Genomic DNA, 144,179 nt, shown 5'->3' on the forward strand with positions numbered 1-144,179 from the left:
TTCTAACATTACATTTTATCTTTCTTTTTTCAAACATTCTGCTGACATGAAAGAATGCATTTTCTATTGTGAAAATCTTCATGTTATCTCAGGTAGCTTACGTTTCCTCCCGTTTTCTGTGTGTGGGAAATCAGAAATACTTTGGAAAGAAGACTTGGAGGGGTTAGTGTGGGGCTGTTTGGTTTGGAGGAGCCTATGCTTATTAGGTTTAGTGCTCTGGACGTACGGGTATAAAAACAGTCATTGCTAAGTTCTTCATCCACTTGCAGCCCAGGGGACTTTATTTGCAGGTAGAGGCCATATAAAAATATGTATTAGAACAAAAAGAGTCTGATAGGTGTGAGAAATAGGATCTTAAAGGGTCTCCATCAGCCTCGAATAGTTGAAGTTTCAGTCTCAACATTTACCTTGTGCTAGGCTCCATACTGTAGGTAGTGATCTACCTGTCTGCCTCCCCAAGAGTGTATCTTGAACGTCTTCGTGCCCAAGCCACATCCCACTTGATGCCCAGCATGTCAAGGGCTGAGAAGCACCAATGAGCTCCACCATTGCTTTTTCTCTCACCAGAGAGCTCACGTAGCTCTCTCACATAGCTCTCTCACGTAGAGCTACTCAGGGGAAAGGCCCTCCCCCATCCCAGAAGGAGCTGAGCAGAAAGCAGAAGCCAGAGGTGTAGCCCGATCCTGTTGGGGGCTGTAGGAGGAGCTGGGGAATGTGGGAAGCCTCTTTGGTTTTCCGGAATCTCCACTATCTCTGAGCAGAATGTTAATTAGTAACAGTCCTACAGAGGGATCATACTTTGGAATTACAAATATTTGCAGAAGGCTTTGGGCTGCAGAGCAAAGCTTTCATCTTTTGAATGACCTTCTCAGGCACCTGAGGCCCCTTGAAGGTAAGAGGTGGAGGATGACAAGGAGATCTTGGAGTGGCTCAAGGGGAAGACTGGGGAGGGGAGGTGTTCCTGCCTTCCTGCCCTCCAGAGTGGGTTGTGGGGCATGAGATGAAAGGTGGGTGGCTAAGCAGCACAGAGTCCTCAGTCCTAGATGGGGTAGCAACTGTGATGCATGAGAGGCATGTCCTAGATACAAGGGCTCCTCAGCATAAAGCAGGCCAGGCAAAAGGGCACACAAGCCGTGGTGTCTCATCCATCGCAACTCAGTGCCCGGCAAGCAGCCCGCCCCTGCCCCGGATGGGAGAGAAAGGGCTAGGCTCAGGGGCGCTACTGTGGGTCCTTATGGCTCGGGTCTATATGGGAAGGCGTGATCTCTCAGCTTGCTAGTGTCTTAGGCCAAGGAACAGCCCTGCGTGAGGATCCTGCACTGCTCCATGCATGAACAAAGCCAAAGGGACAAGCCACACCGCTCAGGCTGGACAGGGACTGAACCTGGAGCCTCAGGAACAGTGAAGTGAGTCTTAGCATCTGGAAGGGGTGACATCTAGCTGTTGTGCCAGTACAATTTCCTAAGGAGAGAGAAATGTCATTCTTTATTCAGGAGTATTGTGCCAAGGGCTTGACTTACAAAGTAGAGGTAAATATTATAACTTAATTGTCTTAGCTCAGATTGCCTTAACAAAATCCCATAGACTGGGGAACTGGAACAACTGATGCACTTCTCAAGGTTCAGGAGGCCAGAAGTCTAGGGCCAGGAGGGTTGGGCTATGGTGAGGGCCAGCGTCCAGTTTGCAGATGGCTGCCATCTTCCTGCGTCCTTTGTGGAAAGAGAGAGAAGGCTCATTTCAACCTCATCTATACCTAATTACTTCCTGAAGGCCTCACATGCTACCACCACCACTTTGGGGAATAGGGCTTTGTTGTGGTTCTGATCTGGGCTGTCCTGCAAGAGCCTAATGCACTCACAGGTGGGGGTTATAGAAGGGGGGGGGTCTAGTGGGAAGATGTAGTCACTGGAGGTGTGACCCGGAAAGGTATTTCTATTTCTCCCTTCCTGGCTCCTCTTCTCTCTCTCTCTCTCTCTCTCCCTCCCTCCCTCCCTCTCTCTCTCTCCTCTCTCCTCTCTCTCCTTCTCTGCTTCCTGGCTGCAATATTGTGAGCAGCTTTCCTCTGCGCAAACCCTCCCACCATGCCTTCCAGGCTTGACCAACTATGGACTAAAACTATGAGCAGAAATTAACTTCTACTCCTTTAAGTTGCAGGTGTCAGGTATTGTGTCACAGTGATGTAAAAAGTGATTAGTGATCTTTAATATAAGAATTTCAGAGGAACAGAGACATTTATTCTATAGCAACAGTAAAAGGTGGGGAGTTAATTAGTAACCCAACACTGGCAGTGGCCTAGTAGGTGTAGGATTGCCACACAAGGCTGAAAGATATTTCTTAACCAGAGCTTTTGGGAGAATGCAGCAGAAGTGCTCTACTGAGTAAGGGAGTGCCATTCAGGCTTTGAGGACAGAGCTTTGAGTTTTGTGGCACCACTGGCAAAACAAGGAGCAATGCCCTGAGCTGGAGCTGGGTGTGGCTTTGTACCAGCAAATGGCATGGCCCAGGAGCCAGGCTAGGGCCTGAGGATGTGCAAACAGCTGGGAAAGATGGCAGTGTCAGCGACAGCTAGAAGTGAGGACGTGGCTGGAGAGTCACTGCCAGGTGGGAAGCTTGGGCAGCAAAGCCAGCAGCTCCCAGGTGATGGCAAAGAAAGGAAGGAAGGCCTGGAGTACACAGGAGAGGTGCAGGGGAGGAGGATTCTCATTAGAAAATTGAGGATGGGGAAAACTTTCCTCTTTCATTGCCTGATTGTCTCCGGGGGGATCCAAATCCCCGACCCGATGTGTCACACACCAAGATACTGTAGCCCAGCATGGAGGGGCTGCTTCATGCCTGAAAGATTAAAGGAAATGTCTGAAGAGACCAGGAAGCCCACCACTCCCTACCCTTTTCCCTGCCTGCTGTCCACAGAGAGGGGGCTCTGCTCTGTACTTTTGGGAGGAAGCAGATGAATAGGGAAAGGAGCCAGAGACCATGAACTGCCTGGGGGCCCAGCAGGGATGGGACCCAGAAGAAGTTTGGTGTGTGAAGGGTTGTCCCCTCCTGGGGTGAGCCAATATGCCCTTCCTGGCCCCAGATCCCCCTGGGCCAAGGCTGAAATCACAAGTCAAGATGGCTGTTCCCACAGGAGAGAGGTGAGACGTGGGGGTGATATTTGCCTCGCAGGGAGGAGACGATTTACAAGGCATTAAGACAGTCTCTGTCCTCTCTCCTGCACAGGAAGTCTTGCTGCTGAAGGGAGGGGTCCTTGGCCTCCACAGCTGGCCACATGAGGGTGCCACTGGGCCTCCTGCTCCCTGTCCTCCTGGTGGAGCTGCTGGTACCCAGCTGGGCCCTCCAACCCCATTCGCCAGAATCCCAGGCAGGGCTGGAGACTCTGGAGCCCAAGGATTCTCAGAACCAGACCTGGGGGGACATGCAGGGTCCCCCTGATGAAGAGGAGGAGGAAAAGGAGAAGGGGGAGGCCTGGCTGAGGGCCTGCGTGCAGCAGCTCTCTAATGCGACTTCAAACCTTGGCTTCAGCCTGCTGCGAAAGATCTCCATGCAGCACGACGGCAATGTGGTCTTTTCACCACTTGGTGTGGCCTTGGCCATGGCAGGCTTGATGCTGGGGGCCAACGGGCAGACCAGAGCCCAGGTGGAGCATGGACTGCAGCTACAGGCGTTAAGTGAGCCGCAGCCTCTGCTCCTGCCCGCCCTCTTCAAGCAGCTCCGAGAGACTTTCTCCGGGAGCCTCGAATTGGGCCTTGACCAAGGGAGCTTTGCCTTCATCCACAAGGATTTCGATGTCAAGGAGACCTTCCTCAATTTATCCAAGAGGTATTTCGATACAGAGTTCGTGCCTACAAATTTTCGAAATGCCTCAGAGGCCAGAGGGCTCATGAATTATTACATTAACAAAGAGACTCAGGGGAAAATTCCCAAGCTCTTTGATGAGATTATTCCTGAAACCAAATTAATTCTTGTGGATTACATCTTGTTCAAAGGTACTTTGATCGTGTTCTGCTCTCCCAAAACTGAAGGGCCCTGTTGCTGTCTCTTCCTTCCCCTCCTCTGGTCAGCGAGTGATTTTGCCAAAGGATTTTCTGAGAATGTGTCCTCAGGTTTCACAACTGCTCTGAATGGTGCCAGATGGTCATGTGAGGCCCCTGCCCTCCTAACCCCACAGCCTTTGGTCGTTAAAGGTGTCACAGCACCTCTGAGAAGCTCCTTCTGCCCTTGGGAAGAAGCAGCATAGGATAATTCCCAAAAGGAGCATTTTGTCTGAGAGAGTTTGGATTGCATCTTTGCTCCTTCATGCTCTGCTTTTATGACCTGGGGCAGATGACAGAATCTGTCCTTGGATTCTTAATCTAGGAGATAGGGACACTCCCACCTGCTATAGTTCTGAAGCTAGGTAAGATAAAGCACGTAAAGTGCCCAGTTGTGCGTGGCACATCCGAGACCCTGCACACACAGGGCACTTGGTCTTCTCAGCTACCAATGCAGTGGGTAGAGCAGGGGCCAATGTCTCCTTCCTAAAGGAGATGAATGTGGAGATGGGAGAGGTTAGCTTGATAGGGTCAAACAATCGATGGCCCGGCCAGACACACAAAGGTCTCCTGGCACCCTGAGCCCAGGTACAGGAAGTGGTGTAGATGTCAGTGGGACAGAGAGCTGGCACCAGGAGACCCAGGCAGCCCAAGGACAGGAAACGACCTTGCAGTCACTAGGCCACACCCCAGGATAGGCCCCGAAGGGAGGACACGCTGCATCCCCCCTGCACTGTGGGGTCCCTGCTGTCAGAGCCCCACACGGCAGTGGGTGGGCCAGAGACACTGTCACTCAGTGTCACATATGCGTGTGCTCTTGTGCAGGTGTGTGTTGCACGAGGTGGCAACCAGAGGCCCCTCATGCAGACGAGACCAGGCAGAGGCCTAAAGTCTTCTCTAGACTGGAGCCTCCACCAGGAAGAATGAGAGGGAGTTTTGTTCAGGTCTGGAACAAGGAGGGGAGCAGAGGCTGGGAAGAGCCTCTCTGCTTCCTTGTGATTCCACAGGGCTGGTGGGTGGACCTGGATTTCACCCTGGGAAAAGTTGATCTTTGGGAAATGTGTTCCACCTGCCTGAGCTATAATCCAAGCTAAATCAGTGAGGGAACACCTTTCTGGCTGGGGCGAAGGGAGTTCAAACCCTCTCTGCCTTGTGACTAGAGCTGGAACAATGCTCTCCAAGGGGCTGCCTTTGGCATGAGATCTTCTTTCTTATTCAGGGAAGTGGCTGACCCCCTTCGACCCTATCCTCACGGAAGCTGACACTTTCCACCTGGACAAATACAGGGCAGTGAAGGTGCCCATGATGTACAGGCAGGGAAAGTTTGCCTCCACCTTTGATAGAAATTTTCACTGTCATGTTCTTCAACTGCCCTTCTGAGGAAATGCCACCATGCTGGTGGTGCTCATGGAGAAAATGGGAGATCACCTTGACCTGGAAGACTATCTGACCACAGACCTGGTAGAGACGTGGCTCAGGAACATGAAAACCAGGTATGACTGCCCCTCGCTGTGCCCATGCTTGCAAAGGCTCCCCTCACCTCAAACAGAGCACTGTGGCCCAATGCCCATCTCCCCAGGAAGAGCTCCGCTCCCCAAGGGCCAGAACAGCGTGTGGCATTTTCTACTCAGATCTTCCACACACCTGGCTCGTTCATTCACTCAGCTAGTACTTATGACGTTCCCCTGCCGTGACACCTACACGATGCTAGGGTGCATCCGTGAGCTAAACAGCCAAGTCCCTGCCCTCCTGGAATCTACAGTGTAATTAAAGGAGATCAACAGTAACCCAGAAAGAGACAGGAGTGTCAGCAGGGTACAGGCGAGTCAGGAAGGCCTCACTAATGAGGTAACAGTAAGCAAACATCTGAACTGTGTGGATGTCTCCGGGGATTGGAGACAATAAGTTCTGGGATGGAGTGTGTCTGGGGGTCTGAGGACAGAAAGGTGGCCAGCATGGCCACAGTGCATGGAGATGAGTCAGAGAGGAGCAGGGGCCCAGCCTCCCAGAACCTCCCCTCACAAGCCCCAGAATAGGCCTGAGCTTTGCCCAGAGGAGAGAAGAAGCCACGGGAGGGTTCCAAGCAGAAGCAAAACATGATCGGACTAAAGGATAGCACAAGTTTCTCGGTCGGGAAGAAGACACTAGGGGACAAGGAGGCCATGACTGTACCACAGTCACGTGGGAGGCTACTGTGAGGATCCAGACGGCCATGCTGTGGCTGGGACTATGATGGTGGCAGTGGAGGTGGGATTCTGAATGACTAGGAAGTGAGAGTTGGCAGAATTTTGATGGGTGGGGGAGACAGAGAGGCAGAGAAAGAAATAAGGACAGGGAGAGGGAGAGATACAGGGGAAGACATGCACATACACACACAGAGATAAAGACAGAAACAAAGCTGTTTGTCAGCGGTAACTGCACAGCTTTGGCCTCAGCATTTGGAAGAGTGGATGTATCATTTACTAGAATGGGGAAGAATGTGGGAGGCACAGATCTGGGGGAAAATTCCAGAGTTCAGTCTGAGCATGTGGATCAGAAGAGCTATCAGACATCCAAGTGGAGATGGCAAGAAGGCAGTTGGATTAGAGGCCAAGGCGAGCCCAGGCTGGGGATGTAGATCTGGGGTGTGACCGCCCGGGGAGGGGCTCTGCACAGAGCAGTGGGGGCTCACATGGTTCTCTAAGAAATCAGCCCAATTGTTGGAGTACGAGGGACAGCTGCGACCAGAATCCATAGCTGTGCCTCCTGAATCCCATCAGCCCAGAATTCAGCAGAGTTGAGTTCAGCTGAGGGTCCCTGTTGTTAGTTTTATTTCCTTATTCTTCTCTCATTTTTCTTGAAATCTTTAGCACCTAGTAAAGGAGCCCCAACATAAAAGGCTCTCAACGAATGTCAGCTGTATGAATTTATAAATTAATCTTCAGGGCATGTGATGTCCTCAGTTATATTCCAAGCTGACTGCCTGGCCCAACTACGCGACAGGGAGAAAAAGGAGAGACACCATGAGGGAGCAGGAATTCATCTTCATCAAGGCCTTGGACACACCAGACACAGTTCTGGGTACTCAGCATACATCATTCTTCTGAACCACCCTACAAATCCGTATTGGCATTTTTGGCTACACTTCATAGAATAAGAAATTAGGACTTAAGACTTAGTATCATGGCCTGGGATTTAGCTCAGCGGTTTTGCCGCCTGCTACATAAGTGCTAAGGACCTGAGTTTGATCCCCGGTACCAAAAAAAAAAAAAGATTCAGTATCAATTATTTTCAGAGTTTTTATTTTTGAGCCACCAGACTCATCTTTCCAATCATCATATTTTCAAAAGAGGACTCCAATATAGAAGATAACTACTCTGGGTGGAAGAGCCTGTTGAATGTTCCCTTGCTCCCGTCGCCTGTCCATACCCAGACTCCTAGGCTTATTCTGGGAGACTGGGGCTCTGTGGGATCTGAGCTGAGAACAGCCACTCCTCAACCCCCGGTGTCTGCAGGATGCAGGAAGCAGCTACTGGGTTGGTATGTGCGGTTTTTAAAACAGAGAAATGGACAAGAAGTATGGCATGCTTGACTAAAAAGAAGGTGAGTCATCAGCTGAGAAATAAGCTGGCAATAATATTTGATAAGCCAGAAGTATTTTTTCTGAGATAGATCATTACAAAAGAAAAGCGTGAGTGAGGCACAGTGCACTGAGGGAGTCTTGTTAAAATAGCCTTGGAAATAACCTTGGAGGAAGAAAAACGGAAAAGAAACTGTGTCCTTTTCGGTGTTCATAAACAGTGGCTTTGTCCACACTGCATCATTATCTGTGTTTGTACCACAGGAAAATGGAGGTTTTCTTTCCCAAGTTCAAGCTGGACCAGAAGTATGAGATGCACGAACTGCTCAAGCAGCTGGGTATCAGAAGAATCTTCTCGCCTTTGGCTGACCTCAGTGGACTATCAGCTACTCCAAGAAATCTGCAGGTGTCCAAGGCAAGTCGGGTCTTCACCAGTGCCCAATCCTAAGCAGGAAGTGCCACCATCTAATTTTAATAAAATGCCTAGGGAAATAGATTTAAATTTCAGAGACTTGCAACAGCACCCAAGTTGGGTGTTTTAAATATTTCAAGTCACATTATTACAACACCTTTTCAACTGATTACTCTTCAGCAGAGCCTTTTCCTAAGGCTCAAGGAGAAATCTATCCTGGAGTAGGGAGTGGTTTACAGCCTCGTCATCATCTATGTTATACTGCAAAAGCTCACGAAAGAAATCCTCAGAAACCACAAGGCCTCACCAACTACCTCTTGGGGACATCCCCTCTCCAGTTACCCCTGTAGATTCACTCTGGTTTCAGTCTCTCTTTTCCATGCTTTAAGTGGCAGAAACTCCTCCCTTCTTTGAGAAGCAGCCTCATCCACAAATGTCTAATTTAAAACCAAAAATCCCGACCTATTACTTCTCCCTAACTCATTCTTTTTGGTCCTTTTTTGGTCTATCTGAAAAACGACTAAGAACAAGTTCAGTCAGCTTCCCCAGCGAGTTCTCCCAGCTCATCAGTGTTTCTCAAAGGACATGCTCTTGGTTCAGCGCCTGTTGTCACAGCAGCTCAGCACTGAAGGAACTAGCTGGCTCTTCCGGCCTGTGTTCACCACGGTCAGCAGCAGTAGCTCCCCTCTGCCCTCCCTCCAGTCCAAGCAAACACTCCCCACGCCTCCACATGGCAGTCACACCTCACTGCATCCTTCCATGGCCATGAAATGTGGCGTCTGCTTTCCCATGGCAGCTGGAATTTTCAATTCCAAGAGAGATTCAAAGTGATGTTCACTTGAGCAGGAGCCAGGAAGTTAACCAGGGCCTGCCTCCAGGCCGTCCTATCCAAGGGAAGGCCAGATAAACATAACAGTCTTGCAGACCCACTCCTGAGTCTCTACTGTGAATATAAGGAAAACTAAGAAATGTGCTGCAGTTTTACAAAGCATCATCATGAGCTTGCGATTATAAACCACTAAATATTCTCCCTCTACTTGCTCTGAGGAATAAATTTTTAATCCAAGGAAATGAGAATTTCCAGGTATTATGGTGATGTTTTCATGATCTCCCCTTACAATAATTATAAAGGTACATCATTCACATGACACCAGGTTCCTGGACATAAGAGCTCCCGAACAGGCAAGTGGTCTGAGTACTGGCAACCAGGGTTCCAGAAAACTTCAGGGGCTCTCTGGATTGCTCTAGTCAGTACCTCGGGGCAGCACCAGGTTCTGGGGAGCTGCCCCCCAAGACTAACCATGCCCTGCCCTCACCCTACCTGGCAAAACAAAGGTCAAAGGACTCAGGCAACCTGGGAAGCTCAAAACAGCAGCTCAGCTTAACAATCAGTAGCACAATGTACATGTCCAATAAATGCTAGATGCATTAGACCCTCGACTTATGGACTCAATTCGTTCATGAGGGCTAGCTGTAACTCAAGTTGGTCAACTGAAGACCCCAGCTCCTCTACACAGCCTTCAAGTCTCTCTCCTGTACACAGCAGATCTCAGGGTCCTCAGAGAGACATTGGCCCAGGATTTCTGAGTTAACCACACACAGGAGAGGATGTTGTCATGTTCCTTCCAGAATTCTTTTAAGGGTTAAATCTGTATGTGAGACCATCTGGAAGCACAAGCAGCTGGTACTAGGGTCGTAACTCAACTTTGGTCGCAAAACTAAAATTCCAGTCATAACTCAAGTTGTTTGTATGTCAGGCCAGTCATAACTTGAGGGTCCACTGTACTTTTATGCATAAATGTCCTGCCAGAGTTCCTGTCACCCAAGTCCAGAATGTATTTCACATATTCCACATTTCACACTGGGTTCCTAAGGTCTCTTAGGTGGATGGTTTCAGATTCTAACACACTCCTTGGAGCAGCCATAACTCTTCACACAGATGGGCCCTGCATCACTAAACTCCAGGAGCACTGCCAGATGGGTGGCATTTCAAGGGCTCATTAATTTTTCAATCCCTACTGCCACACAAATGGTCTTCCAATTATTCCCTCTCCTAGGTTTTACAACAATCAGTGATTGAAGTTGATGAAAAAGGAACAGAGGCAGTGGCAGGAACCCTGTCAGAAATCATTGCTTACTCCATGCCTCCCATCATCAGAGTGGACCGCCCATTTCACTTCATGATCTATGAGGAAACCTCTGGGATGCTCCTGTTCCTGGGCAGGGTGGTGGACCCGACTGTCCTGTGACTCGTGACATGCATGAGCATTCAGCGCGACAGCAGGTGCTGAAGTGGAGGCATCTGCACCCACACAGGACATCCCGCTGAGTGGCCGAGGAAAGGCACATCCCTGATGTCCTCAGCTGCTATGGGCTGTTCTCAAATTAACACACATATTAAAGTGACACACGTTTAAAGGAGATGTCTGTGCAATCCGTCTGGCATTTAAACCTGGTCCTAAGGCCCTTAGTTAAGTGCTGGAAGCCAGCTCACATATCTGGACTTGACACCCAGTAGACTGGAACCCAAATCCACAATGAGGCCTTTGAGGGGAGGACGTGCAATCTCCTTGAGTCATGTTTCTCTGTCCACTTCTGATATAAAGTAAGCATTTCATTTTAATCTGTTACAGAATATTTCTGCTGACTAAAGTTAGGAGAAAACTGCTGTAATCAGTCCTGATCAGTGTCTAACTCAATGATGTCTACTGGACTCCCTGGTGCACCAAAGATCATCCAGTTCAATACTTTCATTTTACAAAGGGAAGAATAAGGGACCCAGAAATTGGATCACACTGTGACTTTTGAAGGCACTAGGCATACACACACACACACACACACAAATATATGTTTTAGCATATATATGATTTTTAGTATTTATGTATAGTTCATTTATACTATTTATATAGATCTTCATTGGTGTCAGGGCGAATATATTCTGGATAACTGATCCTTTTAACAATGCAATCTATGTGTCTTGCTTTCTGGTAGAAATAAAACATCTTCAAGGGCCCTTAAAAGCATGGTGACTGTAGGCCAGTGATGATGAACCTATGGCATGTGTGCCGCAGTGGGTACGCAGAGCCCTCTGTCAACATGCGAGCCAATTCACCCCAGAAGTCAAGCACCAGGTAACAGTTTTGTTTTTTTAAACTAAAACCTCAGTAGTCAGGTTTAACTGCAGAGTTGGCACTTTGTGATAAATAAGTGGGTTTTGAGTTGCAGTCTGGGCACTTGGTCTCTAAAAGGTTTGCCATCACTGCCTTAGGCACTGTGGCTACTTTACCTGATGGATAAGTCAAACCTGTATCTCAGTCACCAGTGTGACCATGGTGCAGCAAAGGTCTGTGTCTAACACCCAAGCCCTGTTCCTCTTCCTTCCCTCCCTGGAACATGCGCTGAGATCCTGCTACACAGAATGTGTTTACTTCAGAGTTACCCACCACGGTTAAACAATATAAGCATGGACTCTACCCCAAGGGGAAAAGGAGAATAGCAAATACCTGTGGGGCTTTCTCAGTCATTTTCTGACATGGAAACAAGGCACAACTTTAGGATGGTCAAGTCAGAGAATCCTAAATAGAGTTAACAAATCTTGGAAAGTCAGGTGTGTTAACTAAATGCATAATTGGATTTCTATCTGTGCTGATGCTTAAACATACCTGAAACTAACTTATTATCTTGATGACTAAAATCAAAGCAATGAGAATAGGTGATAATATTAAGAGCCAGTCTAAAGACTAACTTCACCATGCCCACATCTGGGCATGAACTCATTCCTGCAGTCCATCCAAGAGTACTAATTGACATTATTTGACAGGCAGGAAATTCTAGAGCCTAGAAAGAGAAACAATGGAAGAGGGCTAAGTTAAACTGGCATTCCTATATGATCTATGTCCAGTTATCAGGTTTGTTTGTGGAAAAATGCAGAGAGAAGAATAGGGTTCCGGCAATGTTCTCATTTTTAAGAGATGCAATCTAGAAAAGAAACTCTACGACGGTGTTGGCAAACCTATGGCACGCATGCTGCAGTAGGCTGTTTGTATCATTGAAAGCTCTAAAAGGTTCATCATCACTGGTCTATGAGAACACAATGCTCTAAAATGAACACAGTCACACTTGGTCATGGAAAGGTCAGTTCTTCTCAGCCTCAGGTGGCCTTGTCTAGATCTAGTTAAAGAATCTACACGAGAGGTTGTTAAACAGAACTCTCATAAGAGTATTAGTCTTGTTTCTGGTGTAAATGAGGATAGTCATAACTGTCACCATTTTTGATTGTTTATATCTGTCCTTGGAAGTAACATTTTAACAAACATTTCAAAAATTTTAGAGGTTATCATGTTTATGAAAAAAAAAATCCTTGTCCAAAAGTAATCTGATTAACTTGAACTGAGAATTTAATGCCTAGCTGTAAGAATGCAATTGACTTCTCTACATTTCTTAACTTTACTAGCAGTGTTTTTCCTCTCACTCAGCTTTCCTTTTCTCATATTCATAATGGGAAAACAAAAGTTCATAACTTTGGTAAATGTTTTAACAATTAAATTGAAATTCTCCATCTTATTTAAAATAAGAGTCAATGCTGACTATGGACAAATGGGTGGGCTTTGTTGTCCCACTGCGCACTACAAATTCTCCAGATCACAATACAGTCAAGTCCATACTATTGAGTCTGGTAGAAGATGACAGCAATAAAAATTGCTAAATGAAATCCACAGAAACTATGCTGAATTTCTTTAACCAGAACTGTCAAGTTTCTCATACCTATTGGATTTTTAACTATTGATAAAATGAGTCGAACAATTCCATTTACCTAATTGTCCTCTCATTAAGGATATTACGAATCACTACACATACTGCCAAAAAGAGGCCAGGTGGAAAGAAAAGGGGAGACAGATCCATGAATAAGTCTTATACTGAGTAATTGTCCCCTGAGTGATTTACAGTTGAGATCACTGTGCTTCTCTTATTCATTACTTAAGAATGAGCTGTCTTGCTCTTTAACTAAAGAATTACAATTTCAGAAACATATTTAAAACTTTTTTTCACAAACACAGGCATCTCATTAACCTGTTTTATTTTGAATAAATTCATTATCCATTTCACATTATAAAAAGTAACCAGACACACATATGCATTCACAAATTAGATCATCTTTATCATACATCAATATATTTAAAAAACAAATATTTTCTAATATCAATATAGTTATATGTTGATTGCATTTTGAAACAGAGAAGCTGACAATAGCTTCATACAGTACAGAACTGACATTTTAAAATTAAGAACTGTATATGTTGCACAGGCAAATTTTGATGGAAATATTAGCATTAGTACAAATAAATGCTGTTGACACAGCTGAAGCATGATAGCTTGGAGTAACAGCTGATTCAAACTAGATTCGTCATTTTAAATTAAGTAAAGCCAAATACATTCTAAAATGTAAACAAAGTATTTATAAAAGAAATTCTAGGAAATAAAGGAAATCATCAATCTATTATTTTTAAGGTATTTGCAGCTCAAAGTTATCAGAAATCTTTTTGCAGGATTAATTTGGGAATGTCCACAGAGGACATGTTGTTCCCTCACAGGACTCATGAAACTGTGACAGGTGTTCAGTTTGACTCTTCAGCTGGGTGTGGACGGCTATGTGGTCTCTTCCTCACCTCCCAAGTCCCTCCCTGCTCCTGCAGTGCCCAGCAAGGTCAATTTTGGCCATTGTGGACTGTCATGCAATTGCTAAACACAGAGACTCTAAGACAGTGAAACCACTGGCTTCCTGCACAAATAAAGGCAGGCTTGTCAGTTTTGCAGCCGTACTCGAAGCACACACTGAACTTGCTTTTCATTACAATGCACTATGTTAACACTGGAATTCTGTAACCACATTATTATGTAAGAAATATATACTATACCTCTTAGGGAATTTAATTTCAAATATGGTCAAGTTTAACATAAGCTGCCATTATGTCTCTTTTTCCATTCATTAAAACAAACAAAAACTTTAAAAAAAAAAGGAAAAGAAAAAAGCCCCAGCCACTGCTTTAGCTTTTGTCCATCAGTCATATTCATCCCGGTGTCTTTGCTTTGTCCCCTTCAACAACAGTTGATTTAAGGGTTGGATTTTCTGGATTTTCTGAAGGAAGGGGGCGGGGTAGAGAGAGAAAAACAGATATGAGCAATTTTATCCCTATAATGCTCACAAAGTAAATAAAGACGTAGATACACTACTTTGAAGAAACCTAATAGGAGAATTCTAAGAGAAAAAAGTACACATTAAAAATTACTCAGAATTGCCTTTAACTATCAAAAAAACCACGCGTGCACCTAACATAGCACACTATTTAATTCATATTTTACTGCACTGCAAACACTGTATAACCATAATGGAAATTATGCAGGCCTAACTATATTAATTGCAGGGCCTTGTAGTAAGATATACTGTGCACCTGCCCTTCTTTAAGACACAGCTTTTTCTAATTACCAGATGTGTCATTCTGTAAAGCTGGGAAGTGACTTACATGTCATTTTTATCAGAAGCAAAAACTGAAATAATACTTTTTGACATCACTTCATAGGCTTATTTTAAGTAAAAATGACATTTTCATTTGGGTAAGGCATGGCTCTGAATTGCGGACAATACTTCACGTAAAAACAAAACACAACAAAACAAAGACACAAAAAACCAATTTAGGTATCAGCCAGCACCCAACTCAGCTGCGGTTGGAGCTCCTGGAGCCCGGGGACTCGGGAGGCAGCAGGCCCTGCCCAGCCTACACAGGAGGAAAGTACCATGTTTTGTAACCGGCATTTATGTAAGAGAAAATTCAATCTATACAAGGGAAGAACATGCATAACGAGGAAAGAACAAATGAAGGAATCTGCATAAAGGAGAGCTGGCCTGAGTATATTAGGCTTCGGGGGTTTTTAAAAGCGGCCCATAACACGTAGAGGAATAAGTGAAGAGAACACCGTTGCTGTGGCTGCACGGCTACTCCACAGGAGTGGTCAGGGGAGCCCTCTGAGAGCTGGTGGCTCTCAGGTAGCTAGAGGAGGGATCTCAGGCTACAGGACCGACAGGTCCCTTAGAAGAACATGAGTCAACCCTGCATTTCACAGAGCAGGCAGGGAGGCCAAGCAGGATAGGGCTGTGCCCCACGCTCAGCTGCTGTAGGGCAGGCATGCGGCTCCTGCTGACCTGTGCAGAAAATCACCCTGCCCCACCTCTCTGCTCACAGCTTCTGAATGGAACCTCCACAGTGTAATCACAAGGGCATTAACTATCTGGGGAAACAGCATTATCTGTAGTAAAGGGGTCCTATAGTGACTCTAGTCACCCTTAATATCAATATCGCTTTTTCCTATTATTAGTACTTTGTAGTATATATACCTGCTCTTACCTGGAGCCCCATGCAATAAATTTATTTCTAAATTCTGAAGAAAGTAAAGTATATGCATCTATACTTGTATATACCTAATGGTCAGTTACAATTTGGAATGAATTATAATATACAGTTGTGCTCCTAATAGGGCCTCCAGCATGAAGTTTCTGCAAAAAAGATGCAGTTGAGAAACTTTACTGGAAAATGTTTCTGAATTTAGTGAAATGTGTTTAGAAGGAAATGTGAATCTTGCTTAAGTTCTGTTCTAATCAGAAGGTTCAGATTTTCAAGTGAAAGTACAAACCTACAGCTGCAGTTTGAGTATCCTGGCAGAATCATTTAGACACTGGTATGGTCTCTTTGCTGGTTTTCATGATACTACCCTCTTAAATGTTTAAGCTAAAAAAACCCAAAGACTTTGGTGATTCCAACAAAATCCAAATTGCATATAAAAAGGAACTGTGGGGGAAAGGAAGACAGAACTTCAACTTCAAGGCACAAGTACAGTCTATGTGCCTAGTTTACTGAGCCCACAATTCTGGGTTCTGTGCTGCAGTGATCTTTTATAAGTGACATCCGCCATACCCCTCTTTCTGAGCATTGCGGCAATGAGATACGATAGCCAGGTGTTCAAAGGGATGTAACTCTCCCAGTGTCGTAGAGATAAAGGAGTGCAAATGTTCCATAGGGGGGAAAAATCTCAAGATATTATCTGAAGCCATTTAAATGGTCTTTTGTTGATTCCCTAAGGTTAGAGTAATTTGCCATACCTATATAAATTATCTTATATGTACTATCTAGCCTAACAAAATCTCAAGTGATAAAACCCCCTTGGGCTCACTGGAGACATGTTCTATTCCTTGAAAAGTATGTACATGGGAAGACAAGTACACTCAGGAAAGAATAGGACAAACACTGTATGGTTACCACTCAGTGACTCACAAGGTGGCCTTCCGGGGTTGTGTGTCTTTACTTCCACTGTTCTTTGGATCTGTTGGGTTAACTGTCCCACGGGAGGTACTGGGTATGAGAGGACTGAAAGAAAAGGAGGCTGGAGCACTACTGGCACTTCGAGTCCGGAATGAATCATCTGAAAGGAACAGATATACAGAACATACTGGGAAAGATGTTAAGAGAAGAAAAGGCTGATTTTTTCACTTTTTAAATTAATTTTATGAAGGCATAATTACATATAATAATGGCACAAAGTTAAGGTTTGGGAATCTTTATACCTCCATGAAACCATTGCCAAAATTAAGATGTGAACACACCCATCACGACCCAGTGTTAACTCATGCCCACTGTACTCCTTACCCTCCTCTCACTTTATCCCTCTCAAAACAACCGATCGGCCCTCTGTCACTGTAGATTAGCTTGCATTTTCTACAATTTTACATAAATGGAAGCCATGAATACTTACTTTTTTATCTCGCCGCTTTCATTTGATTAGGATGATTCCTTTAAGATTCATCCATATTGAACATATCTGTACTTTATCCCTTTTTATTCCTGATTGATATTGTTTATCCATAATGTTCACTGATAGACATTTGTATTTTTCCAGTTTTTATTATAAACAAGCTGCTATGAGCATCCAAGTGCAAGTCTGTGTGGGGGTATGTTTTAATTCTCTTCAGTAAAAGCCTAAGCGTAGAACTGCTGGATCACAGAGTAAGCGTATACTTATCTTCAGAAGATACTACCAAAGTGCTCTTTCCTTCCTCCTTCTGTCTTCCTTCCTTTTTTTGCGTGTGCAGTAGCATTCTGGAGAGCACTTCTCATCACCTGCTTGATACTGGGAGCCTTTTCAATTTTAGGCATTCTCGTAGGTGTTAAGTGGTATCTTTACATGCAATTTCTTCTCATTGTTCTTAATTTGTATTTCTCTGATTACTGATCTTAAGAATTTTTCAGTTACAAACTGCACTTAACATGTTTATCTTCTTTTGTGCTCACATTCAGACCTTCTGCCCGTTTTAAAATTAGTTGCCTAATTAAACAACTTCTTTGTATATTTTGAATACCAGGTATTCTCTTGTCAGGTATATGTATTGTGAATATTTTCTCCCAATCCATGTCCTGACTTTTAGTTTTTATTGCTCTATTTCAAAGCTTCAGATTTTAAATTTTGATAAAGTTTGCTGTGTTAGTATTTTCCTATTGTAGTTAGGAGAAATCTTTGTCTATTCCAAAGTTACAAAGACTTTCTTCTATATGCTCTTTAGAAATTTAATAGTGTCAGTTTTTATGCTTAGGTTTACACTTTGAGTTAATTTTGTGTATAATGTGAGATAGGAATAGAGGTACAGTTTGGGGGGCTTTGTGGTACCATATTAAGCCAATTAGTGTTCTAATACTGCTTCCAACTTTATCTTTCAAAGCAGTTGTAGGTTCACAGCAGAATTGAGAGGAAAGTACAGAGAGTGCCTATCGATCCCCTGTTGCCACTCATACAGAGCCTCTCCATGAGCAACATCTCCCCAGAGTGGTACATTTACTGTGATTGATGAGCCTGCATTAACACACTATGATCACTCGAAGTCCACAGCTGACATTAGGTTCATTCTTGGTGTTTTACATTCTGAGTCTGAATAATCATATAATGACATATGTCCCTTATTATATAGTAACATAAAAGGGTATTTTCACTCTCTCCACCTACTCATCCCACCTTTCTCCCAATCCCTGCCAAACATTGATTTTGTTATTATCTCCATGATTTTACCTTTTCAAGAATGTTTTATAATTGGGTAACAACTATGTAACTTTTTCAAACTGGCATCTTTTACTTAGCTTTTTTTTTTTTTTTTTTTTTGGTGCCGGGGATGGAACTCGGGTCCTTGCGCTTGGGAGGCAGGCAGAGGAACCACTGAGCTAAATCCGCAGCCTGGTATCTTTTACTTTATAACATGGATTTAAGGTTCTTCCATGTTTTTTCATGACCTGCTAGCTCATTTCTTTTTAGCATGGAATTCATTGTCTGGATGTACTTCAGTTTATCCATTCACTAATTAAAGGACATCTTGTCTGCTTCCAAGTTTTGGCAATTATAAATAAAGCTGCTATAAAATTCCATGTGTACATTTTTGTGTGGATGTAAGTTTTCAACTAAATACCAAATACTAAATATCAAAGAACATAATAACTGGATCATATTGTAAGAATATGTTTAGTTTTATAACAATCTACTGCTTATCTTCCAAAGTAGCTTGCCATCAGCAATGAGTGAGAGTTCTGGTTGCTCCATATCCTCATCGATGTTTGTTGTTGTCAGTGTTTTGGGTTTTGGTCATTTTAATAGGTGAGTAGTGATAGTTCAATTGTTTTAACTTGTAGTTACCCTGTGACATATATGACGTTGAACAGCTCTTCATATGTCTACTTGCCATCATTTATGTCTTTGGTGAAGGATCTGTTCAGGTTTTTGCTCATTTTTAAATCAGACTGTTAGTTTTTCATAAGTTTTAAAAGTTTTTGTATATTTTGGACAACAGTCCTTTACCATATATGCCTTTTGTAAATATTTTCTCCCAGTCTGTGGCTTCTCTTCTCATTATCTTGATAGTGCCTTTGATAGAGCAGTTTTCATTAAGGAAATCCAGCTTATCAATTTTTTCATGGATTGTGCCTTTGATGTGATATCTAAAAGAATCATGGCTATATTGAAGGCCACCTAGATTTTTTTTCCTGTTACACTGTAGGAATTTTATAATTTTGCATTTTACCTTTAGGTTTGTGATATATATGTATGTGTATGCGTATATATCTCCAGTTGTTCCAGCATCATTTGTTGAAAAGACTATCTTTCCTCACCTGCATCAGCTTTGTTCATTTATCAAACTGCTGTACTGATATAGGTCTACTTCTAGGTTTCCTATTCTGTTCCATTTTGTACTTCTCTATTTCATCCTTCTTGATTGCTTAATTTTTTAAGGAAATCTTGAAGTCAGGTAGTGTGAAACTTTTGTCTTTGTTCTTATTCAGTATTGTGTGAGCAATTCTGAGTCTTCTTTCTTTCCATACAAAGTTGAGAATCAGTTTATTGATATTCACAAACAACTTGTTGTAATTTTGTTTGGGATTGCACTGAATCTATAGATCAATTCAAGAAGAATCAACATCTGGACAATACTAAGTTTTCCTAACCATGAACATAGAATATCTATTTGTTTAGTCCTTCTTTGATTTCTTTCATCAGTTTTGTAGTTTTCTTCATGAAGATCTTTATATATTTTGTTTTTCGTTTTTTTTTTGTTTTGATACCAGGGATCAAACTTGGGATCTTGTGCTTGCTAGGCAGGTGGTGGAACCACTAAGCTAAATCCCTGGCCCCTAGATCTTTACATATTTTGTTAGATCTATGCCTGAATATTTCATTTTTATTGCTAATATATAACTGTATTAATTTCATATTTCATCTTTCATTGCTGTAATATAGGAAAGCAACTGATTTTTTTCTATATTACACTTGTGCAGTGCGACCTTGCTGTAATCACTTATTAATTCAAGGAGTATTTTGGCCCATTCTTTTGAAGTTCTACAGAGACATTCCTGTCTTTTGTGAACAAGATAGTTTTACTGCTTCCTTCCCAATTATTATACCTTGTATTTCCACTTCCAGTTTCCTCTATTATTAACAACTTACATTAATTAGTGTGTTATACTTGTTACATATGAGCCAATACATTGTTAAATAAAATCCATATAGCTTTTATTTTATCTAACTACTTTCCTATCTGAAGACTTCAGTTCTTGCCTCAGATCCTTCTGGGCCCTGGGGAACCATTTCCCTCCTCCTTTTCCTCATGCTGCTATATTCCAGTCAAAAGTGCTTTAAAGGGCAGAGGAGGCTTCCAGGCCACTGTAGCACTGCTCCCAGCACAGAGGAGGCATCCAGGCTGCCATAGCACTGCTCCCAGCACAGAGGAGGCGTCCAGGCTGCCGTAGCACTGCTCCCAGCACAGAGGAGGCTTCTGAGCCATCATACCTCCACTTCCAGCGCAGAGGAGGTAGGTTATTCAGGAAACAGCAGTGCGCACACACACACATTGCACCCCACCCCCATCGAAATTAGAAGACACATAAAGAAGTCTCAAAACCAGACCTCCAGATCACATAAAGCAACCCCAAAGGGAAACCAGATGGAACACTCTGACACTCAACCACCTGGACTCCCTGAACTGGCAACAAAAGAGGATCTGAAGAAAATGAAATCAGAAATAATTTCTCACATAACAGCAGAGATTGTGCTTATCGTGCAAGACATGATTAATAAATCTAGAGAGAAGCTAAGGAACATGATGGAATCCCAACATACGAAACAAATGGAATCCATAAAACAGATGCAAACAGATGTCCAGGAGATTAAAAACTCCACTGAAACTCAACACAGCAGAATGAGCCAATGTGAAGACAGAATTTCAGATATAGAAGATAAGATTGACATTAGTGACCAGGAAAAGAAAAACTGCTTTAAAATTGTAAGGGACCACAAGAAATCAATCCAGAAGCTGCTAGATGATGCAAAGAAGAGTAACATAAGACTGATCGGAGTCAACGAAGAAACAGGACAGAGTGCAGATGACATAAAAAAAAACTGTTCACAGAAGTAATGGCAGAAAACTTCCCAAGCAGGGGAAAAGAACTTGACATACAGATGAGTGAGGCATATAGGACTCCAACTAGCCTTGATTAAAAAAAAAATCTACACATAGGCATATAGTTGTTAAGATTCCACAAACGCAACAGAAGAACAAAGTTCTACAAGCAGTTAGAGAAAAAAAACAAATCACATACAAAGGAAACCTGATCAGAATCACAGCAGACTGCTCAACGCAAACCCTTAAGGCAAAAAGAGCTTGGAGTGACATATTTCAAGCCCTAAAGGAAAACACCTTCCCACCCAGATTGATGTACCCTGCAGAGCTATCTTTCAAAATTGATGAAGAAATAAGATACTTTCATGACAAAGAGCACCTTAGGAACTTCATGAATACCAAACAACCACTCCCAAAAATTTTACAAAATATCCTAGGAAAAGACAACGAGGATTGCAACCCAGGAAGCCCAGCAGAATGAATCCATCAGGCATGACAAGAAATTAAATGCAAAGGGAGAGCATCCAACAAAAAGAAAAAGTCATGACAATGATAAGTCTATACATATCAGTTAAAATCATCAATGTTAATGGTCTCAGCTCACAATCAAAAGAAATAGACTGGCAGAATGGGTCAAGAAGCAATATCCAACAATATGCTGCATACAACAAACACACTTGATTCAAAAATAAACTCATAGACTGAAAGTTCAAGAGTGGAAAACAATACTCCATGTGAAAGGAAACGAAAAACAGTAGGAGTAGCTATCCTCTTTGCAGATCAAGTGGATTTCAAACCAACACTGATTGAGAGAGACAAAGAAGGACACTACAACTTTGTAAAGGGAGCAACCAAGAGGAAGAGATGACAATCATAAATATCTATGTACCAAACACTACTGCGCCCCACTCCATAAAACAAATACTAACGGACATGAAAAGTCATATATGCACTAATACAATAGTAGTGGGGGACCTCAATACCCCACTATCACAAATAGATAGATCAACTAGACAAAAAATAAGAAATGAAATACTAGAACTCAATCAAACTCTTGAACAAATGAACTTAACAGATGTTTACTGAGTGTTCTACCCCACAGAATCAGAATACACATTCTTTTCAGCTGCACATGGATCATTCTCCAAAACAGACCACATATTCGCTCATAGAACATGTTTAAGTAAGTGCAAAGGAATTGACGTTATCCCCTATGTATTATCAGACCCTAGTGCGATGAAATAAGAGATCAATAGCAAAAGAAACTGCAAGAATTTCATAAACACATGGAAATTGAACACACTTTTGAATAACCAATGGATCACAGAGGAAATTAAAGAAGAAATCAGACAGTTCCTACAATTAAATGACAATGACAATACAACATTTTGGAACACAATGAAAGCAGTCTTACGAGGGAAATTTATAGCAGTAAATACTCATATTAGGAAAACAGAGCAAGCCTAATTAAACAACTAGATCCTGAACCTCAAGCTTTTAAAAAAAAAGAAGAGCAGGACAAACCCAAAGCTCATTCAAGGGAGGAAATTACAAAGATCAGAGCAGAAATCAATGCAAAGGAGACTAAGAGAGTGATACAAAAAAAAAAAAAAACAATGAAGCCAAGAGTTGATTCTTCAAAAGAATAAACAAAATTGACAAACCCTTAGCCAACCTTATCAGAAAAGGGAATGAAAAGGCCCAAATCCATGCAATTAGGAATGAAAAGGGTGAAATTACAACAGACCCAGCAGAAATCCAGAGGATCATCAATACCTACTTTGAGAACCTAAATGTCACTAAGATGGAACACACAGAAGAAATGGACAGATTCCTAGATAAGAATGAATTACCAAAGTTGAACCAAGAAGACCTAAAACTTTTAAATGACCCAATATCAATCAATGAAATTGAAAATGTAATTAAAAACTTACCAACTAAGAAAAGCTTGGGTCCTGATGACTTCACTGCTGAATTCTACAAGATATTTAGAGAGTAACTACTGCCACCACTCTTTAAACTCTTCAATGAAATTGAAAGGGAAGCAATACTCCTGAATTCATTCCTGAAAGCAAGCATCACCTTGATCCCCAAAGCAGAGAAAGGCCCAACCGAAAAAGAGAACTATAGGCCAATCTCACTAATGAACATAGATGCAAAAATCCTTAATAAGATACTGGCATATAGAATCCAGAAGATCATCAAGAAGATCATACACCCTGACCAAGTGGGATTTATCCCAGGGATGCAGGGATGGTTCAACATACACAAATCAATCAATGTAATACACTGTATCAATAGAGCCAAGGACAAAAACCATATGATCATCTCAACTGATGCAGAAAAAGCATTTGACAAAATCCAACATGCATTTATGAAAAAAACCCTACAAAAATTGGAATGGATGGTCTCTACCTCAATCTGATAAAGCCATCTATGAAAAACCAATAGCCAATATCACCCTAAATGGTTAAAAACAGAAATCCTTCATACTAACATCAGGAACAAGACAACGATGTCCACTATCACCACTCCTGTTCAATAATAGTTTTGGAAACATTAGCCACAACAGTTAGACAAGAGAAATAAAAGGAATAAAGATAGGAAACAAAGGAGTCAAATTGTCATTATTTGCAGATGTCATGATATTCTACATAGAAGACCCCAAGAACTCCACCAAAAGTCTTCTAGACTTAATAACCAAATTCAGTCAAGTAGCTGGATACAAGGTCAACACACAAAAATCAATAGCTTTCCTCTACATGAACAACAGACTCACTGAGAGAGAAATAGGGCAAACAATTCCTTTCACAATAGCACCCAAAAATCTGAAATATCTAGGAATCAACCTAACAAAAGAAATCAAAGACCTCTTCTCTGAAAACGATAGCACTCTGAAAAGAGAAATTGAAGATGATATCAGAAAATGGAAAGACATCCCCTGTTCCTGGGTAGGAAGGATCAACATAGTGAAAATGGCCATACTTCCAAAACTGCTATATAGTTTAATGCAATCCCAATTGAAATCCCAGCAGCATACTTCACGGACCTGCAGAAAACAATCCAAAAATTCATTTGGAACAAGAAGAGACCCACAATAGCAAAAGCAATTCTAGGCAACAGAGACATAGCAGGGAGTATCACAACCCCCAACTTGAAACTATGCTAGAAAGCTACTATGGTACTGGCAAAGAAACAGACCTGAGGACCAGTGGAACAGATTAGATGATGCAGAAACAACTACAAACACACTCAGCCACCTCATCTTCGACAAAGGAGCCAAACACCCTCACTGGAGGAAAGATAGCCTCTTTAATAAATGGTGCTGGAAAAACTGGGTTTCAACTTGTCAAAGTCTAAAACTAGACCTATATCTCTCACCATGCACTCAACTAAAATCAAAATGGATTAAAGATCTAAATATTAAAACAGAAACGCTGAACTGGCTGGAACAGAGGTTAGGTAGAATTCTTGAAGACATTGGCATAGGAAAAGATTTTATGAACAAAACCTCAGTTGCCCGTGAAATAGCACAAACAATCAACAAGTGGGATCTCTTCTTATTAAAAAGGTTCTGCACAGCAAGAGAAACCACCAGCAGTGTGAAGAGACAACCCACAATGTGGGAAAAAATTTTCACCTGATGTTCCTCAGACAAAGGTCTACTATCTAGAATCTATAAAGAACTTAAAAAAATCAGACCTACCAAATTTAAAGACCCAATCCAAAAATGGGCATCTGAAATGAACAGACATTTCTCAGACAAAGAAGTAGAAATAGCAAATAAACATATGAAAAAATGTTCAACATCAGTGGTCATTCGAGAGATGCAAACAAAAACGAAGCTGAGATTCCACGTCACTCCAGAAAGAATGGCTGCTATCATGAAATCAACCAATAACAAATGCTGGCGGGGCTGTGGGAAAAGAGGAACCCTGCTCCACTTCTGGTGGGCACGTAGACTGGTGCAACCACTGTGGAAATCAGTATGGAGATGTCTCAAAGAACTAGGACTGGAAGTCCCATTTGACCCCACTATTCCCCTGCTGGGGATCTTCCCCAAAGAAATAAAAGAATCATACCACAATGATATATGTGCATCCGTGTTCATAGCAGCACAGTTTGTGATAGCTAAAACTTGGAAGCAGCCCAACTGCCCATCAACTGGAGACTGGATAAAGGAAATGTGGTTTTTTTATAAAATGGAGTACTACTTAGCCATTAAAAATGAGAAATTAGAGATATTTATAGCTAAATGAAGGCACATTGAAGCAATACTCTAAGTGAAATAAATAGGACACATGTAGAAATACTGAATAGTTTCTCTAGTGTGAGAAACTGAAAGTCTAAATAAAGACTAAACGGTATAACAGATAATGTGAAATAGGAAGAAAAGGGGCAAAGGGGAAGGGGAAGTGGGAGGACTAGGGGAAAGGAAAGAAGGGAATGGAATTAATATGAGAAAAGGAAAAAAATGGAAACAAAGTCTTTGTAAACAGGGAGGGATGGAGGGGTTGAAAGGAGGGCAGGGGAAGGGGGAAAAATAAGAACTGAGAGAGACTATGTAAAGGTGCAAATTTCCAAGATGAATGTCATTACATTGTATACCTAAAATGTTCCAATAAAATAAAATTCAAAAAAAATAAATAAATTTGAGGATACCTGAGCATTTTAGCAAGAAAAAAAAAAAAAAGACTGCACCCAAGATAACACATCACATTTACTTGTCTAGTCTCCTCAAGTTCTCCCTGGATGTGACAGACTTTCCTAGTTTGTGATGGCCTTCATGGTTTTAAGCAGTATGGGCCAAATATTTTGTTAAATGCTCCTGTATTGGGTTTTGCCTAAATTTTTTCATAAGATTATAATAGGCTCTGGATTGGGGCAAAGACGGCAGGTAAAGTGCCCTTTTTAATCACATCATATCAAGGGTATGAGGACATGTTTGATCACATTTTATGGACCTTATTTTATTGCTTCATGACAGATCATTAGAAATGTGATTTTTCTTTTTCTGAACTCAAAGTGTACTTTTAAAACTATGATTCTTGATAATCTTTATCAAACTGCTGTCCAAAAGGGTTCCACTGATTTTGATACCCACTAACAATGGATGTTACTACTTGTTTCCCTAAATCCTGACTATTTTCCCCAGTGCCTTGCCCACATAACTTTGGATGGAAAGCTGCAGTTCAGAATAGGCAAAAGTCTTCACACAATTAACAGTGGGTTCATGGGAATTGCAAAGTATCCAATCCAACTTTCTGAGCTACAACTTTGGCGTTCTTTTCAGTTTTATCTAACACTACTCCCTTTTATATGGTCCTCACTCTAGCCACACTGGTCAGTTGTTGACCCCTGAAGACACCAATGCTCAGTTGGTTCTCTGAATGAATGTTGTTCCAAAGCCATCTCTGTCTGTCAAGATCCTAGGATACCTTTCAAGTTTCCTCAAATGACATCGTCATCTTGAAACCCATAATTAAATAAAATCTCTTTTCTATGTGAATACCTAATCTGTTTGTGACTTTTTCTTTAGTCTGTACTTCATTACATTGAGACATTGTGACTAAGGCCAAGTTGGTCAACAGAGCCTGAAATATTTACAATCTGTCCCTTCAAAGAAGCTTGCTGATCCCTGGAACAAACTTTCAAATACTTAATATGGTAAATATTTCGATGTTGATTATTCAGCATGAATTCCTACTATTTTTAATGTCCCTTATAATTATAGGAAAACTTTTTGTCCAGCTTGAACAGGTCCTTGGACTATGGTAAAACCATTCTGTCATGTTGTCCTTTTTCCTCTTTTGAAAGTGCATTTCATATTAAAACTGAATTTTGATATGGTGAAAACAAAGTGGGTAAAGTCTAGTATTTTCTTCATTGCTAGGGAAAAGTTTAATTTCTTTGGGATTTGATACAGATGTAAACTTAGAAAAAAAACAGTGTCTAGAAATAAAGAAATGCCACTTAACGCAAATAATATCTTATTAATTTTAGCAAGTTTTTGAAGAGCTAGAATGCTACTTACCAGTTAGTGAAAGCACAGAATTCTTTGTTAACCCTGAGACAGAAGGTGTATATCCTGCTGTAGTTTTACTAGAAAAGAACATGATTTTATTTAAAATGAAAATCTGAAATAAGTTAGCTATAATAAAAGTAAAACATGTTTTCTGTAACATATTACTTGAGCGATGAATGCTTATAAAAGACATTTTCTTAAAATGACTTTGCTTGTCAGCTGATATGCAGCTGGTAAGTACCACATGTGTACAGCACACATATGAAAATCATGGTCATTTAGTTTATGCAGTTTCCCTTCTAACCCTAACCATTTCTAATTTTGTCTCTTGAACTAAAAAAGGAGACCAAACCTTCAACTATTGTCAGTACTCTGTTGTGACACATTTAAGTTATCTCTTTTTTAATCTTATGAAAAATAAAACAAAATTTCATAACAAATAAGAGAATAACAACAGTTAATACACTGTCATAATCTTCAAAGTTGTTACTTAGAATACAAAATATAGAGAAAAAGATTCTCTTATAAAGAAGAAACCGACAGATAAAAGCACAAAACTTTCTTTTCAATAAACCAAGAGAAACTAGTAGTATAAATGAAACAAATTAACATATATATTAAAATGCTTTTGAAACCACAGAATAAGTAATTTGTCAATTATTTGAACTTCTCCCTACTTCCTATTTATCTTCTCTTTTGCTCTTTATTTGTGTGTGTGTGTATATATATATATATATATATATTTTTTTTTTTTTTTTTTTAGTTTCTCCTATGGTCTCTTCATAGGCAGAAACAATATTAAGAGCTAATGAATGTCTGTGACAGCTAGCAAATGGGACCTCCCCATATATGCTTACAAGTTCAATGGTGTAGAGTAGAGCACCACCTTCCTCCTAAACAATACCTAAACGGTACATGGATTCCACAGTGTTCTTGCACAGAGTCATGGTCATATTCTTCCTCCAATGCCCTGATACCTATTTTTATGCAAACTGACAGATTTTACTATTTTTTAAGAATATAATAATCTTTCCATATAAAACCAGGCAGATTATTGGCCTATTAAAAATTGAAGATTAATTCTGATTTTTACAAAAATGTAACTATTTCACCTAAATAAATATGTGTGACTATAAAATTTACCAAGTTGAAAGTAGCCAGCAGGTCATACCTAGCACATTTCTCTAAGTTGTCATATTTTGCATGAAAAGCTTGATTATTAAAAGATTGGCTTCGAATCAATTTGGACTTCTTGATTTCCTTGCCTAGAGTAATAAACAGAAAGAAGGAAAATGCAATTTCATCCTCATTTCATCCTCAGCTACCTCAACCCCCACTATTTTCAGAAAAACAACTGAGATTCTTCCACTAGTTTGAGCTCACTGAAACACATGCTACCCATACTACCCACTAAGAACTACTCAGAGAATGAATGGTAAAAGGCTTGAGATGCATTAGAATAACATATCTCGTCTAACAGAATGCATTTTCCTGCAATTAATTTTTTAAAAGAAAAACATGATTATGAAAGAGACATAAAAAGAAGTTATTTCTTACTTGTTGATGAGCTGCTAGAAGAGGGTCCAGGAACAGAAATGGGGATGCTTTTGGGCAGACTTTGTGTCAGTGTCTTTGTATCTCTGCCTAAAATAAACCCTGTTTAAGTTGTATAATTTCCTCTGAGTCTTTATTAATCTCCATAAATATAAAACACAGAAAATACAAATCATTATCCCTGGTTAAGCCACACTCCTTTTCAAATATTCTCCTTTTTATATAGTTCCATATGCCAGTCATTGCCATTCAGTGATCGATTTCACAATCCGACAGCTGTTATCAAACTTTAAGCTTTCCTTTCAAAGCATCTGAACTTCCACACTGATTCCTGACATTTACTCATGTATTCTGAACATGTGTACCACATTAAACAGCCAACTTTCAAAAACAACTTCTGAAAAATAGAAAAAGTGAAGCAACTTTCCCTACCAAATTAAAATTCAGCATGGTCTATCAGAACGTCAGCTTGCAACAGTACTTCGGTAAGTGAGTGAAGACACAGGAAAGCCACTTACGTTTCTTCTCAAAGATTTTATCACTTGAGGGCCTGCCATCATTCTGTTGCTTCTCCTTCTCTAATTGCTCCTGTCATGAAAGCCATAACTATGTGTTAATGGCACAGCTTATTTTGATGAAAACTTACTCTAAGCTATAGCAATTCATATATAGTTCATAAAAGTTCTTAAACATGTTTTTCTCCCATATTTGTATCTAATAAATTCAAGGTTCTGTCAGATTTGTGCTATTTTAACAGCTATACAATTTTGTCCTTGGAGGTTTTTCCAACTAAAGCAATAAGTCTGGCATTGCTGTGTAAAGCTCTATTTTCTAGAAGATATTTACTGGTTCTTATGAGCAAAATATTTGTTGTTGCTGGTTATTTCAATTTCTAATTTATGAATGGCAAAAGTAATGTTTTTCTTTTTAAAATCTGAGAGAAAAGGAAATACTCTACTGGGTATGTTTAAATGCTTTATTGAAGTATAATATATATAAAGTGCACACGTTATAAGAGAATTCCATCAAACAAATTAAAGAAGAAATAAAACCAATTTTATACAAACTTTGTCAGAAAATAGAGGCGATGGGAGGATACACGTAATAAAAATATCTGACCTCCTCAAAAATGATAAAAGAAAATTATAAACCAATTTTACTATGAATCTACGAATACAGATTAAAAATCCCTTAACAAAAACATTAGCCAATAATTCAATAGGAAAAAGGGATAATATGTCATCACCAAGTTGGTTTTTATCCCAAATATACTTGAAAAGTATATTACTACTTGAAAAGATTAGTGTAATTCACTATATTAACAGAATGAAAGAGAAAACCAAATTTCATTTCTAGATACGGAGAAAAAAAGTATTTGACAAAAATCAACAACCATTTATAAAAATTCTCAGTAAACTAAGACAAGGAAGGAACTTCCTCAATCTGGTGAGAGACATCTACTTTCATATCTAATGATGAAAGTTTCCCACTAATATTAGTAAAAACAGAGGGATACCCACTTATATTACTTTTACTCAATGAGAAGTCTTTAATTGTACTGAAGGTGCTAGGCCTCATAATAAGAACAAAAAGTGGGAGGGAAGGAAGAATAAGGGGAAAGGGGGAGGAAAGGAAGGATATAAATATTCAACAGGAAGAAGTGATCTTGCTATATTTAAAGAAGATATATTGAAAATCCTAATTAATCTAAAAAAGGTTTAGAAATAATGAAATTTAGCAAATTTATAAGACAGGATTAATACACAAAATCTGTATTAGTATTCTTATAATCTAATACCAAAAAACTGAAAGCTCTCCACCAGAGCCATGGAAATGTAAAATGGTACAGCCATGTTAGAAAAAAGGTTTTATTTTCAAGATAGGCATATTCTATCATGTGATCAAGTTATTCTATCCCTAGTATTTACCCAAGAAAAAGGAAAACATATTTAGACCCAAAGATTTCAAAGTGGTTTTATTTGTAATATTCCAAAACTAGAAATAACCCAAATGTTCATTAAGAGGTGAAAAGATAAGCAACTTGTGCTACACACATAATATGAAATATTACTCCAAAATAAAGAGGAATGGCCTATTGATACAATCAACATTATGGCTGAATCTCAAAATTAATATACTGATGGAAAGAAGCATGATCAAAACAGCACAATTCATAATAGCTAAATCTTGAAAGCAGCCTATATGTCCATCAATAGATGAAAATGTGGTATTCACATACAATGGAGTACTACTCTGGCATAAAGAAAGATAAACGACTAATTTGTAGGAAAATAGATGTACCTTGAGACTATAATGTTAAGTGAAATAAATCAAACAAACAAATTTAAATATCACATGGTTCCTCTTATATGAGAAACCCAAATTATAAATAAAGAGCAAAACAGGTAATAGGAAGTAAGCAGAAAAATATTTCTCGAATGGGAAGGGGATCCAGAGATGGAAGGGTGAGGGAAGGGAGAGGGGATGGAAAAGGAATTGAGATGTTCTGTGTACATGTATCCACTCCACACAAGGAATGCAAACATTATGCACTGCCAACGTGGACTAATAAAAAAATAAGTAAAAATTTAAAACGACTACCTACAATTCAATTTATATAAATTCTAGAAAACGTAACTAATCTATAGTGATATAAATTTGCTGAGCAGATGATGGGGACTGAACTGGAAGGAGACATAGATTACTAAGTGGAACAGGAAACTTTTGGGATAATGGATGTATTTCATATGTTGATTTATCATCTATACACTTTAAATATATGCAGTTAGCTGTATTGCAATTTACTTCAATGGTTTTTAAAGAGATTCTCAAATATAGTTTGTCTTCTAGGTCATAAAAGAACAGATTTCAGAAATCCATAACTCTTCTTTGGTTACTTAAAAAATGTAATGTGAAATTGAAAGAAAGTTGAATAACAAAGCACAGTTAAAACTACCAGAAAAGAGTGTGTGTGTGTGTGTGTGTGTGTGTGCATTACGAAAACAGCATACCATTTCAAAAAGAAGCAGTTCTTCTCTTTCTTTCTCTTGATCCAACAAATCTTTTTCATAAAACTTTTTCTGAAACTAAAGTTTAAAATGACAGTGTCAAACATGAGTGATAACTATCCATCGATTTTTAAATATTCCTTTTAGTATAAGGTACAGCGTGTACTTACAGCATCCATAGACATTTCCATTCTGTCCAATTCCAACACAGTCTAGAAAAAAAGTTTGTAGAATTATTCAACAGCAATTCAATTCAGTCAATCAATCATTTCTTAGAGACTCCCTTTCCCAGAGAGATTCAAAGAGAAGACTTCTGCATTATGTGAACCGTTAAGTCAAGAAATTTTGAAATTCTACCCAACTGTACATTGTAGTTATAATTAACTTCTAAATATTACTGTCAGGATCCATTTTACTTTTAGAAATTTTTAACCTTAAGAAGAGAAAGTCTATTGGAATATTTTAAATAGCAAGTTTATGCATTAACTAATTTGTCATAAATCCCAGAGCCAATCTTTTCTGAATTTTCAGAAATATCATTTTTGAATTTTTAAAAAGTCTTTAACTATACATAAAGTGAGCTATCAGTTGCCTTAAAATTGTTACTTTCTTCTACAGAAACTGTTTATTATGATGACACTATAACCAAAGAAAAGGCTTTGCTCTGAAAGTATTCTGTCAATTTAGTTGTATTACCTAAAGTGTATCAATAAACTTAATGAATTAAAAAAATTAGTATTTATCTTTCCAAATACATGAGTCTGAAGTAAATTATTCCAATCAAACAATGGCCAATCTAATCAAAGATTCTGTTTCTGACAGAGCACTGTGCTTCTAAAGCCTATCCTATAACAAGTAATTCTAATGACCACATCAAGCACATCTATATATTCATATACCAAAGCTATGTACTACAAACAAAATTTATGTGGTTTTTTTATACAAAAATTTATGAAAAATTTATAATTTATGCAATAAATTGGTTAAATACTCCCTTTTTAAATAAAATTACTTCCTATATTAAAAAGCCAGTTAGAGTAAGCTATTTCATTTTTATTCCAAAGCTTTGCATATCTTCCCATTGAGGATCCCATGCTACTATCTCAGTTCAATCGACATTAAACTATGGAATTTTCATAGAACAGATTGACTTCATTATGTGAAATATACTTAAAATAAGAGCTGTAATTCAAAAGAACTCATTGAAGATTAATAATTCATTAATTATTGTTGTATCTATGGAGGTAGTTTATCCCTTAATAACTTCTTTTGAAAAAGTAAATAACTCACGTTTATTATTTTGACAAATTAAAATAAGTGCAAAAACTTCTGTAAGCACTAATATCTGATAGAAATAAATGTGTTTATGTGTATATTTAAATTTGATGTATTTATATGGGTATTCTGATTATTCCCACTGATGAAGAAGGAATTCACATCTCAATGAAATAAAATCATACTGAGTTATCAAATCACTTTATTACAAGTTTCTCAGGGACACTGGCAATGATCTCAAGAAAAAAAAAAGGAGTGGGGTGAATTGCAAGATTCTTTTTTTCTCACCAATGATGCTAATTTATTTATAACAGTGGTGATGAACCTATAGTGCACATGTCATAGCATGCTGTTTATATCACTGAAAGCTCTAAAAGGTTCTCCATCACTGATTTGTAACATTAATAAATTAATCTCTCAAACTGCAAAGAAATGCTCAAAAACGTGCTCTAAAGTTCACATTCATATTCCTAAAGTAACCACTTTAGTTTGACTTGATCTTACAATATTAGGACATATTCAGTATAGGACCTTTTTGAAAACTGCAAAGTAGTTTAAAGTTTGAGTCCACTAATACAAATTTTTACCGCTTTAGTTTTCCAACATTCCAAAACAATCCATGTAAGATATCATGCTAAAACAATACCTAAAATTATAAAACAACGTTACACTATTTAGAAAGAAGTGTGCTCAGGGGTAGGTGCAAGGTTTCTGTCCTAGTCTGGCTCTGTCACTTACCATACTGTCCTGAGCAGACACAGCATATCTAGGTCTCACACTTTCATAAAGCCAAACAGGCCACTGAAATGACTCTTGAGGGCCCTTCCAAGGTTGTTTGTATAAAGTCTGACTTTCCCAATTCTACCAACAGAGTTTTACTGCATTGCAATTACTTATAAGTAAAACCTGGGGAATGAAGCATTCATTATTAATCTAGCTATGTTCATTGATCCCAAGCTCTCCCTTGGGAAGCTGGTACTACTAGCAGTAAAAGCTTGATATTTAAAGATCCTTTAGAAAGTACTTTCATAGCCACTTACAGCCAACACCAATCAAATCATTCACTAAGACTACTCTGGCAAAGACATAAACATCTTAACATACTGCTATCCTATTAAGCTAAAGTGCTAAAGCTACTACTGCAATAAACAATGCAAGCAAGAAGGATACTTACTCTTTTTACAATAGCCAGAACATCTTTATCTTTTTCTTGACACAGGAGTTTCCTCACACACATTTCTAACTGCTGAAGCAGGTGCTTATCTGCAGGAATCTTTAGAGTTGATTTCACTTTGGGCAACAGACAGCACAGTTTCATTCTGCAATAAGTTAGTATTACAGTGAATAACAGTAATGTAAAACTGAAAGAAAATTCAAGTTTTTAATAGCCCGGAGGCTCCTCTATTCAGGCAGCAAGTGTTTGTGACATGTCTATTATATGCCAAGCAGTCCCTAGTTTGGCTACCAAGACACAATATGTGAGCAAAGCCAATAAAATTCTCTGCTCTTCAAGAGTTTCATTCAGTATGGGGGTAGGAAAGAGAGATTAAATAAACAGACAAAATGGCAAATACTACAGAGAAAAACAAAGCAGGAAAAGAAGACAAGGGGGTGTCAGATATCTAGAGAATATTACTAGCAGATAGGGGGAGCTTGCCTTCATGTTGCCCCCAGGAAACTGGTCCCCATTAGTAAATGGGCCTTGGTGGTAGAACAGACTGAAAGTGAGATTAGCAGGAGACCTTGGAGTGGTGACGAGAGGCCACTGCAGGGCGATGGGCTGCTTCAGTTCTTTTGAGTGCAGTAGGGAGCACTGGAAAGTTTTGACCAGGGAGTGAAGTGATCTGACTTTTAAAAGTATTCATGGGCTGCTGTTTTGAGATTAGACTGTAGGTGGTAATGGAGAGAAGAGGGACAACAAAGGAGGCCCTTGCAATAATTCAAGCAAGAGCTGGGGGTGGATTAAGCCAGAGTAATAGCAGTAGAAGTGATGAGAAGCAATGGATTCTGGATATATTCTGTAAGCAATGGCTTACATTGAGGGATTAAGAGGAAAAGAGTTAGTTTTGACCTAAGAAAGTAGGAAGATGAAATGATTATTTACTGAGGTGGGGCAGACTGTAGAACTAGCACAACAGAAGATCAGGATTGAATTCTGCACAGATCAAGTGTGAAGCGGCAGCTGGCTTGGTGAGTGTGATCCAGGAGGACAGCCTTGCAGGAGATAAAAGTCAGGATCTTAGCATCCAGATGATATTAAGCCACGAGAGTGGAGAGAGTTCTACTAAGGTAACAAGTAAAGGAAGAGAAGACATAAAAGGGAAACAGTCTAAGGCACCATCTTAGCCCAGATTAGGTTGATAAGAAGAAACACAAGAAGCTGAAGAATGATGGAGAGCCAAGAGGAAACCCAGGAGAGTAAACACAGCCTTTGCAGAAATGGCTCCTCCAGCTCCCTTTTGCCAAGGCCAGTTTTAGTCAGGGATGTTCGGTGGCTGTCGCACTTACAGCTGCTGCATTCATTCATTCATCTGCATGCTCTCCAGATCACTTTTCCATACCAAGTTTCCAAGTTGCTTTCTCAGCAGGTCTTTCAGTTCTGAATTCTTCACATTCAACAAAATTTGCTTTTTATGCATCTAAAAGGGTGCAGATGCTTTTCCTCTAGAATCCTCAGCACTGTGCATAGCAACGTGGCCCCACCAGAAAGAAACTACTTCATTTCTTACAGTTGAAAAGAAAGGCTTCTCTGAATACCAATAGGGTTTGTACAGCCTCAATGCTGTCTAAACTCTGTTAATTTAAATTTTAAATATTCACTTATGGAAATATAAAAATACTTTACAGTCAATACATACTTCATTCTTTATTGCACAGCCATATGCAGAAAATTATACTTAGCAGAAGCTACAAAACCCATGGTACTGATTTATCTTTGTGAGATTCCTGAGCCCATAAAATTATCAAATTCTTGAGATTAGGGACCAAATCTTTCTGGTAAACTGAATTCTTATGTGTATCATCACAGATGTATTCCTCAGAACACCCTATGAATTAGGTATTAAGAAAATCAGTGCACAGAGAGGTTTTGTAGTTTGCCCAAAGACACACAACTAGTACAGAGATGGAATTTCAGCTCAAGCAGTATGGATCCAGAAATTATCCTAACCTACATGATCCTACCATCCTCCTGTGATGGCTTTCATTCTATCTGCACATCCCTATCACACTGAGTAAAGGCTTTGGTGCCCCAAATCCCAGTGGGATATGGTGTTGTCGGATCCATCTCTTTGGCTGGCAACTCCCTAGGAAGGAGTGGGAACCAAGACAAACGGCTACGTAATGATCTCAGCACTCTCAAGTCCCCAAAATTCATGAAGTGACATTTAATTAATCTCCATGTAGCTTTTGAGTTGGCTGACTGCTTTCTCTGAGAGTCTGCACTATTATTTGTCAGTGACCAGAGTAGAGATGATTTCATATCCTTTCAAATTATTCTTGTCAACTGCTTGAGAAGTGATAATTAATCACCTTGAAAGTTGTTTTTCTAGATTCACAACTTCAATTTACAAAATGTTAACAAATGGTCAGACTCCCCAGTTGTTAGAAACAGCTAAATTTTAAGAATTCTCAATGGGTTCTTTGCACTTTACATTAGATATCAGAAATACCCTATCACTCATGTATACAGTGCAAGTAAAATGCACAAACTATGACAACTAATGCAATTATGTTTTGTATTTTCTCACCGCAAAAATAGAAAACCAATGTATTTGTTCCCATGCAATAGTGTTCAGAAAATCTTCTTTAAATTTATTTATTTTTATTGGTACATGTTTGCAGTACATAATGTTTATATTCCTTGTGGGGAGTTGGTACACATGCATAACATGTCTTAAGTCCGTTCTTCATTCACTTTCCTTTCCCATCTCTCCCTCTTCCTTCCAATGTTCAGTGAAATAAATCACACACACAAGCTTAACTATAACATGGTTTCTCTTATATAAGAAACTAAATTATAAATAAAAAGCAAAATAAAAGACAGGAAATAAGAAGTAGGGAGAAAGATCTTTCTCAAATAGGAAGGATATCAAAGAATTCTTACAATGAAGTTTCCAATATCTTTTGACAAGTCTTGTTATAGATCTCACCGGTAAGACTGCCAATCTATGCCAGCATATTGCCTTGCCAACTCTTATTAAAAAATTATGTTTTGCATATTCCTATATCCAGCCAGTGTTTAAAAAGGATCCATGTAAGTCATACACCATAAAACTATGGATGACTCACAAGTGAAAACCCAGCGGGGAGCACTAGAATTCTGTTCAGGGAAGTCTTTGGACTACTGCCCTGGTGTCCAATTCAGAACAGAAACACAGAGCTTGAACACAGAAATCTAATAGCTGAGGGTTTAAAATTCTTTTTGTTTCATTAAAAACTGTAAAAGTGGCTCTTATGTAATGTGTGTGTACTTAATGGCACGAAACAGTATATTTTAAATGGTTAAAACGGTAAATTTTATGTCATATTATATGTTACCACCACCACAAAAGGAAATAATACAATTATTTGGAAAGAGAAAAAAAGCAAAATATATTTATTCTTTTTCACAAGGAAGCCATTTTCAGGTCTGTTCCAAGTCAAATCCAATTAAAATTTATTAGACTTCAAAAGTGTAAGATAGCTGAACATAGAAGACAAGACTTCAGAGCAGCCCTGGTTCCCTAAACAAATGGCCCCAGAATGGACAGATGCTCAAGTCAACTTTGAAGTGACAAGGCTGTTGACGATTGTTTCTCTAATCCTAATGATAGGTAAATTAACAATACTACTTAACCTTCTCCTGATGCTAATGTATGTAGCCAGACCCTGCCAAGCTGGCTTTGGATTTCTGTTCTCTCAGTCCAAAAAGACAAAGGATCTGAGACAGTGTTGGAACAGTATGTTTCCAAGTCCTATTGAAACTCTTCAGTGAAGACTACTGAGATCTTACTGTAGCACTATTCACAACAGTAAGATATGGAATCGACCGAGATGTCATCAACAGATGAATGGGTAAAGCAAATGTATCTGTACACAATGGACTATTATTCAGCTATAAAAAATGAAATCTTGTAATTTGTAGCAACATGGGTGAACTGGAAGACAGTATGTAAAAGGAATACGCAGGCACAAAAAGGTAAATACTACATGATCTCACCATTATATGTGGAGGCTAGAAAAGCTGACGTTTGGAGAGTAGAACAGTGGTAGCTGGAGAGAAGGAAGAGTTGGGGGGAGAGGGGCCATGGAGAGAAGGAGGTAATTGGCACTAAAATACAGTTGGACAGAAGGAACAGGTTCTAGTTTCCCATAGCAATAGGGTAACTGCACTTTACAATAATTTTATTATATATATAGAACTAAAAGAGAGGAGTTTGAAGTCTTCCAACAAAAAGAAATGACAAATGTTTAGAGATGAAAATGTTAATTACCCTGATTTTTTCACTATACATTGTATACATTATGAAACTGTCATACTATATCTCATAAACATGTACAGCTATTAAGTGAATTTTTAGAAAAAAATACTAAAAATTTGAAAGTGAGTATAAATCTTTTACTTGATTTTTCAACTAAGGAAAAGATTTTGTAAATATTTATTATTATAATAGATATACGAGACACACAAAAGTTTTCAACTATTTTCTTGGAGTGGTGACATACCTCACATTTGCTACTGGATCATGTGTAAGCTCAATAGCAGGTAGAAAGAAATATTTACAGAAAAATGATTTGGAAAAGATCTCTATGACAAATTCACAGGTGTCCAAAAATCGAAGTCTATTCCAGTAACTTTTTCCTTGGCCCAGTTCTGGAAACAACCACAAAACAATCATCTGTTGATTTTTTTCCCTGTTGATTTTTTTTTAGTGATTTTTTTTCCCTGACAAAATTAAACCCACAAAATCCATGACAAGTCTTTTTATTTACACATTTTGTTTAACAAATACAAAAGAGGCAAAAATCATATTATAGATCCCAGATTTGTAGACTGACACCTTGAAAACCAACAAAGTTATACTAACATTGTACTGAATTTAATAAACATTACTTAATTATTGAATGAGGTGATATACTATTTCTTGATCACTCACTATATGCTAAATATTCTGCATATGATATCTCATTTAACCCTGAAAAGCAATCCAATAGGATCCACATGCTTATTCCTTCTAAAAGGCAAGGACACTGAGCCTCAGAGAGCTTCACTTTCGCTAGAATTCAAATGCAGGTCTTTCTAGCTTCAAAATCTTTTCATAGTCAAATTAACTGTTTTCTTCCTCTTGTTTCCGTAAAAAATACTCTGATGTGGATAAAGTCATATTAAATGGTATTACTGACAATTCAAGTCAATATTTACAGGATAATTTTCTCCTTTTTACATAAATATTCAAATGTAAAAACTTTTAGCACTCAAAACCAAACAGAATCTTCTTTCAAAATAAAACTTATTCTAAATGTGAGGTCCTACCAATGGAAAATGAAAACTGAATTACAGGAGACAGCAAAAAGAAAGATTAAAGTATACTGAGCTTAACTTTTCTTAAATGGAATGTTATAAGGCACTCTAGTTTTTTTGAAAAGTGATTACCTATGCTTAAAATGGTAAATTCCAATAACCAGAAAACTCCATTATTTGTCTGCCTATGTTAAATAACATTATAACAAAAACATTAAAACAGTAGTCACAGCAAGGTTTTAATACCTAACTCACTAAGCATGTCCAGGTATGAGTCACTAGTTTTGGAATTAACAATTCACTGAAGATTTTTACCTTGTATTTAGCCCTTAACAATTTCAAATATATTTACATGTGTTAACCTTGTTCACTTAGGTGTTTTTGTTTTCTTTTAAACAGTGTTAGGGATCAACCCAGAGCCTAGCATACGTAGGCAGTGCTAGACCCTCAACCCATGATTTAACTTCCTAAGACATTAAAACCACCCAGGCTTACCAGATTTACATTCATATGTACTGTTAATTCTATTTAAGGACAAATAAAAATATTCTATCAATTCTATTAATATTGAAAACAGAATTTAAAGCAGTAAATTCATAAATAAATACTCTATTCATACTTTAGTTCCAATTGCTATTGCATCAAGGTAGAAACTATACCTTCAATGTAAGTTTACATATTTTAATTTCTCAAAGTATTCAAATTCACAAAAGAATTACTACTTTCATTCACCACAGATATATCTTGCCATAGAGATTTCCAAAACAAACATAAATTAACCTACAAAAATTAAAGCGCAAACTAGATATATACCAACATCAGCCTAATGAAAAATGAGACATAATGCAAGTCACATTTAATTAAGGCCACCTAGTTTGGTTACTTTCTCTTTTTTAAAATAAAAGACACTGATTACTTACGTTCAATTAATTTCTGAATAACCTCATGTTTCTGTTCTTGTTTACGATTGTATCGTAGAAAAATGCATAGAGTTCGTGAAGCTGCCTTTTGGACTGGTAAGACATTCTTAAAGAAATAAATAAGAAATACCATTACACTTTCCTAATATACATTCTTAATTATTTGTCCCCATCACCAAATTAATGTTATTAGCTAAAAGAAGAATATTCACCACCTTTCAGGTCAATGAACTTATATCCTTCTGGAAGTATCTTTGTAATGTAATGTTCCTATCACTCAGGCAAATCAACTAATACATCATATTACAAAATTAATTTAATTTGGCAGTCATGTCCAAATTATCCAGATTTGGCTTTCATTTCCTTGCCACATCTTAAATGAGACATTCTTCAAATATGCAGCAGCCATCCATTCTTTTATACAATTCCCTGAATTCTGTCACTCATTCATTCAACAGACATTTACTAAAACACAATATGTGTCTGTTATGTCACCCAAAATATGCCAATTCTATGTAAATGTAGAGATCCTATGAGGGGGTACACTTTTCCATCTTTCTGGTTTAATTCTGGATCTTCAACCTCAATGTCATCCCCTGAGATTTCTGGCCCATGATACAGATAAAGCTTAGAATCCAAAGGACACCAGGTCAATCACTCTTACTGGTATGCCAATTTCTCTGTGCTTTGAATTCCTGTCATATCACTGGCAAGAAGCTTCATTCTAAACAAATTCCACTATTTATCCTTATTGGATTTGGAGTCAAACCATGTATTTAAGAAAATCCTCTCCACCAGTGCTGAGGAGCCTTCCAGGCCACCATACCACTGTCCCCAGCACTAAGGAGGTGACCCCCCCACCCCCGTTAAAATGAGAAGACATGTAAACAAGTCTCAAAATGAGACTTCCAGATCACCTAAAGCAACCCCAAAGGGAAATGAGATGGAACAATATGATACTCAAACATTTGGACTCCCTGAACTGGCAACAAAAGAGGATCTAGAAAAAATGAAATCAGAAATGATTTCTCAGATAACAGCAGAGATTGTGCCCATAGTGCAAGACATGATTAATAAATCTAGAGAAGACACATAGAAAAAACTAGAGGAGCCAAGTAACATGATGGAATCCCAACACAGGAAACAAATGGAATCCATAAAACATATGCAAACAGATTTCCAGGAGATTAAAAACTCCACTGAAAGTTTACACAGCAGAATGAGCCAATGTGAGGACAGAATTTCAGATATAGAAGATAAGACTGCAATTAGTGACCAGGAAAAGAAAAATTTCTTTAAAATACTAAGGGACCATGAGAAATCAATTCAGCAGCTTCTAGGTGATGGAAAGAAGAATAACGTGTAAGACTGACAGGAGTAAATAAAGAAACAGGAGAGAATGCAGATGACATAAAAAAAACTCTTCACAGCAGTAATGGCAGAAAACTTCCCAAGCAGGAGAAAAGAACTTGACATACAGATAAATGAGGCATATAGGACTCCAACTAGTCTTGATCAAAAAAAATCTACACATAGGCATAAAATAGTTAAGATTCCACAAACCCAACAAAAGAAAAACGTATTATAATCAGTTAGAGAAAAGAAACAAATCACATACAAAGGAAAGCCCATCAGAATCATAGCAGACTTCTCAACGCAAACCCTCAAGGCAAAAAAGAGCTTGGAGTGACATATTTCAAGCCCTAAAGGAAAACACCTTCCCACCTAGATTGATGTATCCTGCAAAGCTATCTTTCAAAACTGATGGGAGAAATAAGATACTTTCATGACAGAGCACCTTAGGAACTTCATGAATACCAAACTAGCACTCCAAAAAGTTTTAGACAATATCCTAGGAAAAGACAACAAAGATCACAACCCAGGAAGCCCAGCAGAATGAATCCATCAGGCATGACAAGAAATTAAATGCAAAGGGAGAGAATCCAACAAAAAGAAAAAGTCATGACAATGATAAGTCAATACATATCAGTTATAACCATCAATGTTAATGGTCTCAACTCACAATCAAAAGAAATAGACTGGCAGAATGTGTCAAGAAGCAAGATCCAACAATATGCTGCATACAAGAAATACACTTGATTCAAAAAGAAACTCATAAACTGAAAGTTCAAGGGTGGAAAACAATACTCTGTGTGAAAGGAACTCAAAAAAAAAAGCAGGAGTAGCTAGCTGTTCGCTTTGCAGATGAAGCAGATTTCAAACCAACACTGAGTAAGAAGACAAAGAAGGACACTACATCCTTGTAAAGGGAGCAATCCAAGAGGAAGAGATGACAAGCATAAATATCTATGCACCAAACATTACTGTGCCCAACTACATAAAATAAATAATAATGGACATGAAAATTCAAATAAGCACTAATACAATAGTAGTGGGGAACCTCAATACCCCATGGTCACAAATAGATAGATCGACTAGACAAAACATAAGCAACGAAATACTAGAATTCAATCAAACTCTTGAATGAACATAACAGATGTTTACAGAGTGTTCCACCCAACCAAATCAGAATACACATTCTTCTCAGCTGCACATGGGTCATTCTCCAAAATAGACCACATACTCGCTCATTGAACATGTTTAAGTAAGTGCAAAGGAACTGACGTTATCCCCTATGTATTATCAGACCCTAGTGCGATGAAATTGAAGATCAATGGCAAAAGAAACTGCAAGAATTTCATAAACACATGGAAATTGAACAACACACTTCTGAAAAACCAATGGATCACAGAGGAAATTAAAGAAGAAATCAGACCGTTCCTTCAATTAAATGACAATGACAATACAACATATTGGAATCTATGGGACACAATGAAAGCAGTCTTACGAGGGAAATTTATAGCAGTAAATACTCATATTAGGAAAACAGAGCAAGCCTAATTAAAGAACCAGATGCTGAGCCTCAAGCTTTTAAAAAAAGGGGAGGACAAACCCAAAGCTAATTTAATAGAGAAAATTACAAAGATCAGAGCAGAAATCAATGCAATAAAGACTAAGAGAACAATAAAAAAAAAATCAATGAAGCCAAGAGTTGATTCTTCGAAAGAATAAACAAAATTGACAAAACCTTAGCCAACCTTATCAGGAAAAGGAAAGAAAAGGCCCAAATCTATGCAATTAGGAATGAAAACAATGAAATTACAACAGACCCAGCAGAAATCCAGAGGATCATCAATACCTACTTTGAGAACCTAAATGTCAATAAGATGGAAAACACAGAAGCAATGGACAGATTCCTAGATACGTATAAATTTCCAAAGTTGAATGAAGAAGACCTAAAAATTCTAAACAACCAAATATCACTCAATGAAATGGAAAACATAATTAAAAACTTACCACCTAAGAAAAGCCTGGGTCCTGATGGCTTCACCACGGAATTCTACAAGACATTTAGAGAGGAACCACTGCCACCACTCTTTAAACTCTTCAATGAAATTGAAAGGGAAGCAATACTCCTGAATTCATTCCTAAAAGCAAGCATCACTTTGATCCCCAAAGCAGAGAAAGGCCCAACTGAGAAAGAGAACTACAGGCCAATCTCACTAATGAACATAGATGCAAAAATCCTTAATAATATACTGGCATATGGAATCCAGAAGATCATCAAGAAGATCATACACCCTGACCAAGTGGGATTCATCCCAGGGATGCAGGGATGGTTCAACATACACAAATCAATCAATGTAATACACTGTATCAATAGAGCCAAGGACAAAAACCATATGATCATCTCAACTGATGCAGAAAAAGCATTTGACAAAATCCAACATGCATTTATGAAAAAAACCCTACAAAAAATTGGAATGGATGGTCTCTACCTCAATCTGATAAAGCCATCTATGAAAAACCAATAGCCAATATCACCCTAAATGGTCAAAAACAGAAATCCTTCATACTAACATCAGGAACAAGACAACGATGTCCACTATCACCACTCCTGTTCAATAATAGTTTTGGAAACATTAGCCACAACAGTTAGACAAGAGAAATAAAAGGAATAAAGATAGGAAACAAAGGAGTCAAATTGTCATTATTTGCAGATGACCTGATACTCTATATAGAAGACCCCAAGAACTCCACCAAAAGTCTTCTAGACTTAATAACCAAATTCAGTCAAGTAGCTGGATACAAGGTCAACACACAAAAATCAATAGCTTTCCTCTACATGAACAACAGACTCACTGAGAGAGAAACAGGGCAAATAATTCCTTTCACAATAGCATCCAAGAAACTGAAATACCTAGGAATCAACCTAACAAAAGAAATCAAAGACCTCTTTTCTGAAAACTGTAGCACTCTGAAAAGAGAAATTGAAGACGATATCAGAAAATTGAAAGACATCCCTTGCCTGGGTACGAAGAATCAACATAGCAAAAATGGCCATACTTCCAAAACTGCTATATAGATTCAATGCAATCCCAATTGAAATCCCAGCAGCATACTTCACGGACCTGCAGAAAACAATCCAAAAATTCATTTGGAACAAGAAGAGACCCACAATAGCAAAAGCAATTCTAGGCAACAGAGACATAGCAGGGAGTATCACAACCCCCAACTTGAAACTATGCTAGAAAGCTACTGTGATAAAAACAGCATTGTACTGGCAAAGAAACAGACCTGAGGACCAGTGGAACAGATTAGATATTGCAGAAACAACTACAAACACACTCAGCCACCTCATCTTCGACAAAGGAGCCAAACACCCTCACTGGAGGAAAGATAGCCTCTTTAATAAATGGTGCTGGAAAAACTGGGTTTCAACTTGTCAAAGTCTAAAACTAGACCTATATCTCTCACCATGCACTCAACTAAAATCAAAATGGATTAAAGATCTAAATATTAAAACAGAAACGCTGAACTGGCTGGAACAGAGGTTAGGTAGAACTCTTGAAGACATTGGCATAGGAAAAGATTTTATGAACAAAACCTCAGTTGCCCGTGAAATAGCACAAACAATCAACAAGTGGGATCTCTTCTTATTAAAAAGGTTCTGCACAGCAAGAGAAACCACCAGCAGTGTGAAGAGACAACCCACAATGTGGGAAAAAATTTTCACCTGATGTTCCTCAGACAAAGGTCTACTATCTAGAATCTATAAAGAACTTAAAAAAATCAGACCTACCAAATTTAAAGACCCAATCCAAAAATGGGCATCTGAAATGAACAGACATTTCTCAGACAAAGAAGTAGAAATGGCAAATAAACATATGAAAAAATGTTCAACATCAGTGGTCATTCGAGAGATGCAAACGAAAACGAAGCTGAGATTCCACGTCACTCCAGAAAGAATGGCTGCTATCATGAAATCAACCAATAACAAATGCTGGCGGGGCTGTGGGAAAAGAGGAACCCTGCTCCACTTCTGGTGGGAGTGTAGACTGGTGCAACCACTGTGGAAATTAATATGGAGATACCTCGAAGTAGGACTGGAAGTCCTATTTGTCTCAGCTCTTCCCCTGCTGGGAATCTTCCCTAAAGAATTAAAAGAATCATACCACAGTGCTACATGTGCACCCATGTTCATAGCAGCACAATTTGTAATAGCTAAAACTTGGAAGCAGCCCAATTGCCCATCAACTGGAGACTGGATAAAGAAAATGTGGTTTTTTAATAAAATGGAGTACTACTCAGCCATAAAAAATGAGAAACTAGAGACATTTATAGCTAAATGGATGCACATTGAGGCCATACTCTTAAGTGAAATAAATAGGGCACAGATGTGTAAATACCAAATAGTTTCTCTCACGTGAGAAACTGAAAGTGTAAATAAGGACTAAAAGGTATAATAAATAATGTGAAATAGGAAGAAAAGGGGCAAAGGAGAAGGGGAAGTGGGAGGAGTAGGGGAAAGGAAAGAAAGGAATGGAATTAATATGAGAGAAGGAAAAAATGGTATGAAAGTCTTTGTAAATAGGGAGGGATGGCGGGATTGAAGGGAGGACAGGGGAATCGGGGGAAAAATAAGAGCCAAGACGGATTATGTAAAGGTGCAAATTTCCAATGACAAATGTCATTATACTGTATACCTAAAATGTACCAATAAAATTAATTTAAAAAGAAAAATCTGTCAACCAGGTGTATTGTGTCCATTATATATTCATGCTCATGGTGCTGACTTACGTATAAATACTATAATATTCAGTGACTGAAGATTCAGACTTTTATAGCCAGAATCCTTGAAATTTGGCTAGAATAAAATGTTACACTGCAGAGCCAGTAGTGCCTGCTGTGTCATCGCCTTTCCATTGTGTTTCCAATGCTATTTCCATTGTGTTGTACTATTCCATGCGGTATTCTAACTGTTAAATGTAAAAAGAAAATATTTGCTATGGTTTAGAACCAAAAATTTAAGAAACATACATAATCAAAAACACAGCTAGGTTTAAAAATTAATTTTAGACAAATAGCGAACAAAATAAAAGGATACTACTCTTTTCTTTCATTTTGTGTATAATGACAGCACTTCAAAAGTATATTCGCAAGTAATATGACAATATGCATAGTTTAGACCTCATATAGATCATGCCTTACAGTACAAAGTGAATATCCTTTGGGACAAGAAATCAAAAATAAATATAATCAAAAGCACATAAAAGCCAGTATGAAGATATTATGACAATTTGAATGTAAATAATAAGGTTGGCAACTAATAAAAACATCATTTAATATTTTTAAATGAGTCTAAACGAGAGAGACAAAAGCCCAAAAAATTCATTTATCAGTATTAGAAGTGGCTACTGCACCAACTCCTAGCTGTGAAAATTGATAGAAAAATTCAAGGTTTCAATATATCTTTGCATTAGGAAATGCATCTCAAGGTAAGCAAATAACTACTGATTCAAGTCAAGATTAACACTGATATTCCTGGGTAAAAGGCTCATGAGAAACTGGGTGTTCACAGTGTAGGAAAAACAGCTGCAGAGTGCAATGCAGTTCACAGTTCACTATCACCACCTGCAATAACTACTTTAGCACACCTACAGTGGAACAACCGTCCAGATATTATGTGATACAAAATACACAGCAGCACCTGTGAAATATTCTAGCCATAAATGCTTAACCTAAATTGCAGGACATTCTCAGATCTTACAGTTTACAAGAAACTTGGAGAATGAATGAATAATCCCATAAAGCAAATCTGATGAATAACGAGTTAGAATCTTCTATATGACAACTGCCTTATCTCTTCCACAATTCAATGTCATGGAAAAATGGGGAGGGCTAACTCTTGCAGATTAAAAAAGAATTGGGATGCAATAACCAAAAGCAAGGTATAGATCTTAACTGGGACCCATGTGGGACAGTAAACCTTTGGGAGCTTACTGGTAAACTTTTAATATGGACTGGTTATTAAATGCTATTAAAGAATAATTATTTTGCTGTGACCCCAGTACAATGTAAATTCGATGAGACTAGGCCCTTTTTCTCTTTTTTCACTACTGTATTCCTGGAACCTGGAATAGTACTTGGCATATAGCAAGTATTCAATAATTTTTTTGAATTCTCATTTTTAAAAAATTTTATTAATGGGCCTGGGATTTAGCTCAGTGCTTTCGCTGCCTGCTGAGCAAGCGCAAGGACCTGAGTTCAATCCGTGGTACAAAAAAAAAAAATTTATTAGTATATGTTTGCCATACATAATGATCACATTCCTCATGGCAAATTTGTACCTGTACATAATGTATCTTAATTATTTTTCCCACTCCCCTCCCGTCCCTTCCACCCTTCTTCCCCTCTTCATTTACAGAAACTTTGCTTTCATTTTTTTCCTTCTCTTCTCTTTTTGTAAATCTCTTTTCCTTTCCCTCCCTTCCCTCTCTCCCTCCCTTGTTCCCCTTCCCATCTGAACAAGTTCTTCCTACTTCCCAATATCTATTTTCCATTGGAGCACTCAATAAATTTTGTTGAAATGAATGAATATTATGACAATTAAGTATGAAACCAAAATATAAATATTTAAGTGTCCCCTTTAAGCACAGAAGATGTGCTATAGTAACCATGTAACTGCTTTAAAGTATGAAATTAGGGCCTTAAGAAAGAAAATAGTAAAACAAATCTGTCAAGTTAAAAGATATTCATTTATATTCTACACTATAAACCATTTCTCTTTCCTGATGAAAAGCTAAGAATACAGAATAACTATGTATTCTGAGTTTCCTTAACACAAACATGTCTACTAAGTAATTAGGTAGACTCCAACAATTAAGACCAATTTTCAGAGCACTTACCACCACCTGTTAATATAACATTCATCCTCACTTTAGAATGCAAACTCCAAAGAGTACCTGATACATAGTAGGCACTCGAATTGACTAAATGCTGAACAAAATTAATAACTGCTCCAGTTTATATGAAATATCTCATGTAGTATAGTCATGCTATTAAATGTAAAACTGATAAGGATATGTATCATTGTTGAGATCAAGTTGTAAGAGTGTTATATCTACAACATAATCTTTAATCCCCAGGATTTGCTTAAGTATGTGAGATAAACTTGTAGGGATGGTAGTTCATACAGTGGATGGCTATTACTTTTTATTTAAGTTGTAAATAATACCAATAATATACACTTTTTTCTTTTTTAAATCTTCAAAGCAAAACTTGATTTCGGATTTTCTGAGATAGCTGCTAGACTTCATCATTTCTTTACTAAGAATAATGAGAATTTAAAATAAAATGTTTCTAAAAGAGAAACATCTGGAGTTTTTTTAAACTTCAAAACTTGGTATTAGGGTGTCATATTAAATGTATAATGACTTGTGGGAACTTTTTATGAAAAAAGCTGACAACTAACTTTCTAAGAAGGTTCTAGTACAACCTTGTTTCCAGCAATGAGTCTTGACTCCTTTGACTCTAATAGTGCAATTATCTATAGTAAGACAACCGCGTTTCCACTATAAACTTCACTGATTTCATAGCTGCCCATTAGGTACTATTAAAGCAAAAGTATTCAAACTATTATCAAGAGAAGCCTTGGGAAAGCTGCCTAGCTGGGGTGAGACAATGAGTTTGGGGAACTTCAAAGGGGAACCTCAGAGCAGAAGGTCCCTTGCAATGAGGACCTTTCAGGGAGCACATTTCCCAGCAGCACACAACAAAGCAGAAGTGCAGGTTCCTCCTGCCCACACCTGCCTCCAGCCAGGTGGAAGACAGTCAAAAAGAGAAGCAGTGGTGGAGCAAAGGGAACAAAGGGCTCCCTCCTCGGAGCCCTGGGAAGATGCTATTCTCCTAGGAAAAATGGAGCAAACTGCATTTGTCACCCTATTTTGAGAATGTAAATAATCTAGTAACGCTAAAATCAATCATGAGCTCAAAAGAAGCAGATGAAAGGTGCAAGACTCACATTTGTCATCATGATTGTGAACATTCTTTGTAAGAAACGGTAATAAATCTGATCACTCGATATGATATGTGGCAGACAGGCATATTTCTGCAGCAGCTTCTCATGGGTTCTCCACTTCAGAGAGGCTGCAGCTCGCTGCTCGGCAGCCGTGAGTGCTGGGATCAAGTCAGGCAGAGAGGATAGCTGAAAAGAAAAGGCTGAATGAATCAGCGGTGATTAAATCCATCAATGACAGCATTCATGTTAGAATATGCTGGGGAAGGGTTACAGAGTTTAGAAGGCATCTCAGTTGTCACAGGAAATGGTTATCTGCTGAGATGAAATACTTTTTGTAAAAATCCCTATGTAAAATTTATGGTCCCCGAAATCAGATTTCAAAATAGAGACTGGACTCATCATTCTTCCTGTCAGGTTGATTAGGATGCAAACTCTTCCAACTAATGTAAAATTTGGCATATATTACCATTGGCAAGCTTTGACCTAAATTCCTACCTTGTGTCCTATTTGTTATTCTTGAAATAATTATTAATGCTGAAAGTCTTAATACAAGCTCCAAAGATAATAAGAATCATACTAGTATAAGAATTGTTAATGTATGAATTGCAAAGAAAATTTAAGCTGTCCAAAAGCCTACAGACTTTTAAAAGCATCCATTATGTGGCAAGCGCTATTTACTATAAAAATAGTAAGTTTATTGGTTAAAATCTACTGTATTTGACTTTTTGGAGATGAGGGAGAAGGGGGAAATGGGATGGTGGTGAGGAGGGTATTGAAATGATCAAGATATGATATATTTGATATAGGTACTAATACTGCAAAACAAATGTAAACATTACTTATTGTAAATACGTATCAGTAAGAAATATTGTAGTTGAAAAGTACTTTCCTTCTGAGATTTTCAAATAACTTACACACTTCATTTTATTCACCCACAAAGTAGAAATCCTGGAAATGAGCAAAGGGAAGAATGTGTGGCTTTCTGTACATGTGGCACCACGACAGAGCCAGTGCAACCAGCGTCTCACTGGGTGGCTTCTGAGGATCAGAGGGAACACTGACTCAGAAGGTGGCACTTCCCACGTCACCTCCCTCCTGAAAAAATTGGGAAGGGTGCCTATGGCTCCTTTGCCCTCTGATTTCTGAGAAACAGGACAAAAATTCCATGAAGACGCTTACGCTGTTTCGAGTGACTGTCAACATCCCACGGTGACTCTCCCAAACAAGGCTCAGAGGTAGGTAAGTAATCTGTCCTTCTTTGTACATGCTAAGGCCTTGTGCAAACTTGGGGACCAGCTGAGGACACACTACCTCCCATTCTTGGGCACAGCAGGTTGGAGATTCACTACCCAAAGTGAAAGGATGATTTTACATGCTTTCCACACATTCTTTCACTGATTCCTCCCAATTACCCCGAAGGGTAGGACAATACTTACAAATGTCAGACTTTTTGATAGATTGGATTTACCTTATTTTCTTGAACACTGCTTTCTCCACCAGTACACATAAGCTCCAAGATTTCTGGAAGATGATCTATAAGAGCATCTAGCACCTTTTAATAGAGATATTGATTACTCTTATAGCAATGACCGTGTCTCTCTCTACATGAGCTAACTCTACATGTCAATTTCTACCCCAAAATACTATTATTTACCAAACAACATTTTGGGGTTTCTGCTTTTTAATCTGCCATCTTCTTGCTGAAAAATGTTAGGTTTTTGCCTTAGTCCATTTACTGTTTAAAAGCAATTAGTGATAATGCTCAAACAGTCTAAATTGGAGACAGCTACTTCCACATGGCTAATAGGCTCAAAAACTGCCTTCCAACTTTGGAAACAGGGGGTCTAAACTGGATACTATCCTCATGATATCAAAATACGGAAGAGCTAAGCTTTAGCAAGCTAGTAATCATTTATGTGAATGGAATGTACTAAATACAGCACCAAAACAAAGTATTTCAAAATCTTCCCAAGTCTGTACTAGAAGGGAAAATATTCCCCAGACAATATGAGAAAAAAAAACAAATGTCATATATGATTATAATTATGTAAAAAATGATAAAGAAAAATATAGTAATATTTATATATAAAAAATACAAAAAGTGATTGGAATAAAAGGTACTCTTTTGTCTACTTTTTGGTACTTCCTAAAACTTTAATAAACAAATCTGCATTTTCATTTAAAAACTGAATATATTTTAAATCCTAATATTTTTACAGCTCTTGCTAATTCCCAGTGTATGATATAGTGGGGTGTGCTGATCTGAAGTTTTGGGGCTGGTCAGCTGAAAGAGTCCATGCAATTCTCAAGAAGCAGGAAAAGTAAAGACACTGATATATTTGGACTTAACATAAATGAATTAAAAGACAAAGAATAAGAAGTTGTTACCTCCAGTGATTCATCTTGTAATAATGTTATCAGTTCTTTATGTATTAAATATACTCCAGAATTCAGAAGTTTGGACACCTAAAATATAGCAATAAAGTCTTTCAGATTTGAGACTATTAGATAATTAAACATTTAAAATATCTTTTAAAAATCCATCTTTGTTAGATACTTCCTGTAAAATAAAAATAAATTATGAATATAAAATTCAATTTCTAGGAAACTCAGTGTTTTTGGTCTGCTGCATAACCTGGAGTGTGTGGACAGAGGCCAGGACAGGCACATCCAGGCTAGGGAAGGACACAGGATGTTACTGGAGTCATAACTTTCACATCAAACCAGTAATAAGCCCATGGATGCTTCTGATTCAGATTTATTCTAGTTCCGAACTTCCCAAAGAAGGCTCTCCTACCAAAGGCCTACAGTGATATTGGGGGCAGTAATAACTCCTAAGGAGGCAAACAACTCTACTTTTCCTTATCACAGACTTTAATTAGCATGAGAGGTCTTTGGAGAGTAAAAAATAATCCAGCCTCCCTTGTAAACAGTGCTTTTCTTCTCCAGCAAACCCAAAGCCTGCAATGGTGAATTCACCATTTTCTATTTAACCTTAAAAAGGGAGGGACAGGGCCTCTGTTAAGTTTTATTTGGGGTAAAAAAAACTGTCTCCTGGATACATAATGTGTTTCAAATACTTTGCTATGAGTTATTTTTGACTTGTTGAAAATATTTTCAAAATAATATTTTCCTGAAAAGTAAGAATAAAGTTACAATATCTCAAAGTAATTATCAGAATCTAGCATTAACACTAGATGAAAAAAATTTAAGTTCACCAGTGGATTTTCATTATTTAAAAGGACAAACTAAAACTAACTAGCCCTTCATTTTAGGCAGTTGAACATCATTCTTAGCCTACCTATGCAGTATGACTGTGAGAATATGGAAACTAGCCATTCAGGAAAAAGGTAGATCAAGATCTCCAAATTCACACCTCCCCGCGAAATATTTTTGTATGTACACATGTGTTTCAATGTTTGTTAATATGATTCTATATTATATCTACTATAAAATATAAATAAAATGAAAGATTAAAAGAATGAGAAAACCACATAGAAAGTCAAGTATTGCATAACTACTGTACTCTCAATTACCAATCTTGTGCAATCTTCTCCGGAGACAAATGTCTAAAAATGCATGTGTCCATGGTGTTCAGCCTATACCACTCCTTATCTTGGAGGCTCAGCTGAGCGGTGCCCTCTGCCCTTTTCCCTCTCACAAAAATAGATCTCTGTAGATGTATTTACAAAGATGATATAACTGTGCAACACTGCCGTAATTTTAGATAATTTTACCATTTAGGGTAATATTTTCTCAGTTTTGTACAGTTAGCATATATTTCATCCATACCAGAAAACATGTTATTTTAAAGAAGCAAAGAATATTATTCAACCAAGAGAATCTTAATGAGCTGCACGGGTGCAAAGAGGATGAACTACTCTTGCTGAATATACTACTGATAAAGAAAAGAGCTATTTTATCATGCCACTTACAAAGAGGTTTTTAATGTGACAGCTGACAAGTTATAGCTTACCTATGTTTACTGCAAGTACAGCACAGATGTGCTTCAGTCAAGGACACAAGCCCCAAATTCAACTTCAGTGGTTCAAAAGTTAAGTATATTCTTCATAAGAGTTTAAATTCCCTTTTGCTCAAACTTATGGAAAGTTGTGATAGCTGAATTTAAAGCTATGTTCATGAAATGATTCATTTGCAGTAAAATCAATAAATATAGTCTCAATTTTCTGTGTGTTCTATGTGCTTAAGCATAGGTGTAAAGTTAAGTATAAATATTATAAAGCACATAAATACTGGTTTTACTCGCATGTACCACAATCAATGCTTGGCTTAAAGTAAGCACTTGGTTTAGGTATGCTGAACAAATAGTTCAAAAAATGAATAAATGAATATAATGTATTTATGTAAATGTATTCTGTAGATATTCTAAAAGAGAAAATCATTGGAATTTGAAAAAAAGATTTAAGACTAGAACATGAAAGAGACATGGAGTCTATGTCTTGTAACAAATCTGTAAACAGAAATGCACAAAATATAAAAAAGCACTGTTACACATAGAATTAACAGCAAATGTACAGCAGTATTGGGTCTTCAGACTTACTTCATAAAAGCAAATAGCAATAGTGTATCTGACTGGTACTTCAGGGTCATGACAAAGGCAGAAGAATGTAGAATAGAGTTCCATGTGGAAGTTTTTAGGATCAACAAAAATAATCATGGCCTGGTGGAAGTGGAAGGAGATGAATGGGAAGGAGAAAAAAACATGCATCAGTATCTAATATTATAATCACTTTACTTAAACTGAAATCATATCCTCTGAATCACACTTGGACAACCAAAAAGTATGCACATAATTCTAACATATACATATAGAGATATAAGTTACACACATACTTGTATTTAATTTGTATCTCCTGTATACACAAGGTATGATGCTAAGCAGCAAGTATAAAACATGGCAATATTTTTTGATATTATCTATTATCTATTCACATGCTGAAAAGTTGCAATCAAAATCTTCAATGAATATGAATACAGGACTTATTACCGGGAGGTTATAGGCACAGTTCTTCCGTACTGAAGCATACTTCTTCTCCTGCTCCAGGATTTGAGGTGGAATCTGGTTATCATTGTGTCCATTTTCTTGTTGCAAACCCAATGTACAAAGTTTCTTATAAAACTCCAAAAATCTCAAGTGTTGATCTGGAGTAAAAATTCCTAAAACAAACATAAAAACTGGAGCTCAATATTTCAATTGAAGATAAAAATTAAAAAGAAAACAATCAAAGCATAATAAAAACATGTTTGGAACTATATATTTAAATAAATGGTTATAATTCATAAATAGTTCATAAATAAAAGCAATGAAGAAAGGGTATTATGAAGAATCTAACAGGTCATATAGATTCATCTTATGCTCATTTTTATAATAATTCAATTTTAATTTTAAAACTACAAACGATGTAATACAGAAATTATGCTTATACTGATTTCTGCAGCTTGTAGAAAACTAACAAGTTATTATGTATTGTGCCTACTTATACATATTGCTATTTATTTAAGGTAAATAGTCTAAAACTGCCTGGGGAAAAGCACGTGTGTGTGTGTGTGTGTGTGTGTGTGTGTGTGTGTGTGTATCTACACAGAAGAAGCTTAAATATCGACTCTGAAAGATACAAAATTAAATTTAAAATATTTTTGATCAATGGGATGGCTCTGGATTCATTAAGTATCTCAGGGAGTTAGGAATTCATTATACATTAGAACATGTCTCTCAGCCATGAACTAAATGTCTATAATCCACATAAAGAAAACCTGTTACTATGCTAGAAGATCATAACTTAATTCTCACACGATTATGGTAAGCAAGAAACTAAGTAATATGTTCAAAATGCCAAGATTTATTCTGCATTTTAGACTGAATTACATGACACATTTATTATTCAATGAATAGTTAAGAGCATACTTACTCTGCACCAACAGTTAATAAACCTCAGCTTCTATTATCACATACCAACTATAAAATATTCTGAAATTTCAAAGGCTATCTGTACTCTGCCATTGTTCTTTCAAATGGGTTCTATCAAGGAAAAAGTCACTTTTAAATTGCTCTAAACTCCGTTATCAAAATTCTAGATTTCATCAAATTTTATACATTTAAAGGATATGTTTTACAACTTAAGACTTTAAATTCAGTGGCTAAGGTAGAAGAAAAAGAAAAGAAAAATTAACCAGTCTGGAAATTCTTAGGATATATCATACCATATAGTCCATGGCATAGTTTTCCTAAATGGAAAGATAAAGAAATAAGAAGTGATTCATCTGCTTTAAAAGATTTTTCACAAAATGATTTCACTACAGGAAGTATAGTTTGACTTCTGTCATCTGGAAAACAAAACAAAATAAGATAGATTTTAGATCCATTGCCCACAATGCACATGTAGAAACTGATACACATACACAAATTCCAAAAGAAAAATTTCTATGTTACCCCCACAATAATAGAAAATATCTGAAAAGCAATGAAGATGGCTGTGGAGAAGAGATAAAGGAAGGGATAAAGATGTTGTGGGGAAGAGATAAAGGAAGGGATGGAACAGCCAGACTGAGATGGACTTCTGTGGATCATAAGGAATAGAACGGAGAGTGATTGCAATTAAAGAGCTAAGATGATGGAAGCTTTGAGTCTGGAAAGCTAAAAGAATTCTGACATCCTTTATATAAATATGTAAGTAGCAGGCACGGGGAACTTTTAAAATTCTCTTTCACATTCAGCTCCTACCATGCTGCAGCTTAAGCCCATTTTACCATTTAATTTTTATTGAAGTTCACTTAGCTTATAATATAATCTGTATATTGTTTTTATCACTTTTACTTCTTAGATGGCTCTTCAAAAAGTTAATTCTTTGAGCATATCTACTTAGGTCATAAGCTTCTGGTATATTACCAGCACTCAAGTCTCATCTCCAAATACTCTTCAGGCTTTCCATAGTTTGCTTAAACTGTCAGAAATGATTATGATTCATTCCTTAATTGTCTACAATACTAAATAAAATGCTTTAACAGACTATGAATATTATTTTTATTACTGTTACTATTATCATCACATTGCAGACCATATCTGCTGTTTTTAGTAAATGATATTCATCCAGGATGTACTGATTTTCTTACAAAACACCCATTATACTAAGGAGAAACAAAACTGTGAGTAAGAAATGGTCTCTAAACTTGAGAAACTCAAGCCAGCAAAGAAGCTAAACACACACACACACACACACACACACACACACACACACCCCACACATACAGTGTAAGACAATGTGTGCATTGTTTTAATACTATGAAGGAAGAGTCTATACGCTTTTTGGGTAAATGTTTCAGGCTTTGCCAAACTACTCAACTCTGTCACTACTGAACAACACAGGTAACATGTCAACAAATGACCATGGCTATGTTCCAGTAACTTTTATCTACAAAAACAGATGACAGGTCAGACTTGGCCTTCAAGTTGTAAATGTGCCAACTGCGGTATAAAGGATTTGGAGAGATGTCAGTGAAGAAATTGAATCTGAACCAGGAACTACAGGAAAAGGAGACATTGGCTAGGTGAACAATGGAGGGAGGGGAGCAACAGGGAAAGCAGAGTGAGGCATATAGAGGTGTGATACAATCTGATAACTGCAAGAGGGACGGGAGTGTCAACACCAAGGAGCAGAAGGATGGGAAGAATCTGGTGACAGGCTGGGACAGTGATGGGGAACAGACCAAAGACAATGCCAAGGTTTCTACTTTGGAGCTTGGGGATGTCTCGAAGAGATTCACTCAGTCATGGATCATTTATTGGTTTATCATATTGCTTGAATGATTATTCTGCAACATCCATACATAATTATGTCCATGTTGCAATAATCTTTAAGGGACTCTCCTAGTTCAGATGAAACACTGGTAATCCCAGTGTAAATAATCCTATAATAACACAATTGAGTTTCGCACCTAAGTCTTGACAGTTACCCCTTCAAATTTCACCCTACCAAAATGGTTAATGTTTATTGATAAACTCATTGTCAAGCATTAGTCAAAGATCTAGTGCTACACTCGGTAGAGCAGCTAGTTATTTTTCTAACTTGATTTGAATGATACTAAAAAATACCTCCTTACCCAGTCTCACTGATACTCCACCCCACATTTCTCCTCTTGTGGCTACATTTCTGGCATTAAAATATCATCAAGAGAAAACTCTCATTACACATTATTATAGTCAAATATCATTTAGTGTCAATTACTTGAGAAAATTAAAGGCTACTTCCCAAGTCAAATTCTTAGCCCTCGACACAAATCAGTTAAATTTTGAAGAGAGAAATGAGAGAAGCATGGAAAATGCAACAAGACTGGATGCCAAGAGGGTAAAGTAGAAGCAGAGAAGACACCAAAAGAAAAAGAATCACAAAAAGAGAGGAGGACAGACTTAACATCATAAAACTTAACATTAAAAAATATGCATTCATTTTCCTCCTCCCTTTTAAAGCAAAGATGTATTCACATGAAGATTTACCTGTGTCGAATATGTCAAGCAGATTAACCAAAGTTTCAAAAGCTGCAAGTCGCACACTGCTGCCTTCATCCCTAGAGAGTTCTATTAATTCAGGGAGCACCACACTCTTTGTAAGTTCTGCCCTGCACAATAAGCGAAAGAAGAGAAGTCAAATCAAGAAACTTGTAGCAAGAATCACTAAACTCAAGTGACTGTGAGGTGCTGTAAAAAAATATGAAGACGAATGCTGCTCCTCCTCTCTGGAAGCCCACAGTCTGACTGGGAGAGCAGAAGGGAAGGAGAAACTAATAGTAATTTAATAATTATTGAACCAGTCCTACTGCTCCAGCATAATAGTGTTACCTACAGAGATTTTAATGACTAAGAGTTCATACCGAACTTTATAATATAGTTTTCCATTTTATGTAACTTCAGGAAATATTCTGGACTCATTAGAAAAACATCAATAGTAAATGCCATGTCCCAAATAAAATCTTATCAAGACTTCAGGGAATAAATCATTTTTCCATTCACCTAAAATATGACATTATAATAACTAATTTCTAGCTAGAAATATGATATGTGGCACTTACTGATCCAACTAAAAGAATGAAATTTAATATAAATGCCTCTAGGGAACATACAACATTAATAATGCAATCACAAATAGTTCTTAATTTAACATTTTGTTTCTGCTTATTCCTCATAGGATAGCATTACCATTGATACACACTCTGATAAAGAGGAGACCTTCTTGGGTAGAAGACTGGAAGATGGCATGACTTATAACTAACATAGATGTTGACAGAGACCAAGAAACACAGTAAAAGATTATTCCTTCCATTTTATACTCAGGCCTTGAAGGAAGTTTTCTTCTATGCTATCTGAAATTATTGTAGGTATCATATGATGCAGTCACTTCATCATGACATCAACTGTTCACACAGAAGATCATTCTTGCCTTTGCTGCATATCTAATAGCTTATTTCTAAATTTCATATATGTATCTTTTGCTTCTGAATTCTGAGAGGGCTAATTCATTTTCTAAGTCACTGACTACAAACTTTAACCAGTGCTTAGTTGTTTATTATGCTTGTTTGAATTTTTCAGTTCCACTGTTAATTTTTTAGAAATTATTTCTTAATTTTAACTAGATTTAAATTTTCTTTTTCTTGGCAGCTTTTTCATCTCAATACTTACCATCATCAAATTCTCAATCTTCTTTTAAGGCAGGGTGATTTTAAAGAACTTTTTGACAAAAAGTTGATGATGATTATTAATTTTCTCTTCCTTTATTTGAACAAAGTGTTCATTTTTTGTCATCTTGATTATTATTGGGACATGGTAGCAAATTTAAGAGAGTGGGAGCCTAATGGAAGGTCTTCAGGTCATTAGAGGCCCTAAAAGGAGGTGATGGGGCCTTAGTCCATCCCTCCTCCTCTTTCACTTCTGGGCCCTAGCATCAGGGATTTGCTCCCCACGAGTTCCCTGCTCCCTGCCATAATAGGATACCTTGTCTTTGGTTCAAAGCAACAGGGTCAATGGATTAGGGACTAAAACCTTCAAACTATGAGACCAGATAAACCTTTCTCCTTATAAGCTTATCATTTCAAGAGCTTGTTATAATAATGGGACACAGACACAAGTAGGAATCAAGTGTTAGTAGTTTTCAGCTGTCATAACATCAAAGTTCTAGTATGCTCTTAATAGGAAAAAAGAACTTGAATAAATGATCAAGCAATTTAGTTACTTAAGTGGTTCTAACTTTAACAAGCTAGGTAGCTTTTTGCTAATTTTACTTTTATAAATTAAGCCTTAAATAGTCCTACCTTAATTTTCAAAAGACTAATTTGGACACACTTGACTTTTCTATTTTTGACAGTGACAAAGTGTCAGGTGACAAAAAACAGATAAACGCATATTCTACATCTTGATAAAGTGATTAAGGTAACAGTATGCTCTCCCAACTGATAAGCACAGATCTGAGCAAGGCTGAATTAATTATGCTCCACAATGATCCAAAGAAGGTCACCTAGACTTAGACTTATTCAAAGTTTTTTCTGAGAACAAAACAAAGGAATTGATTACTCTCCTGAACCATTAAGCTTCAACACTTAAATCCTACTGAGCAAGAGCAGACACAGGACAGAGGACAGTCCTATGCCCTGAGTCTGTGTGACACCCTAAAGCTTTCCCAAAGCCTTAAATATCAGCCTAGGTTTTTAATATGTTAACAATGGTACAAAGCACCATACCTGACTGTCCTTGTTTGTGAAACAAAGAACTAGATGAAATCAGTGCAGCTTCTCCTAAAAATAAGTGCCAATTTAGAATCCTTTAAAAAAAATCCCCAAAAATGGCTGGGGATTTAGCTCAGTGGCACCACTGCCTGTCCTGCCAGTGCAAGGTCCTAAATTCGATCCCTGGTATCAAAAAAAACAAACAAAACAAAACAAAACAAAAAAATCCCCAAGAAAGATGGCTTTTGGCTAAGATTCCCTTTAATACCATACTTACAGCTTAGTGTGCCTCAGGTTTTAGAGAACAAACTGGCTGCGAAAGGCCTTTCCTTCCTGAGCTCCATGCACCCAGAGGGCAAGGAGAGCAACAAAGAAAGAAGGGGAAGCCTGACCTTGCAGAGGGACACAGAAAGACTTCCATGAGTGCAACATCATCTGAAACAAGCCAGTAGCAGCCCAGGAAAGGCAACCAGAAGAAATGCAATGTATAGCGGAAGCATGGTTTATGCTGGGACATTTACTTTCCTTGGTTCCAGGTATTTGGAACAATAACTAAGAAATTCAGGTGAGAAGGAAATTAATTAATTAATTAATTGAATGCCTACCACCAAGCTAAACATATTCTCTTTTATCTCCTTTAGTCCAGACACATCTGGAAGTACTTGTTAGGACCATTTTGAAAGATCATATGCAGTGTGGCCTTTCAATAGCACGCTTTCCTGAAATACAGGGTCAGCACATGCTTGTCTGATCACCTGGAAATAAGCCTATGGCATAAGGAATTGAAAGTATACTTACCCAATCCCCTGAGCTATATTTTCTAATTGCCGACACATGCAAGATCGGACTTCATATTCTACATCTTGACACAGTGATTTTACCAGAGGAAGTATTTCTCTTTTAATGCTGAGGGAAGAGAGGAAAAAAACATGTAAATGGGTGAATGTTTCAAAAAAATTAGTATTTTTGAACAATTATCTTTAAACACATACATTACCTTAATAATAACAATATTCTTTAATGTAAGGCTTTATAATTTACCATGTACGTCTATGTTATTAAATTTGGATGTTATCAGCTACTTGCAAACTACATATACAATTCATTACAATTCATGGTTAATTTTGGATTGCCCTAGCTAAGATAGTAGACTATGGCAATGAAAGAGCTGATTCCAACAACTATCAACCAAAATATTTTTCAACTTTATATTTCACTCTCTTGTCATAATCATATAACATTCCATTCTTGCCTTTGGTATTTATCATCTAAGCAGAGTAGCATTAGGAATTGTAAACATGGTTCATAAAACTTCAAAATAAGATTCAAAATAACAATAATGAGAGAAGAAATACTAATTTTATGTCATTTTTACCAATTTTGAAAGTCCCGAGATAATGCTATTTTATCCTCAAAAGTACACTAGGAATGATACAGGAAGACTAAGAAGCAGAAGCTAAGTCAATCTTACTGATCTGTAAAAGCCAAGAGACTGAGAAGTGCTTCTGAATAAAGAGATTTCTGTCAGGAAATTCTATAAAGGTAAAAAAGCGAAACTTGGGCCAGGGATTTAGCTCAGTGGCACCACACCTGCCTCGCAAGCACAAGGTCATAAGTTCGATTACCAGTACCCTCTAAAAAAATAAATAAACAGAAAAAACTAAACTTGAATGTGGTATGACATAATACAAAGCTAATATAATCAGTCATACAGCCATTACATATTAAATCAACTTCATTTAACAGAAGAGACAAAAATACATACAAATACTCACATATGGGCATCAAACTTGTTGGTTAATTTTCCTAAAATTTTACAACTAATTAAACGAGACTGGACTGTTTGGGACAGTTGTGCCTTGGAAACAAGTGGATTCAAAATCTAAAGGGAAAAGATTTAGAGAACAAATTCACAAAGTTGTATACATTCTTCTTCTAAAGGCCAGATATTTCCTCCAAAGACTATTTTAATCTTCTAAATGTTTTGAAATAATCTGATTTATAATTTGAAGTCTACAATTGTTCATAACCTGGAGCTTCATTTCTCTTCTGGGTTAAAATAAAGGTAAAAATAAATTATGCAGTTAAAAACAATTATGAGCAAATCATTGAAGTAAAGCTCATGGTGAATTCAATGACCTAAATACACATAAAGTATATTTTTGAAACACAAAAATTTTCAAATTCTGAGAAGCTGATACAGGAGGAAGTTCGAGTATGCAAAAATTCTTACAACTTGATAAATCTTCCCATTTTCATGCAAGTATTTTGGCACTGAGATAGACATATAAAGTGCATGAGGGCAAAGAAAAGACAAAGACCTTTAATGAAATCTGTACAGGACATTTCCTTAATTGGTAACTGGGTTTTTTTTTCCAATCATGACATATTCAAAAAGAAATACATAAATAATGTTCAAACAATGCAAAATCATTTCATTAGAGGGTAAATTTCCTTTCTATTTTCTCATTTTAATGTACTTAAAAAACTCAAGAAGAGTTACTGAACAATGTTGGCAATTAAGAGGCAAAAAACAAATTAAGAATATTTACAATAATATATTTTCTAATGTAACAAAAATGAGCAACCTTAACAGATAAATGGCATATACAAATAGTGATCAAAAGGCAAGATCAGACAATTCCAAAACAATAAATAGAAGTGATACTAATATATGAAAAAGTAGCCAACAGCATAATTTAAAAATTCTAATTAAGGTCCAGGGATTTAGCTCAGTGGTTCTGCCACCTGGCTCGCAAGCACAAGGACCTGAGTTCGATCCCTGGTACCAAAAAAAAAAAATTCTAATAAGATGTAATTCTATTTTTAAACCAACAAATTAAATTGGAATACCATTGCTGATAAAAATCCAGAGAAGTAGCATTTTTATATATTGTTAGTCAAAAGCTTAATGTTAAAGCCCTCTCTGACTCAGTAACTCTACTTTTCTGGAAGCTACAGTAAAAGAAATTATTTTATCATGGTATAATCTCTACAGAGGTGTTCTTACTGCTTTATTGTGATAATAAATTATAAGCCTGAAAGCCTTGAATGTTTAAGAAGTAAACTGTTTTGAAGTTACTCCCAAATGAGTTTAAAATAACAGAAAAATAATACTAAGTGAAAAACGATAATATAGTGCAATATGATTACTAACATGGCAAGGAGCAACCATGTAAAGGAAAAAGAAATACATAAGAATCTTAAGAGTCCAACTATAGAAGTGTGAATTATTTTTCTCCCTTCTATTATCTGTATTAGTTAAATTTTCTACACTGAGTATTTGTTGCTTTCAGAATGGGAAACAATTTTACTCATTTAGAAACAATTTTGACAAAAGAAAAAACTTTGAAAGACTTAGTTTACCAAACAAAAAAATGTAAATCACGGTGTTACCTCATGTCTCAGGGTTTCTTTTGGCAATACTTCTATCACAGACAGAAGAGTTTCCAGCCATGCATTGCTGACACCTGATGATGCAGACATTAACAGGCTAAGTAAACATCTCATAAATGCAGTTTCAACTCAGACTTTAATAGGTACAATAGCATTTAATGATAAAACAAGAGCATAAATCATTATTTTATTACTATTCTAAGAAGTTCTATTTTTTGTCTTAGCCAACATCTAGAAAATTTTCATAAATTTAAAAGTAATGGGGGGTATCTGTAAATCAAGACATGCTGTTTTGCTATATAATATTATAAACACACCTGTAAAAGAAAAAAACTCTTAAGAGGAAAGTATAAATCAAATCAGAAGATGAACTACTGAGCTCTTCCCCCTTGCAAGGGTACTGAATTCTATGACCCTTGTGAAAAGACAGCCATGGCCATTTTAAGTCACATCACTGCTGCAGTCCCGGCATGGCCCTCTCAATAACCTCTTAGGCTCCCAGAAGCCGAACGACACCATGGCATTTACAAGAATCACTACACAAACATGTAACTTGCACGCTGGATCCTGACCTGTGTCCCTGTGCTCCAGGTGCAGGAGAATCACTTGGAGGAAGGAGTGGGCATACGCATGGGTGGACACTGACTCTTCCTGCAGGATGGTCAGAAAGGACACGGCAGCCGTTAACTGCATTTCCACTCCTGCAACATGCAGGGCTTCCTGTGTGATCAAAAAGACTTTGCTATTGACAGAGATGAGAGGTCAGTAGCTACAGTATTTTAAAATCCAAGGATACAGAAACCATACACAGTCATATTCCACAAATTACTACACATGACCATTAAGAACATATAATTCATATTACTACTTTAAGAGAACTATATTAATCTCTTCCTAATAATTTAACTCACTGGACCACTGACACCTTAAATGTTTTAAGAATTTATAAAATAAATAATGTTCCATTGCTTTATTGAGTGAAAATTATAAACAGTATATAAACCTTTAAACAAGAGTAGGCATTTTTGATGGATTGGAATTTCCATTTTGCTACTAGTATTATACAGATGTCATCCTACCTAGAATAGTAACACCGAAGCTCAAGCAATCACACATTTTCATTACCTATATTTCTGCCTTAAAAATAAAATTATGTATTCTACTATAAAAAGGAACAAACTTAAAGAGTGTACAAATATTCTCCCCATCAAACAGCTGGTAAGAACATAAATTACCATGAACTGAACATTTGAAAAGAATTTCTAAACATGTTGATTTTTAGAATCACTTATATTAATACCATTCCACCACATTTAAAACTTTTAAGTGCATATTCAAATTTAAAGCCTACATTAGAATATAAGCTTTCAATATATCAAATTAAAAAATCAAGTAAACCTCATCAAAGACATTACTTATACTTCTCTAAGTCTCTGTGGTGTGCACGTGTGTGTGTGTGTGTGTGTGTGTGTATAATATAAAGGCAGCTAAAAGTATTTGCATTCAATCGATTATGGAGATTCCCTTATAAGTCTATTTTGTAACTAAGTTACTAGAACATCTGAACATCATGGAACTTACAGTCATAAACTTATTTCTGTGATCTTAGGAAAACTAATATTTCTGTATTATCTCCTTGTATATAAAATGTGAATTAGAGCACCATCTTCATAGAGATTTAAGTCACTTAAACAACTTTTTTAGTCTTACCAACTTCTGTGCAAAATGAGCATTTAAATAATGACCACTGTATATCCAATTATCATCGTCTACACCACCCCTGGATATCAAGTAGGAATTTCACTTGCCCACACCTTAACTGATCTCTTCTCAAAACCTGCTCCTCCAGCAGTCTTCCTCATCTCAGTACACAATAAATGACAACTTTGTTCTTTCAGTTGCTCAGCCCAAAAATTTCAAGGTCATCTTTAATTTGTCTCATTCTCTCACTCCAAAAAGACTAGTTAAATCCTGAAGGATCTACCTTCAAAATGGATTGAGCATCTGACACTTGTTACTTCTAACACTATCATCCTATCCAAGCCCACATCATCTCTAGCCTGAATTATTCTAATAACCTTTACCTAGTCTGTTATTTCATCGCCCCCTGCTACCTATTCTCTACACCACAGCCAAGAGATTTTTAAGAAGTAGGTCATTTCATGTCACTTTTCTACTCAAAATTCTCCAATGCTTTCTTTCTCTCTCAAAATCAAAGTCCTCTCAGTAATTTACAGGATCCGTCCTCAATCTCCCCTTTGCACAGACTGCCACATGGTGGCTGCCTGACCACTTTCAAACCTCCACTCAGCTATCACATATTTATGAGTTCTTTCTTGATTACTCTGTTTTAAACAAAGCTACTCCCACCCCAGCTCTCACCACCCCCTCTTCAGGCTTATTCATAGCCACCATCCAACATAACAGCAGAGTCATTCATTTATGGTCTGTCCAACTAGAAGGAATTTTTGTCTGTCCACTACTAGACTCCCAAGTCCTAGGACATAGCAGACATCCAGTTAAATAACTGCTGGATGACTATCTCATACCCTTTCACTCAGACTTTCTGCTCTGGATGTCCTCTCTTCACACACATTTTTCCACATCTCCTAGAAAGTGGCTTCAAGGGATTTTTGAAGTAAGCCCTAAAGATGGAGGATTGGTAGAATGAGAAGGTAAAGCAAAACCGGTTCACACAGTTATGCATTCTCAATCCTCTATCGTGCCCATAAGAGCTGTTTCTGCCATGTGCTAGCCCAACATCTCTGTAACTGTGATTTACAGCCTGTGCCCAGATTCCTTGATTGGGCACAGAGGGACCACTGCCTGTCATCACATGGGAGGTAACACACATATGCTACAGCAGAGGACACAGCAGTGAAGTGTTTTGTGGAGAACCAGTGAGGTAATAACTGGCAACTCTACTGCTTAACTCTTGCCCACCAGCAGCCAAAGCACTCCCAAGCAGGGATTCTTCTTCACTGATCTGGCCCAGCCATGCATTATCGGTTAAGGTATGGTTTACATCAGTCCTAACTAAGCCTTCGTGTGTGCAGTAGACTTGGCAGTGGCATTTGCTGTAGCAAATGCTTATGTCCTATAGTTAATTCCCAGAAAATCTACTACATATTTAGGTGGCTGTTTTGTTTTGATTTGTTCTGAGCTTTCATATCACATATGCAAATGTTACTATACAAGTTTTTTCAGCTAAGAGTTTCTGGCTAAGAGGAAAAAAGAAGGGATATTAAGGTAAAAGTAGATGCAATAATTGGTCTCTGAAACCAACCCTCCCATCTCCCTCATCTCACTGTTTCTAAAGTGAACAGGTGTTCCACACTAACAATTTTGAATTTGGAAAACACTTGAAAAGATCTGATGTGGCCAATATGTATCACTTACAGGTTCCAGGAGGCATAGCTTTATTTAGAAACAGAAAGGACTTTGCAAAGCAGTATTAAAATAAATTTTGAGGGCCACGGTGTACATTCCAGTTCAGATGAGTCTGCTGTCTTAAGTTCCAAGAGCTGAATTCTGCCCCCCTAAGTCATTAAGTCCTGGGTTTGCACACACGCAAACTGTATGCAAAGAGGAACAGGAGGAGCACTCCGGCTTCATTCTTCTTACTGTATGACTTAGTCTTGACTCCCGCAGCAACATTTGCCCCAACTAGTTTGCATTTAATTTTCGAAAAATCCTCAAGTCTTATCAGGATTTGGGTTTTTCTCTTGTTATGCTGACTTCAACATCTGGAACTGTCCACTGTTGAGAAACCAGCACAGACTAAGAGATTTTATCACTGCTAAAATCAATTGACTTCTAAACATATTTTTCTGGAACATAATACAATGAGAGCTTGATACTTACCCATAAGTGTTCTCTTCCACAGAGTCATACCCTCTGGACAAACGCATGTGAGATCCATGCTCTCTGGATAAATAAGTGTGCATCCTCATGGGCCTTGGAAGACACTGAAAAGTAAATTCCTCTATTGCTTAAGTGCATGCCTTAAGGGCAGCAACCATTCCTCTTCCATGCTACTACACAGCTGGCGTCCCAACTCCAATTCTTCAAAAACGCAATGAGATATTTGATAAATGAGACAACAGACATTTCTAAATTTAAAAAATATTCCCACTCAAGGAAGGAAAATATAGTAGACATTTCTGTGTTAAAAATGCATCCTTTTAGTTAGTATGAATGGTGCAAGGAATTATTTTGTAAAAAAAAAAAAATAACACCTTCCTTGCAGAGGGGAATAGTCTGTCTCCAATAAACCTGCATGGTATCCATCAAAAGATATTTCTCTTTATAATACACAATATGAAAAAGCATTACATAAGTCATTGGCTTATTCCAAAAAAGTATATGTATATGAATACTTTGGATTCACATATTTCCAAATTAATCTTTTTGAATAAAACTGAAAAACACATTAACAGTGAATGGTGCTAGTAAAAGGTAAATGATCTTCAAAATTACAAAGGGTCTTCTTGCATTTTAGAGAGAACTTTACTGTTAATTTTAATGAAATGATAGAGATTTAAGCCTTAAAATAGTATGGGGCTAGGACTTGTCAAATATCTGGAGTACTGTGGGTAACAATTGAGGGAATCTTCAGTAATTAACAGGTCTTTTCATTATAAAATTGTAATATGTGTAGAAGACTTTAAAACTCAGTTAAATAGGAATAACTGGAACTCTAAGATGCCTGTAACAATTAACTGTGCTACCTCATTCTTTTCCTTATCCCTGATGGCCACATTTCACATCAAATAAAGGGTGAAGGAACTAGCTGAGAGCACAGAAAATCAGTCTAGGAGGGAAATCAAAGTGTAGACAATAAACATCAATAACAAAGGGTTGTGCTTTTCCCTTCTTTAAATCTGTATTTCAGTGATTAAATATAAGGTTCATGAGGAGGTACACATATCAATCCCTCGAAGAGCCTATTCTATCAAGGGACAGAAACTATTATATAACTACTGCTTACGTGTGATGAAATATCTTGCTGTGTAAAATCAGAAGGCCAACAAAATAAATAAATTTCAAGACTATGCTTTTGAAACTGAGTTTCCAGTTGGATTATCCTGATAAGTCATTTTTACACATAATAAATTAGATTCATAAGTAATTTTATAATTTAGACTTAAAATGTAAAGCAGAAGATTAAAACTTTGTAAAGAAAATATGTACTTATTAAAGAAATATCTATTTACTGGATGTGATAGCTATAGAAAACATATTATTCTATAAGTGCATAGAACCTATCTGTTTTCAAATGATCCATTACAGCAATATAGTTAAATTGTTTTTTGAAAAAACCCTCTTCTTAAGAAAAAATGTAGCAATGGAAAGTCTGGCAATTTCTATGAGCAAATGGAAACAGCTTTTTTTCTAGTCAGTCATTACACTTTATTATCTTCTAAGTTCTCTCTAAAGTAGTTCATTAAGAATCTAATTCTGAAGATAATGCAACTTTAATTTCATTTACAGTGATTTATTAAATATCAGTATCATACTAGGGATTCTGGGAAACTGGCAGAAAGTCAAAGCTATGAATATATGATTCTCTACTTTCCCATAACTCTTGCTGGTTATATACATTCAAACACTCAAGAAATACTCATTTACATTCAAGGCCCTGGGCTGGGTGCTGAAGAGCTAGCCATACAAGAGCAGGACAAGCAATGTACCTTACATTCTTATACCACTGCTAATTCTATTCTTCAGACCATGAAAACAGCTAAGGATGAGATGTATAGGACATCAAAAGAGCACCTAATAGGTGACCTCTGAGGTGTCAGGGGTGGCTTTCCTGAGAAGTGATAACTAACTTGTGTAGAGAAAAAAATACCTAGTCAAAGAATGGGAGTGGGGAGAGAGAAAAGCAAGATGAGTGGTAATGAAAAGTGTTCCCAGCACTGAGATGTAAGGTATAGCTTGTAGATTCAAAGAACTGAAAGATCAATCCGTGTGCCTGAAGCATATAGTGAGAGGGTTTTGCTGAGGCAGTAAAACAGACAGCCCCAATTATGCAAAGACTTACATGCATTAAGCAAGAGAATATGCAAATTATAATTTTAAATGCTTTGAAATATCATGCTGACTGTGAAGTTGAAAATGAATCAGGAGAGAAACGGGAGGAGGCAAAAGATGAGGTCCCTGTGGAAAGTTATTAAATTTATCTCAGAAAACTCTCTTAATAGTGACTAGAGAGAGATGAACAGATTCAAGAAATCCTTAAGACATAAAATAAACAGGATTACATAAGTGAGTAGTAAAAGAACCAATGTTATCACAGATGACTCACCAAATCCAGCTTGTAAACCAGGAAGAGACTATTAGAACACTATTAGCATAGAGGATCCTGGAAGAAGCTCAGGTGTTAGGGGAAATATCATGAGCTCAGTTTTGCATCTGTTAACTCTGAGATGGCTTTACAACATGTAAATAGAGATTATAAGTAGAGATCGGGTACTCTGAAAATATCTGCTATAAATAAATGAATTTATATAGATGAAATTTAAATACATGAATGTGGAAGAGATTTCCTACAGAGAAAAACAAACAAAAATGAAGAACTGCCACTGTAAACAATTTTACTTCAACAAAATAAGGGTGTTTAAGAATACAATGTTTATACAGTGTAAGGGATTTATCACAGTGTTTTGGCAGAATATTTAGTTTCAGGTTCCAGATTATTCCTAACCAATCATTAGAAAATCAACTGAGCTGTACAAAAGTAGGCTGACTACAGGGAATAGTAGAGGAATATATGTTTGTATAGAGCTTATGGAGGATTTAAACAAACACACAGGATAATACTATTCTGAAAGTAAACCAAGGAGGAGGAGAAAAAAACAAAAAGAAAAGGAGCTTCCTCTTTCAATAATGGCAAACTGAGCAATTCTAATCAACTCTTCTGGTAAAGATAAGTGTAAAAGGGTAAAAGTTGGACAGAATACAGAAATCATCTTCATGAAGGCATAAAGGCATGAAGGCATAACCTATCCAAAAGAGAAGCAATAATGAAAACCAAGAAAACTGAGCACGTGGTTGAAGGGCTGCTTCTCCCCTTTGGGATATTTGCTGATTCTACAGGAGGTACTGAGAGAGTGAGAGCTCACAGACATCTTTGACAGCTGTGCCAAGGCCCTGCGAAGCCCCTCTGCAGCAGAAGTAAGGGTTCTGCAGTAAGCCAGGCTTCACAGAGAGTAGCCCAGCCCCAATCCAACCCATACTTGAAATGGGATTAAGAAAGACTATGGCTAGTGCAGCTCAGTGTTGACCAGAAGAAAGCACATTCCTTTCTGAAGGAAGATATCTCTCATGCCTCAATCCACTTCAACAAATTATCTGTCAAGTATAAGATCAAGCGGGGGCCGGTGATTTAGCTCAGTGGCACTGCGCTTGCCTTGCAAGCACAAGGTCCTGAGTTGGAACTCCAGTACTAGGAAAAAAAAGTATAAGGTCAAGCACACAATCAATACTATTCAGGTACATAAGGAGTTAAGATACTATGAATGAAAATCAGCAAAACAACAGATAATAGAAACATACCAAAAGGAACTCCAGGTACATACAACAATAAAAATCATAGTGAGGGTATACAGAGATGAATCAGTGAACTGGAAGATGGGCCAGGATAAAATTTTTAAAATGTATCACTAAGAGAAAAAAAAAGTCTGTAAAAGAAGATAAAAGATACAGAAGTTACTATGAAAATGTCTAACATATATGAAACTGGAGTCCTAGAAGAAGGGAGAGAAGGTTAGGCAGAATCATATTTGAAAAAATGATAGCTAAGAATTTTCCAAATACGACAGAAGAAAATAAGCCATTGATCACACATATGCAAAAAAGAACCCCACATAGGCATTATAAACCCTGTGCTAATGCACCTCTATTTAAAGTAGTGCAAAACACATTTTCAGGCCAACAGACACTGAAAGAATTTGGCATCAGCAGACTTGCACCAAAGAAATTAAAGAATGCTCTTCAGGAAGAACACTGATTCAAAACATGAATGTGTGGATAACCTTAGTATATACTGATTATATCAAACAATAACAACATCTTCAGGCTTGAAATATGTAATTTAAATAGCTGGCAACAATGATACATGAATTAGAAGAGGATTAAATGGATTTAAAGTTATGAGGCTTGTGTATTATCTAGGAAGAAGGTAAAAATACCAATGACCATTAAACTTTGATAACATGTCTTTATTTTAATGACTAGGGTCATTAAACAAAAGCAAAGTAAAAGAATATATAACTTCCAAGCTGACAGAGGCAGAAGGAACAGAATAATGAAACTACCTAATTCAAAAAAAAAAAGGAAATACATAAGAGAAAAAGGAACACAGAGCAGTTGGCAAAAAGAAAAGCAAAGACAGTAGTAAGATGACATTCAATTAGTTAAATGTAAGTAGATGAATTGTTCTAATTAAAATAGTGTCAGACTGGATTAAAAATAAACCCCAATCATGTTGCTTACAAAATAAAATCTAAGATATGTGGATATATCAGAGTAGGAGATATTTCAACACATAACCCACAAAGGGCTTAGATCCAGAATATATAAGAAGTATTATCCCATTTAGTGGCTGTGCCACAATTTATTTGTCTGTCATCTGTGGAGAGATATTTGAGTTGTTTTCAGCTTTAAAGAAACTGCAATGAACATTCAAGTACAAGTCAGTACCCCCTCCAACGCGGTACTGAAGACTGAACCCAGCGCCTTCACATTGAGCTGCATCGCTAGCACCAGCCCTTTTTTTCTTTTTTCTTTTGAGACAAGGTTTTGCTAAACTGCTAAATCACCCAGGCTGGACTAGAACTTATGATTCTCCTGCCTCAGCCTCCTACAGTGCTGAGACTGCAGGTGTGTGACACCATACCCATCTCCATGCACAAGTCTTTAAGTAAACATATGCTTCAATTTTTCTTAATCCTCAGAAGTGAATGACTGGTGCAGTAAATGTATGTTTACAGTTTTTGAGAAACTGTCAAATTGTTTTCCAAAGTGGTTGCACATTTTACATTCCCACCAGCAGTGTGAGTTTTGAGTTGTTCCATATTCTTGCCAATACTTGGAATGGTCAGGTTTTTTAAAAAATAGGTGTGCAGTACATTTACTTAGCTTTCTCTAATGACTAACGATGTTCAATTCTTTTTGTTATGCTATTGGCTATCCACAATATTCTTTGGTGAATATCCTTCAAATTTTCGCCCATACAGAACTTGAATGATATACTTTGAGAGAATTAAAAATATCAACAATAGGGCCGGGCATTTAGCTCAGTAGTTCTGCCGCCTACCTCGCAAGCACAAGGTCCCGAGTTTGATCCCGGTACCAAAAAAAAAAAAAAAAAAAATAGTCTTCAAAGTATATCATTCCTATAAGACCCATATTATTAAGTACTCAGATTATAATTCCCCCTGAATTTAAAAGATCATCGACAAAGATGCTAAAAAACATCAAAACCACTGGATGCTCAAACAAGAAATTTGGAAGTCATGCCTCACTTCCTGAGTCCAATCCATTACAAAGTTCTCTCCATTCTACCCCAACAGATATATCTCAGATATCTCTACCACTCTCTACAGTCCTTATTAGTTGTCTTAACCCAAGCCACCATCAAAAATAATGAAGACCAGTGCCAAAGCTTCCCACTTGTTCCATTCCAATCCACTCCACACGGTAACCAAAATGACGGCCGTAGAATGTAAGTGGGATTAAGTCATTGCCCTGTTTAAAAAGTCTTCAATCTCTTTCTACTGAAAAACCAACTGTTGTGTGCCCTGTCCCTGCCTATTTCTCTAGCCTCTCCCCAAGTCACACCTACCCTCTGGCTTCCAGCCGCACTTGCCCCTCTTAGCTCCACCAAGCCCTAGGCCTGGATTACACTCCTCCCTGACTCTCACGTGGCTGCTCCCATCATCACTTCAGTGTTCAGCTCTTCAAATAGGCTTTATTTCTTGGGATGTGTGTGTGTGTGTGTGTGTGTGTGTGTGTGTGTGTGACTAGGACTGAACCTAGGGTCTTCACACTGAGCTACGTATCCCCAACCCATTATTTTATATTTTGAGACAGGGTCTAGCTAAGTTGCTAAATTGACCAGGGAGGTCTTGCACTTGTCCTGCCCCTGCCTCAGTCACTCAGATTGCTGGCATTACAAGCATGTACCACCACAAAGAGGTTTTTCTTACTAGGTATGGTGATGCACGCCTGTAGTCCCAGCACTTGGAAGGCTGAGGCAAGAGGATCACAACGAATTCGAGGCCTGCCTGGGCTACACAGTGAGTTCAAGGCCAGCCTGGACTACATAGCAAGACCCAGTCTCAAAAAGACAAAACACAGCGCCACCTCAGTGGCACTGCACCTGCCTCGCAAGTGCAAGGTCCTGAGTTCGATCCTGGGTACCAAAAAACAAAACAAAACACAGAGGTTTTTCTTGGCCTCCCAGGTCACAGCAGGTCTCCCGGTTACGTTCCTATTTTATCACTGTGTCTCTTAGGGCCCTTATTATAAATAACAGTTCCACCCTTTTCATTTTACATTTTTGGTTTACTTCTTTAAAATCTGTTTCTCCCTTTGTACTGCAGCCTCTTCAGGTCAAGTTTCTTGTCTGTTTTGTTCACTTCTATTTCTCTAGTGCTTAGAACAGTGCTTGTTACTTGAGAAGTACTCAGTAAATATTTACCAATGAAGGAGAATGCCATTATTACTAAATGCTCATTTTGGGATACAAGCTTGCTTTCTCATAAAATTAACTAAGAAACTTGGCCATGGGAAGATGACTAAAGTGGGCGTGAGACCGTCATGGCTCGATCACTGGGAAGTAATCACTCAAACAAGCAAGGCAGATCCAAAGAGTATCAGTAAGTATCAATCAAGAGTATTAATCAGAGTATCAATAAGTCTTAAACTCTGAATGCAGTGACATTTAAAATGATTTCCACATCATAAGTGTGAGTTTCATCATTTGAAAAAGGGTTGATTAAAAATTTGACTATCTACATTAAACATTAAATTCTCCATAAAAGTGTTATTGTTGGCATTATCCCCTTCTAATTTTCTTCATTCTTCAGCACTTTTCACAAAGTAAGAACAACACAGTGCTCCATTATATGTACTTGATCTTTAATTCTTTTCCATAGTTTTTAGGTCTTCCTGACATAGAGCTTAATCTGAGACTTTTCTACATTTTTGGGTAGCTTTTTCAAACTTACTACAGGACAAGATAAATGAGGGTTCTAATTAAATGGTTGTTGATTAGTTAAAAAACGAAGGAAATCATTTAGCAATAAGTAAATGTTTTCTGAGTACAAACTAATCAGTATGTACTTTCTTTGTTTGCATCTAATCAGTCCTGTTTTATAGATCAATTTTAATTACTTTAAAAGCTCATTAGAACCATATCTTCTACAACTCAATTATACCTATAGTTTCAGAACATACATTTGATATTGTGTAAAATATGTGGTATATATGAGTATACATTCTTTCTTGCTTTCTTTGGTGCTAGGAATTGAACCCAGACCCTCCCAAGTGTATGCACGTGCATACATAACCTTTAAACATTCCCATAAAATTAAGATTTCTTGGGAGATGTTAATTAACCTCCTTTACTGTGAACCCATTAGCAAGAGAATTTTGGCAAAATATCTTAGAGACCTCCAAAGGTCACTGCTTTTGACTTCTCATCTTTTATTCTTGCTTATACAACTCTGGACATTCAATATGCTTTCTGTGGACCAGATTAGCCAGTTCAACACTATGCAGAATGCTTTATATTTTGGGCTTTAACTTGTATGTGTTTATTGACATTAACTCTGTAGTCAAGGGGCCCAAAACACTTGCTCTTTCTCCTGTTATTTAACTGGCATTTCCAAGTGTCATACTAAGTTTAGATCAATCACTATTTCCAAAACTCAATGTGAAAATAAACCCTGTCTGTGTTTCTCTGAAACTATGGCATGATTCTGGGGAAAACAGACATGAAAAAACTTATTTCACTTGTGAATCACATGCAATGCCAAAATAAGTATCACCTCAATTCACCATTGTAACCATTAAAAACTATCACACTGCCGGCACAGAAATGTGGGCACCTTGCAAAATAACACAATCCTGACCTAAGTTGCAATAACTACAAACATGCTTTGTATACTTAAAAATAAAACCCAAGGACACACAAATAGCTACCATGTTTTAAGCATATATAAATTTATAAAAATTTAAGAAAATGGTGATAACCAAACACAAAGTATACAAAGCGCACTAAAGCAAACATTATCTCCATTAGTATGTGCACTGTCTGACCTCATTAGCAAAAGACTTTGCCCATAGGTGCAAATAAGTAATAAATGTGATTAAGTATTTCATGACAATATCAATAATTGATATTAAGCAGTCAAAAGAAACAATCTGGTAGTACATAAAGCACTTCTGTTCATATCAGGAAAGCTAATTTTAAAGGAACTAAGAATCAATAAAATAAATATAAAACCAAAGTTGAAATGGCTATAATGTAATCTTTACGCCAAGATCCTTTACAAGTCACCAAAAGACCTTTATTAGGAATATCAGTTAAATTACATTATCAATGTTGCACAAAAATACATTAGTGTATTAATTTATATTTTAGTCATCAAGATATCTATGATTTTATAATATTAAGGTTTTGAGATATTAAAAAGTTAATTTAAAAATATCTGTACTGAAAACCTTACTGAAGAAATCTTTACAGTGTATGGTAATGTTTTCCCCACTCAAATTTTAGATACGAAATACCAGCTTTGCATCAAAGCTCCAAAATTTTCTCCCAAGAATGGCAATACGCTACTGGGAAGAAATGAGAAATTTAAATCTTATTTCATACCAACTTACTCTGACTTTTGGCAAAACTCTCCGAAGTGTCTCAGTAGGATTCTGTCGCATCAAAAATGGAAGATTTGCAATCACACTTGTTCCTTGAATATCTTGACCAGCACTTACAAAGAAAACACAAATTTTAAATTTGTAATTATAAACTCAATTGTTGGCTTATGATAATAAAAAAATGGACTGATTTAGAGTTTTAAACATATCAGTGAGATATAAAAATAAAATCAGGAATAAAATTTCATTAAGTAAATCATAACAGATACATGAAAATATTATGGTGCTAAAATAAGATTCTCTATAAACATGTCTTTAAGTCTTGAAACTATTAAGTCGTTACCTTGAAATTCTGCATCATTTTCCTGTGACCTGTCAATTTGTTGTGCTTTACAAATATGTACATATATATAAATGGTAAAAAAAATTATAATGTTAACATAATAATCATAGCACCAACAAGAATAACACTAATATCAACTACAGAAAATCATACAACTTTCTTTGAGCACAATTGTAATAAACTAGTTGTAATAAACTGGCTTCATTAATTGTCAGAAACTTCTTTTTTTTTCCTTGGTACTGGGGACTGAACTTAGGACTTCGCGCTTGCAAGGCAGGCAGTGGAACCACTGAGCTAAATCTCTGGCCCTATCAGAAACTTCTTAAAAGATACATACATACCATACTCGAAAATTTAGCCAAGTATACTTACATAACATCTTTTTGACACAATATTCATTCAAGTTTTACCGTAATAGTTTCTGTGATACTCTAGTAGCATAAGTAACCTGAAAAGTATTTAGATTTTTCTGAAAACCTATTTCCATGAACTACCTAAAAATCTTTTGCTGTTTTAAAATTCAGTACTGGGGATGGAACCCAGGGCTTTCATCCCACTAGGTAAGCACTCTATCACAGAGTTACATCCCCAGCCTAATCCTTTGCTTTTAAAATATTTCTTAAGTGACATTTCTGCAAGTACTTGAAATATATAAAAAAAGATGCTAGTAAATGACCTCCATGGAAATTCACCTACTCATGATGTACAGCAACTTAATTATTAATTGCTAATGCCATAACATTTGCTTTTTTAATTAAATTCTTTTTACTTCACTTCAAATGGAACTATTTGAGTTATATGTGCTTTAGACTTTAGTACATTTTTAATTTTTTAAAGTAGCATGCTTTTGCTTCAGAGTTTTATCAATTCTGTTCATAAAAAGCATATTAGGATTCTAAATGAAGCTATCCTGCTATAAAAAGGTAGGCTGTGAAATATGTGACACTGATTTTTAACTGTTCTCACTATTGTCTAAGTGAATCCTTTGACTAACAAAGGATTTTTCTAAGTGAATCCTTCAATAGATAAAATTGAGAAGGAAAGAGAAAAATGTCAAATATGAAATAGAAAATGTCAAGATGGGGAGAGAATCAAAAAAGGGAAATCAAAGTTGCATTTACAAATACTACATGTAGTGCTCGCTTCGGCAGCACATATACAAATACTACATGTACTGGATCAAATGGTGGCCCTCTAAAAGGTATGTCTACACTCTAATCCTAGAATCTGTGAGGGTTTTCTGAATTTTCAAAAGGACCATGAGATGAAGAGATCATCCTGAATGATCTGAGTCTTCCCTAAATCCAACAACACACGTGTCCTTAAAGGAGTTACTCAGAGGAAAATACAGAACAGAGGGGCAGTTTCATTAGAGCCACAAGGTGGTGGGGTGCAGCCAGGTCAGGGAATGCTGACTCCTTCCAGGAGGGAGGACTGCAGATCTGTGAAGAAGTATATTCTGTTGTTTCAGGCCACCCGACCTGTGATAATTTGTTACAATGGCCACAGAAAACAAAAATACTAGTAAGAACTGAAGTGGGAAAGTTCAGTAAATATCTCTTGAAAGGATGGATGAATTGATGGCTAGCTGGATAAATGGATGTTAGGAATATTTAATACTGAATATTCAGTGAATTCTATTCACTAACTTTTAATAAGGAAAAAATATTATCTTTAATATCTCACAGATTTGCAGGCAAAACACTTCCCAGGAAGGCAAGAAGATAATAGAAATGAAACAAAGAAGACAAACAGAAAGCACAAAATAAAATGGTAGACTTTAGCTTCAATGTCAACAATTATATTCAATATAAATGGACTAAACAAATCAATTAGATGGCAGGAGTTTTGCAAACTGGATTAAAAATCACGACAACTAAGTGCAGCCTATACAGAGCTCATTTCAAATAGAATAATATCAACCAGTTGAAAGTAAAGAATGAAAATGACGTATCTTGGAAATGTGAACCACAAGAAAGCAGAAATAGCGCATTAATAACAGATTAAGTAAACCCCTGAGAAAAGAAAATCACCAGAAATAGGGACACTATATAATAAAAAATAATAATAATAGAGAAAATGGATGAAACAAAGACTTGGTTATTTTTAAAGATCAATAAAACTAACCTTCAGCAAGAATGACAAATTTTAAAAAGAGAGGGGACAAACTATAGTACCAGTATCAGAACTGAAACAAGACAACAGTGCAGACATCAAGAGGACAGTAAGCAAATGCTAAGAATAATTCTACACACACAATAATTTTATGATTTAGACAGAACAAACCAATTCCTCAAAAAACACAAACTGCCACATCTCACCCAGTAAGAAATAAGTAATCTGAATAATCTTATAACTATTAAGAAAACTGACTTCATATTTTTTTAATTCCTAAGAAAAATTACTAGGCCCAGATGGCTTCACTGGAAAATTTAATCAAATATTTAATGAACAATTAACACCACGCAACACAATCTCTTTCAGAAAATATAAGTACAGAGAACACTTCCTAATCATTTGATGAGGCTAATATAACATATTACCCTCAAACCAAAACCAGGTAAAGATAACAACAACAAAAAAGAGCAATATCCCTCATGAATATAAATGTAAAAATCCTTAACAAAATATTATCAAATGAAATACAGTAAAATATACAAAGAATAATTAGAAAAACACATGATCATATCAATGTAGAAAAATCATTTGATGGAATTCAGTACATGTAACAGGAATTACAAAGTCTATTCTCACTTACAGTCATTCAGAAAATATACCAACAAATGTGTACTTGTATACTGAAAATTACAGAATGAAAGAAGTCAAAGATTATCTAAACAGTGAGAGAGATGTGCTCTGCTTGTGGATTGGGAAATTCAAAATAGTAAATATGCCCTTTCACCTCAAAGCAATATATAGGTTTAACACAATTCTTATCAAAGCCCAACAAGATTTTGGGAAAACACAGGTAATATTTTTTTCTAAAATTTCTATGGAAAGGAAAAAGAATAAGAATAGTTAAAACATTTTTGAAAGAGAAAAATGAAGTAAGAGCAATCTGTTCGCCTAATTTAAGACTTATATATAGAGCTACAGCTACCAGGACTGCATTACTGGTGGAGGGACAAAAACATAAATCAATGGACAGGCAATTCAGTGGTGATAAGATAGCTTCAACACATGGCTCTGCAGCAACTGGAAATCCATAGACAAAAAAAAGAAAAAAAGAAAAGATAAACCTTGACCTAAGACTTACACTAACTCAATGAATCATAATAAACTTGAATGTATAACAATAACATCTGAATGTAAAACAGTAATTTTTTTCCAGAACCAGGGATTGGACTCAGGACCTTGTGCTTTCCAGGCAGGTGTGGCACCACTGAGTTACATCCCCGGCCTCATAATAAAATTTTTAGAAAAAACATAGGAGAAAAATCATCTAGGACTAAGTCAAAAGTTCTTAAATTTTTACAGATCTAGAAGTGAGAAAGTTGATAAATTTAACTTGATCAAAATTTAAAACCTTTTCACTGTGAAAAGCCCTGTAAGGGGTTGAAAAGAAGCCACAGACTGGAAGAAACCACATCTGATAGAGGATTAGAATCTATACTATAAACAAAGAACTTTCAAAAATCAACAGCAAAAAACACACACAATCCAATTACAAAATGGGGAAAAAAGACATAAGGAGACATTTTACTGAAGATGATACACTGACTGCAAATAAGCACAGTAAAAAATGTTCAGTGCAATTAAGCATTGAGGAAAAAAAGTAATACCACAATGAGCTATCACTAAACTACGTTCACATAAAAATTTTTGGATGCGTACTTACATCACCTTTATTTGAATACAACAACAACAAACAAACAACCATATGTCCTCAGGTGGGTGAACCATTAAACAAATTGTAGTATATCCATATCATGGACTGCTGCTCACCAATGAAAGAGAGTATATTTATATATATTAGAATCCATAACCAAATAATTATGCTGAGTAAAAAAAAAGTTAATCAACAAAATATTACACATTGCTTACATACTGGATGATTTCTTTTATACAAAGTTCTTGAAAAAATTAATGGAGAACAAATTAGTGGTTTCCAGAAGAAGGGTTATAGGTTCAGGAAGAAAACAGGCGTGACTGTAAAAATATAACATCAGAGATCCTATGGTGATAGAAATCTTGTAATCTTGACTGTATCAATGTTAGAATCCTGGCTGTCATTCTTATAGCATTTTTTAAGATGTTACTATAGGGAGAAACTGGTTAAAGGGTATATCAGTATCTCTGTATTATTTCTTACAGCTATATGTGAATACACAATTATTTCAAAATGAAAAGTTTAGTTTTTTAAAAGACATCCAATGTAGATTTAAAAACAATTTTCAAAAAAAGATGTGCTTAATATGAATAGATACGTAAATGTGACAAATTCAACATTCACTCATGATCTAAAACTATTAGCAAATTCAAAATAGAAATATAGCAAACACCCTATAACAGATAAAGGGTGCTACTGTTTAGATCTAGAATGTGCCCCCGATGGCTCATAGGTTCAGAGGCATGGATTTTGGAAGGTGATTGGATCACACAGGTGCTATAGATAATGTGCTGTTAGGAGGTAGAACCTGGTTGGAGATCACTGGTGGCATGATGTAGAAGGATATATTTCCCTCCCTGGCTCCTTCGTTTGAGCTTGGCTTCCTGCTTCCTGATTGCCATGACATGAGCAGCTTTGCTCTGCCAGACCCTTCCACTATGCCCTTCCCTCCTTGGAACTAAATGACCATGGACTGAAAACACAAGTCAAAATAAATCTCTCCTTTAAATTGTGGGTGCTGGGCATTGTGTTTCAAAGATAAGGACAAAAGAGTTTTTATAAAAAATCTGCAGCTAACAGCAGACTCAATAGTAAAAGAGTGAATGCATTTCCCTCATCAGAAAGAAGGATATTTACCACTACCACTTCTATTCAATATTATGTTCAAGGTCTGAGCCAGTGAGATAAGACAAAGAAAAGAAATAAAAGACTTACATGCTAGAAGGGAAGAAGTTAAATTTTTTTATTCACAAACAACATGGTTGTCTATAGCAAAAATCCTAAGTCATCTACAAAACAGTAGGACTTCTGAGTCTAGCAGTGTGGCAGAATACAAGATCAATACATAAAAGTCAATTTATTTCTATATAATAGAAAAAAATCATGATTATAATTTTTTAAATAATACAATTTATATTGACATAAGAATATGAAATATATTGGGAAAATTGGAAAAATATATTCAAAATGTGTACACCAAAAATTATAGAGCATTCTGAGAGAAACAAAAAAGACCCTTAATACTGTTATGATCCAAATTCCCAAACTGAAGTATAGCTTCAATAGGAGACCAATCTAAATCCCATCAGACTCTATAAAAAATGAATGGGCTTATTCTAAAATGTATATGAAAATGTCAAAGATATAAAACATCCAAAACAAATTTGGAAAAGAATATGTAAGACTACCACCATTTGATTTCAAGATCTATCATAGAGCTGCAATAGCTAAGACAGTTTGGCACTGGCACATAGATGAATGGAAAAGAACTATGAACACAGACACAGAGCCAAACATAAATGAGCATTTGAATTTTGACAATGATGAAAAGACAATTCAAGAAAATGACATTCTTGTCAACAACTAGTGGTGGAACAATTAGACAGCCATATATAAACAATGAATCCTCACTAACTTGAAACAGTATACAAAAATTAAGTAAAAGCGGATTACAAGAATGAATATAAGAGCTAATACTGTAAAACTCCTATTGGAAAACTCAGCAAGAAACCTTAGTTACTTTGAGATCTACAAAGACTTCTTAAATAGGATGCAAAAAGCATGAGGTTAAAAGAAAATATCAAACAATTGAACCTCTTCAAAATTAAAAATATTTGCTTTTTAAAGGCAATGTTACAAAAATGAAAAAACAAATCAGCAACTGGAATAAAGCATTTATAAAACATATATCAAACAACCTGTATCTAAAATTTATTAGGAATTCTTGAATTCAATAATAAGAGTATCCAATACAAAATGGCCTGGGTATGGCGTCGCACACCTGTAATGTTAGCTACTCAAGATGCTGAGTTAGAAGGATCACAAGTTCAAGGCTATCTTAGGCAACTTATTGAGACTCTGTCTCAAAATAAAAATACAAAAAGAGCTAGGGATGCATCTCAGTGCTCCCTAAGTTAAATTCTCAGTACTATGCACACACACATGCATAAAAAATGGCAAATAAACAGATAAAAAATGTTCAACAAAATAAATCATTGGGTGCATTCAAATTATGGCCAAAACATACCATTACACATCAACTTGAATGATTAAGATTATAAAGACTGAGCATAACAGACGTATACAGGGATAAGGAGGAACCAAAACTCTCACGTATTACTGGTGGAATAAAATGATGTAACCACTTCAGAAAAGTTTCACAATTTCTTAAGAGATTACACATATACCTATAAAACAACCCAGACATTTCAAATATTATTAGATATTTACCCAAATGAAATGAAAGTATATGACTGCACATACACCTGAACCCAAATGCAGAAAGCAGCTTTATTTGTAATAAACAAAAACAGGAAACAACCCAATTGCATAATCAAATTGTGATATAGCCATACAATGGAATACTACTAGCAATGAAAAGGAATGAACCACTGATACACACAAAAACATGGATACATTTCAAAATAATTATAATGAAAGAAGCCATACTAAAAAGAATACATATTACTGTATGATTTATTTATGTAAAAGTACAGAAATTACAAACTGAACTATAGTGGCAGAAAGCACCTAAGCTGTTGTCTAGGGATAGGGAAAGAAGAATGAAGGCTGGGTTATAAAGCGGGATGAGCAGTAAAAGGTAAGTTTATTATCTTGATCATGGTAAGGGTTTCATGAACAAATATATATGTCAAAACATAACAAATTATGCATTTTAAACACATGTAGTTCACTGTACCTTGTGATACCTTCATAAATTTGTGCAAAATAAAGTATACAAATATAAAAAGAAAAACTGATGGAAAGGTACCTACATGGACAGTAATAGTAAACACAGGTTTTGAAATTTCCTGAATTCTTCAATAAAACAGAGCAAAGAGGAGGGTAGAAAAAAAAACTGAACAAAAAAAATCCTCATACACAAAATGTACATCATAACTGAGTGATATTTCCCACACAAACTAGAAATATATGCACGTATGGACAGCAGCCAAAACTGCAAATTGTTTTGCATCCTCCAGTAGTTGGTAAGCACAGTAAGTCCATGGTAGTAACTGCAGGGGCTGCAGAAGTCTTACCCTCGTGAACTCTCAAAACTCCTAGTACAAAGGCCTGCAAGGATAAAAAATTTGGGAAATAGAATCCAAATTAACCAGCACAGGAACAAGAGATCACAAAGAAAATAGGAAGTCCAAGGAAAAGGACAGGAAAGAAAAAGAGCTAGGAACCTCCAAAGGTAAGTTATCCTATTTTGAACACTACTACAAAAGCAAAAATGGGACTCTGGAACCCTGAAATTAGAAAGCAGTCCTGAACATACCTCCTTTTAAAGTTTATGGATCATGATCCAATTCCACATATTCTTATTTTCAGAAAGAGAGAAAGGAGCATGCTAATAGTCCTAATGACAGTGAAAGATAGATATGCCCACAGAACAGATAGCAATAATCTACTTCTTCTCTACAAGAAAAAAATTAAGAAAATGCACAAGATATGAAAAGACTACATGATTTTGAAAACGTAGAAATTAGGTGATAGAAAATTGGGAGTAACTAAAACAGAAAGGACACAGAGTGAATGAATAACATAGATAATGCCTAAAGAGAATAAAAGGTAAAAAAGGAATATTTTAACATTTAAAAAAGATAAAAATTTGAAAGTGAAAAGAATTTGAGAGAAAGTAATATATATAATCGGTAAAGAAGATCCAACACATTTAAAATAGGAGTCAGAAGAAGAAAACCAAAGCAAGGCAAGAATGCTTTTTAAAGTTAAACCGACAAAACTTTTGTGAAATAAAAATATATTTCAACAAAAGCACATCACATAACTAAGAAAATCAATCCAATATAGCCAACACTGAGATATGCTGTTGAACTTTAAATAAAAGAAAAAAATCCTTTGGGTATTCAAGTAAAATAAGCAGGTTACTTAGTAATAAAAAGAAAATTAGCTTGTTATTAGACTTTGGTAGCAGTAAGATATCAGCAAAACAAATAATACTGCATAGGCTGACACTGCTTATTATAAGGAGGTCAGAGAGAGACAGAAAAAGAAAGTGAACCTAAACTGTAATCACCATAATCCCCATCAAACATAAAACTAAATATAACTTCTATACCAACTGATGTCTAGCCCTTCTTCCACCCAGAAGGAAAAAATGGATATATTGTGGATAACGTGAGGCACATTATTAGTTAGAAGAGAAAGCAACTAGATTAACTAGTGGTTCTCAAATGGGGGTGAGCCCCCTCTCCTCATAACAACCTCTTTAGGGCACACATGATAGTGTCTAAAAGACATCTTCAATCATAAAAATTTGAGAAATGTTACTGTAATTTAGTAAGAAGAAGCAAGGGATGCTGCTAAGCAACCTACAAGGCATAGAGTTCCTACAACAAAGTACCAGTATCTCAACAACAACAAAAAATAGTATAAGAAACCCTGGTTTATACACAGCAACTACTAATTGAACAATATGAAATTGCAACCTTAGACAATTACTGACAAACAACAATGATAATTTCATATTTTCAGCCTATGGATTGAGCTTAGAAATACATAGTTTATGACTTCAAGGAAAGGCATGCAGGTTGCTAACTACAACATGCAGGCACAGTGGTTCTCAAATGCTAGAAGGTATCAGAATCATCCTAAAGCACTCATTAAAGTTGGGCCCCACTCCCAAATACTGACCCCAGAGGGTCTTGCTTTGGTGGGGCCTGAAAACCTGATGTCTCACAGCATCTAGGTGCTACCATTGTTTTTGGTCTTGGAAGTATATTTCAAGAGTCCTCCATGGTAGAAGGACAGTCAAGAAAAAGGGAGTAAGAGGAGCCTGCAGAATCATCACATTTTTTAAAGATTACATGAGTGGAATGAGCCAAGTGCATGGCAGCAATTTGTCCAAATGGAGCGGAGGTCCATACAACACTGGATGCATGTGCTTACTATTTCTGCTAGTCCCAGCAAAAGAGCTCTTCATCATGAAAATGATGTTCAAAGTAATATGGCAAAAAAAAGTAGAGGTGGAATAACCTACAGTCTATTTAAATACATATTAGAAGAAAGCATAATGTAAAGTTCAGGGTATGAATCAGACCAAAAAGAAAAAGAAAAAAAAAGAAATACTGAGAACAGATGTGGCTGTCCATTAAACTGGTTTACCAAACTTGCACACCTGGGAGTTTCTTCAGGGTGTGAACATACTGTTACCTCCTGCTGACTTCAGTCACAGGCAGCATACACAAACCAAGTATGTGTGGTTAGTATTATGGTACCATCACTGAATGAAAGGAAACTAAAAACAATCAACAGAGGAGTAAAAAATTAACCTTCTTGCTATTTGGCATGATATATACACTTTTAAATGAATATTTGATCAATGTTATAATTTTTTAATAAAATAAGCCTCCAAGACTTCAAAATCTACAACTTTCAATTGAAAAGCCAGGCACAAAGACTCATCGTGATGACACCCCCAGCTGCTCCTTTTTGCCCCAATTGTGTTGCTCTTTGGGACATGGTCCCTTTCTAGGATACTCACTCAGAAACAGCAAACCATCCCTCTAAAACTAAAAAGAACTGGGTTAATCATCTAAGCTGTACACTAGTGGCTAAAAAGGGAAGAGGAGAAAAAAGTAAGACTAGTTAAATAAATGAATTTAGGACAGCTATCCTTCAAATTCTAAATTAGTGTTACTAATTATTTAACTCCCATTGAGAGATGCACCTATTTTAAAGAGCCATTTATAGTAATATATTAAACCAAAGAAAAACAAGTCAATGTACTCAAACATTCTTGGTATTATAAAAAGTTTAGCAGTCTTTGTTGTTGCAGCATCTTCCACTATCGGGGTAAAAACATTATTCAGGTGAATGACCAGTAGTCAGTTTCTGACCTCTTTTAAACTAAGGATCTTTTGTCCAAATTTTGCATTCCCCCATTCCTGGTACAGTACCACACAATAAGAGTTTCATAAACATTGATTTAGGCTGATTTGTATCCACTTCCCATCAGCAACCCACTCTTGTTGTCAAAGGCTAGATCTTATCACCTGGAAATTCTCCATCTGTAGCACCTAAACTCTTTAATCTTACTTTTGGCCATGATCCCTCACCTTTCTATTTTTCTATTGCTAAGTCCACTTTTCACCCTCATTACATTTCTAGTCCCTCAATTCCTTGTCATTCTTCAGTTTCTAACATTCTTCCCAGTTTCACTTTCTTCTTTGTCTATCTTAACCTTAATATTTCTTCAGTTAAACTCTCACCAAGGCCCTAAGTTTATAATCAAGAAAGGGACCAGAAATTCTTTAGCTCCTAGCATATGATAATAGCACTACCGCACTTTCAGGAACATTATCTTGAGTCTCTCAAAATGAAGCTATGTGTGCTAGTTTATGAAACCTGCACCCTTCCCCACAAAGAGTAAGCTTCAAGTTAGAATAGATGTATGTACGTAATAGATGCTTGGGATATATAGCTCAGTGAACACTCAGTGAGTTCTACAGAGCACTTGCCTGGCATGTATGAGGCCAGGCACTGGTTCTGGATTCTCCAACACCATCTAATAATGCTTCATGCCTAAGACAGAGTTTGTCAGACAGTAAATATTGCCAGGGTACTCAGAGTACTGAGTAATAAAAAGGAAGAGGATAAAATTGCTCCAAGTTTCCCTCCAAAACAATATAATGGCCAACTTTCAGCCACAAATGGAGGCACACTTAGCTAAAAATGGTGAATTCAACTGAGTTTGAAAAGTCAACAGGACATTCTCATGGAGAGCCCTGGTAGAGGTTCCCTCTAGGGTGCCAGCAAGCCATCCTGATCCAAAGCTCAGGAGAAAAGACCAGGGCTACAGTCACAGACTGGGAAATCAGACCATGGAGATGAGGACTGAAATCTCTGGAGTGGACAGTTTGACCCAGAAAGAGAGTCCCAAATAGCACCTAATGATTCCTGTCTGCTCATTTGACTCATATTACTGTAAATGAGAAATTGAATCAGAAAAAATGTAATGCAAAAAATTCAATTATATTTAAAAGCTCACCAGTCAAGCAAAAATGAATTTGTAAATACTGTGTGAAATAATGACTTCTTTTCTCTAATGCTAGGGACAAAACAGGATATGATGGAATATTAGAGTGAAATAGGGCTTTAGAAATACAACTCCCCTCCTTCATACTGCATCAGTGAAGAAGCAAAAGTATACAGAGATGATGGAACTTGTTCACCATCAACAGGCTAGTTATTGTCAGGGTCAAAACATCATCCCACAGAGCAAGAATGTGATGTTTTTAAAAAAAGCTATTGTTCTTAAATGTCTTTCATGGGTCCCTAAATAACTGTTCATTGAAATTAATTTCACACATTTGTTTTCTTCTTTAAGACACGTCTATTGGCTCCCTGATGCCCTCTATAATAAAAGAACCATTTTAGACCAGCCATCATTTATTTTAGCCATATATGAATTACCAGTTCTCCAGTTACCTGGGAAGAAAATGTTTAAGCTTTATTGAAGTATTATTGACAAAAATTGTATATATACAAGGTGCACAAAATGATAAGTTTTTAGTTTTTATTGTAAATTGACAAATTTTAAAATTATAGATATATTTGTATTTATAGGGTACAAAGTGATGAGGCTTTGACAAACATATACTGTGAAGTAATTACTGAAAATCAAGAGAATTAACATATTCATTACCTCATATATCTATTTTTTTTGTGGTGAGAACACAGTAGTGTGCCGCATAAAAACATTTCAGTCAACAGTGATGGAGGTCCCATAAGATGATACTGGCTATCACAGTAGGTGTCCTCATTTGTGTAAGTTCACTCTATGAAGGTCACACAATGATAGAATGCCCTAATGCTGAATTTCTCAGAACGTGTCCCTGTCATTACGTGATGTACTACTGTATGACTGTACTTAAGATATACTCTCAGAGCAGGTTTCAAATATATAAATGTCCAAGGAGATACAATTGTTAATTACATCATATGTAATTCAATGAGTGAATAAATCAGGTAAGGTATCTATAGATATAGCTCTCTCTCTACATATTTATATATACATATTTTTAAGATATATATATATATATCCCAAAATAATAACATTTTAATATGTAGTCCACAAAACTAGGTCCACATGCTATTTATGTAGCAATTAAGAAGAAATTACAGAGTATTATAGGATTTTTTTCAAAATCACAACAGGAAATGATTTTTACTGCAAAATATGTTTGATGAAATAAATCATTCCTTCCTATAACTATATACCATTTACCTAAACAAAGCAAAGATTTAGAGCGGCACAAGTTAAAATAGGCAAAAAATAACCCCTTGAACTTACTATTTTTTTAAATGCTAATCAAAAGAATCAGAGCTGACTGGTGTATATAGAGCATTTTTGAAACTAGACATAGTAAATATTTTTAAAGGAGTGGAGAAATAGATGTACAAACTACATGAGATAAGTCTGTAACTTGGGTGAGCAGTGGGTTTAGTTTACAGAGTCATGGCACAAGAAAGAATCTTAACAGCTTGGGTAAAACTCTTTCACTTTATTGACAGAATACAGAGAAGCTAAATGATGTCCCCAAGGTCACACAGATGGTTAGTGGCTATGTTCCCAGTTTCATAGCAACAAAAAATGAAAGAAAAATCCAAGTTATTTATCTTTCACTACCTAATAAAAATAAACACAAGAGTTTAGAGATCAATTTATATATATATATATATATATACACACATACATATACTGTATATTCATAATAAATAAGAGACAAGAGGTAAATAAGTATGCTATTTTGAAACATTAGGAAATATTTTTCCTGGGGGAACAAAAACAGGAAGACAAATTTATTTGCCTACTTGTACACCAAAAGAAGAAACGAATGTTTTCCAAAGTAAAAACACTGTGGTGGGAGAGTAGACCAGTGGCAGAGCTCTTGTTTTCCATGTATGAGGGGATTGGGTTCAGTTCACAGTACTGTTATAAATAAACAAAATAAAAACAGTAAAATTTTGAACACCTCCCCCTCAAGTAGGTTTCTGTTAATCAAGAATCTAAAAACTATCTGACTGAATAAATGTTTATTTTTAGTTTGTATATCAGAAAACTAGAGAAATATTGTAAATGTTCCTACATTTAAAAAGAAAGATTTAATCTGTTTAAAAATCAGGGGTGAGAATGGGAAAATTTTCAGAAACTTCCAGGTTTTTAACCTTGACATTAAGTGGATAATGGTACCACTACCTGAGATAAATAAGCAGCCTACATTTGAGCAAGGATGTGAAGGAAATGATGGAGCCAGCAATGCAAGTATCTGAGATAAAATTAAAAGCAGAGAGAACAGTGAGTGCAAAAGATCTGAAGTGTGTGTATACATAGTATGTTTAAGGAACAGCAAGGGTAGCTGGAATACTCACTAAAGGAAGAAGGGAACAGTAGGAAATAAAACAGAGCTCTAGTGGGAAGGAGATCAAAAAAAAAAAAATCACACAGAGCACATTCTCAGACCATTACTGAACTAACCTAGAAATCTGTAACAAAAAGATATATATTTGGGAATTAAACACATTCCTAAATAACCCATGAGTCAAAGAAGAAATCTCAGGAGAAATAGGTGTATTTTTCCAAATAAAGGAAAATGAAGATATATGTTAAAATTTGAGCAATGTAGCTAAAGCAAGTGCCTAGAGGAAATTTGTAGAAAATGAAGATACATATTAAAATTTGTAGAATGTAGCTAAAACAGTGCCTAGAGGGAATTTGTAGCATTCAGCACATGGCTTATAAGATCTAAAATGAAAAACCTAATCTTCTGCCTTAAGAAACTAAGGAAGAAAAAATGAAATACAAATCAGGCCAAAGGAAGAAAACAATAAGGATTATAATAAATATAAATGAAAGTGAATACAAGAAGGCATTAGAAAAAGTTAATAAACTCAAGGGCTGGCTCTTTCAAAAGACCAATAAAACTGAAAAACCTCTAGCTATGCTAACCAAGAATAAAAACAAGAACATACAAATTATCAACATCAGGAATCAAAGAAGGGATATCACTACTGATGTTACAAACATTTAAAAGACAATAAGGAAATAACAACATAGTATGACTCGATGTTCATAATTTATTTCATCTCAGATTACTTAGATGAGATAAAATACTTGACAAACTACCAAAACTCATTCAAGAAGAAACCGACAGCCCAAACAGCCCTATATCTATAAATTGATTGTTTTACTTAAAAACCTCTGGACAAAGAAAAATTCCAAGCTCTGATGGCTTATCTGGTGAATCTTAACAATTAACGCAATAGTAACACCAATTGTACACAACCTCTTCCAGAAAATAGGAAACCACTTCTCACATCATGAGTGTTAATGCTGAAAACAAAACTACGCAGATGGTACAAGAAAACTGCAGATCAACACTCTCATTAACGTAGATTAAAAGTAATCAAAAATATTAGAAAATAGAGTCCAGCAACATATAAGAAGACTAATACATCATGATCAAGTAAGATCATCCATCCATATATGAAAATTATTTCCCTTCCATCATCAGTGCCATACAGAAAAGTTCCCTCTCCTGCTACATGCCCAGGCTGCCCTTTTTGTGAATCTGTTCACTTTTCAAGTAAATATAGTTCATAGCTGTACTTCCAAGCAAACATAGTTCATAAGCATTATCAAAAAACTTACAACTTTATTATCAAACAAATTCAGCTGATAAACGTCACTAAGAGAACTTCTACAATAATTCTAAACTCCATAAGACTTCTCAGATTTATTTTTATACTTGAATATATAAATACTTTTTGCAGCCATAGAACTCATTCTACCCCAAACATTTTCAAACCAAATCTACAACATATGAAATTCTCTAAAGAAAAATACTGTTCAACTCCAACTTTTTTCAGTTCAGTAAAATGAAAAGTTTTAGTGTGATTGTAATATTACTCTATCCAGTCGTTAATAAAACACAGGAACTTTCTGAATGATGAAAATCTATCCTACCAGAATCTCCATTAGTACCACTCGGTGCATGAAATAAGAAACTGAGGTTCAACTTCTCCTCACCATCATCTTTCTGAGAATTGAGAATACTCTGCTGAATCAAGATGAAATCTTAAATTCCATCCAGTTAGCCTATCATTTTACACACCAGTGGGGGATACAAGAGAAACTACCTGAAGAACTTAAGTAACTTGAAGGACACAGAAGCCAAATAATCTGATTTTTACAATAGCAAACTAGTCCTTGCCATTGACACCAAAACTATGTGGGGTTTGCATTTTTTTAATGCAAAGGCAAGTCACCAACTAGAAGTAAATATTCGCAAAGCACATCCAATAATGGCAAAAGGATTTGAACAAATACCACACCAAACAAGATATATGGCTGCCTTGCCTCAAAAAAAAGAAAAAAATCTGAAACATGCACAAACTTCATTGGTCACTATAGAAACCCAAATTATAAAGATGACGGGATACTACTGCACACCCATTAGAGGGGCTTAACATTAAAAAGATGGAACATACCATGTGTTATTTAGTAGATGTGGCAATCTGAATTCTCGTACACTGCTAATGGAAATGTAACATGGTGCAATTGCTCTGGAAAGAGTTTGGCCATTTCTTAAAAGCGTAAACACACACCTACTATAAGCACCTGCCCTTCCACTCCTAGATGTTAGAGAGGAAAGAGAGCTCATGTCACACAAAAGTTTGTAAATGAATGCTTATGGCTACTTAGTTTGTAATAACCAAAAGCTGGAAATTGCCCAAATGTCCATCAAGTGATATATGGAGAAAAAAAATGTGTTATATCTATTAAATGGAGTAATTATCAATAATAAAAGAAAGTAAGCTATTGATACATTCAACATTATGAATGAATTTCAAAAACATTATATTGAGTGAAAGAAGCCAGATACAGAGTAGATATTGTATTATTCGTATCTATAAAATTCTAGAAAATTGTAAACTAATCTCTAGTAACAGAAAGTACATCAGTAATTGTCCAGCCTATGGGAAGGGCTCAGAGAAGTGTAAGAAGGATAACAAAAGAGCATGAAGTAACTTCCTGGGATGATGAATATTTTCGTTACCTGATTAGAATGGTTTCACACATTGATAAATATGAAAATATTCATCAAATTACATGATAGATAGATATACACATAGTTTATTGGGTACATTCTAAGATACTTACCTAAGAAACATGAAAACATTCTAAAACAGGCAAAATTGATCAATCACGATAAAAGCAGATCAATGGTTGCCTAGGGTCAGGGTACAGTGTTAACTGCAAAAGAACACCAGTGGCTGGGGTGGGGTGGAAATATTCTATATTTCAGCTTGAATGTGGTCATACAGAAGCATCCATTTCTCAAATCTCATCAAACTATATACTTATTTTATTTAAATTATGGCTCAATAAAGTTATTTTCAAAATATTGGGAAAGAGGGTTGGATGCCCCAATCTAGAAAACTAATCAACTAGAAAGATAAACCTTAAAACTTCATGGAGTTTTTGCATGGGAATTTTCTTCCATATCCAAAGTAAAATCTGTTCTGAACTGCAAACAGACGATTTAAAACAATGGAAATGATTATCCTTTATGGAAAACACAACTCTGTATCAAGCCTTGTGCCCTCTACAAATGTTTCCTCTATTCTCCCCCACAATCAATGTACTATTTTTACTTCCAGTTTACACTAGAAGTCTTGGGCTTAGAGAAGATAAGCAACTTACTTAAGGTCAAAGTAAGCGAGTGAACCTGAATATAAAAGAATAAATCTAGGTATGTCTTAATATAAAGTATTTCTAACTTTTCTACATTACTGATTCTCATTCAGAATATGTTAATTGGAGCTAACCTCTATGCACTGACATTTAAGAAAAATGTATTTGCTTCTTTAAACAACTATGGCCTTGAATACAAGTTATCTGTTGATACAATGCTGGTAGATGCCTAGACATAACTACTCAACAAATACTTGGTATGTTTCAACACAAATTCATAAAATGTACTGTAAAATAACAACAGGATATATTAAAAACCTTTCTCATTATTAACATGTTTAGAGCTAAAATTATATGACAAGGTACCACATACACAAGGATATACTAGATTTTAAAATTATTTTTGACATGGTTATCATATACCAGTATCATTAAAGCTATGCTAAAAGTGATAACTACGAAGAACTAGACTTGAACATTTTTTCCATAGATTTGATGGCCAACATGGTCCATAAAAGACACTAAGCTAACCAAACTATCCAAAGTGAAAGACATACAGATTTGAAACAGCACTGAACCTTATTCACTGGTTTGATTTCTTTCATGTAACTCTAATTTTAGAAATGCTATGATTTTTACAACTTGGTACAGTTAACATTTCATTTCTTAATAGGAATACTATGAAACCACTGTATAATTCAATTTAAGGTGGGGAGCCAAGCAATACAATTGCAATATTTTACTGGGAATTAGCTATCATTTAGGATAAAATTCAGTTTTTCTGTGTCTCACTTAGCTACTTTCCAAGGGTGGTGGTATAAATTAACCATTCATGAAAACATACACATACACATATACATTTGCAATATACACAAATATGTGTCATAATATAGCTACATTGAATTACATACTTAACCTATATTTTATTCAAATCTGTACAAACACTCATTTTATTATAGTTTTACTATAGAATTTAATAAATATTTTAAATAAGTATTCAAACAGCTATATTTATAAGATAAAACCTTTGGTCAGCTCTCTCATAATTGCATCATGATATTAAGCTCTAGGCCTTTTCAATGCCATTATATGGGTCACTTTTACGTTGATGAAAATAGTCTACTTTTTATTTTTAAGCTTTTTCTACAGATGCCATGAGATCATTCTGCTTTCTACTGACTCACAAAGACAGCCTTCTGAAGCTTCAGTAAGAAGGAAAAAAACATGCCTCCCATGGTTGTCCTCAGAACAAAAGACAAGGAAAAGGAGATAGGAAATAAATCTGCAAACCCCTTATATTCAGAGACCTAGTACTTTTCCAACACTAAGAACTCTCAGTTTGCCAAGAACTGAAGAAATGTGGACTTAGCAATACTGGAAGACATAGAGCCGAAATCCATTATATACTCCTCTTAATATGTAGAACAGTGATCCCTCTGTGCAAAAAGAAAATGAGAATGCCTGCAATTTCTATGTAGAAAGGCAAGTTATTTGTACATCCTCTTCACAGAAAATGACAACCTAGGCGATTTTTTTTTTAAATAAAACCTCTCAGAATCAAAGTATAAAGACTAGGGGCAGCACTCTCAGAAACATGTCAAGGACTTCAACATCCACTTTATTTTTCTCAAAGAAAAAGTAGTAAATAAAATGTCTGATCCTAAAAGGCTACCTTATAACCAACAGTCTAGCAGTATAAACACTAATTGTAAAAACTTACAGAAACTTTTTTCTTGTAGGGAAAGAAAAGCAGTTAGATGATGTAAGGAAATCATGTGCAAAGAACAGAAATTCCTAAAAGCGATTAAATAGGGAGTTCATCACGGCTGTGCTTGAAATTTTATTCTATCTTTGGAGCTGCACATGCAGATATGCTATACCCAATAATTCTACCTCTAGCAAGATAACTAAAAGAAATCCATACAACAATTCACTAAGAGATTTGCATATAAATATTTATAACAACATTCTTCATAAACCAAAAACTAAAAACAAGCCAAATGTTAAGAACAGTAAAAAAAAAAAAAAAAAAGTGTGATAGTCATGGAATGGAATACCACATACCAAAAAAATGAGCAATGCATGGGTCACACAACCATATGGGTAAATTTCTTTTTTAAAATGTAGAACAAAAGAAGTGAAATACAAGAGAATATACACTATAGTTCTCAGTACATAAAGTTTGAAATCAGGCAAACTAACCTATGGTGTTAGGTCTCGGGAGAGTAGCTACCTTTGTGGAGAGTTGGAGAAACTGCAATAGGAGCACAAAGACAGCTACGAGGTGAATTCAATAGATGATGTCCTATTTCTTAATTGGGATGCTGGATAATGGATGTGTTCACTTGCAAAAAAATCAAGCTGTATACTTACGAATTGTACACATTTCTGTATATATTGAAAATTTGCTTTTAAAAATATATATATGCTTATAGAGGTAGCTCTTAGTTGGGATTCCAAATTCATTAATTTCTTTCTAAAGTATATAAAGGGGAAGAAAGAACAGCCCAGACTATGAGACCAAATTCAATGGAGAGACAAGAAAGGACTATCAAGGCTATTCCTTTGATATCCATGCTGCAAGGTCATCACACAGCATGTCTTAAAGGGATAATGTCTCTCCCAACAAGGAAATGGAGGTGTTAAAAGACTCATCCCTGTAAGAACATCCTCACCCTCCAGCCAGGGATTTAGCTCAGTGGTTCCACCACCTACCTCACAAGCGCAAAGTCCCAAGTTCGATCCCTGGTACCAATAAAGAAAAAGAACATGCTCATCCTCATACTGCAGTTACAGAATTAAATATTACATAAATATATGAATGCAAGATGTTATAGTTATGAAAACTAAGCTGAAAGTTTTAGAAAAACTCAACAAAGCTATCAAAGAAAATTGCTACTGAAGGAAGGAAGAACAAAGCAACTTGTAAAAGACAAGGAGAAAATCATGAAAACCTAGGACTGTGCTTTCAAGCTGCTTCAAAGCATCTTTAAATTCTCACTCAGCTTTAGAGAAATTTCAACTTGACACTGCAAATACATTTGAGAGGTGATTTATGCACAAAAGCGGATTCAGAACTATAATCAGGAAGCCTGTACTCAAAAGAAAAGGTCATGGCTCTGCACCAAAAGATTGGCAAAAGAATAAGAATTTAGGATTTACATTAAAATGAAATGTTGAAGGTATGTATCATTTTTATGATTCCCCGCTTTAGCTATTTTTTATTAACTAACCAACTACCCATCTCAACTGTGAGAGATTAAAAGATCTCTCTTGTCCATCACTAAAGAAAACTGGGTGGGCAATACTGATAACTCAAGACCACACACACACACACACACACACACACACACACACCACACACAGCATGCAGACTTTGCATACTTGAGCACTCGCTCTCTTGGGCTCTCTCTCTCCCCTTCCCTCCCTCTTTCTCCCTCTCCTCCATCACTCCCTTCCTCCCTACACCTCACTGAAATAGTACCAAAAGGTAAAAGACATCAAAAATAGAAATCAAAGCAATAATAAAAGTGAGAAAATAGAAATCACTAAAATATGGGCAAGGGATAGATATTTTGAAAGATAATAAAAAACTAGACAAGTAGAAAGCTGCCCGGTGGAATTCTCCCTCTCTGCCTCACTGCCACTCAATTCAGGTTCTGACCACAAGAGAGAAGGACACCAAAGCTCTCCGATTGATTAGCCATGACCACAGATTACACCACTGCGATTATTTCTGATTATTTCCACTGATTTGGGGGCAGAAATCTCATTCTGTTCTGTTACTAGGGGGAGCACTTGTTCCTTTAAAAATAAATAAATAAATAGGATGAGAAAGAAAAAAGGAAACCAGTCCCAACTACAGATGTACTTTATGTGATGTCCCTAGAAGACAAAGTGTAAAATGTTTTTAAAATCACAACACAAAGTCAGAAAAAATTTAAAACCCAAAAGTAACTTTAAAGGTAAGCAAGCTAAAAGATGGGCTAGGTACGTTAACCAACACACTTAATGAATAATATAAAAAGCAAATGCTGCTTCAGAGAGTCATTTATGAGACGCTATAAATCTGTAAAACACGCTGCCCATACTATCATTCAGTTAAAAATACTTCATTATAACATGTAAAGACTCTGGTTTCTGATAAATATATTAGCAAAGGAAGTTAGTGGACATCTATCACAAACTTCAGTTGACATACTCTCCGTGTTTGTAACTTTATTAAATTATCAGAAGGAAAAAACGCCATTATCCTCTTGAGGACTTAAGTATCTAGAACTGGAGATAGAAAGGGATTAATGTTAATAGATACCCACTCTGTGCAGGCTGCCCACATGTACTACAACCACTCTGGGAAACCAAGATTATCATTTCCACTTTATAGATGAGAAAACCAGGGCTCAAAAACAGTAAGTCACTTTCTCATGGTCGCAAAGATAATGAATAACAGAATTGGATATAACCAAAGTCTGTCTAGGTCTACTGTCCACAACACAAAAAAGAAAATCAGAAGTAGCTTAATTCATCTAGCATTTTGGTCATCTTCATTCCATTAAGAGATATGTATTTATATCACAGCAAAAAGTAAAAAGAACTCCAAAACAACATAAAATATGGCTTGTCCTCCAAGAAATTATAATCTATTAAAGAAAATGTACATACATACACAAGTCTAGGACTATGAAGCAATGATTAATTGCCAGGTGAGGGAGGTAGCCACTAAGACACAGGGGTAGAGAGAAGCCTGGTATCCGAGTGGTCTCAGCAGTGAGGAAAGGCCTCACCTAGGAAGCAAGAGTGTGGCTGGCCCCGGGGGATCATCAACGGTGGGTGAGTATAATGAAAGGCTATTCTGGGACAAGGAAAGCCAGAGTTAGGGATGACCACACTGTCTGTGAGTGACAGTGAGGAGGCCAGAGTAGCTGCTTCAAAGTGTAGGACAAACCAATGTCCACCCACTGATGAATGGATAAATAGAATGCGACACAGTAGTTCAGTTCTTCCTTACCCGAGATTTTGCTTTCCAAGGTTTCAATTATCTACAGTCAACCATGATCTGAAAATATGAAGTGGAAAATTCCAGAAATAAACAATGCATGAATTCTAAATAAAGCACCGTCTCAATTAATGTTATAAAATCTCTCATCGTCTGTGCCATCAGGCAGAATTGCAGTTCTTGTGTTCAGGTAACCTTTATTTTATTTAAAAATGGCCCCAAATCACAAAACAATTCAGATTTACCAAAGAGAACTCATGCAATGCTTCTTTTACACAAAAAGGTAAGTGTTCGCAACATAATAATGAAAAAAAAATCACACAATGAAGTTAATTTCTACAGTAAAAAGGAATCTTCTAAGAAACTGTAAAGAAAGAAAAAGAAAACTGTGCTGATTTTGCTGTCACACCTCAAGATAAAAAGTTATAGCTGGGCTGAGGATTTAGCTCAGTGGTGTCACACCTGCCTCACAAGCATAAGGTCTTGAATTCAATCCCCGGTATGGAGAAAAAAAAAAAAGTATGGCCTTAATAACATAGGAAATAATTAAGACAGAAAAAGCATTAATTATAAGGCTCAGCTGAGTGTGGTGCACACATCCATAATTCCAGCACTCTGGGAGGCTGAGGCAGGAAGATCACAGGTTGGAGCCCAGCCCCAAGCAACTTAGGGAGACCCTGTCCCAAAATAAAAAGTAACAAAGGCTGGGGATATAGCTCAGTGCAAAGGCTCTGGGTTCATTCCATAGTAACACACACATAATTATAGTTCAATAAACCTGTTTTTAAAAGTGAAGGACTCCAGGATGGAGTTGCTTACTGAGTATTCTGACCTAAGGGCCTGGTAGGTATTTACAGATATATGCAAAGACTAACTTAATGAAAGCATAGTATAATACTTGGGACTCTTCTCAAGATTATTCCTATATTTTGAGTGCATTCCTAAAATATATGCCAAAATCACACAGGAAAAATATGCTGTGATATGATTTTGACTAAGACACAAGCTGTGACTATTAGGAAAATTGTTTTGCTTCAGTGCTAAATGCCACAGATGGGTATATCAGCATCATATTTATGCAAAACCACAAATTCATCTGTGTCAAATCTTCAAATACTGTACTGTTCTAAAAAATTGTGAAAATGGTGTTAATAACTAACCTGCCATATTTTAGGGTAAGATAATGAACGGGGTAATTTGTTTTTCACTGGATGACAGTACTCTGAATATAATGCTTTTTTTTTTTAGATACTGGATTCAATTTAAGTGCTATTAGAATCTCCACAAACATAAAGTTTTCCTACTGATGCTTACACATTTGATTCTGAGTTTTAACTTAACATAATATTCCAAAAGTTTTAATATGCAAAATAAGGGAAATATAGAAATGAGTCTGACCCAGAAAAGTAGAGACTATAAATATTCTACAAGGAAAAGGTACAGCACTCAACCAAAAGTCCCCAACAGAGGAAAAAAGCACGAGTCAGTATTAGGCTTTATAGCATTAGAAAGAAGAAATTTTTAAAAAGGAATAAATTACATTCAAAATAGAAGCTCAATACAGAGAGCAGATGAGGAGGCTCTAACAGAGGGAGTTTGGAACACAGCTAGGAGACAACCCAGCCCCCTTCCCCCGAATCCCAGGAAAGAAAGAACCTTTCAGGCAGTCTTGGCTTGGTCCCTGCCTACACTGGCCTGAAGGTGAAATCCCACTTTTCCCCAGGAGGTGGTGAGATGGTGGGAAGACAAAAAAAGAACTCAGCTGAAGAACCCAAACACAACCAAACTAGTGTTCCCCTTCCCAGGCACCATGCAAACCTCCTTAAAGGTAGATGGGGCACAGGAAACTGAAGGAGACACTGGATCTCTTTCAAAACTCTCTTCTCTAACAATGACAGGGCCCATCTGACTCTGTGAGGGCTTTGTAAGTTCCAGAACTAAGTCAAACTTATGTTCTATGTCTGAAAAAAATAAAGAAAACGTAGACAGCCTGGTTTTCTAGTCAACAATAAAAGCAAAGTGGAAAACAAATAAGCTTTCCTAAAAAAAGAAGCCTTATCACTGATATCTAGAATAAGGTGTCTGCTATCACAAGTAAGTAGAGCAAGACTCTCAGTTTCCTAATGGTAAGCCAGTGTTTGTACTAAAGAATTGAGTAGGAATGAGCAGGGGCTTATTTCCAATCATTAACTGCTGTATGTTAAATTTATCCAAATTTTCATGGACTGCCGACCTCCTTCTAGTAGAACTATGGGAAAAGGCAACTGTTGACAACTACTATTCACCGCTTCACATATGTTATCAAAGAATACACCACTTCAAATACAACAATAAAATACCAGAATCGGCTAAACATTGGATTATTCTGTATATAAAACCCAAAGACACCTACTGTTCATTGATAAGTAAATAAAAGTTTTAAATAAACAGGTAGAAATGATGAGAGCATACTACCATAGATAACCAAACAGGGTAGGTGGGTGATATCAAGATAAAGCCTGAGATCCAGAAGCCATGTTAAATCACAGAATTGTTGGAAGGCATGGTCTCAATGGCAGGCATGCTGATACTTTGATTAAAGTAAAAGCCAAAACTCAAGATGCCTCTAGTTGGCTAAAGAATAATTAAGAAAATAGAAGTCCTGTGAGGGAATTTTCATTTTACATAGAATCATTCAGTGGATAACATGGGATTGGAAACATGATTGATGAACAAGGACAGAGAGCAAGAAACTGCCCAGAACCTTGAAACTAGCAAAGTAGACCAAAACTAAGGACACAAGGATGATGACTATCCTAGGAGGTGAATAATACACTTTCCAAATCTGATTGTGATAAAAACAAAAGTGAAGACTAATTTATGAAAAGAGGAAAAACGTGTAAGTTAACACATTTTAACAAATTTTTAAATTCACAAAATTTTAAACACACAATGCCTTAGAAAATTTTCCACTTCTGAAAAATTTTCATTGATATGTTCCTTAATGCTCACTGTATAAGTTTTAAAGATGCTAAATCTATAACACAGTTTTAAATAATCCAGAAAAAATCTTATAAATGTTTGCAATACCATTTGCCTAAACCAATTCTGTAGAGCCTAGAGATAGTTTGAAACTTAAATGCGAGTAGGCTCAATTAAATTTAAAAAACAATTCTCAGGCAAAATTATAAAGCTTTGCTATAAAGTACATAGCAAAAGCACTATAAAAGGATGTCCTACACAGCTTATGCAAATTTGTTGATTTTTTTCCTGTGTAGTAAGTAGTAGGTTCGCACTGCACAATGAACTTAAAAATTAATCACTGGATACCCTTAAGTCTCATCTAAACTTAACGAATCTTAAGTGAGCAAAACCAAAGCTGGAAAAGAAAAAAAGGGACAAAGTTCATTGTTCTGCTTCTCCTCTTCCAAGCAATCTGATATAAATTAGGTATCTTCTTTGATTTCAGTTCTCAAATTCCTAAATCCACACCTAATCTAAATCATAACATAATTAACTTCTTTGCATGCACAAGTCCTCTGTTCAAACGGGTAAGTAAATCCTAACACCAGGGAAACGTGACATTTCAAGAAGCATTCATCTATGCTGTCACAGTGAAATAACAGCAATTTCACAGAAAGACTAGGAAATACCTGAGCAGATAAACAGCCCTCTCAACATCACTGAGGTCTTCATCAACCGTCAATCTTTCTATTTCTTCCGGTGTCTGTGAAGTATAAAATACAAATTAGGCACACAAACATTGGTCAGTCTTGCCCCCCTCACCACTATAAGAGACTAATGAAAAGTTCTCCTTTAAGCATTAACAATGAAAATTAAGGATCTGATGATTCTAGGGGCAAAGAGGTTTCTCTGGGGGATCTTCTTTGGGGAGGGGGGTGTTTTGTTCTGTTGTTACTGGTCTAGCTCCTAGATTGCAGCTTGAGAATCACATTGTCGCTTCAGAACCTTGCTATAATCAATTTTATATGCATATATAAAGCCTATGCATACATATGTATATGTATACACACACACTTTTACCTTCAATACCCCAAGACTCTCCAGCATTTTTCCACCCCAGGAAATGCTAAAAGGGGGATGAACAAAGACTGCAACCAAGTGGGAATGAAAAGGACCACAGAGCTGGAGTGGGGGAGGGAAAGGAATAAACTCTGAGGCTGGAATTGCGGCAGGTGGGAGTGAGAAGCACTAAAGAAGCTATTAAGAGACCGGCCGGGAGGGAGGGGGTCCCTAAACTAGCTTTGTCAGAGGTGGGGGTTGGAACCCAGGAGGCTGGGAAGATGACTCTGCGGGGTGGGAGCGAGTGGGGGCAGGGGTAGCCAGCGGAACGCTGACTCCTCACAGGGGCTGGGAGCAGGGTCCCAGGGTCCTAGAGGAGCTGGGAGGAAAGGGTGGGCGGTGATTCGGGATGGGAGCAAAGGGTTGCGAGGGCTTGGAAGACGGGGACCAGGACGACTGTGGGTGCCTGTCGAGAGTGGAGGGAGGCCGGGCTGCCCAGGGGACAGGGGACTCGAGCTTGATACGATCAGCTGGAGTGCAGGAAGGGGATGGGACCTGGGTGTCTCAGTGGGTGAGGGCGTTGGGGCTGTGTGAACCGAAGGGTGCGCCGGCGTGGAAGCGGGCTGCGGCCCAGAGGACCCCGCAGGGGGCGGGGGAGGGGCGGCCCGCCTCAGGAGGGTAGCGGTCCTGGGGTGGGACAGCGTCAGGGGACAGGGTCGGGGGCCAGACTAAGAGCCGGGCCGCGTCGAGGGGAGCCTGGGGGTCCTGGCGGAGAGTGACAAGGCGCCGGGCGCTGGAGGAGGACGGGGCCGGTCGACTCGGAGAGGGGCCGGTGGTGGGGTCGACAGGCCGCGCCCCGAGGGCAGCGCCTCTTCGCGGGGCGCACCTTGAGGCTGCGGCGGACCGGCCTCTCGATGATGGTGAGCTCCTGCAGGTCCTCCATGTAGCCGAAAAGGCTGTTCTGACCGAAATCCATCGCGACGCCGGCGGCGGGCGGCGGCGGAGGCATGGACCGCCGGGCGCCTTCGCCGCCCGGGCTGGAGCGGCCCCGGGATGCCAGACGCGCGCAGCCCCGCGCCGCCCACCAGCCGGACTTTCTCCCGCTCTCGGCCGCAGGAGCCGAGCGAGCGGCGGCGGGAGGAGGGAGCCGGAGCAGGGCCCGCCGAGGGGGCGGGGCGGGGCGGACTGGGCGGGGGCGGGGCGGGGCGAGATGATGAGGGTGGCGGGGGTGGGGGCGGGGCTCTGGGCGGGAGAGCCGCCTCAGCCCCTCCCCCTTCCTTGCGGCGCGCGCGTGCGTTCGGGTCGGGACGGAACTGCCTCGCAAAACAACGCGTCCCGCTCGGACTCCTCTTTACCCACTTCTGCCCTCGCCACGCCCCCACAGGGCTTGCCCCGCCCCTCAGCGCGTGCGCAGAGCCTTTCATCCGCCTCCGCTCGCCGAGGCGGGCTGGGGGCGGGTGCTGGGCGGAGGAGGCTGAGCCAATCAGCGGGAAGCAGAAAAGAAGCCGGTGGGCTCTAATCTCTCTTCACCTGCCCAGTAACTTTCCAGGTGTTCCTAAATCCGCTGGCGGGCTACGGATGTAGGGTCCTCCCTGGCTTAACTCTAGCTCTGGGAGAAGGGTGTCTACCAAATTAAGACCTGGGTGATGAGGGAGCGATGTGTGGGAATACCGCCCTGGAGAGAGTGACATCTGGGGAAGGGCAGCGTCCCGGGGGAGATACCTAAGTGATGAATAAGGAGTCACTGGAGAAATAAGGGCCGGCGCTTTGAGTGAAGGTGGGAGTGCTTGGTTTGTGAGAAGTGAGCAAAGGGGAGTGTAGGGAGCTGGAAACCAGTGCTTGGAGGAGAGAGCCGGCCCTGCTGGGGCAGGCGGGCGGAGTCACTTGCACTCGGTTGTGTTACGAGAGGGAAGAGACAGTTAAATGTTGTTCGTATTCTTCAGCTCATTAGAGTTAGCGAGGGCCATCTCTTATTTTATTTTCCACTCATTCCCTTTCCTCACACCCGTTTCTCCATCCCCTCCCTTCGTAGGCACCCTCCCGTGTATTTAAAATTTGTCCCAGTGTATACATATGTGTTTATTTCTAAAGATATTAATATTTTTAGTTTATTTTAGATACAAATATAAATGAATAGTTTTATGTTAAGAACTTATTCTATTTCTTGTTTTTTCTTCAACATAATATATTAGAGATTGTGTTAGCTTTTTATTGCTGTGACAAAACACCTGAGATAATTTAAAGGAAGACTTATTTTGTCTCATGGTTTCATAGGGGCCCATGAGGCCACAGTACATTTTGGCAGAGGAAGACTGTCAATCCCCTGGCTTTGGAGAAAGGGGCCAGGGTCCCAATACTCACTTCAAGGGCATCTTCCTTCCCCTAGGCTCCGCCTTCCTAAGGTTCCCCATTTCTCAGTAATGCCACCTGTTGGAGACCAAGTCTTCCACATATGGTCTTTGGAGGACATTTAAGTTGCAAACACAATAGATATTTAACTGGCCATGTGGTTCTATGTACCAGTTCGTTAATTCTGCCATAGAGAGAATTCGATTTGTGTCTAACACATTGTACTTACTAATTTCTCAAAACTGAACAGTTAGGTTTCCAGCAGTTCCTTGCTATCACAGCCAATGCTGGAATGGGCATTAGCTATGTCTCTTGCAGATGAGAAGGAAGAACTAGAACTTGTGGGTCATGAAGTCTGCAGGGCTTAGTTTCACGCTGCTTGATTTCACATTGTCCTCCCGGATGGCTTTGCCACGTTACATTCCAACCAGTGGCACATGAAGGTAGGAAGATTCCCACTTCCCTACTACCTATGCTAACATTTGGCATTATCTAATGTCCTAAGTAATATTACATCTGATAGTAGGATAGTATTGCGTCGTAATTTTCATTTCTATATTTTTGGTGATTGGTATGTTAACTTTTTCCACACACTTAACCACTGAGATGTTTTTCCTCTATAAATTAGCCATTTACATCTTTGGCCCAATTTTCTGCTGAATTTCCTACTATTTTTTTCTGAATGGAAAAAGTTTCTTACACATTCTAAATATTAATCCCTTCTCAGCTTTGGACATTACAGATGTTTTTCCAACCTTTTATGCATCCTGTTAGCTTAGTCTTTGTTTTCTTTCAGTGAATGAAGATTTATACATAATTCTGATGTAGCCAAATACATCAAATTTTAGTCTTGTGGAGTGTACTTTTGGGGCCTTATTTAAGAATCCTTTTTCATCCATGAGATTCATGCATGAATTTCATTTTCATCATTGTTAAGGGTTGTGTTTAGATGTCGCCCCAAAGCCTCATATGGTCATAGATGGGGCTTTTTCAGAGGTGGCTGGAGCTAGAGTGTGTGGTGCTGGGATCAAGGATGTGTAATTACTAAATCAGCCCACTGATTGGTTTGGCATAGTTCTGGCTAGGCTTAAGGGTATGAGTGCTATACTCACCCTATGACAGCCTGCATTAAATATAAGGGACAGAAAGAGGGCTAATGTGCTCTTGCCTGGCTGCTTGCTGTGGACTATTTCTCCTCTGTGATGCCTGTCTGCCATGCCAGTCTGCCTTGGAGACAGCCAATTATGGACTGAAACCTCTCCAGACTGTGAGCTAAATAAACCTTTCCTCCTTAACTTTGGGTGCTAGGTATTTTGTCTCCACAATAGAAAAGTAACTAAAATAATCATAAAATAGTCTCCTACATCTTCCTCTATCTGGCCTTCATATTTTTGCTGATCACTCTTAAGTCTTAACCTATCTATCTGGAGTTCTCCTCCAGTAGCTAATAGGAGTATACTATTTTTTCTATACGGTGAGCCAGTTTTCCAGAAGTACCATCCAACAGTCCATCTCTCCCACACCAATGCTTGATGGTATCTTTATCATCACACATGATGAGTCCCCATTAGCCTCACATGTCAATTTCTGGACTCTCATTGCTGTTCTGTTGCTCGAGGTCTGTTCTTTGCCAACACTATGCTGACTGTATTACTATGCCTTAGTTCTATAGTGGTAACCACTTATCTGCAGTTTTACCTGTTATGGTTTCAGTTACTCATAGTCAACTGTAGTCTGGAAAAATATTAGGTGTAAAATTCCAGAAATAAATAATTTCTAAGTTTGAAACTGTGCTCCATTCTGGGTAGTGATAACATCTTATGCCATTCTGTTCCATCCCACTTAGGACTGGATTTGAACCATTCCTTTTCCCAGTGCATCCGTGCTGTATACTCTACCCACCCATTAGCCACTTAGTAGCGGCCTTGGTTATCTGATTGGCTGGCATGATATAACAGTCCTTGTGGGATTAATACAGTGACTGTTCTATTTTATTATTGGTTATCATTAATCTCTTACTGTGCCTCCTTTACAAATTAAACTTTATCACAGGTATGTATGTATGTATAGCTAAAAAACATAGCATATAGAGAGCTGGATACTATCCAAAGTATGAAGCATCCACTGGGGCTCTTGAAATATATCCCATGTGGATAAGAGGGGCCAATGTATGTCTTAATATCTGAGAGAGCAAATCCTTCTCTTTACTGCTTTTTTTTTTCAATATGATCTTTGAAGTTCAAAGCAAAAGCAATGAGTGGCATACCTTATAGTTAAAATTCTGTTTTTTGATCCTGAGTCAACTAAAGAGAAGTGCAGAGACAATGGAAGGGGACAGTGACATGATAAGTCATGGGAGAGGTGATTTTCCTAAGCAAATACCATAATGCTTCCCTTTTCTGTCAATTTCTGAAATTCTTCCCTTTCCCCTTTGATGTGTAACTGACACTAAATATTATTTGTAAATTTTACCCTGTTCTAGCTAAGAAGTACTCCCTCCTGTTTGGCTTTTGTAACAGGATCATCTGGGACTTGATGACATTCTTAATGTCAATTGAATTGCAATTAAGTCAGTGCAATTGATTGAATACGCAGACAGAGCTTTGATGTTGGCTGTTACAGGGCAGGAGGTTGGTGAAAGGAAAACACTCAGTTTGATGACTGGGATCTGTAACTGCTCCAGTTACCACCCTGGGATGGAAGGAGCTTCCTCATCCTGGCTACCAGGAAACCTGAGCCCCATCCTATTTCTGCCAGGGACATGTGGGAGAAGGACTCGTGGAGCCCTGTTTTTCTGTCATCTCACTGTGCCCTCACGGCAGCCCTGTGAAGTGCAGAAGGTGCTTCGCTATTGCAGTTTGACTGGTAATGAAACTGAAGCTCAGAGAAGTCACAGGACTTAGGCATGAACACAGAACTAAGGCAAGCTAGATGTATCCACCTCATTTATTCACCTAACAATTGCATGGTGCTAAGTATATGGACTTTGAAACCCAACTGCCTATGTTTAAAGCCAAACTCTGCTGCTTTCTACCTTCCTGCCTGACCACCCTGTCCCTCACAAGAATAATAATAGTATTTAGCACCAAGAGTTGTTGAGGGAATTAAATGAGATAGTCTGCACATAATGCTTAGAAAAATTCCTGACACAAGTATTTGCTATTACTATTATTCTTGCCACCAAACCAGTGTCCCTCTGGACTCAAGTTCAGAAAAGATTTAATAAATTGTGCTGAATTAGTCGATTGTTGTGAGAGACTAAATAATACTTCCCCAAAGATGTCCCTGTCCTAACCTTCTGAGCTAGTGAACGTTACCTTACATGGCAAAAAGGACTTTATTGTGGCTAATTTAAGATCTAAGGTGATCTAGAGGTAAGTAGGTGATCCTACTTACTTAGTAAGCCTTAGTCACAAGGGACCTTACAAATGAAAGAGGGAGCTAATGTGTCAGTGTCAGAGTGACTGGATGCCAGAAGAAGTTGGCTGGCCATTACTGGCTGTCATGATGGAACGGGCCATGAGCTGGCAGCCTGCAGAACTTGAAGCAGGGAGATGTCTTACTTTTTTCATTGCTGAGACAAAATACCCAAAAGGAGGAAAGGCTTAGTTTTAGTCCACAGTTTGTAGAGGTCTCAGTCCATAGTCAGCTGGCTGCAAGACAGGAGAACATGGCAAAAGAGGAGAAACACTCATGGCAGGGCAGGCAGGAGGCAGCAACAGCAAAGCAGCAGCAGCGAGCTTCCCTTTCCCTTTTATCCCATTTAGGATCCAAGCCTTTTGGGTGGCGCCACCAAACCCAGAACAATGCTAAACCAATCAGTGGACTAATCCAATTATCATGCCCTTAATCCATATTCACACACTTTTTTTTTGGTGGGGGGGGCGGGGATCAAACTCAGGACCTTGTGCTTGTGAGGCAGGCGGTGGAACCACTGAGCTAAATCCCCGACCCCCGTACTCACACACTCTTAATTCACATTCACACACCCTAGATCCAGCCAGTTCTGAAAAGCCCCACCTATGAGCACAGGAGATTTTGGGAGGATTTAAGCCATAACAGGGGATGAGATCCTGAAACAGTGAAAACTCTCCCCTAGAATCTCCAGAAGGAACCCAGCCCTACTTACATGTGAAACTTAACCTAGTGAAAACTATTTCAAACATCTAACGTCTAGAACTGTAAGACAATAAGCTTGTGTTATTTTAAGCCAAGCAGCAATTAAAAAATCAATACAATTATCTATATGAGAAAAATATTTAAATTTGACTGGATTTCTACCTTAGATCATACATACAAAAAAATTTCAAGTGAATAAAAATTATGTATGTAAATCTTTCAAACTTCTGAAAAAAACTATAAAAGAATAGTTTATGACATCTGAATAGGGAATTTTTTCTTAAAAACTATAAGCTATAAAATAAAAGATTGATAAATCCAATTATTTAAAAATTAAAAAGTTTGTAACAAGGCAAATGATGGGCTGGGAAAAGATATTTACAAATAAATGAACCACAGAACATTTACTGTCCAGAATCAAGAATTCTAAAAAATCACAAAGATCAGTAAGAAGACAACTAAACAGAAAACTGGACAAAATATATACACAACCATTTTACAGAAGAATCACCATAAATTTATGAAAAGAAGTTAAACACCAATTCTTCATGAATACTAATTAATAAAACCTTAGCAGTGATTAAGCTCAACCCTCATTAACAAAATTGAGTATGTCAATTTCACGCCCACCAGACGGGCAAAATTTAAAGATCCAATTACATTGAATGTTTTATAGGTGACTAACAAGAGGAACTCTCATGTGTTACTGGTGTAAGTGCAAATTGGTGCAATCTCTTTGGAAACCATTTTGAAAAATAATTTGGCTTTAACTTCCGAAAGAGAACAAACCTCTTTTTCATGGAATATAGCCCCTCAAGGCATATACCCTGGAGAAACTCTTGCTCCTTTGCACAAAGAAATATGCACAAGAAAGTTCACAGCAATACAAATTGTAGCTACAAATTTTGGGAACAACTCAAATATCCATCACCGGGTAAATGGATAAATTAATCATATTAGACCCAGTAAATGGAAAACTGAGAGTGAAAATGACTGCATAACTCAAAAGGATAAATCTCACAAACATGTTGAGCAACAGACGCGAATTGCCAAAGATTACACTATGATATATTTATGCAATGTTCAAAAACAATAATGTGTATAATATCCATATGGTCAAAGTGATAAAAAAAATAAAGGATATGGGGATGACAAACATAAAATTCAAACCATTGTTTATCTCTAGAAATGAGTTGTGATCAGAGGAAGTCTCAAGATGGCATTAGTATATATGTTTTTTAATTTAGTAGTGATATGTGAGCATATTTTTACCTTTATGCTTTAAAATGTATGTATGTATTATGTATAGTCTTTATACATTAAATATTTTAGAATTTTCTAGATGAGACAATTATGTGGTTTCCAGTTATAGTCTGGCCACTTGATTCATCCATCCATTCATTCAAAAGTATTTCTAGAATTCTTGCAGTAGTTAGGCATTGTTTCAGGTCTAAGGATACATAAGCCAAACCAGTATGGGCCCTACCTTCAAGGAGTGCATATCCTAGTGAGAACAATGATGATTAATCCAATAATCATACAGTTAAATATACAATCACAAACTAAGGTCACTGCTCTGGAAAAGATGCAGGGACTTATGAGTCACAAAAGAAAACCACCTCCCCTACTTTTGCATAAATAAGAAGCAAACCCTCATTGTGTCAAGCCAGAGATTTCATGCTTTCTGTTTCTGGAGCAATGACTAATAAAAGGTCATAGGGCCACAGAATAACAGAGGTAAGATGGAAAAACATAGTAATCAGACCCCAGGAATTATGATGGAGATATGAGTAGATCCAGGAGAAGTTGTGGAGATAACCCAGAAGAGAATAGAGATGGAGGGGTGGAAATCGCGAAGGAAGAGGCATTGAGGATGACTTCTGGGGTTGGTTGGCTGGCTTGTTTGTTTGTTTACTGGCTTGTACAAGGGGACAGATGGAGACATTACCCATCCAAGGCTTATTCTGTGTTCCCCTTAACATTTAAAAAAGGCACCTGTTGGCAACTGCCACAGCAGTCCATCAACTGCCGCAGGTGGACCTCCCCAAGTCAGCAGCTGCTCCCCACCGCTCCTGTTTTCTCAGCTGGCGACTTAGGTGAGTCCAACCAGGTTCCCAGTGGACTCTTATCTTTTGGGATCTGCCAAGCACCTGACACAGTGTTTAGCACATAGTGAAGGCCCTGTTAGGATTTACTGAGAATGTGAGAAGACAAAGAGGGAGGAAACAGGGAGCAAAATATTGGCCTACCAGGAGACCTTCTACCAACCCATCTGAGCCAGTGTTATTTCTCACCTCCGTTAACAGACAGTGCCCCTGTCCTGCCCCATTGCTTCTAAAGTCATTTGCTAGCGCAGCCAGACAGAACTCGTCAACACACAGGCCAGACCCGATCACTGAAGGCCCTAACCCAAGGTTTCTTGTCCTTGGCACCCTGGATGTTGGGAACCCGTAGTGGTTGGGGAGGGAGGCGGGGAGGCTTCCCTGTGCATTGCAGGATGCCAGCCGCATCCTCAACCTCTTCCTGTCAGAGGCCAGTGTCCTACCTTTCTTCATCAACCCTCACACTTGGGACAGTGACAAAATGCCTTCAAACACTGCCAGATATCCCTGGGGCAAAATCTCTCCCTACATGAGCCCTGCCATATCCCCTCTCTCAGAAAGACCCCCTTCCCAGTGCCCTCCTTCTCATGGCATGATCTCCTGCTTGCTCCCCTGCCTGTGCTTCCCCCTCGATGCTGGCTGCCTCCTTACCATTCCCTTAACCCTTGAGCTGTGACCCCCATCTGAGCAGCTGGGCCTCCACTCCCTCTGCCTGGAATGCTCTACTCTTGGGTCTTCACGTAACTCACTCCATCCTCTCCTCCAGGGTTTTACTCAAAGCTGCCTTCTTAGTGAGGCCACCTCAGATACCTCTTAAGAAAGTAAAATCCCACGATATTAGTTAGCTAGAGGCCGACATAGTGAAATACACATGCTGGGTGGCTTAAATCACAGAAGCCCTTGGGCAAGGCATTGCACATTTGTTTCTCTGCGACCCTGTTTGCTTGATTTCCAGATGCCCACCTTCCCTCCAGGCCTCCCATACCCTTTGCTCTTCATGTGGGCATTCCTGGTGATGTGTCCACATGTCTCCTTCTTATAAGGCCACTAGTTGGTTTGAATGAGGGGCCCATTTTTACCTACTCACTTCCTTAAGGACTCTCCAAATACAATCAGACTTTGTGGAACTGCAGATTAAGGCTTCAATCTGTGAATTTGGGGAGGGGGAGAGGTGACAGTTTAACCCGTGACACCGACTCTCACCACAACAGCAAGTATCGGTCTGATATTCTGAATATTTTACTAATTCATGTGATTACAGTCTTTTTCTCTTCTGATCCTACACCAGAATGTTGTGTTCCATAAAGGCAAGGATTTTTGCCCATTTTATTCACCACTGTACTTGCAATGCCTAGAATAATGCCTGGTATATATTAAATGCTTGTTAATTGTCTGTCATAGTCATTAATAAGCAGAGCTTCCTCGCTAACTAGCTGTACACTCCAGAAAATCACTTTCTTTCTCTGGGTGTCAGCTTCCTGTCTAGTGAGAGTCAGGCTACGTAATAGAGAAGAAGCACTCTGTTCTGCTCCTCTGTGAGTGCTGGTTTAGCCTGGGTTCCCTAGAAAACAGGCCGAGGCAAAGCTTGGGTGTCAAGACTTTCTTGGGAGGAGGTGCAGTTGCACAGCAGCCAGAGTGAGGGAGAAGGGGTGAGGCAGGGCTGGATGAGAAGTGATCACCGTACACTGCAGACAGCCGCTGCATTCTCAGCCAGGCGCCCAGCCACACAGGGTGTCTCTGGACCACCCATACCGAAACCCCAAGCCTAGGGACTGTCCAAGAGAAGAACATGTGTAAGGCTCCCTGACTAGGCACAACTGACTCTTGGAGAATTAAGGACCTTGCACTTAACGTCTCAACCGGCTCTGGCTTTGTTTGTTTGTTTTTTAGTTTTTGGTATTTTGGTTTTATATTTTGAAACAGGGTCATGCTGTATCCCCCAGGTTGGCCTCAAACTCACAATCCGTCTGCCTCAGCCTTCAATATACTGGGATTACAGATTCTCAGTGCTCAGGAACAAGCTTCATCCCAGTCAGAAGGCTTTGTAGGCTGGCCTGGAGCTGACCTCAGGCTTCAAGGAACTGAGAAGGAAGGGTAATCCAGACCTAACCCCTGGGCCAAAGCTATATGCCTGTCATCCCAGCTACTCTGGAGGCTAAGGCAGGAGGATCCATAAGACCAAGGCTAGCCTGCACAATTTAGTGAGATTTTGTCTCAAAATTAAAAATAAAAAGAGCTGGGGATGTAGCTCAGTATGAGGATCTGGGTTCAATCTCTAGTCCTGAAAAAAAAAAAATCCCAACTCCTGATCCCTAGGGGTTAGCAAGACCCAGAGAACATGAGCAGGCCTAGGATGTTGGGGGGATGAGGGGAAGTGAGGGAAACAGCTGGAGCATCTGGAACAGCAGTCAGGACACAGATGGCTGGAGGCATCATTGGGTTCCATTGGTTGAGGAAAGAGATCAGATGAGTGCAAGAGAGCAGGTGAGCTCCAGGGTGGGCTCCCTGGCCCTGGGGTGCTGCACAGAGCTGGTCCTCCACAAGTCCTGATGGAGAATCAGGTCCCTAGAAGCCTGGCCTTGAAGAGGGCACACTCATTACCTGCTAGTCTGATTCCAGGTGTCCATAGCCGGCCTGGCCATAGAAGAGGCTCTGATCTGCTCTGCAGGGAGCCTGAGGGCTCTGCAGGCAGCCGGGAGCTGCTTCATTAGCAACAGGCAGTGGGCACCCTGCTCCCACAGCCCCCTCCCTAGTGTTAGCCCAGCCTCCCCTCTGATAGTCACTTTGCAAACTCTTCCTCCACTCCAGCCGCCTCCTCAGCTGTCTCTTCAGGGGAAGAGGGTGTTGGCTGCCACCAGTACCCTTCCCGGGAGGGGGCGTTTTCTCTTGTGTGGGCCGTGTGTGTTGGGCTTCGCTCCTCTCAGGGCAGATCCCTCCCTCCAGAGGTGATAATACACATTTGCATGATACACAGATTGCACATTTGTCTCCTGGGAGGCAGTGGGCGAGGGAAGCAGATCGCAGTGTGTGAGCTTGAGGAGGGGGTGTCTGCAGAATGCGATGGGGTGATGGGGCCTCTGGCTGTTGCTGCCGGCTGCCTGCAGAGGCAGGGGAGGCTGATTATAGGGCTGGGTCCCGCAGCCCTGGATGTGGGTGCAAGAAGCTGCATATGCACTTGACTGTCAGGGTGGGGGTGATCACTGTTGCCCTGGTGACCGGGCTGAGAAGTGGGTTGGCCTTGCAGACAGAAATGCAGGAAAGAAAATATATTAAGCTCTCTTCTTTTCTTTTTGATTGGAGTGCCAGTTCTAGGGAGCCTTGTCATACATAAAAAACAACTTTTCAGTGCAGTAGTTGGACCCACTATATCCATGTTCTGGTTCCCCGCAGAAACTCCACTCTACTCCCTGTAAGTCCACAGAGCTGGACCTGAGACAGAAACTGCTGGCCTGGGAACTGTCCAAGGGAAGGAAACATAAAAGACACCCTCCATTGTCACAGTTGTCTCTTGAGTTAATAACCTTGTAGTTAAGGTCTCAGCTGGGTTGTTTTGTTTTGGACAAGTCATTTCCCCTTTCCGAACCTCACTTGGACCAGCTGCTCTCCAAAGTCCTTTCAAGTACTGATTCCTGGGCCCCACCTCAAATACTGTAATTCAGTAGGTCCAGAACTGAGCCTGGGAATCTGCATTCTAGCCATTGGGCCACTGAACTCCCAGGTACACTGCACCTCTGTTTCGGAACCACAGCCCTCGGCACTGAGAGTGCTGATTTTCTGATCAGACAGGACAATATCTGTAGCCCACATGAGCCTCAGTTTTCTTGACTATCTAACAGGGGAACGAGAACAGCCAATCAGAATTATCATGAGAACCACCCAAGATGAAACCACCAGGATGCCACTCCAGGAGAGTCCTATCAATGCACACTTCTTAACTTACATTTGTGATTCTGTAGTGGCTCTACTCTCTGTCTGCCTTTCCCATCTGCCTGCTCTTCCCCAGCCAAATTCCATATGCAGGGAAATGGTTTGTGCTTCACAGTGAGCAAATCAGGCTGGCACTCAGAGGAGGAGGAGGAGGAGGAGGAGGATGCAGCTCACAGCTGGGGCACACACCCAAGTTCCAGCTCCGGTTTATCTGTTACCATGGCAATTATAGCTACAACCACCTCTGTGGGGTAAAATGACTTCCTCCAATATTGAAGGCTCTGGATGTAAATGGTCATTTCACAGGGTATCAGGAGTAGAAGGCCCTCCTAGCTCATCCTATCCACCCTTCCAGCTTTCATTTCAGGATAAACTCGAAGCTCATGGGGTACAAGGACTTACTGGATCTTGCTGCAAAGTCCCAAGATCAACAGTGCCTGGTATACATTAGGCACTTGATAAATGTTGGTCGAGCATATAAATCTAGTGCAAATCTGATTCTCTTGAATCTCTTGAATACTGAACTTCATTTAAGAGAAAGATAAAATGGAATTAGGACTATAGGCACCTGTCACTGGATTCCTTCCTCCTTGGGAAAACTGCCTTTCAGCTCCTTTAAATGGCATTTAGTCACCCTGCCATTAATGTAGGACTCCCCTAGAAAAGCCCAGGGCTTACAGATAACAGTGAGCACCCCAAACTTTTAAAGCAGTTTTGCCTCCATAAATTTGTTCATGTGAGCTCTTCAGAACCAGAGTGGTTATTAATACCTCAAACTCTATCTGCCATAGAAATTCATCTTTCCCTGGCAGGGACCTGCCTCCCCCAACCATGAATTTTTCATGCCTCATCAATTTCCAGCCCCTTCTCTCTAGAGCACCGCCTAACAAAAAATGGGACTGCTGGAACCCAAGCCTGTTCAGCATTGCAGCTGATTAACCAATCTCATATAAGAAAAGCAAATTAAGATTTTTGGCTCAAAAACTTTTAAAAGATTATCCAAGGGTTTAATATATTGATTCTGTCTACCGTTAATAGAAAACTGGATTTTGGTTAATGAGCCCTGTGCTGAAGAATTAACATTTATTCAGTAATTAACCAAATATCAACTAATTACTCAGCACCAGGACAAGCCAGAGGCTTGTTGAACAGGGCCCCCCAACCCTAAAGGGTCCACAGCTTGGTTTTTTGTTGTGGCCATCTTGAGTATCCCAACGGTGGTAACTTTCGTCCTGGGTTTCCAAATGCAGACTGGTGGGACAGTGGGGCGTGGCTGTGAACACAGAACCTGGTGTTCCATGTGCCGGCCTAGCCTTGTCACCTCTCTTGTGTAAAGCTTTCTGGATGAGCCATAAACATGGAGTTCTGGTCAACGCAGGACACACGGTTATTCAGAGAGGCTCAAAGCAAGGCCAAGGAGAGCGTGGTCCCCTCACAGCAGGGCCGGTCTCAAACGCTGGAGGAAGGCCCGAATATTGTGTCAAACACCTCCGGCCAAGGACCCCATCGCACACTCCGGCCACACACAGGGAAGATGCAGGGAAGGGAAGGGAAGATGAGGCACAAGGCACCTTTGCCTCCCTGGCTTTCTCTCCCTCCCGCCCCTCCCCCTCACTCCTCCCCCGCCCCGCCCCCTCTCCTTCCTCTCCCTTGGTTGGAAGAGAGGTGGTAGAGTTTTCAGTCTGGAAGAGAAAGCAGCACAGAGCACTCAGTTTCTTGGTTTCCCTGGCCTGGTGAGAAGGAAGCGCACACGCACGAACCAGCTGTGAAATAGGAATTGTGCGACTGCAATGAGTCCACGCACGAATTAAACACGCTGATGTCTGCATCTAAAGCTAGCATCACGCAACATGGAGACGCGTGCTAAGATTCACGCTAAAAATTTAAATTTTTAACCTGTCTTTACTTTGAGCAACATTAAATAACAAATTTTAAAAAAAATACGTTGAAAGACCACAGAAAAAAGAAAAAAAAAAATGTTAGACTTTTTTTTGTCCAGTACTGAGGATTGAATCCAAGGCCTTGCACATGCTTGGCATCGAGCTGCATCCCTAAGCCCTTTTTAAAATTTTTATTTTGAGACATGGTCTCACTGACTTGCCCAGGCTGGCCTCAAATTTGCGATCTTCCTGCCTCAGCTCCCAGAGTGCTGAGATTATAGGTATGCACCTGCATATTCCATACCCAGTGCTGGTGCCCGGAACTGTGCTGGACCCTGGGATCACGACATGGAGAAAGCAGGGGCTCTCTCCAAGGAGCTAATTTTTTCTTTATCACATTCCTTTGAAAAATGTCCCCACCCTAATAGAGCAAGCAAACGAGCTATTACAAAGGAAATGGGAAGGAATAAGGACAGACTCTGTAGAGCTGCTGAAGATTCAATGAGTTAGTGTTGAAGACACTTCCTGGAACGTAGAGTTATTCTAAGAGTTTGCTACTATTGTTGTTGTTGTTGTTATTATTATTATTATTACTACTACTACTACTACTACAGGTTGAGCATCCTTAATTCAGAAATTTTAAAATTCTAAATACTACACAATTCAAAATGTTTTCAGCACAGCATAAGTAAAAAATTCTGTACCATGAAACTTTATGCACAAAATAATTAAAAATATATAAAATTACCTTCAGACTACATGTATAAGTATATATGAAACATAAGTAAATATCATATTTAGACTTTCCCCATCCCAAAATAACTCATGGTGTATATGGAAATATTCCAAAATTTTAAAAAATCCAAAATTCAAAACATTTCTGGTTCCAAACATTTTGGATAGGGATATTCAACCTATATTATTGTTATTTATTCAAAGCAAAAGCAAACTTCCCGCATTCGCTACTTCTGAAGTTGCATTTCTGTTTGTTAGGCCAATACTGAGTTTTGTTTTGTTTTGAAATTTGAATTTCAAAGCTGGGAAGAGAAGCAATGTTATCCACTTGCCTCCAGCCTCTTGACTGCTCCTGGTTGGGGTCCCAACTGTCCATGCCACACATTTGTCACTTTTCTGAGTTTTTTCTATTGTGGTTCTATTCTCCAGGCTCTTCAACAACCAGAGTTGAAAGGCTATTGTCAGTTCATGTCCTGCGTCTCAGTTCGGTTGCATAAAGGAATCAACTCATGTGTTCATATCCAATGTGAAGACCTTTTGCCATTTAGCAAAAATATTTATAAAGCGTCACTCTTCTCACCTAGCATCATGCCTGGAGCTAAGAGAGAACAAAAGGTAGGCAAATAAGATGCAGCCCCTGCCTGGCTCAGTTTATGAACTAAGAGGAGAAATAAGACATATAGTTGTTAGCAAGTGCACCTGCTATAATGTGCATTAAAGCCCAAATTGATTGAGGGTACTCAGAAATTATTTGCAAGTGGCAGGATAGGGGCTGGAGAGGAGGAGGAAGTATGTGCTATGACTTCCTGTAGAACAGCAGATAGGGACAGGAAGTAAGAGTGAGGTGGGTGCCCTCCATCCTGGGAAATGGCCTCCCCGAATCTGGCCACCAGGTGCTCACTGGGAGACAGGGATGGAGGTCTCCACTTCCCAGGTGAAGGCAACTCCCAAGACATGAGGCAGAGCAGTATAAAGATTTTTGAAGATACTTGTGTCTGCCATTCAATCTGAAGTCGTTTGCAACACTGAGTTGCGAAGGCCTTCTTTGGCTGGTTCATCTTTAATATAAGTTGCCACAGGAAAAAAAGGCACTGTGTCCCATGAGGAGGGCTTCGTCACCATGAAGAATGAGTCAATCATTTCTGCATCTTCCAATGTGTCTGGGACTTGGCAAGAAATTGATGGGTATTTATTATGGGGGGAAGGGGGCGGGGGGAGAGGGTACTTAAGGAACACAGATAAGAGAGTGAATGGTGATCCCCACAAGAAGAGTGCTTCAGCCTCACACCAGGTACAGAGATGGGACGTGCCTGGTAGAGTGGCCAGGATGGGGAGGTAAGGCCTAGCTCTGCTCATTTGCAGACCCCACTCATAGGTAGATGCTGTGTCCCCATCGACAGAAAGCAGCTCAGAAGTCAGGCTGCCTTACAACATTTTGCATTCAGGCTAGAACGGACTGAGCTGGGATCCTAATGCTTCTACACAATCTCCCAGCAAGACCATGCCAAGATGCTGAAAGCTCTGTGCTGTCGTGACGTTTGTCTTGGCAAACAGAGCCTCAGGCAGTCCTCTGCCACCTGTTCCACCACAGTGCCCGCTACGACACATCCCTGACTCACCCTGGCTCACTGGTTCAGAAGAGGGGGCAGCTCCGTTCCTCTCCCTGTGTCACCACAGCAATTACTGAGAACACTAATTTGAACAATGAGAACTTATAATTCTCTAGCAAAGGGCAAAAGTAGTGTCTTTTACAGAAAAATAAACTCCTGAGTATCGGATAACAGAAACCATTATATTCTTGCTCAGCTGGCAAAGCCCAAGACTAAGCTGTGTGTGGCAAGAGGATCGTTCATTCTTTCATTCTGAACATACTGATAGGGCACCACAGACGTGGCAGGCAGCGTGGAGAGTGTACAATCTGACTCCACTTCCTCTCACATCCCACCCACCAGGACAATAGCCATTGGATGCTGGGCCCCGGAAGAGTGGGGCCACACATCACTGACATCCAGGACACCTTGGTTACCATCTTTGAGAAGTCACTGTATCAGCATTAGAGTCTCAAACCAGAAGCCTCGTATGAGTCCCACGGACATGACTGAGTGGGCTGATCTAGGGCCAGCAAGGGGTCAAGGAAGAATCGAGTCTCTAAAGGAGGGAGGAGGAAACTAGGATTCTTCACCTGACAATCCACAGAGGCCTACAAATGGCCACAACTGAGCCAAACAGCAGTCCATGCTTCTTTGTCTTTCCTCCCTTTCAAATGCTATGTGGTCCTGGGCCGGGGATTTAGCTCAGTGGTTCCTGCGCCTGCCTTGCAACTGCAAGGTCCCCAGTTCGATCCCCGGTACCCAAAAAATAAACAAAAAAGAAGAAGATGGCAAATGCTATGCGGTCCTACTGTGACCCTGGACATGCAACTTCTCCTCTCTGAAGGTCTCCTACAGGAAGTAGAATGCAAATAACATATATTCCCCAAGATCACTCAAACAACAGAAAATAGGAGGGACCAATGGATTTAGAAACGAAGGCTGATATTCAGAATAGCTATTCTAAGCTACTCTGGAAAATTGTTTTAAGTGCAGCATGTCATAATGGCAGACATGTGCAGATAAGATCAGTGGTCCTTAAAATGAGCTCCAGACTCACAGAACAATTTCAGAAATATGACAACCTTTCAGACTCTTTGTTAGATGACTACATTGCAGTCAATTCTGGAGAAGAACTGGTTTTACGTGTTGAAAATGTCCATGCACATGCAACAGTAGCTCTGGCTCTACGCACGCACCTGGACACACACGCGACCTACTTAACACAGCTTCTAGCTTGTTGCTAAGTAACCACGGAGGCCTGGTATGAGTGTGTGACCACTGTTGCTTGTGTCAACTCATTATGCCAGTGGAATTGAGCGAACTTCACTGGAGAATGGAATGTGTGCCTTCATTTTTCATCACCTATGGAATCTATTGTCCCGAAGCCTAAGGAATATTTTCCAGGACAAGATAAAAAGAACAGAGGAATCAAGAAAGAATGGAGATCACATGAGAGGGAGCAGGGAAATATGATTCTTCACGTGACAACCACAGAGGGCAGCACTTCCTCCTCACAGCCCTGTCCCACTGCCCACCTGTCCCCGAGGGTGGGTGTCCATGAGCCTATTGTTGACCACAGTTTCCCAGAATTCCACAGTCAACCTGGAGCTCAGAAACTCTTGTTTTTTCTCTCTTTCTTTTCCCCCACTGTCTCTTTTATTCTGCACTTCAAGAAATTCTGAAGTGGTTTCTGTCTGAGCTGCTGGTGGATGTTTTGTAAATCATTTCTCTTAGGAAAGCAAAGACACCTGCTTCTGAATGGGACAGAAGCATCCTCAAGTCCTTGAAGAGCTGATACGCTAGGACTGTAGATGTGGTTTCTCAGCTGAGAGCAGACTTAGCCTCAGCCATCTTTGCCTTTTCCCTGCACCTAGTGTAGCGCCTTCCATAGGCCGGCCATGTGACAACCGCTGGCTCTCTCAGACCTGTCCAAAGATCTCAGGTGATGACCCTTCTCATCTCAGCGAATGGTTCACCTTCCTCCTGCTCTTCATCCAGAGCCATAGGGCAAGTTCATTTAGGTATGTTTAAGCTTGCTTTGACAATTTGGTAAAAAAAACAAATCAAACCTAACCTCCAGGCTTCACCCCATCTTGGTGGAAGAGATCATCCACATGAGCCTCGACAGAGCCTGGCATCTGGGTGCATTCTAGGCACCCTGTTTCACAGGTCTTCAGACCCAGCCCTCCTTCTGGGCACCCATGGAGGGGTTCGGGCCAGGCAGGAGCTACATCATCAACATTGCCGAAGGACGGGATCCCTCCCACACTGTGTGGACACACACGCTCACACACACACACGCTCACACACACACACACACACACACACACACGGATTTTGTTTATGGGAATTAGTTTTTCCCGATAAGTAACACAAAGATCAGTTAAACCCAGAAAAGGGGGGAACCCACCTAGTTTATGTGTCAGCTACATTTTGAAGGCCAGTCCGTTGTTTAATATACAGTGATGCCTCAGTTGTCAAGTACAATTCATTCCAAACTTGTGTTCAAACACCAAAAAGTTTGAGAACTGAACATAATTTTCCCATAAGAAATAATGGAAAACCGAATACTTGGTTCTGAGGCCTCAAAATAACACTTATAAATTCATTTTTCCAAGACTTTAACAAATTTCACAATGATTTCTTTATTGTGGTGTTCTCACATTTTACCCTTAGCTTTACTGCTGGTATCACTAACTTTCTTTGGAGCCACAGTTACAATATTCTATGTAAATAAAGCACAAAAAAGCACAATGATGACCGTTTTAATGCACTAACATGAGTACTATATATTGTCTGGGTGAGAGGGGCACTTAGACTAAAGTGTCACCCCTTTGTGTCCATGGCGAGATGCAATGCAGGACTCACTCTGGGCCCATGCAGGTTTTTTTCAAGTTGGATTTTCAATTTGACTATCGAGCAAAGTTACGAACACTGAGCAGATTATTTTCAAACTTCGCTAGTTGAGTAGTGGAAAGTTCGAGCTTGGAGCAGTTGGACAACCGAGGTATTACTGTATACTCTATGCTAAAGGAAACCCTTAGGCGGTGATTGTGTTTAGGAGCTGCAGGCCAGGAAGAGTTGATTTGGAAGGCTGTGACGTGTGCATCCCCAAGGCCCTGCCTGCAGTGGGAAACTGTGTGCTTTGGGTTTAATCTTCCTAATCACTGTTTTCATCCTGTCATTTTTTGGTTCAAGAACTTGTGCCGATGCGTAAGTCCTACTGAAGTCAGTCCAAAGTCTCACCCCTGTACATTTTATGGCAAAGTGCCCCAGCTTAGCCCCTCTGCCCTATCAGGATTGTTTCCTCTACTGGGAGCTCCAAGCTGTGCTTATCTCTGCTTCCATCATTTGCTTATGTGCTTTCCCTTGCCAAGAATGCTCTTGCCCTTCCCTCTGCTGGTGGTAGTAATTCACCCTGCCCATCAAAGTGCCAAGTGCACCTGCTTTCCTCCTAGAACTATCTTGCTTCTTCTTACCTTTGCTCTTCCCAGTCTGCCCCCACAATTGTTTATCATGCATATGGTCTGTTTCCGTCTTCTGCACTTTCCTGTGCTTGACTATGAACTGAGTGACCTTGAGAAAATGACTCTGGGCCTCAATTTCCTCATCTATACAAAAAGAGACAAGATCTACCTTTCAGGACTGTGGTGGTTGTTGGAGGCCATGGACAAATGTGCCTGGCACACAAGGGGAGCTCAATGGTGGTAGTTACCATGGTGTTCATGACCTCTGAGGACTCTTTCTTCTGACCTTCTCAAGGCAGTGATTAAAGACAGCTAGCCAGCTGCAGCAGGCACAGGCCAGTCCTGTCTGAACATGCTCAGCCCTCCTACCTTCGCTTTTCCTCCCTCCTGGCTCACAATGTCATTTGCCATTGTTGGTTCCTGAGATAGATTGTTCCCTTGGATCCAAGAGTATTGTTTGCTCCTCTCAGTGCATGGGTCTAGACATTTTGTGTGGCTATGTCCTCTTCAAGCCCTCCACCCTGCAAAGCCAGCTGCAAAGCGCACCCCCTCCTACCCTGAAAGCCCTCCCTCCTCCTGTCCTGTCCTTTCCTGTCCTGTCCCGTCAGTCAGAAGTTGCCTGGAAGGCCTCTGATCCTCACCTTGAGCCATGTACCCTTTGCCCTCAGCCCTGTGAAAATAGAATGAGGCCCCCGGGAAAAGCCCTCAGAGTGGTCCCTGGTGCCAAGTGAAGTGCCAGCCGTCATTGGGCCTGCAGGGGCCTCTGGACGTCCCCAGAGACTGTGTCTCAAGGGTCCCATGCCTCAAGCTTCCTGGTGAATTCAGCTAACAGGAAAGAGAGACAAAGGTCATAGGTCAGTCAGGTTCCCCGAGATTCTTCTGGGTGCATTTTTAAAAAGACTCTTTTAAATATAGTTCTATTTGTAAGATTACTATTAGTATGAATTATAAAATGCATATCAAATCTGACTTGAGCTTCCATTGCACAAATATTTATTCCTAAGACTCCCTGAGATTATGTCAGGGAGCCCTAGGACCTGGAGGGAGAATGTGGCCATAGGGCCATGCAGTGCCTTGGGGTAAAGGGCCCTGGGTGACGGGGGATGGGCAGGGGCTGCCGAGGCTGCAGTGACCTTCATGGTAGGGGCACAGGTCCCTGTGGCCAAGCTCTGGGTATGGAGGTATGTTTTGTCCCCTCCTCAAGCCATGGTGACCCTCAGGAAATGAAGAAATGGCCTTTGTCACTGAGCAACAGAGGGAGGAACATGAGAGCCCACATTGCTCTAGATAGCAGTGGCAGGGACAACCACTGAGTGACAGTCAGCCTGGCCCAGACCTTAACAATGACAGAGAAAATTAAGAATGAAAACACTCTTGAAACCAATAAATAAGTTTAGCAAGTAAGAGAATAAATATCCCAGTTTTTAAAAATGGCTAGCACTAGGCACAGATAGAAAGGAAATGTCAAATCAAGTTTGTTGGAGGAGAAAATGAGAACCTGTAGAGAAAAGGACTTCTCCACATAGTTTATTCTCTCATTCAACCAACATTTGCTGAGGGCCAAATAAACAATGAGCTCTATTTCAAGACAGATAGAAATGCTAGCTGAATAGAGGCCCAGGAAAAGCTTCCTTGCACAGGGACCAAAAGGCACTTGTTGGAATGTGTTTTTCTCTTATGTCAGGGATTTGGCCTTTTCCCATATGTACCCCCTTTTGTTAATCAGCTTTCCACTACTATAAGAAAATACTTAAGACAATCAACTTAAAAGGAAGAAAGGTTTATTTGGGTTCACGGTTTCAGAGGTCTCGGTTCATGGTTGCCTGAACCCATGGCTTTGGGCCTGTGGTGTCACAGTACATCATAGTACTTAGTGGAGAAGGCCTATTTACGTCAAGGAAGTATGAGGATGTAAGGCCACTGAGGGCCCAGTGAGAGGACATGAGATCACTGGGAGCTCAATGAAAGGAAGTAAGGTCCCTGGGGGCAGGTCCCTGAAGGGGATATTGGGACCATGGCCTCTCTTATCTTTTACTACTTGCTTCCTGGTTGCCATGAGGTGAGCAGCTTTGCCCAACCACATGCTCCATGCCCTGATGCTCCTCCTCACTGCGGGCTTAAAACAATAGGGCCACATGACTGTGGATGGAAACTGTGAGCCAAGACAAACTTTCCCTTCTTTAAATTGTTGATCTCAGGTATTTTGTTACATCAATAGAAAGCTGGTCATCACAAAGCCCCACCTACAACAGGCCCACCACCTGCTACAGCACCACGCTGGGGAACAGGCTCCAACACATGGGCCTTTGGAGAACGTTCAAGCTCCACACTGTAGCACCCTGATGAGTCTTCTCTCCAAGTGTCCACAGTGTGCTGCCCTGCTGCCCTCTGTCTTAAATCCAGATCTCATTTGTCCTACTTGAGAAAACTCAGACAAGACCTGTTCCTTGAGAAGGCACAGAGGCAAAGCAAGGTGAGGAACTTGAGACTACAATTCAGGGGCCCGAACCCTGGCCCCAGTTTGCCCACAGTGAGCCCGGGGCAGTGTCCCATTCCTGGCCTCTGTTTCCCAGCTGTTGGCAGGTGAGCTAGGCTCTTAGGCTCGCCCCCATCCCTGTCACCTAGACGCTCTCCCTTATTGGTTGGACTGCTTTTCATTCTTTTACTTTCCTGCCCAAGATCTGAACCCCTGAGCATGTTGGTCCTTTGTCAAAGGGCAGCAAGCTTTGCCCACAGATAAGAGTAGTCCTGGCAGGTTGGAAATCTAGAAATGAAACACTTGGCCCCAGTGTCCCCTCTTTTCTTGAGTATTCTAGGTGCCCTTGGCACGGCCCACTGTTCTCCTACATAGTTGCTATCTCTGCCATTGCAGAGCTTCTGGCAGATTGCAGCTGCCTCTATTATTTCAATGTATAATTTACACGGCCCATTTTCACTGCCAAGGACAGCCCACAAAGCACACTTGATCCTACATAAGAAAACAGCGAGCTTTGCCCTGGCAGGGGGTACCTCCACCTCTGGCCACATGTGACTTTTGCAAAGTCCTTCGTTCTCCTGGGACACCTTACTAGGCCAGGAACAATGGGAGCTCAGAATAAAGAGACAATCACAGTGATTTCGAGGCTGCTCTCAGAGGCGGGGGTGTGAGACACGAAACATACAAGAGGGTTTGCAGCTGCTGTGGAGAATTCAGGGCCATCACAGCTTTGCAGTGAGCAGTGTGCCAGGCCCGACCGAGGGACCCTAATCAGAAGCCTGGGTCCCATTTCCTGGGTGCTGCCTGCTATGCAGGGGATGCCAGACAAGGCATGGCATCTCTCTGGACTTTGGCAACTCACCTGGAAAGTACAAGTGTGTTCTCTCTCGCCTGCCAGCCTCAGTAGATTCCAGCAAGGATCAAGATGAATTGAAAATATGTCTATAATTTCTTTTGTAAAACACTATATTCTTGCAACACAGTTTGCTCCATGCAAAGGAGCATTGGCATCACCCAGCAGCTTATTAGAAATGCAGAAGCACAACCCTCCCATACCTACTGAGTCAGAATCTGCCTTTGAAGGAGACCCCCAAGTGATTTGTGAGAGAAGCGCAGCTGTACGCAAACAGAGGTGTGGTGTGGGGACAAGAAGTGCAGTTTGGAGCCCAGAGAGCTGGGTTCCCACTTAGCTCTGCCAGAGGCAGCCTTTGTGGCCTTGAAGGGCTGTTGGAGTCTCCATTTCTTCAACTGGAAAACAGAGACTCAGAGGTTCGGTCTAGGAATGTGAAGTGGAGAGGAGAGAGGGCAGAGGACTGAATGGCAGGGAAGTAAGGGGTCAGGAGATGACTGTGGCCAGGCAGGAGGAGGAAATAAAACAGTGGAAAAGAGCAAGAGTGGCATGGACTCTCGAGCTGGCTGTTGGCCAAAGCCAGCCAGAGTGGGCAGCAGCCACGTGGCTGTCTGATATCTAAAGCCGCACCAGGACAGCAGGAGCATTTTCAGCCTGCCCCAGGCCACACAGCACCCCATATGGCCACTGGAGCCCCCAGAGAGGGGTCAGAGAGAGAATGGGGGAGCACTGGCCCCAGCTCCGGGGGCAGAGCCGCACACACGCCCTATCTGGGAGGCTTCGTCTGCACGTTTCCTGAGTGATGTGTGCACCCCGCTGGCTTTTCTATTTAGCAAGCTTCTTGCTCTAACCTGAAGGTAAGGGGCTTTGCCCTGTGTTTTCAAATTCTCCAGCAATGCTAGGAAGTGACTGCACCACACTCTGCAAGATTCCATTCGAGTAACCACCCAGGGAGAGGTATTATAATTGTGCTGATATAAATGCTCCATTCCCGGGGCTTAAAAATACCAAGTCTACAGGGCTGTGGTGAGCATTAAATGGAAATGTGTGGCCGCCTCTTGGCTTGGGCTTGTTCTTTGTCCCACAGTCTTCCCTTCTGATGGGCTGAAAGCTTTGCTTTCCTCGGCCTCCCCCCACAGCTTCAGCCTAATGGTTCTGCTAATGGACATCTCAGGTCCACGGTGATGGAGCCAGCATCCTGAAAGCTCTGACTCCTGGCTGGCGGCTTCTCAGAAAAGCCCTCTGTTCCCTTCCAATGCTATAAACAGGTTGGCTGTCTTGGTCCTCCAGCGCTAGATCTGATCCCTCGAGGAAATCAAATTAAAGAAGTCCCCTGCATAGATTTAAATGCCCGTGGGCACACTTTCAAACCTAGAGAAGATACAGCGCGACTTGTGGGGTGATCTGGACAAGCAAGGACTTGCAGAGCGCCTGTCGGGTCGCAGCTGGAATCGCCAGCCCCCATTCTTCACCCTCCCTGTATCTACAATCTGCAGTGGCTGCATTTTGGGCCAAGCAGTTCTGTCACCAGGAGGGCTGTGAGGAGGTCCCGCTTAAGAAGGGATGGAGACCTCAACCCGCCCCAGAAAGGTTCTTGATGCTCATCTCAGAAAAAATATTTCAGGATGCAGCTGTGGAAAGCACAGCAGGTTTATTAGGCAGAAGCCAAGAAGTGCACGTGCAGCCAGAGAGGACGTGGGTGCCCAAGGGTGACATGAATCATGATCTGGGGACGGGGCCTTTATGTGGTCTTGGGGTATCGTCAGGATGGATGACCTAGGATGTCTATTTTTTGAGTTATTTATCATCCACATAGTGTCTGTTTCCTTAAGTTCAGATTGACTATTCATGGGCTAAAGAAAAACTGGCTTTATCAACTAAGTTGTCTTAAGTTTGGAGACATGGTACCCAACTAATAGGGCTATTTCTTCGAGAGTGGAAGTCTTTGGAATTTATGGATTTATAGTATTGGATGAAAAACATAGGGAAATTCATGGACTGGTAGAATCTTTAAGAATCTTAGGAATTTAGGGGTGAGGAGGCTGGAATGAAAATTATAAAAGCCTGGGGTGAAAAGGGCATTGTAACCTTGGGTAACTTTATGTCTTGAAGATGCAGTTTTCTCAAACCTTATCTCCTTCCAACCTGTCCTTACTTCTATCCCCACCTCAGTTCCACACCCCGTGACTTGGGGCTGAGCCATGTGACTTACTCTAGCCAGGGGAAAGCGGCCCTGTGAAGCGTGAGTCTTAAGAAGCCTCAAGTGTTTCTGCCATCAGCATAGAAAGCATTCACCTGGGTAGCTGCTGCCATCACGCTGGCCTCCAGGATGCACAGGTGTGGGGACAGGTAGCAGATCCACCTGTGAACATCAAAGCTGCCACAGCTACCTCAGCTCAGCCTAAGTCATTAGAATTGTCACCCAGCCACGCTCAGCCTGGGTCATAGACCACTTCTGTAAGCCACTGTGTTTGGGGATAGTTTGTTATGCAGCATATCATGACTGTAGCAAACTGAAACAGTGCAATAGATGTGACAAAATAAGACGGGAAGGAAAGAAATAAGGAGGGAAGAAAAGAAACCAGGGCAGTGTGAGCAGGAGGGAGTTGCTCACACAGACCATGGGCTCCGCATTCTGGATCAAACCAGGCAGAACTGCCAAAAGGCGGTTTCGGGATTCTTCCATGGTCCCAGATTCCCTACTGGAGTGCCAGGCATCAGGAGCCACTTTGAGAAATGTACAGCCTCAGGGCAGGGGAGGTCCCAGTGGTGCGATCACTACCTCTGTCCTAATGTGTAAATGAAGACCATGGCTTAGGATTCATTCTCCATATCCGCACAGATTTAGAAAGTGGAGAAATGGGTCCCCCATTGAATCGTCAAGGTCACCTGGTACCACTGTGACATACTTCCCAGGTCAAGAGCTGGGAAAGTGGCTCCATGGACTTTGCTTTGCCGCTAAATGTCAGACAACTCTAAAGTGTTTGATGTGTAGAAAATGATGTGTAGAAAACAAATATTCACTGAATGAATAAATGAACTCTGCTCTGATACGGGTTGCAATAATCCAGCTCCGAGGCCATAAAATGTTTACCCTCAAACTGGTGGGGCTTCATCTGATTCTCCAGAAGGGGAAGGAAAGGGGAACCTTAAAATAAGCTGGTCCTATCCAGGGAAAAGGAAAGGGGGCCTCAGACCTGGCACCATGGGCTGGGGAGGGGAAGGCTTTTCTGTCTGTGGCTGGAGCCCAGGGCTGGGCCTGTGGGCTGGACCTTTCCAGAGCTGCACTGGGCACAGTTCTGTTTTTGATGCTGTCTTCTTGCAAGACTGTCCAGAGCACGACACTTCACTTCTCTTTGAAATGCAGCAAATCTAGCCTACTGCACGTCATTCCACAGAGCAGAATCTCAGATCTGTTCCTTCCTTTCCACAAGACAGGGACAGCTCTCCGGGATGCCTGCATCCTTCCCAGCCTCTGCTGCCATGTATTGTGGATTTGGACTGTGATTTTCCTTATACTAAGGTACTATTCTCTATAGATGTGTCTGTAGCAAAAGAGGGACGAAGAAATGGGAAAGGGGATTTAAATGGTGGATGTGAAGAAAGTGTCTGGTTGTTTAACATGCAAACCCACAGGGAGGTCCCTGATCTGTCCTGCTGCCTGGACACAAGCCCCAGGCCTAGGAGGGTGCCTGCCGCCCCTCACCCAGCACCCCACAGTGGGCCCTTGGGGTCCCTCCTCCCAAGCAAGATCAGAGAAACCAGAAGCATCTCTGAGCACTCAGTCTCACTGGAGAAGAAGGATGAAGGCACTCAAAAGAGAGCAAACCAAATGGACAAATGGATAAGAAGTGGCTGGTACCCAAGCCCAGCTTGTTCTGAGATGGGCCCCATTTTTCCCAGCAACACGTTTGGAATGCTACCAGGACTTGGACCTGTGCCCTCCAGGGCATGGTAGCCACCAGTCCTGCTGGTGCATTTGCAGTTTCAGAGTCCCAAATGGATCTCCCAGGCTCCCCAAATGAGCAGCAATGTCTGATTATTCTCCTTTATTTTTAAGATGTTTTATTAGTATGTTTGTGATACATAATAAATACATTCATTGTGGGGGATTGGTACATATACATAATGCATCTTGATCCGTTTTACTTCCCTTTCCCCTTAAAATAACGGTGGAATCATTATGGCAACTTAAGGCCCTCCTGTTCTTCCCTATCTTACTCAGAGAGCTATGAAGCCAGAATCCCCATTGCATACCCATGAAGCTCTACCCCACCAACCTCCCTCCACCACTCTGACCTCATCAGTAGCCCTCACTACACATTTGTTTCTTTGGTATTTTTCAACCTCCTCCTGCCTCAGGACCTTTGCACTTGCTCTTCTCTCCATTTAATGTTTTCCCTCAAATTACTGCATGCCTTTCTCTGTTTCCTCAGTTTCTTCAAGTTCTGACTTAGGCTCACCCTAGGAGAGACACTCTCCATGACACGCTGTCTGCTGTCATTTGAACATGTCTCCCCCAGAATTCAAGTGTTACCAATTTGGTGGCATAAGAAGTAGACTTTTGAGAGGAGATTAGGCCATCAGGGGTCCTTCCTGGTGAGGGGGTCAGGTTCCCTACAAAAGAGGGCTTGATGGAGGGAGCTAGGCTCTCTTGCCTCTGCCCTGTGACACGGGAAGGCACAGCGATTCTCCCTCTGGAGAATGCAGCCTTCACCAGACTCCAGTGTTGGGGACTTGATTTCCAGCCTAGGAAGCAGGAGAGAGAAATTTCTGTTTGTTATGAGTTACCGGGACTCGGGAATTTTGTTACAGCAGCACACAGGCCGCAGATACTCTCTGAAGGAGCACTCCTCACTCCAACCTTCACTGCCCCTCTTCCTCCACTTGGTGTCAAGCGTGAGCACCAGCCAACCTGCTGCATCTCTGTCCATTGCTTTCAGGTCATCTCCTCTTCATGGGAGCTGAGTTTTCCCTTTAGCCCCTGTTCTTTCTCCTGGGTCTGCAGCAGATTTGACAGCAGAAAACCTCAAGGAGAATTTGCAAGTGAAGAAATGAAAGGGGGAATGAATGAGTAGCACTAGCAGAAGGCACAAAGGGATTTTAGAGGAGGGTACAGGGTAGCTTGAGACAGACGCGGTAAGCAATGGAGCTGAGGTCACATTTACATTACAAACGGAGTTTCCAGGAGTCCACTATGAATGGGGAAGGAGCAGCATGGGTGAGAGTTGGGACGACATCTTCAAGTACTGCAAACCCTTCCAATGAGAGATCTCTGCTCTCCCAATACAACAGTCTGCCATTGCGGCCCATTCAGTTGGAGTTAAGGACAATTTTGGTTCCCATCCTCAAAACCAGTCTCCACCGTCACTGACCCTGCTGTGATTTTTGTTATTCAGCCCTCTTGCAGCTGTGCTTGCAGTTTGAGACACGGCCACAAGGTGGCACTCCAAGGCAAGATGTGATTTCAATCCAGTTCTGAGCTCAGTTCACAGGCAGCAGGTCCCACTAGTTAGGTGTGGTCCACAGAGGCAACAGAGTCGCCCAGAATCTTAGAGTTCTTGGCCTGCTGCCCGGAGCTGCCACATCTCTTGAAGGATGGAGCATCCCAGGCAAATCCATATGCTGGTTTCTAAATTGGACAGTTGGTTCACAATCCAGGTAGAGATTTCAGAGCAGTGTGAGGAGACCCCAGCCTGGGGCAGATCAAAAGCAAGACCAAAGGCAGGAAAAACTAAGAGCGAGGGTGAGGAGGGGGAGGAAGACTGAAAGCTTTGCACCAGAAACATTAACATAGTGGGAGGAAAGGAGAGGACTCTGACTTGTTTCCTTTTGCATATCTGTCTTTTCTAAAGGTCCTGAGGAATAAGCATTGCTTGTGTAGCTCCCTTGTCAATATATATGTGGGGTCATTGTCGGCTGGGGGCTATAATGAATGGAGCTGCTTTGAGCCCTGTGCACAAGTCTTTGTGAGGACATAATGTTTTCATCGCTCTTGAGTAGAAACCTAGGAGTGGAACTAATGTGTGTATGTATAACTTAATAACAGCCAGCCAAAAGTGCCAGTGCCAGTTTGTCTGTTTGTTGCAGTATTGGAGATTGGATCCAAGGCCTTCAATTGAGCTACACCCCAAGCCCGCTTTTATTTTGTGACAGGGTCTGGCTAAGTTACTAAGTTGCCCATACTGGGGTAAAACTTGCAATCCTCCTGCCTCGGCCTGCCAGAGTGCTGGAGTTACAGCCACACACTCTCACCAGGAACATGGATAGCTGCTCCTGGTCCTTGTCAACACTTGGTCCTGCCCACACCACAGTTGGGCTCCTGATGAGCTCAGTGGGCTGCTTCCCTTGGCTCAGGCCTACCTGGAACTTCTCCCTTCATCCGCAGCTGCACCCTGGAGCTCATACTGTCATCATGCTCTGGAGCAGGGCTCCACAGCTGCCATTTCACAGAGGAGGGAAACTGAGGCAGAGGGGTTGAGAAATATGCTCAAGTTCTGCAGGTCTGAGCCGAGAGCCTGAAGCTCCAGTACCCCCACCTGGCCCTGACCTTCCCTCTACAGACCTTCCTGGCTACAGAGAAAATACTGCCAGGGAGGCGAGCAGAAGGAAAAGGACGCCTGTTGATAACGATTTCACAGCCTCTGGCTAATGCAATAATGCCACTTCTAGAGAGATATATTTTGGCTCGAAATCATTTGACTGCCTGTGCTAGACAGCCCCACCTAATAGGTGCTAAGGAAACAGAAGACCCAGTGGGGCAGCTTGGTGGTGCTTGTAAATGAAGATGCAAGGAGGCACAGCTTCAGGTAAGGCTGGATCCAGGAACCTACCAATTTCACCAGGTCCACCTGATTCAAGCTAACCTTGGACTGACCAGCTGTGCATCTGCAGCATCAGAGAAAGGGATGCTCTTCCCAGGTGGTCCTCCCATCCCTTCTGGAGCTCAGCATGGGCTACTACTGTGGACCTCCAAGGTCTTGCCAGGAAGATCTCTTTCCTCCCCTCACAGTGGCCTCTGCTCTGGAGTGGGGTCCCAAACCAGCCTTTTGTAACCAATTTCTGGTGACATAGATGCCTCTGATCCACCAACCACATTCCAAACAGTGAAGCTCTGCCACTCCCCAGAGGCCCGTGACCTGGGCCATGCCATGCCAAGCTTTTTCAAATCATGGAATCGAAGAGATGTCTCAGATGAGATGAAAGATGATATAAAACACCCAGACTCCATCCTTGCTTCTGAGATAACTGATACTGCACACTGGGAGTCCTTTTCCTTCTCCTTTTTCTCTGCATACATTTACATTTGCTTACAGAATGAAAGATTCACAGCTAACCTCATCTTGCATGTGTCACAGATAATTTTCCCCTCCAGCTTTGTGAGTGGCCTCAGACTTTGAGCGCATCAGAACTTCCAGGGGAAGCTTAGTAAAATACAGATCCATGCTCTGTCTTTTATTTTCCTTCACAGTGATTTGGTTCACCACAAAGTTTGAGAAACCTTGTTCTACAGTGTAGCTTCAAAATTATTTCACTATACTTGATACCATAGTTTCATAGGTTTCATAGTTTTGTTTTTCGTAAGTCATCAGATTCCAAATGTAAATGGTTTCCAATTAATTTTTTTTGTTTTTTTTGCTTTCTTAGTAGTTTTAAAATACGGCTTTTTTTCATTATGAGCCTTTAACTTTTCCTGTTACTAATTGGTTTTATTAGGCCAAATTCCTTAGCCCCTCCATGTACCCCCGTGGTTGATAATTTCCATGAATCAGACAGGAGCTGGGGCTTATCTTCCCGAGTCCAACATCTATTTCTGTTTCTTCTTTGAGTCTTTGTCAGTTTATAAAAAGGGACAAACTAATGTGTTCTCACTGGTAATTGCTACAAAAGAGCTCCCGGTCAGAGCAGGAATAAAGGGGAGCTTGATTTTCAGTCACTGACCTCAGGAATAGTACAGACTCCATTTCCAGGGGCTGCGCTGGCCAGCCAGTCTCACTGAGGGAGGGCAGAGCGGATGGCGGCTCCTCGGAGAGCCCCAGGGGTGGCTGTCTCTGCTATTTGGCTCCCCCTTGTCAGCCCCAACAGCGAGCCATCCTTGCTGGAAGGTTCTCGCTTGTTCTGGGACATGTGTCAGGAAATCTGGGTCAAGAGCCAATCCAGATGCCTATGTCTAAGGCCCCATCTGCCTCCGAGGGCAGCCATCCTCCACAAAGGTTCAAGTCTTTTAAGTGAAGCATAACATACATGCAGACATTTACAGTAATCAGACATGTAGAGCAGGAAGCAGTCACACAAACAGGCCCACCCATGGAATCCATGCCCCGGAAGCCTGCTTCCTCCCTAAACCTTCCGCTCCCCGTGGTTACTTGCAATTGCACGTGGCATGTTCATGACATGTCTCTTCTGTACTGGTCTCTCACTCCAAATTACGAGGTGAGAGTCTCCCAGATGGTTGCGTGGAGCCGTGGCTCATTCATTCTCTTTGCTGAACAATGTCGTCTTGTGGCAATGTGCTGCAACCTCCTTGTCCATTGAAATGTTGGTGGCCGTGTGAGTCCGTTTTGCTTAGTTTGTGGTTCTTCAGAGCAAGGCTGCTAGGAGCATTCTTGTCCCTGTCTCCTACTAAAAACATGTACTCTCTTGTGGGCATCCTTGACTAGCTGTGGCATGGGCAGAGGAAGCACCCTAGAGTCCCCATTTAAGGACACAGACCTTGCAAATATGGTGAAAACCAGTGTGCAAGAATTATCATCACTAGTTCAGGGCTTGGTTCCCTCTCCGTCCTGTGTTTACAAATAAAATCCGACTCTGTGGCTGTGCTGTGAATTGTGAATCCAGTGAAATGTAACTTTTGTAGGTGAATTGTCTCCATGAACCTTTTTAAAAAGAAACATGGATTCTTGTTTTGCTCCTTAGTAAGATGTTATCTCTGAGAAGGCTGATACAGGTACAGCCTCTACTATATCTACAACTTTCTGTGAGTGATTGTCTCAAAATAAAAATGATTTTAATAATCTATTACTAAATTTTTAAAAAGAGATTTAAAATGAACATGAGAACTGAACAGTAGTGGACAGGAAAGAACTGCACAAGGAGAGGACTCTAGATGTCCAGGGGTCCCCATGAGGATGCCAGCTGAGGACTGATCAGTGAGTGCATGAAAGGAAACAAACTGACAAGCTGATGACATGGATGAAACCATCCAAACAAATCAGAAAGAACAGTTCCCAGCGCTCATAAACAGCTGGGAACAGTGCCTGTCCAACCAGAATGAGGTCCCTCACTAATCACGGGGAATTGACTGAAATACTAAGAGCTCACAAACTATGGGGAAAAATAGCCCCAAACTAAATGCTGTTGTAGTCTTATCAAATCAAATAAAAAAATAAAGACCTAAATGGATTAAAATGTTTTCTAGTGACTTAACTGAATCCCAGAAGAAAGCCGAAGAATGAAAAAATCTCAAGTACCTGGAACAACTGGACACCCTGTATGGCTGGTGGGTTCTTCTCCCAATCCAGAAAGAATTACAAGGCAGAGAGTGAAGAGAGCAATGGGCAAAAACATTTATTGGAGAGCAAAAGCAGAAAGCTCCCGGTACTGGGAGAGGACCTGAGTGGGTTGCCGGAGGGACTCATTGTCTAGGGGTTTTTGTACACAAAAATGATTACATCTCAGACCACTCTGGGCCAAGATGAGGTCAACCTATGGGGTTACACGCAGGAAAGTTTGAGTAGAAGTGGACCCATAGGAACTTGGGGTATGCAGCAAGCATACCTTTGCAAGCACTGTCAATCATAACTTTTCTAAAATTATCAGGCCAAGCAGAACAAAGGTGCTCTTCAGAGGGCTATGAAAAGAGGCTTGATGACCACAGAAAACATGGCGTATAAATGCATACTTGTAGGGAAAGACAAACCTTCAGCGATGCTGGACAATTCAGTGACTGCACAGTATGGGGACGATGGAGTGTTGGATAGGGAAGTACAGGGATTTTTAGAGCAGTGAAGTTATTTTGTATGGACACAAGGACATGTGACATGATAAGCTTGTCAAAATTCTTAGAACTTTAAACTCTGCAAAATAAAGACAAGTAACTTAAGCTGCTGGGAAATCGGATGGGATACAGAATGTGATGAAGGAATCTCACTGTATCACAAGTATATGAAAGAATCTCTTTGAAGGGGGTGGGGGAATGGCACTGATCTACATAACTGAGAATAAACAGAATGTGTGTCAAACTAGAGCAAAAGAACCTATGCATTAGCACTGTTCTCCAACTGATCACTTCCGGTGGGGGCACAAGTTAATAATTCTGATGGAGATATGTAATGTATGCTGAAATGGATCAAGTGAGTAAATGGATGGCAATGATATGAGACAAATCATTTTGCTGTTGGCTTATAGGTGAGCAAAGGAAGGAGCCAGAAAGACCCCTGAGGGGATGGATGACCACTGCAGATGTCAGTGTGAACTCATGGTCAGTTTAATATAGATGCAGGAAGTCACATGTAGAAATATTTATAGATGTATTTATATACACAGGCTAGTAGAGGTGTGTTTAGTTCCTTCCTATGCCAGCCAAGAGGGCCTACAAGCGAAAGAAAGCCAGTGGCCCGGAGCTCAGCCAGCTGGATGGTCCTCCTGGGGACCTGCCCCCCAGGAGTCATCTTATCCCTGTGCACCAACTCAGGCCAGAGCTGAAATGCTCAGGACTAACAAGACGTTCCTATTGCTCAGGAAATTCCAAGGATTTAGAGCCTCCTTCCCAGGCACCAGAGACAAAGGCTAGTTGTATTCTTTATTTCCAACAGACTCGAGTGACAGAGTTAAAAAGACACAGAGATGGTTCTTACAACTGCATTACAAATGTTCAGCAGAGAAGCAAACACAGAATAAATAGGGTAAGACCCAAGACCAACTTCCAGAGATTAAAACCTGCAATGTCTGAGACAAATAATGCACAGAAAGAAAGCTGGGCAGATTCAACATTTCAGAAGAAAAGATGTGTGAACTTGAAGAAATAGTGATAAACATTATCACAAGTGAATCTAAAGAGAAAAAAGACTGAAGAAAGTGGACAGAGCATCAAGGAAGTGTACAGTGACAACAAGAGGAACTCGTGTCCCACAGGAGAGGGACATCTTCCTGATGAGGGTCTCTGCATCGGGACCCTTTCTCACCACGTGAGGTGCAACAGTGACAGTCACTGTGGAGACACAAGGATCTGGGCTATGCTCATGGAAGGGGACACTGGGGCTGCATGGTGAGGTCCCTTTCAGGCAGTGTGAAGCCCCTCGAGGGACGTCTGGGCCGGATGAGCTCTGTCTCCTTTATCAAGCCCATGTCTGTTTACTCGCTGCTCAAAATGGTCTGGTAACTCAAGGATGAGTTGTTGGGAAAAAAAAAAAAAAAGATTTATTTGTAAAGCCAGCGATCCAAGAAGGTGGCAGGCTATTGCACTGAAGACCATATTAACTCAGCCTGAGTATCAAGCTCCTTCTGACCTTAGGCCAGAGGGAAGGGGGCTTAGGTGAGAAAGGGTTGCTGGAGACTTTGTGACGTTGCTCCAGTGACCTGCAATGGTGTTGGGAAAGCTGGAGGTTCGGCGCATGTAAGTGAGTGAAGGGTCAGGACGTCCCTGTGACACTTGAAAATTAGTTACCTTTGTCTTGTTTCCACCAAGGAGGAGAAAGGAGACTGGGGAGTGCAAGGGTCGGGGGAATGGATGTCGCTGGAGACCCCTGCAGTAGGTTCCGGCCCCCTGTGAGCCACCATAGCAAGCTAAAGGTTAAAAATGGATGGAACAAGACTTATAGCGAAGCTGAGTCTTGGGTCCTGGTCAGTGCTGTTGATGGCAGCAAAGGCAAAGGCCCCCAAGCACAGCCAGCATTTATTGAATACAATCGTGAGAAGGAATAGGGAGCTAGGGAGCTTTGAAGTCATCTAGTGAATTACTGCTGAATACCTGGCATGATGGCACCAGGCAGGGCTGTCAGGGAGTTGGCACTGCTTATCTTGCTAGGACAGAAGAAACCGTACTGGGACCAGGCACAATTAGCAAGCAACCCACAAGGTCAGTGAGAAGCAACAATTCAGGGGAAAGGATTTTAATTGGGGTCACTCTGACCTCAGCTGCATGTAATTCAGCAGGGCCCTGCCACTTCACAGACCAAGACTTAGGCCTCGGTGACAGCCATTAGCAAAGGAGCAATACTAGCCCAACTCTGCTAGCTGACATGCCCGTTTGAGTCATGCAGGACTAATAAAACAGTAAAGCCAAATTAGGAAAGGCAAGAAGCACGTGCCACCCATAGCCCACTCGTACTGGGCAGGGGTGTCTGCTACAGGGGAAGTTTCAGTGCCTCGAGCTGTACTACCAGTTCTGGACAAACATTCCTCAAATGACTCACTTACCTACATGTGGAGTTGAGCAGAAATACAACCCAAAGGTTAGAGAGCAAAGGTGACAGCTCTCATGAAGGCAGAGACACCAAGCCTTTCCACCCTGTTTTATTTCCTTATTGGTCATCCCCAGGCCCAAGGCAAGTCAGCATTTAACAAAAGTGGCCCACAAGTCCCTGTAAGTAATCTAGGAAACCGCTATCTTGACCCACGGCAAAGGTATCACCTACAGCAAAGCTAGTGGGAGATTAATATTTTGCCAGCTGCATGATCTCTAGAATTAGCTATTTTAAAGTTAACCAAAAGCAGTGAAACCAGAGGGTTTACCTAGGTCTTCCCCTCACATCCGCTCCCAGTGATCAGAAGCAGTCATCAGCGGTGCCTCCCCCAGTCCCTGCTGAGGTGTCTGCCAGTGGGCTGCTCCTCCCTTCTGAGTGACAGGTCAAGCTCTCAGAAAGACCTGAGAAATCTCATTTTTATGCATGTCACCAAGGCCATGTCCCTTTGCAATGGGCATCCTCACCCTCATTGGAAGAGGTTTTCTCCTGATCGTGAGGTTAAAGGATGTTATGTCCTCAGTGGAGGGAAGAAAGACTAACTGGGAAATAACCACAGGGTTGACAAGGTGTGGACCATTACCAATGTCAATGGCTGAGTCATTTTGCCACAGCCAACTTGATATTTTCTACAGAATCATTCACTTTTAGGCCACTTACTGGTTTGCCGTCTACCTTAAGACCCTTGAGATTTTGGTGAAGTGTTTCTGAACCCCAAGAATCTAAATGGAACTTGAAACCATATTTGAAAAGTTTGACTTCTGTTGCTGTAAGTGAAACCTGTTAAACCAAGGATGGAAGACTCAAAGGTTGACCACAAGCTCATGACAATAAATAAGGCACATGGATGGACAGTATGCTGGGCCCATTTTGCTCATCCGGCTGTTTCTTGGGCTGGACCATCCTCTGCTACTTCTGGGCTGAGACCCCAGGAAGGGAGGACTGACCAGCTGTCTGTGGTGATGGTGGCAGAGGACTGTAGGCAGCAGGTGGCCCAAGTCCATCCCTACAGTCTCAGGGGCCAGGGAGGAATAGTTGCTAGAGTCTGCATTTCTGAACTGAAGTCAACTTTCCACCTGAGTTTTACCTGACAGTAGGCTCAAGCCAGTGTCCTCAGGAGCAGAACTGGGAAGATGGGGCTCCAGGCCCCTCTGGAGAGGAAGCCCTCCGATGCTGGGGAGACCCCCAGGGGCCACGGTCAGACTTCCTCTAGGGTGGCCTCCATCCAGACACAGCTGAAGAACTTGGGCTACACCCAGGCTGGCTCCCCTGGTCTCTGCATCTTCTGTCTGTCCCTGCTCCACTGACCTGCAGCTCCCTGGGGGGCACGTAGAAGTGGGGCCCAGGGCCACAGCCTCCTCCATGGAGAGCTGATAAAGGGCCAGAGAATCAGAGGGGTTGCACCTTGGGTCCAGCCTCCTGGTCACAGGGGCCCCTGCTTGGCAGAAATGGTTTAGCAGGGACCACTTAGACAGGAAAGGCCAGATGGGAAAACCTGACACTGGATCCCCTTCCACAAGGGCTGGCAACCACTGGGGAGGAGATTCCTTGGGAGGACACACCTTTCACAGGGATGGACTGTGCCTTTGAAGCCAGGGGCACTCAGAGCTGCAGGGACAAAGACTTGGATGCCAGGGAGGATGCCCAGAGAGCAGGGGTGGGCACAGACTCAGCAAGACACAAGGTTAAGAGAAGCGAGGAAGTAGGGAGAAACTGTCCATGTGGATAGTTTGGACAGTCTGGGCCAGAGGAGAAGTACCTTGGGAGGCCTTCCTGGAGAAGGTGGCTCTCACACAGGGGGCCTGAAGGGCTGAGAGGACACAGGAAGACAGGGCTTGGGGTAGGGGATCAGAGGAAACAAATCACAGGCAGGTCCAGGGACGAATAAACTCCAGCCACCCACCATGCAGGGCCCGCTGTCCCACTGCTGGGAGGAGGACAGTGGTGGGCAGGGGAATGGCAGGAGCCAGATGAAGGGGGAAGGCTGGGTGGTGGGGAGCAGTGACCACAGGGAACAGTGACCAGGGGCCTGGCCCAGGTTAAGAGCCTGTCACTCCAGAGACAGCCAGGCCTCGGGTTAAGGGTTCAACTGCCCAGGCTCAGACTTGAACTAGGCCTGCTGCAGCCCCTCCCAGCCTCAATAAAAAGGACTGGAGAAGCAGCTCCAAGTGAAGGCCCAGGGTTCCATCCTCAATCCCTCCAACCCAGCTGGGAGGACAAGGCGGTTACAGTCCTGAAGTTGCCCAGCTCCAGTGCCCACTACTGCCACACTGGACGCTGGCCCTCTGCCTCAGTCACCAGAACACTCGGGTCCTTCTAAGCATCCCAAAGCAACAGGGAAGGCGACAGCACCAGGTGCAGAGGGAGGGTCTGGGAAGGAGAAGGTGGAAGGCAGATGCACGACAAAGAGGGAAGCAGGGCCAGGGGAGGGGTGGTGGTGGAGGGAAGATAGAGGCCCCAGGATGTGACCAGGGCAAGACATCAGGGCTCAGCCTCAGTGTCCTTCCTGGGTGAGGAGGCCATGAAGTCCTTGGGTGAAACCTAACCCTAACCTGCTGGGGGCCGAGTCTCATGTCAGGGCCCACTCCCTCCTCTGAGGACGCTGGGGACACAGCGGCCCACAGCCTTCTCCTCTGCCTGGGGCAGCACACCCCCACGACGCTGTGGTCACCCCAGCCTACACCTGAGAGTACTGTGGGCCACCTCTCTCCATCCCTGCCGGACAAGTTCAGGCCTGGGCCCACAGGGGCTCAGAGGAGGGTGGCCCCAGCCCTTGCTGAGGATTCCGTTTGGGGGACTGAGTTGCTATGGACTGTCCCCACTCACCACCTCCCACACTCAGTGATAGGAGACAGGGATCCAGGGTCAGGTGGGGCCTGAGCTTACCTCCCCCTCCCAGACTCGCTGCCAGGAATCCAGAGCCTGGAGGAGCTGGGTGCCTACAGGAGAGGGAGGAAGGGGTCCAAAAAGAGGACCAGATGCAAGTGCTTAAAATTCTAGGGAGGAGGGATGGGAAGGGCCCCCAGGGAGGGGATGGGGATCTTCTACAGGGAGCAGAGCTAACGGCAGACCACCCAGGAGCAGGGCCCCCCGGGCATGAAGCACACACTACTGCTACCCTGAGTTGCAATACTGACCACTGAACCCTAGGCAGGTCCTTGCTCAAAGTGCACACAGCATCTGAGGGAGGAAGGCACTGTAAGGGGCTGGGGAGGGGCTCAGGGCATGAGACACATAAGGCTCCATGGTCCTCAGTACCAACCAGTGTCCTAGGCAGATTCTGCTGAAGTGAATGGTCAGCATTTCTGAGAAAGCTGGACAGAGCTGGAGGCCTGGGGCCCATGAGGTCCACGTAGGTCAGGGGTCCAGGTTCCTTCCTTGAGGGCTCTCTGGAGACCTCATCTCTGCAGGGGGAGCCAATTCCAACCCTGTGGGCACAAGGCATCATGGATGGTCACCGGGCAAAAGGGGGTGACCAGAGCCTGGGTGCCAACAGGTCAGGTCTAGCTCTTCAGAAGAGACTCCTGAAGCCAGTCCTGGGAGCAAAGCCCCTCTACCCAGTCCACCTGTCACTTCAGATGGGGAAACTGAGGCTCAGAGAAGACACATTTTTGCTTAAAGTCACAGCCATTCAGAACAAGCAGATGCCACAGAAGAGAAGGTGGGGAAAGGGCAGGAGGACTGAGTCTCCTGGGCTCCAGCCACGCAGCCCTCCCAACACAGCTATCATAGCAGTGAAAGCTGAGACCCGCCCCACCCCCAGGGAAGTCACTGTTTCTTGGTGTGGAGGATTAGAAACAGGGTAGACAGCCCCTCAGAGCCCCCTCAGGCTTCTGGCCATCCTGAACCAGAGTTGCAGCCATGGCCAAGGTGTCCCCACCTGTCCCCTCTCCAGGACTGATGGGGGCTCCCCACCCTGGGGAGAAGGCTATTGTTTTTTGAGTGTTGACCTTGTATCCAGCTACTCTACTGAATCTGTCAATTGAGCCTAGAAGTCTTTTGGCAGAGTTTTTTGGGCCTTCTATGTAAAGTATCATATCATCAGCAAATAATGACAGTTTAACTTCTTCCTTTCCTATCTTTATTCCTTTTATTTCTTTCTCTTTTCTAATTGCTGTGGCTAATGTTTCCAGAACTATATTGAACAGGAGTGGTGATAGCGGGCATCCTTGTCTTGTTCCTGATTTTAGCGTGAAAGTTTTCAGTTTTTGACCATTTAGTATGATGTTGGCTGTTGGTTTTTCATAGATAGCCTTAATTAGGTTGAGATAAAGACCTTCTATTCCAATTTTCTGTAGGGTTTTTATCATGAATGGGTGCTGGATTTTGTCGAATGTTTTTTCTGCATCTGTGGAGATGATCATATGGTTTTTGTCTTTGACTCTGTTAATATGGTGTATTACATTTATTGATTTATGAATGTTGAACCATCCTTGCATCCCTGGGATAAATCCGACTTGGTCAGGGTGTATGATCTTCTTGATGATCCTCTGTATTCTGTTTGCCAGTATCTTGTTAAGGTTTTTTGCATCTATGTTCATTAGGGAGATTGGCCTGTAGTTCTCTTTTTGGGTTGGGTCTTTCTCTGTATTGGAATCAAAGTAACACTTGCTTCCAAGAATGAATTTGGAAGTATTGCTTCCCTTTCAATTTCCTTGATGAGTTTAAAGAGTAATGGCAATAGTTCTTCTTTAGATGTCTTGTGTAATTCAGCAGTGAAGCCATCAGGACCCGGGCTTTTCTTTGTTGGTAAATATTTTATTACATTTTCAATTTCACTCATTGTAATTGGGGTGTTTAGAATTTCTATACCTTCTTCATTTAACTTTGACAATTCGTATGTCTAGGAATCTGCCCATTTCTTCTGTGTTTTCCATTTTATTGGAGTACAGGTTCTCAAAGTAGGTATTAATGATCCCCTGGATTTCTGTTGGATCTGTTGTGACTTCACCTTTTTCATTCTTAATTGCATGTATTTGTGCCTTTTCTTTCCTTTTTTTGATAAGGTTGGCTAAAGGTTTATTGATTTTATTTATTCTTTCAAAAAACCAACTCTTTGATTCATTGATTTTTTGTATTGTTCTCTTAGTCTCCATTGCATGGATTTCTGCTCTGATTTTTATAATTTCCTCTCTTGTTCGAGCTTTGGATTTGTTATGCTCTTCTTTTTTTAGCAGCTTGAGGTTCT

The 144,179-nt window shown here is 39.8% G+C and overlaps 2 protein-coding genes across 9 annotated transcripts; one reads left to right on the forward strand and one right to left on the reverse strand.

Annotated features, from left to right (window-relative positions):
- Positions 1-743: 743 nt before the first annotated feature.
- On the forward strand, positions 744-10,420 carry Serpina10 (serpin family A member 10). Its single transcript, XM_013066788.3, has 5 exons — positions 744-892; positions 3,220-3,986; positions 5,413-5,524; positions 7,855-8,005; positions 10,060-10,420. Exons 2-5 carry the CDS (start codon positions 3,269-3,271, stop codon positions 10,249-10,251), a joined length of 1,173 nt encoding a protein of 390 aa, XP_012922242.1. The 5' UTR covers positions 744-892; positions 3,220-3,268; the 3' UTR covers positions 10,252-10,420.
- Positions 7,296-104,215, reverse strand: Ppp4r4 (protein phosphatase 4 regulatory subunit 4). Of its 8 annotated transcripts, XR_002389603.2 has the most exons (26): positions 103,920-104,182; positions 102,664-102,737; positions 76,651-76,753; positions 64,326-64,473; positions 63,754-63,827; positions 62,133-62,239; positions 61,156-61,263; positions 58,139-58,260; positions 55,849-55,971; positions 54,635-54,804; positions 54,188-54,307; positions 52,015-52,092; positions 51,095-51,178; positions 49,630-49,812; positions 40,266-40,371; positions 38,550-38,697; positions 34,018-34,162; positions 31,739-31,780; positions 31,572-31,646; positions 29,079-29,148; positions 28,564-28,662; positions 28,178-28,271; positions 27,016-27,083; positions 16,327-16,474; positions 13,918-14,138; positions 7,296-8,073 (listed from the first exon to the last, which is right to left on the reverse strand). XR_002389603.2 is itself a non-coding variant. In XM_004837056.4 (25 exons), exons 1-25 carry the CDS (start codon positions 104,040-104,042, stop codon positions 14,114-14,116), a joined length of 2,625 nt encoding a protein of 874 aa, XP_004837113.2. In that variant the 5' UTR covers positions 104,043-104,215; the 3' UTR covers positions 7,296-14,113. The 8 variants fall into 8 exon arrangements, 6 of the variants coding, with proteins under 6 accessions (XP_004837113.2, XP_012922223.2, XP_021100738.2 ...); XM_004837056.4 differs by having other exon boundaries at positions 7,296-14,138; positions 28,564-28,650; positions 103,920-104,215; XM_013066769.3 differs by having other exon boundaries at positions 7,296-14,138.
- Between the last annotated feature and the right edge of the window lie 39,964 nt (positions 104,216-144,179).

This window comes from Heterocephalus glaber, unplaced genomic scaffold, assembly GCF_053883595.1.
Source record: "Heterocephalus glaber isolate CG9 unplaced genomic scaffold, H.glaber_assembly_v1.0 deba00001608, whole genome shotgun sequence".
NCBI lineage: Eukaryota > Metazoa > Chordata > Mammalia > Rodentia > Bathyergidae > Heterocephalus > Heterocephalus glaber.

Bases quoted from the DNA above. Each gene is read 5' to 3' on its own strand.
- Serpina10 (XM_013066788.3), top strand. From the start codon at position 3,269: ATGAGGGTGCCACTGGGCCTCCTGCTCCCTGTCCTCCTGGTGGAGCTG. The intron at 3,987-5,412 runs GTACTTTGATCG...TGCCCTTCTGAG, and splicing joins GGATTACATCTTGTTCAAAG to GAAATGCCACCATGCTGGTG. The intron at 5,525-7,854 runs GTATGACTGCCC...TTTGTACCACAG, and splicing joins CTCAGGAACATGAAAACCAG to GAAAATGGAGGTTTTCTTTC.
- Ppp4r4 (XM_013066769.3), bottom strand. From the start codon at position 104,042: ATGCCTCCGCCGCCGCCCGCCGCCGGCGTCGCGATGGATTTCGGTCAG. The intron at 76,754-102,663 runs GTATTTCCTAGT...TTTCTTTGTAAG, and splicing joins AGGGCTGTTTATCTGCTCAG to TGCTGGTCAAGATATTCAAG. The intron at 27,084-28,177 runs GTATGACCTGCT...GTTCTTTTCTAG, and splicing joins AACTTAGAGAAATGTGCTAG to TAAAACTACAGCAGGATATA.